Source organism: Spermophilus citellus, assembly GCF_964194105.1.
Source record: "Spermophilus citellus genome assembly, chromosome: 4".
In the NCBI taxonomy this organism is placed as follows: Eukaryota; Metazoa; Chordata; class Mammalia; order Rodentia; family Sciuridae; genus Spermophilus; species Spermophilus citellus.
The window spans coordinates 152,375,812-152,519,990 of record NC_138185.1 but is presented as its reverse complement, the minus strand read 5'-3'; the positions used below and the strand labels follow the sequence as shown (position 1 = coordinate 152,519,990).

The following is a 144,179-nucleotide window of genomic DNA, read 5'->3' as shown; positions in this document are numbered from 1 at the left end:
GAGAATTTTTAATATTTATTTTTTAGTTCTCGGCAGACACAACATCTTTGTTGGTATGTGGTGCTGAGGATCGAACCCGGGTCGCAGGCGTGCCAGGCGAGCGCGCTACCGCTTGAGCCACATCCCCAGCCCTCACCTCCCTTTCTTATGGAGAGTCCTCTTTTGCACATGTAAGCCCTTCCAAGGTGCTTGAAAACAACCTAATGAACAACTTCCCTCTTTAAAAAGATTTAGTTGATTCTTTCATTTTGCCATTGCTCTTGGTGGCTGACTTAACATTTTAAATGCACACCTTTTCTCCATTATGCCCTCTCACCTGCATATGGTATTTTTACCTCCTTCTTGGGGAGTACAATCAATATTCTGTTATTCTGTCATTTGGATGTTACTTTGTGCAAACAGTAGTTAAAAAAAAATAACATCAGGAGCTCTGCTGTCTACACAAATCAACAACAACGAGAAACAAGAAGTGGATTACTACCGAAATCCTTTTTGTTCTAAATTGTAATCAACTATATTGGATGCGTGGTTTGTCCATTTTAAAAATTTAATAATGGGTTTTGGTCCTCTTGGTTCTATAAAAAGGGCATTTATAAATATTAATATGGAATGCCAGAGAAAGAACAATACATAACAATAATGAGAATCACAAAATCCCATCACATTTGACACTGTCATGTCACCAGCTTAAGGATTAGCAGGTTAACCTTAGAGTTAAAAATATTGCTTTATGATTAAAATAAAAAACTCAAAATAAAAAAAGCTCCCTGTTGCATTATATATTCCTTTTGGCTTCCTTATTTTTCTTCAGGTTATGGGATCACTGCTTTGATTAACATTTTTTTTGGGGGGTCGGGGGAGCAGGCTTAGAGGAAGGTGGTGGGTTGACTTATCTGCATTCTTTCTGGCCCAAGTCATGCTGAGCTTGGCTTTTGTCTAATTCTAACCCCTGACACTGCCTGAGTCAAAGGCCTAGCAACTAATACCCCCATTTTAGCTGGGGTTTTTATCCACACGAAGCTCCATTTTAAATGATAAAGTTACCCAAGGTGTCAGTTTTCACCAGTATTTCTAAATACATGTAGTAAAAATGCAGCAATGTCATAGAAAATCCAAGCTATTGAGATCTAATCACTGCTTAAGCTGTGGCTTTATTCAAATCTGGATCACCAATATGGCTTAAGATGTAAATGAAGTGCAGAGAGAAATAAAGCAAGAAAATCTCCGATGGCCTTTCTCTCTGCTATTTGATGCCCAGGCCCTTATCAGTCAATTAATGCAGCTCAACTTCAGTAGCGGCATCACTGTAACAGCACCAATAGCTACTGTCCTCCCACAGCCGCCCCCAAACAAAACACACTTTCAGTAGCCTTAATATGAAACGGAAAAAAGGTCAAAATAGACAGGCTTTGCCACATAAATCCCGAAGATCCATTCTAATTTCCACCCAAGGATCTTTTAAGTCGTCCTGGATGCTCTTTATGATACGTTGATCCACACTTACTTTCATTAAAACTTTGTGACTTGGTATTTTTCAACCTGATAGCTTCGCAAAACTAGTTCTCAAAGTGTTTGCTAAGCCGCTATGCATAAAACTACTTTGCTGTCATAGTGGCTTCTAAAATCACCCAAATGCAGGCGGCCGCAGTTCTGGAAATGAACCTGATCTACATGCAATTCCACCCCAGCTTGGGAATTACTCTGCTTTTGCTCTAACTGGCTGCTTAGGAGGAAGAGGTGCTGTCCTCTGCAGCCTCAACCCTAAACCCTCCTGAAACCAAATGCTGAATTATCTTCGACCCTCTATTTGTTCTTGAAGCAATCTACATGGAACAAGACTTTATCTGCTGAGGTTTCCAACTGGGATTAACAGATGCTAAAACATTTAGGGAGATGGGAGGAACCACAGAAGAGAAAAGAATGAAAACTAAGGTCTCTTCCAACAATGGCACAAGCAAAGATTCAGAGTAAGCTTCAAAAGCAATCGATTTCTCAGAAGGGACACTTGAGGAACTTAGTTTTATTGATATGAATTTTGAAACCGTGAAAGAATGAGAGAGAAGGGGTGGGTGGCGGGGAAGAAATAGGGTTGGGGGAAGGAAAGGAAAAGAAAAGAAAGCATCTGGGCTCTCGGCTGTCCTGAAAATCACTTTTGAGCTGGTGAGTTCTCTCCGGATGGTTGGTGCCCCTTTGGCTTCCCTCCATCCTGAGATCTGACAGAAGCCTTTATTTCTTTATCAATTGCTGTGGTCAGTATACATTCCTGCAGTCAACAGAACTATTGGCAAAGAGTTTTAAAAGAATTGTGATTATTTTTCCAAGGGGTAATGGGGATTAAACTCAAAATAAATAAATCACCAAGGCAGAATAGCAGATTCTTACACCCAGCTGAGACTGTGTTGTCATGTGCTCAGTTAACATGGTGTTCCCCCAAAGTTCTGCCCAACACAACAGGTGGACAGCCTTGCTGGGCATCCACTTGCTGGCGGGCACAGTAGGAAACCTGTCTTACTTTACTTCAGCTGATCTTGCCTTGTGCTGTAAGCTTTGTCTTTACATATGGAGAATATGGTCTCTGATTTGACACCAGGTCTGTACTTACATGTGTAAACTCTCATCCCTTGCAACTAAATCAACCTGGATGGGAAGTTTGATTGTTTATAGCTAGCCCTGTGACCTTGGGTGACTCCTGAGAGTCTCATTTTTCATCTATAAAATGAGGGAGGATGATAACACACTGTGCTAAAGTAGATTTAATCATTTATGTGAGGCATAAATGAGATAGTTAATATCATGGTGATTATTATTGTTAGATTCCTTAAGGGTGGAGAAGAGGACTGAGTGTGACTCTGACTGGTCAGTTGTACAAAATGAATCACCACCTGAAACTTCAAACCACCGTCATTGGCAGTGCTGTGGGAAGCTGCCCACCCCCACTGTGACCAAACTGCTCCTGGATCCCCCTCCATTGCTTGGGAATCAGGATATTTAATTTTATAACTCTATACCCACTCCCAACACATTCATCAGATTGTAAGATCTAAAAAGATAGGACCATCGTGGGTAGGCACAAGTTCTCCAGGAATGTTGGGGGAAAAAATGCAAAGGCTTCTAGAAGATGGCTCAGAATAGCACAGTGGGCTCGGCAGGGGCTGCACCTGGGCCTGCCTTAGCCTCTTGGCTCTTCCGCGGGCAGTTTCCAAGATGGCTGCCATTGCTCTGCTTGTGGGCCCCAGCAGTTAGGGAGTATTCTTCATTGAGAATCTGTAACCTTTGGGGACTTGGTTCAGAAAAGTGAAGGGAAATGGATGGGTATCAAGGCCAGAGGCTTGGAGGAGGAATCAGTCAAGGGTGTGTTGCCTATAATCTGGAAGAATCTGGTTTTGAGGTGTGGCTTCCTGTTCCCAGGGCAGTGTGCTGATCACCTTTGCTGATGCCTGGCAGATGGATTCATCCTTAATTTGATGATGCAACAAAAAAGTTCCTGGGCTTCTGGGAGAGGTCGCTTGCAAAGAGGAGGGTATAGAACCAGGCCTGATAAAAGGGGTCAGAAATCCCTGCCCTTGTTCTGTCACAGAGTCACTATTTGAGCTCACCTCTCTCAACCCTTGCATCCACATCTTTCAAATTGAGGTAGTTGACACCATTAACAAGGATTATCTCTGAAAGCCAAGATTATAGGGAGAACTTCATTCCCCACTTTAAACACATCTATTTGTGTGTGTGTATGTGTGTGTGTATGTGTGTGTGTGGTGCTGGGGACTGAACCCAGGGGTACTCTACCACTGAGATATACCCCCAGCCCTTTTCATTTTTGGAGGGGTGGATCTCACTAAATTGCCTAGGCTAGCCAGGAACTTGCAATCCTCCTGTCTCAGTCTCCTGAGTTGCTATGCCACCAGGCCCAACTACACCTCTATTTGTTTAAAAAATCTTTTTTAAAAAAGCATACTTATGTAACTTTTCTAATAAAAGCTTTCCATGGCAAAGAAAATCAAAGTGCTAGGACTAGGTTTCCTGTAAGATGCAGAAAAAATGGTGAGTGAGGATGGCATAGGAATTGCACAATGCGGGGCAACTGAGGCAGAATTCTCTGAGCTCTTGTCATGACCAAGACAAGACAGGGGCCAAATTATTAGCCCCAAGATAATCAGATGAGTGGGGCACAGTTGTGCACACCTGTAATCTCAGCCACTCAGGAGGCTGAGGCAGGAGGATTGCAAATTTTTTGTTTTTGTTTTTGGTACCAGGAATTGAACTCTGGGGTACTTGACCACTGAGCCACATCCCCAGCCTTATTTTGTATTTTATTTAGAGACAGGGTCTCACTGAGTTACTCAGCACCTTACTTTTGTTGAGGCTGGCTTTGAACTTGTGATCCTCCTGTCTCAGCTTCCTGAGCTGCTGAGATTGAGCCACCATGTCGAGTTGAGGATTGCAAATTTGAAGCCAGCCTCAGAAATTTAGTGACTCTCTCTCAAAGCAAAATAAAAAGGGCTGGGAATGTAGCTCAGTGGTAGAGTACCCCTGGGTTCAATCTCCAGTTTGGGTGGGGGAAAAAACATTAAAAAAAAAGATAATCCAATGGGGCCTGGTGCAGTGGTGTACACCTATAACCCCAGCAGTTGGGAGGCTGAGGCAGGAGGATCGTGAGTTCAAAGCCAACCTCGGCAACTTAGTGAAGTCATAAGTAATTCAGTGAAACCTTGTCTATAAATAAAATGTAAAAAAGGGCTGGGGATGTGGCTCTCTGGGGTTCAATCCCTGGTACAAAAAAAGAAAAAAGAAAATGGATTTGGGTTTATTATACCCAGACCCTACCAAGACCTAGTTCTCACAATTTGGATAATGATACCATAACTAGGACACTGCCCTGAGTTGGCTGGTCCTTTGGAACATTTCCCAGCACCATGAATGGAATCCCTGGGGGAAGAGGAGCTGTGGGGCTTGCAGCTGCCCTGCAGCCTCTCTTGGCCTGGAGAAAGGCCCTTATTGCTCAGACTAGGTGTGTGGCATTGTCCTTCAAGTGAGGGTTTGCTGGACAGAGTGGCTCTGCCTCCAGCAGCTTTAGTCTGTAGTCAGAGGCCGTAGGTCTCGACTGGACTTTTTGTATCTCCCCGGACGCCCTTCCCTTTCCAATTTATGCTCACGTTCTCTCACTAAAAGGTCAACAAACTGTAGGACCAGTGGTTCCCAAGTGTGGTTGCATATCAGAAGCATCTGAGCAGAGTTAACACAGATTCTAGAGCCTGATCCCAGGAGGTTCTGGCCTGGGTGCATTTATTATGAAGCATCCAGATATTTCTGATGCCACCAGGCTGGTACAATGACATTGGCTGTGACCCACTGCCAGGTGATTTCTTTAGGACATTATGGGTGCTGCGGTCCAGAACTGAAAACACAGTCTAACATGGACAAACCATTGAGACAGGTGAACCTGTGCACACACCCACTGTGCCAATGTATTGCACGCAGGTGGGAACCCAGCAGGGGCCCCAGGGTGTTTTGACAACTGAGGGTGCCTTTTCCCTTACCCCACCTTGAAACATGGCTCCCTCACTGTCCCCCACCTCCATCCGATGGCCAGTTAATGGTTAATGCACAGGTAGAAAAACCTCAGAAAACAAGAAAAGCTCTGCATGAAGCAATCTTGGCTTCAGGAGAATTCAGTCCAATTTGCACCAATATCAAGGCTTGCTTTTGATTATGTTGATGATAAAGACTGTAAACAAAACAGCCTTTCTCTACTAATTAATTCCCTTCGAAGAACTCCAAAGATCTTTAATTACACAGTTTGAAAAGCAGCGGTTACCCGATCAGGCTGGTCGGCCCGTGCTCTCCTCTCGCTGCCCACCTGAACCAAATATGTTCTTGTTGTCCCTGCTTCACACACCTAGGATGGGCTTGCAGTAAATCCTGTCAACTAAATGCCTGACAAAAGTGCTCTGATGTCAGGTATAAAGAATGCCACCTACAGCTTAATGTCTGAAAAAAAATTCCAAGGGCTGCAAACAATGAAGGTTTTTGTCTTCTTAATGCCCAGTATGCAATCGAGTGGAAATGCTACTTCCATCCGTAATCTACAAATGAAATTAAAGTTGTTGAAAGACACAGGGTAAATCAGAAGGCTTTGTTTCTTTGCAGAACAGGAAAAATTTAAACCACTAAATGTTTTAGCAGATTTACTAAATTTCCAATTAAATCATGAAATCTATTATTGCAGAGCTCTGAGAAAGCAATGTCTGTCCTTTCTTTCTCTTTCCACCCCTGTTTTCCTCTCTCTGCCTCCCCCTAACTGTCTGTGAACACACATGTACCATAGGATAGCAGCAAACCAAACCTGTAAGTCCCCAGCACATATAGAGTCTCTTCTGTTTAACTCAGGGAAATTTGAGTGCAGACGGGTGTACCAGCTTGAAGCTGAGTGAAGCCAGCTCAGCAGTGGTTTGGGGGAGGCCTTAGGCCAGGCTTTGGGTGGGGGGACAGCAATATGCCCACCGCCCCCCCCCCACCATCCCCCATGCACAGAAGTTTCCAGAGCCCCAGCAGGTCCAGGTCGCTGGCTGGAGCAGTGAGGCATCAGGAGCTGGTGTGGGGAGGGAGTCAGATCTGCTATACAAGAGCACCCTCTGCCAGTTGGCACAGAGGGCTGGCTGGAGAGGCCTGTGGCCCAGAGTCTGGGGAAAGGGCACAGGATCCTACACACAAAGCCCGTGGGGCCAGGGGCCAGGCAAGAGAGAGAGTCTACCTCCAAAACTAGATGGAACACTCACCTCTGAACAATAGCCAGTACAGGCAGGGGCAATACTGATTTTCCAAGGGCTCTCCACGTTAATCCTCCCCCCAAATCCAGCCACTAGGAGCCTGAATGGTCCTCCAGACACCCATTCAGTAGAAAATGACGGGTGATTTTTGCCCTTGTCTCCTGAGATCTCCGGTGAGCGCTGCTGCACTGGCTGACATGTGTTTGTAAAGATAAAGCACCAGGCTACTTCGGGGCCCTCCCAGGCTATTACAAAGAGCAAGTGGTGCCAGCTCGGGCTCTGTGTGGCTTTTTAGAATTGAGCTGTTAATTTTTTTTTATATGCACCTCTTTCTGAAAAGGATTTGAAGCAACTTACAATAAAGCCAAACACAATAAGGTCATTCAACTAAAATTAGAAAAGCAAAGCCATGGAAAGGAAGAAGAAGCAAGCATTGATTCTGAAGTGTAATAGAGTTACTGGGAGCTCGTATCAGATCAGGACCTGAGCTTCCCGGCAGCCAGGGCAAAAAAAGGTTATCAAATTAGATGGTCCTTACAGCCCACTAGAAAGAAGCAGGACAATTCTTTAAAAGAGGTAGGTCCCCCATTAAGTTTCTTTTAGGAGACTTTGTCTAGGGAACCTTAAAAACATCATATGCTTTACTAATCTTTGTATATAGCAAATGCACATGCTATTCTGATACATTTATTTTTTGCTATAATTTTTGGTATTTGTCAAGGGCATACATCAGTCAAAACTCACTAGGGCTAATTTTTTTTTTTTTTTTTTTTGGTGGTGGTGCTGGGGATTGAACCCATGGTCTTATGCATGCAAGGCAAGCACTCTGATAACTGAGCTATGTCCCCAGCCCCATTAGTAAATCTTAATAAGAGAAAACAAAGAGGACGGTAGAAAATAGCTAGACTGTTATTCAAATTTTAGCTCTTGGGTTTTTCATTTATTGATTGATTCACTAGCTATTTATTAAGTGCCTACTAAGTGTCAGATTCTAGGCAAGGTGATAGAGCAGTGAAGAAGGCAAAGTCCTACCTTAGGGGTATGATCTAACGAGATACTAAGAAAGAATTTAGCAATCCCAGAGGGGAGGGAGGAGAGCAGGCAAGCTCCCTATAGTTCAGCTATTAGGTAAGAGGAAGTATAACAGATAGGGGACTTTCAGATTTAAATTTTAGAAATCCCCCTCAAGCTTAGAGTGGAAACTCACTGCCTGTAATTCCAGCTACATGGGAGACTGAGGCAGGAGGATTGCAAATTTGAGGCAAGCCTGGGCAACTTGGAACTGTCTCAAAATAAAAGGATTTGGAGATGTAGTTCAGTGTAGAACATTGTCTAGCACATGCATGGTCCTGGGTTCAAGCCCCAATGACAAAAAGAAAAAAATAAAGAAAAGAAATAAAAGAAATCCACCTAGAACAACCAAGATCCTTGGATTTTTTGATTCAGCAACTCAGCAACACCGTCCCCACGCTAAACCATCTTTACAGTTGGCTTCATTCATGGGATGATAGGAATATGGCTATAGCAATTGTAGGAGTCACAAAGATACAGGACAACTTCAGAACAAGGCAGGAGACCATTTCTTCACGTGCCTTTTTCCATTTTGATGGAGAAAAAAAATTCTAGGTCATGTCTCCATCCTATCCCTTTGGTCTCATTGACGAGAATTGGCTCACATACCTGTTCCTGATCTAGTCCTAGCTGGAGGCTGGGGTTTCCCGTAGACCAGTTGGGCCACGGCTGGAGTTAGCTTCCCCTATAAATATTTGGCCAGGAGGGAAAGGAAGATACCTGTACAAAATCAGGGTTATGATGGGTTGGAAGAAGGAGCAAGGATAAACGGATGGGTCAGCTAGTTGATATGGACATTAGTCATTAAATGCCCACTCCATGGGATGTAAGATTAGAGTAGTTGAAATCTCTTCAAGGCCTTTGGGAAGTCTGTCAATGCTTGGCTTCTTAGGAAAAAAAAATCTTTATTATTGCTTTATTTCTAAAATTGGACTTAACTCTTTTCCATATCTTTCACCACTTCCTTAGTTTAGACCTTTTCTTCTGCTTGTACACATTTTTAAAAAAATTGTCTAATGGGTTATCCTACTTCCAGCTTTACCCAAATCTTGCACATTTTTCATGTTGGTAATAGAATACTCTTCTTTAAAACAAATATATTATACTATTCTCCAGCTTAGCAACCTCTCTAACATATGATCACTTATAAAGCTAAACATCTTTACATTAGTATAAAAAATAAAATATCTAGGTATACATCTAATAAAATGTGCAAAATAAATCGATATGAGAAAACTAAAAAAATTCTGATGAAAGAAGTCAAAGAAGAGCTAATAAATGGAGATGTGTTCTATACTCATGGGTAGGAAGATTCACTATCAAGATGTCAGGGGTTTCTGCGTGTTTTTGTTTTTTGTTTTTTTGTTTATTTTTTGGACTGGAACCAGGGGCACTTTATCACTGAGCTACATCCCCAGCCTTTTTAATTTTTTATTATTATTATTTTTTTATTTTAAGAGGGTATCTTGCTAGGTTACTTAGGGCTTTGCTAAATTGCTGAGGCTGGTCTCAAACTTGTGACTCTCCTGCTTCAGCCTCCCGAGTCTCTGGGATTAACACGTGTGCACCACTGTGCCCAGTAAGATGTCAGTTCTTGCCAGGTATGTAATTCCAGAGACCTGACTTGGGAGGCTGAGGCAGGAGGATTGCAAGTTTGTGACCAGCCTGGGCAACTTAGGGAGACCCTGTCCCCAAAATAAAAAGAATAGAAAGGGCAGAGCTATCACTTAGTGCTTGTCTGGCTTGTGTGATAGCTTGGGTTCAATCCCCAGCACCATGAAAAAAAAAATTCAGTTCTTTTTAACCTAATCCATAGACTTAATGCAGTCTCCCCAAAATCCCAGCAAGGTATTTTGGGAATATCAACAAACTGATTAGAAAGTTTATACAGAAAAAAAAAAAAAAAAGAGAGAGAGAGAGAGAGATTCCGGAATAGTCAACACAATACTGAAGAACAAAGTCAGAGGACTGATGTTACCCCATTTTAAGACTCACCATAAGTTGTATTAATCAAAACCACATGGTAATGGCAGAAGAATAGATTAATGGAACAGAATGTACTCACAGTAAGAGACTCATGAAATACAGTCAACTGATCTTTGACAAGAAAGTGCAGGCCATTCAATGGAGAAAGGACAGTCTTTTCAACAAATGGGGTTGGAATAACTGGACATCCACATACAAAGAAATGAATCAAGACATAAACCTTATAAAAGTAAACTCAGAGATATAAATATAAAATGCAAAACTATACAACTTCTAGAGGATAACATAGGAGAAAATTGAGATGACTTTGTGTTGAGTAGTGATGTTTTTTAGATACAATAACAAAGGCTTAGTCTGTGAAAGAAAAAATTATTAAGCTGAACTTTATTAAAATAAAAAAAGTACGCTCTTCAAACAAAACAAAACAAAAACTTCTGCTCTGCAAAGACATTATTAAGAGAATAAAAAGACAAGTCTAGATTGGTGAAAAAATATTTATAAAGCACTTATCTGATAAAGGGTGTTTGTGTACAAAATACTTGAAGAACCCTCAAAATACAATAATAAGAAAACAGAAAACTTAATTTAAAAACAGGCAAAAAATCTGGCAAGACCATATCTCTAATATTAGCAACTTCAGAGACAGAGGCAGAAGGATCACAAGTTCAAGGTCAGCCTTGCCAACTGAGTGAGACCCTACCTCAAAATAAAAATTAAAAAAGGACTGGGGTGTGGGCTTAGGGGTAGAACACCTGTGTTAATTCCCCAATACAATAAATAAAAATTTATAAAATATCTGAATAGAAACCTCACCAAAGACATAAAGATGTCAAAGAAGTATATGAAAAGATGCTCAACATCATGTCCTGTAGGAATGAAAAATTAAAACAATGATGTACTCTTATACTAGCATTAGAATGGCTAAAATCCAAAACACCAACAGTATTTAATGCTGGTGAGTATATGGAGAAACAGAACTCTTATTCATTGCTGGTGGGAATGCAAAATGGCACAGCCACTTTGGAAGACAGTTTTGCAATTTCTTTCTTTCTTCCTTTTTTTTTTTTTTTTGGTACCAGGGATTCAACCTAGGGGTACTTAACTAATGAGCCACATCCCCAGCTCTTTTTTTTTTATTGTTGGTCGTTCAAAACATTACATAGTTCTTAATATATCATATTTCACAGTTTGATTCAAGTGGGTTATGAACTCCCATTTTTACCCCGTATTCAGATTGCTGTATCACATCAGTTACACTTCCATTGATTTACATATTGCCATTCTAGTGTCTGATGTATTCTGCTGTCTATCCTATTCTCTACTATCCCCCCTCCCCTCCCCTCCCCTCCCCTCCCCTCCCCTTTTCTCTCTCTACCCCCTCTACTGTAAATCATTTCTTCCACTTGTATTATTCTTCCCTTACCCCTCACTTCCTCTTATATGTAATTTTGTAAAACCCTGAGGATCACCTTCCATTTCCATGCGATTTCCCTTCTCACTCCCTTTCCCTCCCACCTCTCATCCCTGTTTAATGTTAATCTTCTTCTCAAGCTCTTCGTCCCTACCCTGTCCTTGGTTACTCCCCTTATATCAAAGCTGTCATTTGGCATTTGTTTTTTAAGGATTGGCTAGCTTCACTTAGCATAATCTGCTCTAATGCCAACCATTTCCCTCCAAATTCTATGATTTTGTCATTTTTTAATGCAGAGTAATACTCCATTGTGTATAAATGCCACATTTTTTTATCCATTCATCTATTGAAGGGCATCTAGGTTGGTTCCACAATCTTGCTATCATGAATTGTGCTGCTATGAACATCGATGTAGCAGTGTCACTGTAGCATGCTCTTATTAGGTCTTTAGGGAATAGACTGAGAAGGGGAATAGCTGGGTCAAATGGTGGTTCCATTCCCAGCTTTTCAAGAAATCTCCATACTGCTTTCCAAATTGGCTGCACCAATTTGCAGTCCCACCAACAATGAACAAGTGTACCCTTTTCCCCGCATCCTCTCCAGCACTTGTTGTTGTTGGACTTCATAATGGCTGCCAATCTTACTGGAGTGAGATGGTATCTTAGGGTGGTTTTGATTTGCATTTCTCTGACTGCTAGCGATGGTGAGCATTTTTTCATGTACTTATTGATTGATTGTATGTCCTCCTCTGAGAAGTGTCTGTTCAGGTCCTTGGCCCATTTGTTGATTGGGTTATTTGTTATCTTATTGTCTAATTTTTTGAGTTCTTTGTATACTCTGGATATTAGGGCTCTATCTGAAGTGTGTGGAGTAAAGATTTGTTCCCAGGATGTAGGCTCCCTATTTACCTCTCTTATTGTTTCTTTTGCTGAGAAAAAAATTTTTAGTTTGAGTAAGTCCCATTTGTTGATTCTAGTTGTTAACTCTTGCGCTACGGGTGTCCTATTGAGGAATTTGGAGCCTGACCCCACAGTATGTAGATCATAGCCAACTTTTTCTTCTATCAGACGCCGTGTCTCTGATTTAATATCAAGCTCCTTGATCCATTTTGAGTTAACTTTGGTGCATGGCGAGAGAAAGGGATTCAGTTTCATTTTGATGCAAATGGATTTCCAGTTTTCCCAGCACCATTTGTTGAAGATGCTATCCTTCCTCCATTGCATGCTTTTAGCCCCTTTATCAAATATAAGATAGCTGTAACTTTGTGGATTAGTCTCTGTGTCCTCTATTCTATACCATTGGTCCACCCGCCTGTTTTGGTACCAATACCATGCTGTTTTTGTCACTATTGCTCTGTAATATAGTTTGAAATCTGGTATCGCTATACCGCCTGATTCACACTTCCTGCTTAGAATTGCTTTTGCTATTCTGGGTCTTTTATTTTTCCATATGAATTTCATGATTGCTTTATCTATTTCTACAAGAAATGCTGTTGGGATTTTGATTGGTACTGCATTAAACCTATAGAGAACTTTTGGTAATATCGCCATTTTGATGATGTTAGTTCTGCCTATCCATGAAGAGGGTATATTTTTCCATCTTCTAAGGTCTTCTTCTATATCTCTCTTTAGGGTTCTGTAGTTTTCATTGTATAAGTCTTTCACCTCTTTTGTTAGGTTGATTCCCAAGTATTTTATTTTTGGGGGGATATTGTGAATGGAGTAGTTGTCCTCATTTCCGTTTCAGAGGATTTGTCGCTTATATACAGGAATGCATTTGATTTATGCGTGTTGATTTTATATCCTGCCACTTTGCTGAATTCATTTATTAGCTCTAATAGTTTCTTTGTAGACCCTTTTGGGTCTGCTAGGTATAGAATCATGTCACCTGCAAATAGTGATAATTTAAATTCTTCTTTTCCTATTTTTATGCCTTTAATTTCTTTCGTCTAATTGCTCTGGCCAGTGTTTCGAGGACTATGTTGAACAGAAGTGGTGAGAGAGGGCATCCCTGTCTTGTACCAGATCTTAGAGGGAATGCCTTCAATTTTTCTCCATTCAGAATGATGCTGGCCTGTGGCTTATCATAGATTGCTTTTACAATGTTGAGGTATGATCCTGTTATCCCTAATTTTTCTAGAGTTTTGAACATAAAGGGATGCTGTACTTTGTCGAATGCTTTTTCTGCATCTATCGAGATGATCATATGGTTCTTATTTTTAAGTCTATTGATGTGGTGAATAACATTTATTGATTTCCATATATTGAACCAGCCTTGCATCCCAGGGATAAATCCTACTTGATCATGGTGTATAATTTTTTTGATATGTTTTTGAATCCGATTCGCCAGAATTTTATTGAGGATTTTTGCATCTAGGTTCATTAGAGATATTGGTCTGTAGTTTTCTTTCTTTGAAGTGTCTTTGTCTGGTTTAGGCATCAGGGTGATGTTGGCCTCGTAGAATGTATTTGGAAGTTCTCCCTCTTTTTCTATTTCCTGAAATAGCTTGAAAAGTATTGGTGTTAGTTCCTCTTTAAAGGTTTTGTAAAACTCTGCTGTATACCCTGGGATTTTCTTAGTTGGTAGTCTTTTGATGGTTTCTTCTATTTCCTCTATTGTTATTGGTCTGTTTAGGTTGTCTATATCCTCCTGACTCAATCTGGGCAGATCATATGACTTAAGAAATTTATCGATGCCTTCACTATCTTCTATTTTATTGGAGTATAAGGATTCAAAATAATTTCTGATTATCTTCTGTATTTCTGAAGTGTCTGTTGTGATATTGCCTTTTTCATCCCATATGCTAGTAATTTGAGTTCTCTCTCTTCTTGTCTTCGTTAACATGGCTAAGGGTCTGTTGATTTTATTTATTTTTTCAAAGAACCAACTTTTAGTTTTGTCAATTTTTTCAATTGTTTCTTTTGTTTCAATTTCATTAATTTCAGCTCTGATTTTAATTATTTCTTGCCTTCTACTTCTTTTGCTGTTGTTTTGCTCTTCTTTTTCTAGGATTTTGAGATAAAGTATGAGATCATTTATTTGTTGGTTTTTTCTTTTTTTAAGGAATGAACTCCAAGCAATGAATTTTCCTCTTAGAACTGCTTTCAATGTGTCCCATAGATTCCGATATGTTGTGTCTGTGTTTTCATTTAACTCTAAGAAGTTTTTAATTTCCTCCTTGATGTCTTCTAAAACCCATTGATCATTCAGTAACCTATTGTTCATTCTCCAAGTGATGCATGATTTTTCCTTCCTTCTTTTATCATTGATTTTCAGTTTCATTCCATTATGATCAGATAAGATGCATGGTATTATCTCTACTCCTGTATATTGTCTAAGAGTTGCCCTGTGACATAATATATGATCTATTTTTGAGAAGGATCCATGTGCTGCTGAGAAAAAAGTGTAACTGCTTGATGTTGGGTGGTATATTCTATATATGTCAATTAAGTCTAGGTTGTTAATTGTGTTATTGAGTTCTCTAGTTTCCTTATTTAACTTTTGTTTGGAAGATCTGTCCAGTGGTGAGAGAGGTGTGTTGAAGTCTCCCATGATTATTGTATGGTGGTCTATTAGACTCTTGAACTTGAGAAGAGTTTGCTTGACGAACATAGCTGCACCATTGTTTGGGGCATATATATTTATGATTGTTATGTCTTGTTGGTGTATGGTTCCCTTGAGCAGTATGTAGTGTCCCTCTTTATCCCTTTTGATTAACTTTGGCTTGAAATCTATTTTATTAGATATGAGTATGGACACTCCTGCTTGTTTCCGCAGTCCATATGAGTGGTATGATTTTTCCCAACCTTTCACCTTCAGTCTATGTATATCTTTTCCTATCAAATGCGTCTCCTGTAGGCAGCATATTGTTGGGTCTTGTTTTGTGATCCATTCTACTAGCCTGTGTCTCTTAATTGGTGAGTTTAAGCCATTAACATTTAGGGTTATTATTGAGATATGGTTTGTTCTTCCAGCCATATTTGTTTATTAATGTTGCTAAACCTGATTTGTTTTCCTCTTTGATTACTTTCCCCCCTTTACTGTCCTACCTCCCACTGTTGGTTTTCATTGTTATTTTCCATTTCCTCTTCCTGTAATGTTTTGCCAAGGATTTTTTGAAGAGATGGTTTTCTAGCTGCAAATTCTTTTAACTTTTGTTTATCGTGGAAGGTTTTTTTTTTTTTTTTTTTTCAGTTAAAAAAGCAAAGCCTAGAAAAGTCCATTTTTTATTTGTTGGTATTACAAATCTGTTCTGAAATACACCCTCATAAATCAGTTTAATTAAGTTCCATTTTTATGAAGTAATGTCCAAAGAGATTTCCTTTTTTCTTTTTTTTAAATTGGCTGTGACGTGGATTGAACCCAGGGCCTAGCACATAGTAGGCAAGCACTCTACCCTTGAGCTACACCCCCAGCCCTGGAATTTATTTTGTATTTAGAACAAAGTAATAATATAAAGTCAGTTTTTAAGACAAGCAACTTTTTAAACACTGTTTACTTAGTAGTTGACCCAACCTTCATATTGACTTGCAATGACATTTTTATTATATCAGATAACTATTAGTATTATTTCTGGGCTATATTTTTTTCATTGACCTTTCTCAATCTTATGTATTAACACAATCTTATGTATTGAGGATACTGAGGCCTAGAGGCTTATAGGTAAAATATTTTTAAGTATCAAGAGTCAAGTTTAGGGGCTGGGGATGTGGCTCAAGCGGTAGCGCGCTCGCCTGGCATGCGTGCGGCCCGGGTTCGATCCTCAGCACCACATACCAACAAAGATGTTGTGTCCGCCGAGAACTAAAAAAAAATAAATATTAAAAATTCTCTCTCTCTCTTTCTCTCTCTCTCTCTCTCCTCTCTCACTCTCTCTTTAAAAAAAAAAAGAGTCAAGTTTACATTTATTACTTTAATTTTCAAATATATATATATTTTTTTTTACCTTTTTTTTTTTTATTGATTATTTATCGCATTACATAGTTCATGATATATCATCTTTCATACATTAGACTCAAATTGTGCTTTGAACTCCCATTTTCACCCCAAATACAGATTGCAGAATCACATCTGTTACATATTCGCATTTTTACATAATGCCATATTAGTGACTGTTGTATTCTGCTACCTTTCCTATCCCCTACTATCCCCCCTCCCCTCCCCTCCCCTCCCATCTTCCCTCTCTACCTCCCCTGCTGTTGTTCAATTCTCTCCCTTTTTTTTTTTCCCTCCCCCTTGCCCCTCATAACCTCTTATAATTTTATGTATCCTTGAAGGTCTCCTACCATTTCCATATGCTTTCCCTTCTCTCTCCGTTTCTCTCCCCCGATTCGTCTTTGTTTACTGTAGTCTTTTCCTCATGCTCTTTCTTCATGTTCTGTTCTTAGTTTTTCTCTTTATATCAAAGCAGACATTTGGCATTTGTTTTTTAGGGCTTGGCTAGCTTCGCTTAGCATAATCTGCTCTAATGCCATCCATTTCCCTGCAAATTCTATGATTTTGTCATTTCTTAGTGCTGCATAATACTCCATTGTGTATAGATGCCACATTTTTTTTATCCATTCATCAATTGAAGGGCATCTAGGTTGGTTCCACAGTCTAGCTATTGTGAATTGTGCCGCTATAATCATTGATGTGGCCGTATCCCTATAGTGCGCTCTTTTAAGGTCCTCAGGGAATAGTCCGAGAAGTGCGATAGCTGGGTCAAATGGTGGTTCCATTCCCAGCTTTCCCAGGAATCTCCATACTGCTTTCCAAATTGGCCTCACCATTTTGCAGTCCCACCAGCAGTGTACAAGTGTACCCTTTTCCCCACATCCCCGCCAACACTTGTTGTTGTTTGACTTCATAGTGGCTGCCAATCTTACTGGAGTGAGATGGTATCTTAGGGTGGTTTTGATTTGCATTTCTCTGATTGCTAGAGATGGTGAGCATTTTTTCATGTACTTGTTGATTGATTGTATGTCCTCCTCTGAGAAGTGTCTGTTGAGGTCCTTGGCCCATTTGTTAATTGGGTTATTTGTTATCTTATTGTTTAATTTTTTGAGTTCTTTGTACATTCTGGATATTAGGGCTCTATCGGAGGTGTGGGGGGTAAAGATTTGTTCCCAGGATGTAGGCTCTCTATTTACCTCTTTTATTGTTTCTCTTGCTGAGAAAAAACTTTTTAGTTTAATTAAGTCCCATTTGTTTATTCTTGTTGTTAACTCTTGGGCTATGGGTGTCCTATTGAGGAATTTGGAGCCTGACCCCACAATTTGTAGATCGTAGCCAACTTTTTCTTCTATCAGACGCAGTGTCTCTGATTTGATACCTAGCTCCCTGATCCATTTTGAGTTAATTTTTGTGGATGGCGAGAGAAAGGGATTCAATTTCATTTTGTTGCATATGGATTTCCAATTTTCCCAGCACCATTTGTTGAAAATGCTATCCTTCCTCCATTGCATGCTTTTAGCCCCTTTATCAAATATAAGATAGTTGTATCGTGGAAGGTTTTAATTTCATCTTCCATCCTGAAGCTTAATTTCGCCGGATACACGATTCTTGGTTGGAACCCATTTTCTTTCAGTGTTTGAAATATGTTATTCCAGGATCTTCTAGCTTTCAGAGTCTGTGTTGAGAGATCAGCTGTTATCCTGATTGGTTTACCCCTAAATGTAATCTGCTTCCTTTCTCTTGTAGCTTTTAAAATTCTCTCCTTATTCTGTATGTTGGGCATCTTCATTATAATGTGTCTAGGTGTGGATCTCTTATGATTTTGCACATTCGGCGTCCTGTAGGCTTCTAGGATTTGGGATTCTGTCTCATTCTTCAAGTCTGGGAAGTTTTCTCGTATTATTTCATTGAATAGATTGTTTATTCCTTTGGTTTGGAGCTCTGTGCCTTCCTGTATCCCAATGACTCTTAAGTTTGGTCTTTTAATGTTATCCCATATTTCTTGGATGTTCTGCTCATGGTTTCTTAGCAGTCTTGCTGAGCTGTCTATGTTCTTTTCAAGTTGAAATACTTTGTCTTCATTGTCTGATGTTCTATCTTCTAAGTGATCTACTCTGTTGGTAGTATTCTCAATTGAGTTTTTAAGTTGGTTTATTGCTTCCTGCATTTCTAGGATTTCTATTTGTTTGTTTTTTATTACCTCTATCTCCCTGTGTAATTGATCTTTTACTTCCTGGGTTTGTTTATGTAGTTCCTTGTCAAAGTGATCTTTCATTGTCTGATTTTGCTGTCTCATGTCTTCCTTGAGACTCCAGATCATCTGAAGCATGTATATCCTGAACTCTTTATCTGACATTCCATCTGTTGCAGCTATTACCTCTTCTAAAGTTGAGTTGACCTACATTGCTTGTGGTCCTTTCTTTCCCTTGTCTTTTCATACTGCTAGCGTTTCTTTCTGCTTGGTGAAACTGTTGTGTTTTTGAAAATTTCCCCCTATTTATTTATATTGCTCTTGTATAGTTGGGAGATCTCCCTTGCAGGGTGGGTAGTGGCTGTGCTCCTCCTCTAATTAGGGTGATCTATCTACCACGCTGGTCGGTCGCAGGTCTGCCCACCCTATGGGCGCGGGTGGCGGCTCTGCTCTGCCCGCACTCCAATTGTGGTGACGTAACTACCATGCCCTCGGGTCACTGGTCCTGATCCGGATGTGGGCGGCGGCTCTGCTCGGCCTCTACTCCAATTGGTGTGACATGTCTACCACGCTGGCAGGCCTCTAGGCCTGTTCTGCCGGTGGGTCGCAGGTCTGCCTACCTTGCGGGCTCGGGCGGCAGTTCTGCTCAGCCCCCACTCCCAGTGGGGGTACCTGACTGCCTCTCCAACGGGTCGCTGGGCCTTTTCTGGACACGGGCGGCGGCTCTGCTCCACCCCCACTCCAACCAGTGTGACGTGACTGCCTCGGTGCTACGTGTCCACCACGCTGGCAGGCTACCGGGCCTGTCCTGCCAGTGGGTCGCAGGTCTGCCTACCTTGCAGGCTCAGACAGCGGCTCTGCACAACCCCTAATCCAAATGGGGTGACTTGGCTACCGCGCCATCTGGTCGCTGGTCCTGTTCTAGGCGTGGGCGGCTACTCTCTTTGGCCCCAGCTGCAGTTGGGGTGACGTGATACCACGCGGCGTGTCACTTGGCCTGCTCTGGGCGCAGGCGGCAGCTCCACTCTGCCCCCCTGGCCCCCACAGCATCCAGCAGGACCCGGACCGAGAAGCAGTCACCGCAGGTTCCCCAACCCTGGGCCAAAGCAGCTTCGGGAGCCAGAACCCAGCCTCTCCGATCCCGGCTCACGCTTTGCTAGGAGCAGGCTCCAAGGAGCGACCCCCGCGGGTTCCCCTGCCCCAGGCCAAAGCAGCTCTGGGAGCCAGAGCCCGGCCGCTCCAAGCTCTCCGAGCTTGGTGCATGCTCCGCTGGGAGCAGGCTCAAAGACGCAGTCCCCGCGGGCTCCCCAGCCCCAGGCCAAAACTGTTCCGGGAGTCAGAACCCAGCCGCCCTGAGCTCAGCGCACGCTCCACTTGGAGCTGGCCTCAACACGCAGTCTCCGCAGGTTCCCCAGCCCTGGGCCAAAGCAGCTCCTGGAACCAGAATCCGGCCGCTCAGAGCCCGGCGCACGCCTTGTCAGGAGCGAGCCCCTAGGAGTATTCTCCACTGGTTCTCCAGCCCCGAGCCTGAGCGATCTGTCTGCGAGACGCAGGCAAATACCAGCCTGAAATCACCTGTTCCGTAGCTGAATGAGCTGAGATCAGTAGAAAACAGGGATGATTACATCAGCTCTCCAAGATGGCGGCTGCTGTCCTCCTCCGTGGTCCGACCGGTGTCGAGAACGGAACTGGACTGCTTCTCTCCTCTGTCTCAAAGCCGGAGCTCAGCACTAAGCACGGCCATTGCACCACTGGCAGGAGCCCCCAGAATCCGCATCACTGCACCCCAGCTCCGGCACCTCACCGCTTCCCAGCGCGCGCCGCAGACTCCAGCTGTGGGGCGATCCACCGATCAGGCAATGCGACCCTCCTGTGCGGAGAAATCGCCCGCGTCTGAGCCCCTGCAGCCGAACCTCGCGCGATGGAAATCCGTCCACTAGATTCTGGAGCACCTCAATTTCACTGGAAATTCCCAACAAGATAGCCTTCAGCTGTTTCACCTCGTCTTTCTCCCACACAGTGACGCGGCGCACTGGGGTGATGCACTCCCTTCGCCGCCATCTTCCCCTTTTTTATTTTTTATTTTGAGATGGGGTCTTGCTAAGTTGCTTAGAGCCTCACTAAGTTGCTGAGGCTGGCTTTGAACTTGCAATCCTCCTGACTCAGCCTTTGGAGCTGCTGGGATTACAAGTGTGTGCCACTACACCTGGTCAGTTTGGCAATTTCTTTCAAAGCTAAATATAGTTTTACAATATGATCCTGTTCCAGCCCTTGGTATTTTACCCAAACGAATTGAAAATTTGCCCACACAAACCTAAATTATGCATAATTGCCAAAACCAATATATCCTTCAACAGAGGAAAGTATAAATAAACAGAAGTACATTCATACAATGAAATATTATTCTTCAATAAAAAGCAGGGAGCTTTCAATCCACAAAAAGAGGAAATGTAAATGCATATTGCTAGGTAAAAGAAGTCAATCTGGGGGCTGCAGTTGTGGCTCAGCAGTAGAGTACTCGTCTAGCATGTGTGAGGCCCTGAGTTCGATCCTCAGCACCACATAAAAATAAAATAAAGGTATTGTGTCCAACTACAACTAAAAAAATAAAATATTAAAAAAAGAAGTCAGTCTGGAAAGAGCCTACACTGCGTGATTTCAACTATATGACATTCTGGAATAGGCAAAAATACAATGATAGTGAAAAGATCAGGAATTCCAGGGGAGGTGGCAAGAGATGAAAAGACAGAGCACAGGGGATATTTAAGGCAACAAAGCTTTTCTGTGTGCTCTGTAATTGCAGCTACACAACATTATGAATTTGTCAAAACCCACAGAACCATAGTACACAAAGGGTGGACCCTAAGGTGAACTATGGACTTAATAAGAGAGGGTCTATGTAGCAACACGGTACTTTCTGCCCAGTTTTTCTGTAAGTCTAAAATTGCTCCTCGGATGGATAGATAGATAGACAGATAGATAGATAAATGATCACAAAAGATCCTCATCATCAGGGCAGTACTATTCTTCTTTGCAAATTCTCACTATACAGTTCTTTTGTTTTTAAATTTCTTATTGTCCCTGAACATGCTATACCAATTTTTTGGATACATACCATTGCACTTTGCTTAGAATATTGTTTTCTTCATTCACTGATGGACAAACTCCTATTTGTTGATGTGATGCTGCTTGCATGGCTAATATGTGACACTTATCCATGTCCTTACCTAGGAGAAGCTCACATTCTCTTGGAGAGATTGTCCAAGAATCATTATGAACATTTTATTAAAGGATTTGGGTTCATCCGGTCTTGCTGTTTGTAGTCCACAGTGTCAGAATTACCCTCAGGATGGCTTATGGAAGCTTCCCTAGTCCTTCAGATGGTGAGGTTGCCACTCCACAATGGTGTAGAGATGAAATGGTTGTTGTATCAGCTACAAGAAATACTACCACTATATGTTCCTATGGGCTCAGGGGAGTTCAGGAATTTGGGTAAGGTTGCTCAACTAAAGAGCTAGTACTCATTCTTGGGGCTCTGGAGGAACAAAATTCCTACCATCTGCTGGGTGGCTTCATCCCAGATAGTCCAGAAAGTAGCCCTGGTAGGAAGCTTATTCCAGAAAGGAGTCTCATCTACTTTAAAAGTCAAGCTAAAATTAGCTGGGTCTGCCCATGAGGAGAAGGTTTTCAAAGAACCTCTCACCCTCTGAAAAAATGGAGGCTCTGGTCCCAGCCTCCTCAAAACATGATGTGGCAGAGGGGTGGCTGTTAGTTTATACCCTACAGCATCCTCCCTGCCTAGCACACAGCCTGATGCACTGTGTTATGGTTAGATATGAGGTATCCCCCAAAAGCTCCTGTGTGAGACAATGCAAGGTTTAGAGGTGAAATGACGGGGATAGGACAGCTTTCACCTAGGCAGTGCATTAATTCCTTGGTAGGGATTAACCTCGAGTGGGGACTGTAGGCACGTAGGGTGTGGCTAGAGGAGGCATGCCCTGAGGGTTTATATTTTGTCCATGAGGGGAGACTTTTCTCTTTTTCTCTGCTCCCTGGTGCCAGGCTCCCAGCTACTTCTCTTAGTCACTTCATCCGCCATGTTGTTCAGCCTCACCTCAAGCTCTGAGGAATAGAGCTGGCTGTCCATGGACTGAGACCTCTGATACTATGAACCCCCAAAGAAACCTTTTCTCCTTAAAACTGTTCTTGTCAGGCTTTTTGGTTGCAGAAGCAGAAAAGCTGACTAAAACACAACGCAAAGGCACTTCAAATACCTGCTAAAGTTTTCTCTCTCTCTCTCTCTCTCTCTCTCTCTCTCTCTCTCTCTCTCTCTCTCTCTTTAGATCAGGCACTCCTTTTTAAGAGACTTCCACCAGTACTGTCTCTTTTATGTGCACATTAGCCCAAAGACCATGGAGAACAGAATTCATATCTCTCATGCTATGATGAAGAAAGGGAGCCAGGGATAGCCTCCATGTCTGTTCGTGTCCAGTCCAGAACACTTTCTTTGTGTCTCAGAGCTGCCCCTAGGAAGCACAGGCTTGGTGATCAGGGGTCAAGGGAAGAAGCCGACCTTATTGAGCACTGCTATTGTATGATCCAATCTAATGCTCATGATAGTTTTGTAGGGCGGATATCAGTATTTCCAAATAAAACAAGCTCACCAAAGTTATCACTTGTTTGTGTCACAAAGTTAACAGGTACTAGAGCTTGGTTTCAAGTCCAATTTCACGGGACTCCAGAGCTCATTAATTTTCTTTTTATGATGCCATAGTACCTCCAGTTTTCTGGATTAGGAAACTTTGGAAGGGCTTTATAAAATTAATCTGTAATATTTTGAATCCAGCTTTTATTTTTTATTTTTTTGACTGTGGATTGTATTGAACCTGGGTGCTTTACCACTAAGATACATTCCCAGCCTTTTTTTTGGGGGGGGGGTACCAGGGATTGAGTCCAGGGGCCCTTAACCACGGAGCCACATCCCCAGCACTTTTTAATATTTTATTAGAGACAGGGTCTTGCTAAATTGCTTCACTAAATTGCTAACGTTGGGTTTTAACTCATAATCCTCCAGCCTCAGTCTCCCAAGCTGCTGAGATTACAGGTGTGTGCTATCACGCCTGGACCCGGCCATTTTTAAATTTTTAAAATTTTTTTTAAAAATTTTGAAACAAGGTTTCACTAAGTTGATGAGGAATATCTCAAACTTGTGATCTTCCTGCCTTAGCCCCCTGAGTCACTAGGATCACAGGTGTGTGCCACCATGCTTGGTGTGGAAATTCTGTTTTCAAAATGAAGAAAGTTGTGTCTGACTTGGAGAAGTTGAGGAAAACCATAGTTTTGGATAAAACATGAAAACCACCATTTGTCGAGGAGTCGTGAACTCAAGTAAAACCATGACCAAGGTAAAAGAAAGCAAATCAGTTCACAAAGAAAAGAGTGCTCAAACCCAAATTGCACTGCCATGTTGGAGAGGCTGGCCACAGCATGGGGACTTCCTTATGGTCTACTCATCGTTGTCATCATATGACTTTGCTTCAGGTTCATGCCAACCTGCCAGGTCTGCTGGGAAAAGAATGCCTTCCTGTCTTGACCCGAGCTTTCTAAAAGGCAGTGTCAAGGCAGGAGACTGAAAGTAGCATGCAATCCCAGAGAGGCAGAAGGTTGAGGGGAAGTGGAGGGAGGCAGAGAAGCAGGGAGATAAATTATGGGAGTATGTTATTGGTCCAGTCACAGCTTGAAACAGGTGCCACCAATTGCTCAATCTTGTGGGATGTCTTCAGAGAGGCTGTGTGAACTACTGTTTCTTGGAAGAGTTTATCCAGGAAGAGAAAGGGAATAGAATGAACCCAGGAATCCCCTCCCCTCCTCATCTCCCTCTGGCCCGAGTCTGCCCCCTCGATGGTGGTTAGCTTTCTTGCACTGTGAATTGTACTGTCCAGTCTCTTTGCAGTCACTGGAGCAGCCGGAACCTGAGGGAACAACATGGCCAGTGGACTTCTCCATGTTGCAATGGTAGCAGTAGCAGTGACCTGGCTCCATGACCTGGGAAGGGTCGAGCTGTCACTTGGGCTACTCTGGCTAGAAAGTGAGGTGAGCACACAGGCTCTGACCATTTTTGCTCTGAATCAAAGTTTGAGACAGAGGGGAAATTACCTATCTAAGAATAAGGGAAGGAAGGTGAATGTGCTATAGACTGACTGCTTGTTTGCCTCAATAACTATTATGTTAAGATTCTAATCCTCAAGTTGATAGAATTTGGAGATGGAGTCTTCAGGAGGCATTTCAGTCAGCTTTTTTTTTTTTTTCTTTTGTCACTGTCATTAAAAGACCTGACCAGAACAATTTAGAGGAGGAAAAGTTTATTTGGGGCTCATGGTTTCAGAGGTCTCAGTCCACAGCCAGCCAGCTGCATTCCTCAGAGCTCAAGGTGAGGCTGAACACCATGGCAGAAGAGTGTGGTTGAGGGAAGTGGCTCACATGATGATCAGAAAGCACAGAGACTCCACTCACCAGATACAACATATACACCCCAAAACTACCTAATGACCCACCTCCTCCAGCCACATCCTACCCATATTCAGTTACCACTCGGTTAATCCCCTGGTTGGGTTAAGGTTCTCATAACTCAATCATCTCTCCTCTAAACCTTCTTGCATTGTCTCATACATGAGTTTTTTGGAGGACATCTCACATCCAAACCATAACAGGATGTGATTAGGTCATGAGGGGAGCCCTCATAAATGGGATTAGTACCCTTATAAAAGGAACACTAGAGAACTCTTTCATATCTTCTGCTATGTGAGGACACAGCAAGATGATTGTTCCACTACAGAAATCAGTATGGAAGTTCCTCAAAAGACTAGGCACAGAATCCCCATATGATCCAGCTACACCACTCCTTGGTATTTATCCTGAAGAATTCAAGTCATCATACTACAGTGTCACATGCATACCCATGTTTATAGCAGCACAATGCACAATAGCCAAACTATAGAACTAGCCTCCACGCCCATCAATGGATGAATGGATATATGGTCTACTCTACGTGGTATGTATACACAACAGAGTTTTATTCAATCATACAGAAAAGATGAAATTATGTCAATTGCGTGAAAATGGATGGAACTTCAGAGAATTATGTTAAGCAAAATAAGCCAAACTGAGAAGATCAAGGGCCATATGTTTTCTTCCATATGTGGAAGTTAGAGAGGAAAAAAGAAAAGAAAAGTGGGGGAGGGGTGGCAGGGATCTTATGAAAGTCAAAGGGAGATCAGTAGAGGAGAGGGACCAGGGTGGGGGAGGAAGAGAGGGAGAAGGGAAGTGCTGGGGAATGATATTAGCCAAATTATATTGTTATATTGTGTACATATATGAATATGCAACAACAAATCCCGTAATTATGTCCAACTATAGTGCACCAATAAAAAATGTACAAATATACTGTCAGGTATAAATAAAAATTAAAATTAAAAAAAGAAAAAAAAGAAGACAATGATGTTGATTGTCTATGAACTAGGAAGTGGGTCCTTGCTAGACAACGAGTCTGAAGTCATCTTGACCTTGGACTTCAGCCTCCAGAGAAATAAATTTCCATTTTTCGTAAGTCCCCAGACTGTGGTCCTCTGTTCTAGCAGGAGTTGGAGGAACCCCACTCCTAGTCCTGGGATGTGGTCTAATAATAGCAGTGGGGTCTCGGCGAGCACTCAGTATGGGTGTGTTGCTTACATTCCATCATGATCCCTCTCAAGCCCTGTAGAATAACTACTACTGTCCACATTTTACAGATGAAGAAGCTGAGGCTCAGAGAAATTAAATTATGTAACTGATCTAAGATCCCCAAGTGGAAAAATGAGGAAGAAGAATGGGATTACAAATCCCCTGCCTCAGAGCTCATGTTCCTAACCATGTGGCATATCCCAGCTCCTCACCCAGGGCTGGAGCTCCTGGAAGGGGTTGCCTTGAGATAAAAAAAGAGCAGGTGCTGGGCTGGGGATGTGGCTCAAGCGGTAGCGCACTCTCCTGGCATGTGTGCGGCACAGGTTAGATTCTCAGCACCACATACAAACAAAGATGTTGTGTCCGCCAATAACTAAAAAATAAATATTAAAATTCATTCTTTCTTTCTCTTTCTCTCTCTCTCTTTAAAAAAAAAAAAAAAAGAACAGGTGCTGTGAAAATCCATAAGGTTGGAGGGGACAAGGCCAAGCCTCATCTTGAAAACCAGGAAAATGTGCCACCATCTCAAGAGACCAATTGGCTTACGTCATTAAAAGGCAAAGGTGTGCCGGACCACAGACTTAGTGGGGGATGTTTGAAGGCTAGGTATGGTTCACTGATCTCCCCTAGAAACACCTTAATTTATAATAAAAATTGCACATTTTATTCTGAATGGGAAGCCTTCTGCCAATCTCCAAAGACAGGAAAAGAGAACTATCACCAAAAAAACCATACTAGTGCTTGATGGAGTATTCATAATGGAGACTTACAGAACTCTGGGGTGCTGGGAGTCCTGCTGGGTTGGCAGATGAGAGGAAGAGAGGCATGGAGCAACATTCTGAGCCATAGGCACCCTGCACTGACTTTGTCTGAGCTATGAAGGGGGCAACAGCGTAGCAATAATTTAGCAAAGAAATGGCATCAGGATGCTGAAGTCTCCTTCTCTTTTCTAATGTTTATCAAATATCACCCAGAAAACACAAGTCATGTTGAGATGTGACCCTGTGATGGGGACTGCCATTATTGCCAGCCTCTGAAGGCACCAAACGTTTCAAAGGGATCACCTAAACCTCTCTGCCAAGCTAAGTCAGATTCCTGTGGATGGTGACTACAAACACTTTGGAAAGACGAAGGAAGATGAAGTCCTCCCCACCTACTGCATCCCCAAGTGGAGACCAGGTTGAAGATGGAACTTTGGTTAGCAGGAGTGAAGGGAGCCTTGCAGATGTTAATGCTGCCCTGCGCCAACATAGGGAGGTCACTTTCAATGTCCTGGGGAGTGGTTAGGAGAGAAAACCCCAGGGCTGCCTGGGAGTGGGACCTCTGTGCCATCTCAAAGTGGACTCTTTCAGGATTGGGCTGAGACACCCAAATAGGAGAAGTGGGTGCAGGATGTTTAGCATTTGGCTGCTGTTTGAAGGCCAAATACCACCTTGAATAACACCAAGTACAAACATAAAGGAGAGGCCTCGCCCCTCCCTGCATGTTCTCTGGCTGGCCTCCTCTCATACAGTTCAAATTCCAAGTGTGGCACACAAGGCCCTTCCGTAGATGGTCACAGCCCGCCAGCCCACACTCGTTACCACAGCCTTCACTTCTGTGTATCGGCCACCAGCCTACAGCTGCTCCCTAGGGACACCACCTTCCTTCCTGTCTCCGTGCCTGGCATCTTTGCTCCTGGAGTTCTCTCTGCACTGATTAGCTTGCAGGTGCCACCTTCCCAGGAAGTCTTCCATTCCGTCTAAATCTGCCACTGCCACTGTGCCCTCCTTCGGACTCTGATGGTATCACATGCTTGGCCCCAGGGTAGTCTACGAAAGTCTGCATTGTGACTTTGTTGATCCACCGGGTTCCAGCATGAAACTGGAAACTCCCCAAGGGCCGGATGCTGCCAGATTCCCACTAAGCATCCGCAGCTCCTGATCTAGGGCCTCATCACTGAAGTCACTCAAGTTCAAGTTACCATATAGCTAAGTTTTAAAGGTGGTATAAACTCCATTGATATTTCATTATAGGAGCTAGAGGGGTTTGGGATGAATTCACGAAAGCCTGAAGAAACTTTAGGGAAGTCATGGAGTAGTTACGGCAGGGACAATAGAAGGTCCAGGAAAGAGTTTTGGGGGAGGGTGAGTAGAACACACTGACCAGAATGGACAGCACATCTTGGAGAGAGATGGGGAGGTACTGGAGAGGTTGGGTTTGAAGGCCTTGGATACCTGGCCAAGGACTCTGGGCTTCATCTCACAGGCAGTCCTTGGCAAGAGGAGAAACGTCATGATAATGGCTTTCCTCTTCCCTTCCTCCTCCTGGCCTTCAATTCCCCCACCTTGACTCTGGGCAGATGTCCTGGATAACCCTCTACGTTGCCCTTGTTACAATGTACTTGCTTCTTCACTTGTCTGAGGCCCTCATAAAACTATAACCCCCTAAAGAACCAGAGCTAGGTCATTGCGTTACCTAACACGTAGGAGATGCTTAAAAAGAGGTGAGTAAAAAGATTAGAACAGTGCACATCTGTGCTGCAGGTCACAGACAACTCGAAGCTCTGCACAGCTCTGCTCCCTGTCAAGGCACAATGGGACAGAGCTCTGCAGGAGCTCCTGGTTCACGTTCTAGTTCTCAGGTGGACTTCAGAATCTCCTTCACAGTTGTGTGAGGCTTTGTGAGGAGTCCCTCTTCATCATCTCTGCTGTCTTTCTGCTCCTGAGCACCTTCTGTCCTTTCTGCCATCTGTGGTTTCTGGAATCCTGTTTTTTTCTCTCTTTTTCTTTTTGGGGTACTGGGGATTGAACTCAGGGGCACTTAACCACTGAACCACATCTTCAGTCCTTTATTTTTTATTTTGAGACAGGGTCTTGCTAAGTTACCTAGGGCCTTGCTAAGTTGCTGAGGCTGGCCTTGAACTTGCAATCCTTCTGTCTCAGCCTCCCAAAGACGGCTTGCCCAAGAAGCAATGCTGTTCTCCATGAGTAGCCTTCCAGCTTTGGAAAGCCTCAGAGGAGTGTGCCTTATGGTCTTTGGGGTCATTTGATTTTTTGAGTTCCCAGAGATTTTTTTTAAGGCTTTTCTTTCCCTGTGCATACACAGCTTTGCCCCAGTGCCAACAATTCCTACTCTGTCTCAGCAGCGTCCTAAGGATGTGCTCGCCCTCACATCCAGGTGTCCCAGGATGGCCTCTCAAATGATGGAAGAGGCAGAAGATGCTCTGGTTTCCCTTTTGTGTTTTTTCCCTGGATGAAGGCCTTCTGATTTTTTCAGAAGCATGTTGGTTCCATCTGTTCCTGGATGCAGATCCAATTTTTCCAACTGGCCATGAACACTCTACATCCACCGCCCTCCCTTCTTTCCTCCCTCTTTCCCTCCCTTCCTTCTTTCTTTCCTTCTTTTCTTGTTTTTAGTCCCCTTGTAAGTAGGAATTGAATCTAGGGACACTTCAGCAATGAGCTGCATCCCCAGATCCTATTATTATTATTATTACTACTACTAGACAGTGTCTCACCAAATTGCTGAAGCTGGAATCAAATTTTGTGATTCTCCTTTCTCAGCCTCCCAAGCCACTGAGATTACACGTGTGCCACCATGTCCAGCTTTTATTTATGTATTTATTTAGGTACTGGGGATCGAACCCAGGGCTACTTTACCACTGAGCTACAACCTCAGTCTTGTTTGTTTGATTGTTTGAGACAGGATCTTGCTAAGTTGATGAGGCTGGCCTCAAACTTGCAATCCCCCTGCCTTAGCTTCTCGAGTCACTGGGATTACTGGCGTGCACCACCCCACATGACTTTGCTCACATCTCTGACCCAGTCCATGGACGATATATGAGAGTTTCCCTTCTCAGTTCTACTCTTCAGAGCAGGGCAGTCCCCAAGCTTTTGGGCCATTAGTGGGTGAAATGGGCTGTCTTGCTCTTCTCCATGTCCTAATTGATATATGGATGAACATGCTCTGGACATCACATAAATAGATAAAATTGTATTGAAAATAGATGAAATATTGAATTCTCATCTCCCTTTATTTTGTGCTGATCTTAGTACCTATAAACCCTTGTTGGAACAATCCTGCATTACTAATTTATCTATTTTTGATGCACATTTGTTTGGGGTCCAAAAGATACAATTTTTTGCTCTTGCATACAGTTTGTAAATATGCCTTTTCAAGACAAGTGTGTTTTCATATCCATAATTGTTTGCAGAGCATTTCATCCAATCATCTTCTAGAATGCTCTATGTATTGCAGAGGTTGGAAACTTAAAATTGTTTGTCCCAGACACCCTTGCAGTGAGGTTTCGGATGTCAGCATGGCTCAGCCTTCAGCTGCACCCCTGAGGCATGTGGAAGGCAGCAGGGGACACAACTCGTGTGCCTGTTCTCTTTGCTGGCAAGCATGGCTGGAGCCATTTGGTTTCCCTGTCCCTGCTCACCAGCTGCATAATGTTGAAAGGCAAGCGTGGATCAGCCATCTTGGTGGTATGGATTCTAGAGGGCAGTGGGTTGTAGCAGTGGCAGTAATTTCCTGACGGAGGTAACTTCCCAGGGGTGGCAGTGGTATCATGGTTCTGGTGTTGAGGCAGGAGAAGTAGCTTCCCATTTTATGAGGGAATTCCCTGACTGTAGAAGGCCACAGCTCCACTGGGACTGGGCTCTGCAGAGCTGAGTTGAGAGTCATCCTTGGAAGGCCAAACCTAGCTCCCTTCTCTTCAGCCCTCCTGGCAATTCTGTCAGCCAGTTAGTTAATGTCTCACAATACATCACTTTCTGTTTCAACTAGCTGGAATGCAATGAAATTATGATCTACAAACTATAAATGTAATGAATAATAATAATGAATAATAAAAACTGGAAAAATTTTAAAACAAGAATCAACTCTCTAAGAAGAGTGGCATGATTTAGATTTTTTTCTTGGCAGCTACAAATTTTTGGAGCCCAAGCATGGCTTTTGCCATTCAGAGGGCACATATAGCTTTCTGTGATAGTAACAGCAACAGGATTTTGAGGGGTGATTGGGAAGCAGAGCTCTGGAGGCCCTAACTTTCACATGAAACTTGCACTCATCCTAAGACCTGTGCTGATAATCCTGCAGGCTGAATTCTGCTACAACTTTTATGATGACAAGTGACCTCTCCCCATTCTCTCTCGTTCCCTTTTTCCTTCACCATCACCACCTATTTCTCCTAACTCCAACACAAACACACACATGAGTACACGGAAGTCCATTCATAAAGACATGGTATAAAATAAACAACAAACTCAAGTCTCAAAGGGAAAATGATAACAGATCAACAGTAGCACATAGCCCTGGGAGAAAGGATAATTATTTCTACATGGAGAGCATAAGAAGGAGAAAGTAATACAAATGGCAAGGAGCAAGGTGGACAATCAGAGCAGGTCTGGGAATGGATAATTCCTTATCTACTGGCTCAGGTTCTGCTTCTCTATAATTTGCTTTGTTTAAAAAGAAAAAAAAAATCTACGTATCTTTATAGACACCTATCTGCGTGGTTCTGTTTGTTAGATAACTGTCTGTACAATTCTATTTATTTTAAGATTGGGCAGAACTTGTTTATGGCAAAAAAGGGCAGCAAGAAAAGTGAGTCTCCTATCACCCAGGATGGGCGCTCCTAGTTCCCCTCCTGGGAGTGGGCTCTGTGGCAAGCTCCTTCATCTGCTCATGCCCCACGGGGCTCCTCTGACCAGAGGATCCTGCAGAGGCATCCAAAGTTTGGGGAAAAGCTCCAGAAGAAGAGGAGGAAACTATGGGGGTGTCAACAACCGGGAGCCTGGGCCCACCAGGCTGGAGCCTACGCAGGGTTTCATCAGACAGCTTGGACGAGAGAGCCTGTGGTCGCCCACCCCAGCCATTTGATACTCAGGAAAACAGGATCCCTGGCAGGAGGAGGCCTATATCTTTTTCTCTAGTATTATTGTTAGGTTTATTAGTATTATTCTTAGGTTTATTATGTTGCACCCCCCACCACCACCACCGCCGCTTCCAGGTTTCCCTGCAGCAATTACAGTGCTTATGGATGAATGTTTGTTTATATATGTCATGTTGCTGTCTCTTCAGGGACAAATATGTGCATCTGATACTGGAAACTGTGTTTGTCTTTTAAACTAAGCAGAACGGCCAAATACCCTCTCCTAGGTTGAGGAAAGTTGCCCTACTAGGAGTGTAGTCAAGAAAAATCTGTGCCAATTGTAAAGGGGTGGTAGGGGGGCAGGGGGGAGAGAGAAAGAGAGCACATACACGTACCAAATAATCCTTTGGCAATTTTGAGTGTGACACAAGATTCACTCCCTTCTTAGAAATTCTGTGCCTCATTCCTGATCATTTTAGGGTCTGCTATGTCTTTTGCTATGAGAATTAGCATCAGCAGCTTTCAAAATGACTTACCAGTTAGCCCCTCCAGAAATCTTAAGACATTATTCTTTTCTTCTCCAAATTTTCCATCTCTAAGCCTTCTAATTCTCCTTCAAATTTCCATCTGTAAAGTTAATACAATCCAATAAGAAAATAATGTGCTCTTGAGACACTGACATGCTCAGAGCCATTTTATCCTGCCCTAAAGCCTGGAAAGTTTGAATTTTCCTTAGGATAAAAAAAGTAAGAAATAATAGAATAATTCACTGTACTGTAACAATTAAATCCAGCAATTTAACATTGCACATTGGTAAATATAATACTTGCAACAACCGAAAGTCTCCCATGTATTGACAGACAAAAACAAAGTTATAAATCTAAACCTTCTATTCCTAACCACATTCCTAAACGTAAATAAGCATCCAAGCATGCTGCTACATATCTTTACAGAAGCAATTACAAACAAGTCTTATCAGTGGCTGCTAAGTCACCAACGCACACAATGCTTATCTGCTATGCCCTCTACTGGATAGAGTATACAAGGCAAGTCGCATTATTTCAAATTAATTTTTGGCATCATCACCCTGCATCTGCTTCAGGAATGCAAGGCGTGAAATTTATAGTAGCAGGTTTAATATTTCATCCAGCCAAAATCATTTTGCTACAAGGACTTACCTTCGGTGGAATATTTGGGGTTGGCTTTTTTTTTTAAGTACATTGATGGTGTCTCCCTGTCTTGCAATCCACCACCCAAACTCTCAAGCTGTCACCCAACTCGGTACATGGCAAGAATAATTTCATGCTGAGTAAAATGTGTTTAATTTCACATCTTGTAAGAATAATTACTTAGCATAATACCACTCAAAATGTATTTTTATCGGCAAATGCTAATAAGGCTACAGAAACCTGAATCATCTTTTGAAAGAATTAGGGTATTAAGGATGCTTTGCCTCCATTTCCTCTTCTCCCGTGGTGGCTGCCTGAACAAGAAACCAGGACCAGAGGAATAATTCAAGACTGGAACCTGCTCTCTGCAAGCTGGGTGCAAGTCCAGTGGCTTTGAGGGGAATTTAATGGGTACTGGCCTCTCCTGAGCCTTTCCAGGTGCTGGGAACAGAACTTCAGGCTCTGGGGAGATACTCGCTCCTCACCCAGGTCCTCCTAGATGGCTGCTGAGAGGGGGGCTCAGGCCCAGGGCTAATGTTGGTTGGCCAACTCATCTAAAAGCCAGACTAGTGACAGGCCAGTGGCCTTTGGCTCTTAGAATCTTGTCTCTTTGATCACTGGTGCACCCTAGTACTATAGACCACTGTCCTATCTATTGTTCATCTTGAGGCCTAAAGCAGTCAATAAAGAGTGACAGGGAGAAAGAAGGGAACAAGAAGTGCTTTGCTTTGATTTTTTAGAAAACCCTTTTATTATGGAGTCAAGTTAGAATTACACAATAAATTGCAAAAACAATTCAGAAAGTTTCTGCCTAGTCTTCACCCAACCTTGCCTAATTTAATATCTTACATAAAGAGCACAAAGATCAAAACCAAGAGGCTAATATTAGCATGATACTATTAACACGACACTACAGACTTTGAAGCGGGTTCCACCCACGTTTCTCTTAATCTGTTCTCAGATCTAATCCAGGATTCCACGTTGCTTTTTGTCGTCTGTCTCTTTAAGTTTTCCTAAATCTGTGACTTTTTCTCAGTTTTTTCCTTGTCTTTTATGACCTTGATATATTTGAAAAATAAAATACTTGTAAATATTTTGGTCAAATATTTCACAAGTTTCTTTATTTGGGTCTGTGAGATGTTTTCTTGGAATTAAACTTGAGATTGTACATTTTGGGAAAGAATCCTATTGAGCAGTGATTCCTCCCTGTGGTTTGTACTGCTTTCTAGCAAGAAACTAGGCAGGGTGAGTACTGAGGGTCCTCATGCAACCAGCACCCCTCTAAGAACTGAGTGGCGGCTCTAAGGGGAGGTAGGTGCCAGCCTGTGTAGGTGACACATAGCTCTTCCTGTCGCCTCCTTTCTGTTATTATGGTGGCAGAAGCAGAAGTGGGCTATTTCTTTGCCATAGACAGGGTTAGTGACTTTTGAATCTAGCACTACTGCAGAAAGATAAGGGTGGCCAAGGAAGGCAAAGGAACGGATGTTGGTGTGGGAGGGGAAGTGGTGCATTTTACACCAAAATGGTCCTGCACAGCCCTTTGTAAATTCAGCAGGGCTCCAGATAACCTAAGAACGAGATGCAGACATCTCAGTGAGTGGGCAACTTGGGGATATGTTCTGAGGGGTGGGGTAACTATTTCTCAAGCATCATTCATGATTACAAGAAAGGTTTGATTTTCTTTTTGTGTCAAGTCTAGTAAGGCATTTAATTTTTATTTTCTCCAACCTTAGTAAGGAAGCTCTGTGGGGACAGGGCCCTTATGTGTCTGCTTCTTCTCTGAATACCTAATACCCAGGTCTAGCACATTATAGAGGCTCAAAAAATGTTTATTGATTAAAATGAATAAAAAAGGAAGCAGCCTCATGAATACTCTGCTCATCCCCTCTCAGAAATATGATTGCAGTCCCCTGGATGATATTTGTTCGGTTTTTGGTTTTGGCACTGGGGAGTGAACCTAGGGGTGCTTTACTACTGAGCTACATCCCCAGTCCTTTTTATTTTGAAACAGAGTCAAAGTTGCTTAGGATCTTGCTAACTTGCTGAGGCTGGCTTCCAATTTATGATCTTCCTGCCTCAGCCTACTGAGTTGCTGGGATTACAGGTGGGTGCCACCACATCCAGCCTCCAGGATGGTTTTAAAAGCCCAGCAATGGCCCTGTGCCCAGGACTCCAATCTTCCTGAGGCTGTTTTAGAAAGAGACTGTTCTTTGGGAGGTCTCTAGGTCTCTAGCCCCAAAAGAATCTTCAATATTTGGGGGAAGGTTGAAGGAGAGCCAATGCATAAATGTCAAAATCTAAGATTGGAAAGAAGAGACAGAGAATAATAATGTTGAAGTCTTTGCCTAGATGGGCCCTGGTTCAGGGAAACCAGTAAAAGGAGGACCATCATAGTAAGGGGGTCATGTGGAATGCATTGTGAATACACGGCCATTACCTGTGTATGAGTGCAGTAAGTGGAGACATGTCTGCATTACTGATGAAATTGATTTCATTTCTTCATTGACTCAGTGCTTTTTGATTACTCTCTCATATTTGCCAGTTACCCACATAATTTAAATAACACATTGTTTATCAATATCATTGTAAAAAATTAAATTTTTTTTAAAATTTCTAGATGCACATTTAGCGAGGACATTTTTAAACATGAGTTGCAAAGGACGAGAAAACTTTGAGGATTTATTTTACTAAGAAATGCAAAGTAAATAAGAACCTTTTAAATTGACATATTAATGAAAAGAGCCAATACTGAACAATTGGTGTATACTAGAACTGTTCGAAGCACTTTATAAATATCAGTGTTTCACCCTTATAGCCCCACCATGAAGCAAGCCTATTTATCATATCCCCATTCTACAGAGAAGGGGCAAGAGTGACTGAATGTGGCTATGGGAGCCTGAAGGGGTGAGAGCAGTTGCTTGTGGAGGTACTTATTCAATCCAGGTACACTCTAATACAAAGATATGTGGAATCTCTATTTTGCCAAAATTTTAAGCAGATCACGTTTCACGTGACAGTATAACACCATTATTATGAGATCTCAGAAGATTGCTTTGATACAGAGCTCTTTATTTATTGCCTAGATTCATACCTTTACACAGTACAAATTAACTCATAGCATTCAACAGGTTTAGAGTCTTTATTTTTATTTATTTATTCATTTTTTCAGTACTGGGCTTTCTACCACTGAGCTACATCCTCAGCCCTTTTTATTCTTTATTTTGAAATGGTATTGCTAAGTTGCTAAGGCTGACCTCAAACTTGTGATCCTCCTGCCTAAACTTCCTGAGTTGCTGGGATTACAGGTGAGTACCACCACACCTGGCTGGTTGAAGCTCTTTAAATCAACTATTTATGTGTTCAACAGGGAACATGTAAAGAAGTCCTCTTACATGCTAACTATTAAATGCTAACACAGTGAAGTAGCCATCTGTATATTTTTACCAAATGTGCAAAAGGCCTAGTTTGGGTGGGGAGAGGTGTTTGTTTCAATGAGACACCAAATTTTCTTGCCTCACAAAGATAGTAAATGAAACAAAATAAAATAGGTCATTTCAAACAACTAAAGCAATTCAATGGATGACAAATGTCACTAAGATTGTTATCATAGTGATTATTATTACTAGTATTATATCTTTTTAGAAATCATACATAGGACTCAAGAGGCGAACTGGGAAGGAATTATTATTACCTACACACAGAATTGGTTCATAATTAGGAAACCAAACACTTAGGTCTTCAAAGAGATCTCTGCCACTGGATCCTTTGTGTTTTAAATAAAGTAGCTAAACCGAATGGAACAGTGGTGAGCACCAACTTGAGGCGTTCTAATCTTCTGGAGGGCAGAAATTTCCAACTCAAAAACATTCCAATGGAGTGGCACATGTTCTTCTGCAAAACAGAAATAGGACTGTGTTTTGAACTGGATTAGGAAGGGAAAGAAATAACATAAACTGGCATAACCTTTCTCAGAAGGAGCTTCCAACAGCTGATTCAGCTGGAATGTGCTTAGGTTAATAAGTTCCTGGATTTCAAAGTGACTGTTTTCTTATCACACTGACGTCCTTTAATTTGAGTATATACTCCTAAATCCAGAATGGGAGTGGAAATTCTCAGTCAAAAGCCAGGGGAACAATTGGCCCTATCTAAAAAGGAAAGGGGAAAAAATTCTATTCTGGAAGATTGGAAGAGGGGGAGAAAGAAGTTCAGCATATAACATTTTAAACAACCTCCTGTGACACGAGTTCTTGTTGTTACACACCATTTACCTCTAGAAAAGTTTATCATAATTTAAAAGTGGCTGGATTATTTGAGGACTTCAGTGTTCCACAGAGTTGATGATGGGATGCTGCTGGTTTCATCAAACTGTGATGGACATGGGAAAGCACACCAGGCTAACCCTAGAAGCTCAAATACTAGTTCCAGTTCCACCACTACCTTGGTGTATAACATAAGCCACTTATTTACTATAGCTTTCATTTTCATTTATTAAATTAGATTAGTTGTGATAGCTAATACTAGATGATCTCTTACTAACTCCTTTGAAATTGTTTTCCTAAGCCAATGGCTTTCAAATTTATTTTTATTTATTTATTTTTTTCTTTTTTAAAAAATATGTTTTAGTTGTAGTTGGACACAATATCTTTATTTTTATTTATTTATTTTTATGTGGTGCTGAGGATCGAACCCAGGGCCTTGCACATGCTAGGCAAGCGCTCTACCGCTGAGCCACAATCCAATCCCTCAAATTTATTTTTTACTGTGTCCCAAAATGAGTACATTGTGATTCAGTACATACACTTTAAATGTATATGTAAAGTTACATACATACACACACATATATAGCATATTTGCTGTAAATACATGTGCATACACCTACATGAAATGAAACAGTATCATGAAATGATGCTTAACCCTTGTTTTAGCTCAGATGCTTTATAATATTTTAAATTCTGTTTCATTAAGAAAAAGCTGGTCAGGTCAGGTACCACCACTTGACCAGGTACTGGAGTGGTTAGTAGCCTGTAATCCCAGCTACTTGAAAGGATATGAAGCAGAAGGATCGCAAATTGAAGGCCAGCCTCAGCAACTTAGTGAGGCCCTTAGCAATTTAGTGTCTCAAAATTAAAAACCAAAGGGCTAGGGTGTGGCTCAATGGTATAGTGCCCTTGGGTTCAATCCCATGTACAAGAAGAAGTGGCAGGGAGGGAAAGTTGGTCAATTCTTGTTAAATGAACTTTGTGACCCACAGTTTGACATTCACTCCAGTGGGCACAATTCTGCATAATTAGGAACTGCCTCCTGGTGAACACAGGTAAATGCATATGTTAATGGTGACGATTTTGATCATTGGAAGAATAATAGCTGTATAAATACCAGTCCATTAATTGAATAAACACCCTATAAATGTGGCAAAACAATATGACATATTTAATAAATATGATGCTAAATACAAGTACTCTCCAGTGAACTGACCTATTTTATGCTCTGCACAATTGAACTTCAGCTTTTCATTATTCTGTAAGCAAACTTTTTTTTTTTTAATTCCTTTTACCTGCTTGTCTGGCTTTTAACTCTTTACTCAAAGTACTCTTAGTTTTTTGATGAATTGATCACTTCTGCTTTTAAACAATTCCTTTGAAATTTTCTGTAGTTTTTGCTAGAATAATTGAAAAGAGTCCTTAATTTATTTACATTTATGTTTAAAAGTACTACTAATAACACAATTATATTTGCCTTTCACTTTTAAAACCTATTTGAGGGAAGACACTATAAGAAGATTCTAGTCCTTGTATTTTTTAGCCTCTTCTCAAAATCCTCCATGTGTACACTATTGCAGTTCGGGGTTCAAGTCTTAGTATACCAGGGTTTCCCAGGGAATTCCTTACACCTACATGATGTTCATGGTCCTGGGATAATGGGTGATTCAACCAAGAATGAGGCCTGGTGTCTCATTCCCCCAGCACTGTGTGCATTTTGGTTTTAAGCATATATACTTTTTGCATATAAGAAATAACCACAGGGGCTGGGGATGTGGCTCAAGCGGTAGCACGATCTCTCTCTCTCTCTCTCTCTCTCTCTCTCTCTCTCTCTCTCTCTCTCTCCCCCCCTCTCTCACTCTCTTTAAAAAAAAAAAAAAAGAAATAACCACAAGTATTAAGGATATTTCCAATGGTTCAACTATGTAAGGGACTATTTCAGAGAAATCTCAAATATCTTTATATCTTTTTTAAAAGGTTACATTACAAAACAACCCCCTTTCAGTTAACACTTCTAAATAGAAGATGATTATGGTGGTTTTCTTTTAACAGCAGGACATAATTCACAATCTCTATTTATTAGTTTATAACATGTAACTTATAATGAACTTAATATATAAGATTTATTTCTTTTCCATCTATTGTACTTTTTCTTCTACTAATACAACTTACACCAGCAATTAATTAATTAATTAATTAATACTGGGGTTTGAATCCAGGGGCACTCTGCTACTGAGCTACATTCCCAGCCCTTGTTCTTTAATTTTGATAGGGTCTCACTAAGTTGCCAGGATAGCCTTGAACTTGGGATGCTCCTGCCTCAGCCTTCAACTAGCTGGGTTTACAGGCATGTGCCACCCCACCTGACTTACAGTAGACATAACAAATTCCAAATAATTAAGGTTATGAAAACTCCTAACTTTGGCTTGTTTTTCTCTATTTTTTATTGCACCTTAATTTAACAACATTATTGTCACATTTTGCAACTAGGTATAAAATGTCTTGAGATTATTTGGTTGCTCTGTGAAGTTGGATCACTGGGATAGGAGTATTGGCCCAATTATTTGCATTTGTGTACTTGACTTTTATCTTAAAACTTCTCAACCTCATCAACTCAACTTTTAAAAAATCATCATAATATCTATATGACAAAAAAAATAACTTTTGCCCATAAAACTTTGAATCTTCAAAAAAGAGCCAAAGAACTATACTTACAGGCCAATAATTGCTGGTTTCACATTTAGAGTTTTGGAACCTCCATCTGCTTTGCAACCATTGCTACCCACCCCCAATATAACACCAACTAATTTTTCCAGTGCATAACAATTTCTACCAAATATATGTTACATTGTTGAAGAGCTACCAGATTTCTTATTTTCTGAAGAGGGGGAAAAAAACTTTCAAGATATATTTCTGTTAGTTTACTTTCCATATCCAGGTGAGCATACTGTGCTATTCCTGGGGCTTTTAAAAATATCATCCATGCTGATCCAAATCAAACAGACCTTTAGAAGGTACTGACAACAACGTCTTCATTGAACATGATCACTGCTAAGCTTTAGCTCCTTGTTTGCTCTGTAATACTGTGCCAAGATCTTGGCCTTTAGATGTTCCCAAAATCCCTGGAAACATCATTTGTTTGTGAGTATAAGCTTTAAAATGGTTTTGCATCCACAACAAAATTTGAGGACAAAGTAGTAGTGTGAATCTCTTACTGGGCTGAACTGTCTTCTAAATTTCCCTAACCATAGGTGTTGGAGCCAGTTAGAACAGAATTTTAAGTAGCAACTTATGTTGGTGTATTTATAAAATATACCAAAAGTAAAAGAGAGTAAAAGGACTTGATGTAAAATGATTCATTTTTAATAATCTTTATTAAAATTTCTGATTATTAAAAGCATTAAATTATTAACTTCTGAAGGATATTGATGAGAATTATGATGAAAGACTCACAATGTTTAACATTTAAAACATGAATTAAAACATCTATTCTTTATATCCTAGCCTGATGACTTCAAGTTATTAGCAGGGTATCCTAACAATAACTTTTAACACTCAAAATAGGCTTTAATATGATAAAGGCTAAACATCATGGTTACATCATTGGAAAACACTAAGAATATGGGCAGAAATAACACTTCAAAATTTCTATTGTAAGTTTTTAAAATAGTACACTAGCAATCAATTTCCTTCTATTTTAGCTGCATTTTGACTAATAGAAGAAAGGTATTTTAAAAAAGTGGATTCTTTTGAAAAAACAAAGAAAAAAGGAAAGTGAACAAGAACCATGCATACTCCCACCAGAGGGAACAGGAAAGGATGGGGAGTCGAACACACTTGGTAGGTTGTTAGGCAGCACGGAAGCCACAATGTCCTTCTCTCCACTTGCCCTCTGGTGTGTGACAGCCTTGGTGCCAGGCAGAAGAGCACTGCAGCATGTGGAGAGGCAGACAGTTTTGCTGGCTCCCACTTGCTCTTCAGGCCAAAGTCCAGGCAGAAGTTGGCCTTGTGGGGTTCCTGTCATCCTGCCAACCCACAGCACTCCTGGGACACTTCTAGAGAATGCCGGCCAAATCCTGCATGAGAAGCCATCTCCTTCACATCCTCTTCAATATGGGGCGGGGGTTATACTAAAAGAAACCCATTCTACCAGATTTTATGGTGTTGTGCACTACTCAAGGAAAGTTAAGAAAAAAAAAAAAGCCACTTGTTCAGACTCACACAATAGACAGGAAAGAATTCTTCAGTGTAGTTGATCTGGAAATAAAGTCCAACATCTCTAGACCTCAGCTCAGTTTACATTTTTTACATTTACCAATGGTTTTTAGAGTTTTAAATAATCATGATTCTATCTACTTTGGGCCATATATTATTGCTTTCTCAAAGCAAAAGTGGTCCAAAGCTCCTGCTCCACAAATACAGAATAATCTGTGTATGATTCAACAATTAATGAAACATATTAGTACAGAGTTACATATATATGTATTATCAAAAATATGTCTTCACTGCTACTCTCAAGGTTATTTATAGAATATAACTTATAATAAGGTTTCTCCAACATGATCTATTGGTAGCTGCTCAGATGAACATTCATACTTATGTGAAGATGCTCAGAAGCAAATAGTCACTGCACTAGGCATGCAGTCCCTTTTCTGAACCAAAAAAGACAATGCATTTTTTTATACTTTTCCCCCTTAAAATTGAAAATCATAATCTTATATAATTTCTTTCAGGTGGATAAACTTACACAATTTATCAGTGCTTCCCTAAATTTTTACACCACACTGAACTCCAACAGGTTTTTGTTTTAAGGTAAACCAGGTTTTTGGCTCTTCCCTGTGGAGAAGTTACTTTCAAGTCAGTGAAAGTTCTTGGCCCATGATTAAAAGTCTTTGCCAATTAGTACTCAACAACTTCAATTCATTTTTTTCTGGTTCAAGATGAGTAGGAGCCTAATAAGGCTGTGATAAAAGGGCAAAAGGCACTGAGAGCCAAAAGAGGATTAATGAGCTCCTCCATTTATTTGTCTTCCTAACAGCTGAACTGTTACAACTATTGACACTCTTCAAAAGGTTCCGCTCTGAACCCTGTCCAGGCACTGCAGGCTCCAATGGACATCTTCAAATCCAGAGAATGGCGGGGCAAGAGCTTCCCCTGTGTGATGCCAAAACCAACAAAGCCCCATGGATCAGGTAATGAAACTTCAGCTTTTCCCCCTTTGAGATTTATTTACTGGCAGCTGACAAGGGGCAAATTCAGCTCGAATTGTGCAGTCAAGGCCCTGTCAAGCTTTTAGAGGCACCCTTGTCTTGAAGCACCTTCATGACTGGCATTTCGCTCAAAAGCCCTCGGCACTGGTCCTTAACAGCTTATGACATCACAAAGGACACTCCAGACAGATGCCTACATGGCATCCTGCAGCATTTTAAAAGAGAATTAGTGGTTTTAATTATGGTCGTAGTATGAAAGGGAACCATGCAAGCTCCACAGGAGACCTTTGATCAGACCCTTTTGCTAGTACAATGCCACGGAACTGTGACTATTCCTGGTAAGGGGCCTTTTCTTGCTGAATGACTCACCAGTGATCTTTGAATGCAGACAAGCTTCTAGCCCTCCCTCTTCATTAGTGAGCATTTCTATACAGGGGCCTATATAGTGCTTGGAGTCTAGGAGCTCTACAATTGGGGGGAAAAGAATCCCTACAGATTCTGGCCTCTACTTAGGAAGTGCTGAAGGACTCTGAGTGACTTTATTCATTAAAACAGGTTGCTATTAATTAACTGTCATAATAAAATAAAGAACTATTATTTGCATTTCTTACTCTGTGCTCTTTAATAATATGTATAAAAGATGCTTGTAACAGAAATGAATTTATTGAACTTTCCCATCCCCCTAAACCAATCCCTAACCTTTTTATTCCCCCCTGCATTGGGCAGCAGGAACCCCTAATTATTGGGCCTATATCTGTAAGTACAAATAGAAGTAAAACATAAATATAAAATTAATTATGTAAATGTAAAATCCTTTTTACTTGCCATTTGGTTTCTGTAACTGAAATAAGCAAACACTAAATTAGCTCAAATTCGTGATTTCAGAAAACTATTGTCTTATAACAATAAAACTCAAAGGTTTCTCAAAATATCACCTACTTGCTGTGTAGCTTGAAGTATGATTACACAACAACAATAGTTACTTAAAGAAAAAGGAATTGTAATTTAGAGCATAGAGAGATCCATTCCTTTAAAAAACTATTTCATTTTCAGAAAACAGAAAATGTCTTTGGTCTGGTATGAATAGACAAACATGGCCCTATGAAAGTAGTTCATTATCTTCTAGAATTTCACTGAATCAAGTACAGTTGTTTGGTATAAGGTTGTTGAAGATTTTTGAAAAAAATTTTCAAAAGCTTCTCATGGATATGCTAATTTGGTAACATGGGATAAATATAATTTTGCATAAATAGCACACATCTCAATCACTAAACATTCATTAAGCAATATTGTTGTACCATATTACTTGGATCTGAAAAATCACTAAGTTTTCCATTTCTTATGCAGTTTTCTTGAAGGAAAACTTTTGGACTTCAGAATTTTGGAAGTTGAAAGTTGAGCAGGTTTTTCCCATTTTGCTGTATCACACATTTTTCATATTTCTCAGACCTTGCAGTTCTTTTCTTAAGTGCTTGAGAGCAACTAAAATATCAGCTAGCTGGGGATCATTCTGTGCTTTCTGAGTATATAGACGGAAATGTCTGATGGTTTCAGACAACAGGACTTCAGCGTCTGTATCTCTCTCCTGAAGACGAAGCATCCGCTCACAAGCGAGGGCGTAGTTCTTGTGCCAATTCACTGGGTGTTCCTTTTGTAAATAGACAATCTCCTTATAAAGCTGGAAAATGGAAAAATGTTGGTATTCCATTGTTATTCCTTGACTTTTTTTCCCCCCCAAACCATAAAACATAAAGGAATTAAGAAAAAAAAAAAATCCAAGCAGCCTACAGTAAAATCAAATTGTTGCTAGGCCATGCAGAAAATGCAACGATGTTACTGTAATTATAACAGTAGCGGGAGGCAAATATGCTTCATCTAAAACTGCTTCTGGGGTTTTTGGATGTTGCAGAAGGAACCGAGACACACTGTGTCAGGACAAAATGCTCTTCCTCCAGAAAGATTTCTGGGAAAGGGATTTAGGTCTAAATTGTGGCAAGCTATTTACTCAACAGGCAGAGAAGTTGAAACTCTAAATTTAGCTGTTAGAGGGGGAAAAAAATGACAACTTTCTTTAGAAGACTGTGTGGAAAAAGAACTTGAAGGAATTTAAATTCTGTCCCATATTATTTAAAAGAATTTCTCTCTGCATTGAACACAACAGTAATAATAGCAATAACAAAACAATCCAAACAATTCTATCATCAGGTAGGTTAAGCATAACAGAATTTAAGAGATATCCTTAAAGCAAGATAGCAAAAATTTTCAGTTATCCTATAGCTAATATTTTTGATAGTTAAAATTTGCCCACAAAAATTTCAAATTTTGATTTTCCAACATCAGAGACAGTATCAACTGAATATAGTTAGAATTTTCAATATTGAGTTTTCCAGAGGAAACACATTAAAATTTAATAAATAAATAAGAAGGTAATACAACTCTGCTAAATGTAGTGTTATGCTTGCTTCTTTGGGAATTTCACAGCCTTCCTGGGGACTGTCAAGTTACAGCTGGATTCCCAGGAGATTCTCTGAGCACAGAATAGCAATAACGCTTTCTATGGGACAAGTGCTCTTTGAATTAGAATTGCATTCAAAACATCATTTTGCCGAAACAGACCAATTGTATTATTTATTTCTCAAACTCCTACTCCAGAGAAGACAAATCCATACCTATTTCAAAACAGCATCCTTGTTAAAAATCCATGTTTGATATGTCATTTTGATACTTAATAAACCTTCCATCTTCAAGTTGCCTTTTACAGCAACTTCCCCCTCAGTTCCCTTATTTTTATAAAATAGGAAGTGGGGGTGGGGGTGTAGTTCAGTGATAGAGCACTTGCCTAGCATGGGTTCAATCCCCCACAACACAATGAAGTAGGAAAGAGTCCCCACATGCTTTAATATATATCAACGCTATAAAGTCTGCCTCCTACTTTTTTTTTAAATTGAAATCTCTTTTTTTTAAAGAGAGAGAGAGAGAGAGAGAGAGAGAGAGAGAGAGAGAGAGAGAGAGAATTTTAATATTTATTTTTTTTAGTTTTCGGCAGACACAACATCTTTGTTTGTATGTGGTGCTGAGGATCAAACCCGGGCCGCACGCATGCCAGGCGAGCGCGCTACCGCTTGAGCCACATCCCCAGCCCTCCTACATTTTTATTCCTTTGGTAAAACATTCAATTCTTCTCTGCCCTTTCTCATAATCTCCTTTTCTCTTTCAGTTGCTTCTTCTGAGCTTCCCTCTGAGGAATGTATATAAAGTGTATAGCATGCTGCTCACATCAAGTAGGTGCTCAGGAACTATTTTCAAAAACCTATTGAGATTTTGGAGTCCAAAAGAGAGACAGTACTTCAAGAAGCCTTAATTTCCTGAATTGCTCAAGAGAATCAGAGGCTCAAGTGACCTACCTCCTATATAGTCTTTAGGTATTGAAGAACCTACATTATGACTGATGCATCTTTAATTTGATTTGGATGATCTAGTAAGTCACAAATGTCAAGTCTTAAAAGCCAATCATGTTTCATGATGTGGAATTGGAATTATATTTCCTTTTCTGAGTGTGCTACTATGACATTGTTTTAATAGACTTGTCCTATTAATTGGAAACATTTTCAACTTAACCAATTTGTTCCTGAGGAGCTGGCTATTCCATGCTTCTCTACCATCCCTGAACTTAATATTCTGTTTAAACTACTGAGCTAGACGATGTAAATGACAACAAAAATATCCTTTACACCTAACAATATTTTAGAAAAACCAGTAATAGGGGTGGGTTTGTGTTGATCCACCAAATAATTGCCCTCAATTGTCTTGTAAGAATCATCACACATCTGTAGTCACAGGAGATACCCATAGTCTGTGTTCACTGAAAAAAAAGCTTATTGTCCAAATGAGCTTTAGGTGGTCTAGCAACTGACCACGGAAGAGATCACTGATAAGAAAATAAAAATAAAATATTAATAATTCTCAGTTTTCTCCCTAGTAAATACTGCTTTTTTTTTTTTTTTTTTTTTTGGTATCAGGAATTAACCACTGAGTCACATCCCCAGCCCATTTTAGTTTTTATTTTGAGACAGGTTCCTGCTAAGTTGCTTAGGGCCTCACTAAGTTGCTGAGGCTGGCCTCTAACGTGTGATACTTCTGCCTCAACCTTCAGAGTCACTGGGATTATAGGCCTGTGCTACAACACCTAGCTCTCCCAAATAAATACTGTTTATTTTTCATAGTGTTACAGGGTATGAGAGATGAGCAGAATATGATACATTCAAAGGTACAAGAGCTGATCTTATTTTTGTATGTGTGTGGTATTGGGGATTGAACCTAGGGGTACTTAACCACTAAGCTATATCCCCAGTCCTATTTTCTCTCTCTCTCTCTCTTTTTTGAGGTAGCATCTCATTAAGTTGCTGAAGCTGGACTCAAAGTTGCAATTTCCTGCCTCAGCTTCACAAATTGTGGGATTTAAGTGTGTGTCATCACACCTGGTTAAGAGCTAATCTTTTGAAGTTTAAAGCCTATATTTTTCAAAAACTTTCTTTAGATTTTGACAGACCTTTATTTTATTCATTTATTTATATGCAGTGCTGAGAATCGAACCCAGTGCCTCACACATGCTAGGCAAGTGCTTTACCACTGAGCCACAACTGCAGCCCCCAAAAGCCCATAATTTGTTAAAGGAAAAAATCAAAGCCTGGGAAGGTTAACTGACTCACAGTTAACAATTAATGGCAGGGAGGATGGAGAACCTAGACCTCCCATCTACCAGACGGAATTCCAGTGTGCCACCCCCTATAACCAACTCCCTTCCTGTCCTCCAGGGGGATTCCCTGGAGGATCCTGCCTTTGCTCCCTGGGTGTCTTCCTTTATGGACTGCTCTCCCCTCCTCTCTCACTTCCTTGCCCCACCATCTTTCTTGGCAGCTCTTTCTGATATTTCAAGGACATCTAGTGGCATCTCTTCTGGAAGGCTCTCTTCTTTCTTCCCAGCTCGGGCTCTCTGTTCCCACAGAACCTCGGCAGGCCTCTCACAGCACTTACAAGAGTGAACTGTGACTGAGGACTTGATCATCTGTCTCCCTCTTCAGCCTGCTACTTTTTTGATAATTGGAACAAGGTCAATTATCTCCAACATAGTATGTGGTATGGAGTTGGTGCTCAATAAATGCTTTGTGAGTGAAGGAATACATGAATAAACAATGAACCAATAATGAGAATTTAGTAGTGAAATTAGTCATACTTATTGGATGCCATGTTATTTTTGACTCAGCACAAGCAAATGCCCTGGCTAAGAAGATCCATGGCAGTCTAGAGAGAGAGTGGAAAAATCTCATTGCTCAAACACATAGGTCCTGAGCTCTGTCTTTCATAGGTCCTTGCCAGGATATTTGTTTCTTATATAAGACTCCAAGACTAAATCTGAAGGTGTTGAAAGAGCCCACTGCTATAAATAACAGAAAAGCAGAAACTTGTTAAAAGAGTGCCATAGCAAGCCTCCTTTCTGTGTTCCATTTCCCAGCAGAGAAGGACAATTTGTGCAGAAGCCTCAGTGTACCTTGGGAAGGTCCATTCAGCTTCCTGTGGCCAGTTAGAAGACAGGGCCTCTCTCTGTGACCTTTTACCTTTACTCTTAAAATCTCAACCAGCCATGGCTATATCATTTTTTAAATAGCATATATTGATTATACAGGACAATGGGTTTGATTGTGTCATATTCACATGCATATTACATACTTTGGTCATTTCTATTCCCCACTACCCCTCTTATCTTTCCTTCCCTCCTTTCAAGTTCCTCCTCTTCTCTAATCATCTCCCTTCTACTTTCAAGTCCTCTTTAAAACATGTGAAACTTGTCTTTCTGAGCATGGCTTATTTTGCTTAACATGATGATCTTCAGTTCTATACATTTTCCTAAAAATGATATGATTTTATTCTTCATGGCTGAATGAAATTCCATTGTGTATATATACCACATTTTCTTTATCCATTAATCTGTTGACAGGCACCTAGGCTGTTTCCTTAATTTGGCTGTGGCAAATTGTTCTGCAATAAACATGGGTATGCAGTATCTCTATAGTATGCTGACTTTAATTCCTTTGAGTATATACCAAGAAGCGGTATATCTCAATCATACAATAGTTCCATTTTTAGTTTTTTGAGGAATCTCCATACTGATTTCCATAGTGGTTATATTAATTTACTTTCCCACCAACATTGTATAAGGGCTTCTTTTTCCCCCTATATCCTTACTAGCATTTACTATTTACCATGTAAGGTAACATAGTCACAGGTTCTGGATATTTTTTGGGGGGGTGGATTACCAGGGGTGCTTCACCACTGAGCCACATCCCCAGTCCTTTTTACTTTATTATTTTAATTTTGAGACAAGGTTTCACGAAGTTGCTTAGGCTGGCCTTGAAGTTGTGATCCTCCTGTGTTAGCTTTCCGAGTTGCTGGGATTATAGTTGTGTGCCACCCTGCCTGCCTGTTTTTTATATTCTTGATGATTGCCATTCTGAGACATAGGAGATACCCATCTCAGGTAAAATGGACTCTCAATGTAGTTTTGATTTGCATTTCCCTGATGGCTAAAGATATTGAACTCCCCCCCGCCCCAGCCCAAATAATTACTGACTATTGGCCCTATCATTCCAGGTGTAGACAGTGTCAAGACTTTTATAAAGAGGATAACCTGTCAGAAGTTTTTTTTTTTTTTTTTAATGAAGCCATTATAATAGTTTCCTATTGCTGCAATAACAACTTATGAACACAGTAACTTAAAACACATATTTGTTATCTTGCACTTCTGGTGGTGAGAAGCTGTAAAATCAGCAGGGTTGAATTTCTTCTGGAGGACCTAGTGAGGGATCTGTTTCCCTACATTTTCCAACTTCCAGAGGCATTCTACACTTTTTTTTATTATTATTATTTTTTAAATATACGACAACAGTGGAATGCATTACAATTCTTATTATACATATAGAGCACAATTTTTCATACCTCTGAATATGAAGTATGTTTACATGAATTTATGCCATTTATACATGTACTTTTTTGCATTAAAATTCTTAATACATATATGTACTACAATTTTTCATATCTCTGTTTGTATATAAGGTATATTGATACCCAATTCAAGTCTTCATACATGTACTTTGTATAATGATGACCATCATATTCCACCATCCTTGCTAATCTCCTTCCCCCTCCGTTTCCCTCCCATCCCTCTGTTAATCTGCAGCCCCTTCCTCCATCTTCAGGGCCAGTGGTGTAGCGTCTTCAAATCTCTCCCTCTGTGATCTCTGCTTCTGCGTTGCATCTCCTCTGACTCTGACCTTCCTGTCTCCTTTTTATAAGACCCCTGTGATCATATCAGGCCTACCTGAATAATTCAAGATAATCTTCCATCTCAAGACCCTTAACTTAAGTCTCATCTACAAAGTCTCTTTTACCATGTAAGGTAACATAGTCACAGGTTCTGGATATTAGGCTACAGACATCTTGGTGGGAGTATTTTGTCTACTCTCCATCATGAACATTGTTTATGATACAATTGAGTTATTTTCCCATATATGATGTTTTATAATGCCCAAATTAAAGTTCGAAACAAAAGAATACAAACTCTGTCATTGCTGGGCATGGTGGCACATGCCTGTAATCCCAGCCGTTTAAGAGGCTGAGACAGGAGGATTGATAGTTTAAGGCCAGCCTCAGCAACTTAATGAGACCGTAAGCAACTTAGTGAGACCCTGTCTCAAAATAAAAAATAAAAAGGGCTGGGGATGTGCTCAGAGGTAAAGCACTCATGGGTTCAATCCCCAGTACCAAAACAAACAAAAAACTCTGTTGTACATCCTCTCTCTATCCCAGTGACTGCCACCTTCCCACCAAATATCTCTACAAAATTTTCACATACCTTATATGCATGAGAGTAGAGCTGAGCTTTCACCTTTGAAGGCATATCAGTAGTTTCTGCCAGGCTGAAGATGAAGAATGGTGTTTTCATCCTGGGGTGGGAATGGGAACCTTTATTAAAATCATACCATCAATTTCATATTCAGGGCTAAATCTTCCAAGCTTTCCACTGGTATGGAATATACAAAACACTTTACTGTGCTATTTTTCATTCTTTCATGTTCACGGAAGTTTACTCTGAATCTATAGCAACAGCCCCTTCCCCAAAGTGCTGCACTTATTACCAAATCTTTCAGAAAAAAGTCTACGTTAATCATTGCTATTACATCTGGTCTCCTTCAGATGAACATTATTCTTAAGCAAGAACAGCTGGAAAGAGGGGAGACTTGGCTGGATTATCAGCACATTCCTGAAAGTGCTTATCATGGCAGCTTACTGTGTGTGTGACCTGGTCTTCAAAGGTGGCTAGATTCTTTGACCACATAAACTCATCCAAGTTGTATTTAGCACACTAATTAAATCAATGCCTACCTGAGTAATGACAGCTTTCTTCTTTTATGTGATATCTCCCTAGTTTTCCCACAGTTAGTCACAGAAATGTGCATACAATGTATCTTTTACCAGGGATTTAAAGCAAGCGTTTGTCCTTATAACTAAGCTGATAAGTTGATATGTGCTGTTTTCTGACTTTTTCAAAACTATTATTTATAAACTATGGTATATTTATTTTTATAATCATTATCTTACAGTTGTATTTCTTGACTCCTCCTCTTCCTCCCCCCGCTCTTCTTCAGATTTACCCCAGGGGTGCTTTTACCACTGAGATAGGGTCTCACTAAGTTGCCCAAACCTCAAATTTGTGATCATCCTTCTTTAGTCTCCCAGGGAGCTTGTGTCACAGGTGTGCACCACTGTGCCCAGCTTCTTAGCATCGTTTTAACCACATGTAAACCATAACTCAATTCCAAGTGCACAGTCTCTGGTATACACTTTTGCAGAAGAAGCAGCCAATAGGAGCAAGCCACCCCTGTGTATTAGTTAAGACCTTTACATTAATATTTCGGTCAAAGTTTGCTCATGTTAGTTGTTTTGATTATTTAAAAATAATGACAGGGACCAGGAAAAGCAGTAACATCACTATGAAGTGTTCCATACAGAAGAATGTAATCTCTCTCTGAACAACAGGAAAGTACAGCATTTATCATATTAATCTCTTTTAGCATGTTGGTTCATTCCATCAGACTATGATTTCCATGAGGGTAGAAACTGTGTCATATTCATATGTATAGCTTTGATGCCTGGAACAGTGCCTGGCTTCTAGTAAGTATTAAGTAAGTGCTTAATTAACTGGCACATTACAAATAGAGGCAAGGTTGCGATGGTCAACTTCCACTCAATCTCATTCACTTTGGTTTAGTTGAAAGGAGAGCATGGGAGTTAAGACTGTTCTAGAGTCAAAGTCCAGGCTCCATCATTAATAGCCTAGTGGCTTTGGGCATGTACACTTTCTTCCAGTTTGTTGTTTTATAAAGTGGTGATATTAATAACAACTTCATACATTATGAGGATGAGAATAGATTAATTGTATTAGCTCAAAAAAACATTTGTACAATGCCTTAAACCAAATAGTTGCTCATAAATATTGTTTTTAGTACCACTCACCCCTGTTCCCAAAGTAAAAATTGCCATAGGCTACTTCTCTGCTACATTAAAAACAGACTGCAAACACAAAAATGTAATTAATCACCTTGCTTGCCACATCTCTTCATTGGCCACAGATTCCCAAGAAGATGGATCAAACCTGCAGTTATAAGAAACAATAATATCTTTCTGTCAACTACATTTATTGCTATAGACATGAAATGACTGTTTTAAAATCTTATAAGACCACTAAAACAGTCTGAATCTTTCTTTCTTTCTTTTTCTTTTTTTGGAGGGGGTACTGGGAAACCCAAGGGCTCTTTACCACTGAGCTACATCCCCAACCCTTTTTATTTTAATTTTGAGACAAGGTCTTGCTAAATTGCTTTGGGCCTTGCTATCTTGCCTTAGCCTCCCAAGTTGCTGAAATTACAGGTGTGTGCTACCACACCTGGCAAATAGGCTGGATCTTTAAGAACTAATAATGACCAAACTAATAAATTTATTCTCCTAAAAAGAAGTTCAGTTAAGGAATTACAGGTTTTGATAAATGTGTCCTTAATCAATGTGAGCTCTAGTGCCTCAAGGGAGCAAACAAAGACATTTGGGGGACCAGCTATTATTAAGAGCTGTTAAACGGCAACAGTTAGAGGTGAGGTGTGGGCCATGTTCTAGACAGAGTGAAGACTCCAGGAGCTGTGAAACAAGGGAATAATCATGAAGAGGGGAACTCCTGGCTTGGATACATCATTACTAGGACTATTTTGCCATACAAAGAACTCTAGCCAAAATATTTATTGATTTTTCTCCATTAAAATTTCTTTTATTGTGTATTTTGATAGAATGGAGACAATGAATAATGCTATGCACACATATTATTGTCCACAATCTGAAGAATACGTTATTTCTAACTTTTTCTTATAAAGGCCACAGAGTGCTTTGTTTTAATACTAGTTATCAAGCTCTGGATGTTAATGTAACAATGTGGTCTGTTTGCTTATGTTGATTCAAAAAACTTTTATAACATTTGTTCATATGAACTTGTCTTTTGATTTTCAATTTTAAGCCGGTTAGATAATTTTTAAGTAATTCATAATTTTTAAAATAGGTAGAGGAGTAGGAAGGATTGTAAATTAGTACAATCACTATGGGAATCAGCACGAAAGTTCCTCAAAAGACTAGGAATAGAACCACCATACGATGCAGTTATCCTACTCCTCAGTATTGATCCTAAAGAATTAAAGTCAGCATACTATAATGATACATGGACACCCATGTTTATAGCAGCACAATTCACAAAAGCCAAACTATGGAACTGGCCTAAGTACCATTAATAGATAAAGAAAATTTATATTTATATTCAGCCAAAAAGAAAAATAAAATTATGATATTTGCAGAAAAATGAATAGAAATTGAGAACATTATGCTAAATGAATTAAGTCAAACTCCAAAGGTCAAGGGTCATGTTTTCTTTCATATGTGGAAGCTAGAGAGGATAAAGGAAAAGAAAGGTGGAGGGATCTCATGAAAATCAAAGATTATCAGCAGATGACATACTGAGGAAGGATATTCACCTTATAATATAAATATAAACAAACCCCACCATTATGTATAATTATAAAAAATAAGAAAATAATTTTAAAAATAAGAAAAAATGCAAATAGGTAGTGGAAACAATTCTTTAGACAGTGACCCATTTTCCATATGGGAGACAGTCAACTCTATGTAGAAATGCTTAAAGGAAGACTAATAGTAATACCCCAAACAACATAAACAGGTTGATGCCAAATAGCTGGAAAAAAATTTAAAAAGTACTCAAATTTGGTCTTCTGTACAAAAAAATTATCTGCATTTTTTGTTGTTGTGCTGTGGATTGAACCCAGGACCCTGCACATGGTAGAAAAGTACTGTACCACTGAGATACTTGTGCAGCCCATATCTGCCATTCTTGAAAAAAAAAAATGACAAGTTCATGCATGTGGAAACTATCATGGGCAGCAGAGTGCCTCTGAAAGTTCAAGTGCTGTTAATGAGCCCCTTTTATTTTAGGATAATGAGATACCGGGTACGGGGTGGATAATACAGCGTTGAAAGGCCTGGAAGCTGCAGATGCCATACGTCTAACTCTTGTGGTACCCACTCAATCTCCTTTTCCCTCTATGTCCCATCATTCTGTTAATAGGAAGTCAAGAGAGAGATGTTTTCTGATACATTGTGGGAAGCAAATAATTTTGAAAATAAAAAACAACAACAACAAAAAATTAAAAGACAACTGAAAGTGTGTATTTTTTTAGACACACAAAACTGTCATATTCTGCTTAAAATACAACTGCTTTTCATACCTTCCATATTCTTCAGTCCAGTTGTAGATATTTCTTGTGAGTTTAATCCATTCCTCAGGGTTGAATACAATCTCTGAAGGAACTAATTTGTCACAAGACCCCCAAGGCCAAAGTGAATAGTTCTTTTTCCAGGTTGAGTCACCTTCATGAATTCCTATGCAAACAAATGTTTCTTTTCTATTGAAAAGAGAAAAATAGGTGAGGTAGTTTTAACTTAAGATTCTAAATGGTAAATATAATCTATCAAATGTCACTTTAGATGCCTTAAACCTTGGTTACCAATAAGCTATCTGTAAAGATGTGGTTTATTTAAATATTTCACTAATACATTGAAATCTATCTTAGTGTAAAAATAATGGGATTTTTTTTTTTTTGAGTGGGAGCAAACAGACCTAGATGAAAAAAATCTTCCTGTCTATAACATTATATCACATGGGGACAAGTATGATTTTTAAAAAACTGCTGTGGTATTGTCTCATGTGTAAACATGTTTTCTTTAATATCTCCTTTTATTTTACAGGCAGAAATACAAATCTTCCTTTGTATCCCTACTTAGTCCTAGTCGTTCTTTCCTTAAATTCCCATTATACTTTTGAAAAAAAAATTATCTTTTTTGTTATTATTATATTCAACTTATTATTTGCATTTGTAAATCTCCCTGAATAGCTCCCTGAAGTAACTCTGAATCCCACACAGCATGACACATACCTAATATATAATAAATATTTGCTGGATAAAATTAATTAGAATAACTATTAGGAACCTCAGTTCCTGAAAAAATCAGTAATAAAAATGGTTAAAATAAGCTTTGTTCAGGAAAAATGATAACTAATTATCTTCCAATTTGTTGTTTATGTCTTAATAGATATTATTAAGTAAGAAAGAAAAAGGAACATATTAGGGGAAACTGGTGAAAAGTTAAAAAGTAAAAACAAAAAAAAATTGAAACAAGAGACCTCCAGCTTAGATTTTAGATTTATTTTTTTTGTATTGGCAATTAAACCCAGGGGCATTTCACCACTGACCCATATCTCCAGCCCTTTTTATTTTTTATTTTGAGACAGGGTCTTGCTAAGTTGCTGGGGATGGCTAGATTTTAGATTTTTGGGGGGTATCATTTACTGCCTCTAGGATTTGGGGAAAATTAACTACCTGTGCGTAGTCTCCTCACCTGTGAAATAGGTCTGATAACTGTCTTTGATGGTTTTCAAAAATTAAATGAAATATCTGATTTAAAGTACATTCTTAAAACATAATAGAGTTCAGTTTTGAGGAAGGTGGAGTGAGTTCACTTGTCTCGCCATCTGCACTCAACTATGGCTCCTGGACATAATACATGGAGCAGGTATCTGAGGACTCCAAAAGAGAAAGGATAAAAAGAAGTCTGGGGAAAAGACCAGAATTCAAAGTTCTATCAAATCAGCAGTGAACTTATCATTTGTCTCCCTGCAGTACTTCTAGGAATGTACTCAAAGAAAGCTCCAATCCAGCAGTATATATGAAGACACAAAGAAATCCAAGAAAAAAAAGCCTTTTATTTCTGGCCTAAAGAACAAGAAAGTGGACTCTTACAGTTTGGAGAGAGTGGAGAAAACCCCCTGGATCTTCCCCCTCCTTTCCTTCTCAGACACCAAGAAACACTTAGGCAGCAGTAGAGTCAGCACCACAGTTATGGTAGTGGCAGTTGGGCAGAAGCCTAAAACTCTGAGGGAGAAGAACCCTTCCTTCTCTCTTAGCAGAGGAGCTGTGGTTCCAAGAGTAAAGGGCCAATCCCCATTGCCTTTTGTATGTCCTTCTGCAGCTTGACCCCAGATGCAGGCAGTTACAGGAAGTACATGGCAAAAGATAGAAATTAAAACCCCAGCTTTCTGGATAGAGAACCAGGAAGGGAAGGCCTTAGGGAGCTGGAAAGTACTGGGATGACCAGTCCTTTGGGGCAGAAATCAAGACAGCCAATTCCATAAACTTGTGTATGGACTCCTGGCTTGGAGATAAGAATACGTGGATCTGACCCTAAACAGAGTTTGCAAAATTAACCATAGGACAGTCGATCACCCAGATCTCAGATTAGACATTTGGTAGCACTCACATGGGATTGATCCAAATGTTACTGCAACTGTTTTAAAAATAGAACTGGAATTGGAACCACAGCTCACAGAAAGTAGGCCAGAACTTGCAGCCAGAAATTAATTTGGCCAAAGATCTGTTAAAAAAAAAAAAAAAAAGACACTGTTTTGGGATTAAATAAGGACCAATATTCAAAATGTCTAGGATGTAATCCAAAAGTACTCAGAATGTTAAGAACCAGAAAAATCTCAACTCACAAGGGAAAAGACAATCAACAGTTTCCAATTTCAAGGTGACTCAGATGCTAGCATAGACACACAAAGACTTTTTAAAAGCTATGATAATCATGCACCAAGAAGTAAGGGCAAATACTCTTGAAATTAGTGAGAAGATAGGGCATCTCAACAAAGAAAAGGAAGATATAAAGGGGAACCCAATAGAATTTACACACCTGAAAACTACAATCACTGAAATTAAAAATTAACTGGGTGGGCTTAATATGAATTCAGGGAAAGAGTACGTCAAAAAGAGACAGACTGAAGAAAATGTAGAGTCCCAGGCATCTAAGTTTAGGTCATTAGTTTCAGAAGAGAAACTATGTGGAACAGAAAAAAATATTTAAAGAAATGATGTCTGAGAAATTCACAATTTTACATATTCAAGAAACTCTGCAAAACCCCAAACAGGTTTGGCTCAAAGAAATCCGCACCTAGATTCCTCATAATCGAACCATTGAAAACTAAAGACAAATAAAAAGTCTTGAAAACAGCCAGAGGGAGAGAACATATTTCTGCTGTGGATTTCTCATCAGAAGATACATAGGTCAAAAGGATGTAAAATAACATTTTTCAAGTGCGGGGAAAAAATATTTATCTACACAAAATCCTGTATCCACAAACAAGCTTAAGAAAATGAAGGTGAAACAAAACATTTTTGGATGATAGAAAATTAAGAGGACCCACTGCTAACAGTTCTTCTCTAAAAGAAATGTTACAGGGGGCTGGGGCTATAGCTCAGTGGTAGAGCATTCACCTTGCATGTGGAAGGCACTGGGTTCAATCCTCAGCACCACATAAAAATGAAATAAAGGCATTGAGTCCATCTACAACTAAAAAAATATTTTTTAAAAAAAGGGGTTGAAGTTGTGGCTCAGTGGTAGAGCGCTTGCCTAGCATGTGTGAGACACTGGGTTCAATTCTCAGCACCACATATAAATTAATAAATAAAAAAAGGTCCATCAACAAATGAAAAAAAATATTACAGGAATATATTCAGAAAAGAGGGAAATGATACAATAGGGAAACATCTAAATACTGGATTAAAGGAAGAAAAACAGACTTGGTAAATACCTAGATAAATATTGTGTTTTTTCTTTTAAGATATTTAATATGTGTCTAAAAATTTGAAAACTAAAATTAGCACATACATGATATAATGTATGTAACAACACAATCAAAAGTGGGGAGATTAAAGGAATTTAATCCTTTCTGAAATCATTGAATTGCAATAACACCTTTCTTGTTATCTACCAAAAAAAATTCCTTCTGGGTTTTTTGATTGGTTTTAATCATTAATCAATTATCTTTTTTAAAAAAATATTTTATTAGTTGTTGATGGACCTTTATTTATTTATATGTGGTGCTGAGAATTGAACCCAATGAGTCACACATGCTAGCCAATGCTCTACCACTCAGCCACAACCCAAGCCCCATTAATCATTTATCTTTAATCAAGATTTCTACATTCCATTTGAAGTACTAAAATAAACATCTTTAATAGATTAAAAAATTATGTATCTATACTATAATTTCAAGAGCAAGCAGGACTTAAAATGCAAAACAACCAAACAGACAAACAAAAAAAACCCAAATCTTCACCAAGACACATAGTAAAAATGATACAGTAAAATTCTCAATAAAAAATTTGAAATGGGCACAGTGGCACATTCCTATAATTCCAGTGGCTCAGGAGGCTGAGGCAGGAAGATTGTAAGTACAAAGCCAGTGCCAACAATTTAGTAAGACCTTATCTCAAAATAAAAAAGCATATAAAAAGGGGGGAAGTGGGGATGTGACTCAGTGGTTAAGCACCCCTGGGTTCAATCCCCAGTACCAAAAAAAAAAAATAAATAAATAAATAAAATAAAATAAAGGAATTATAGAAAAAAATCAATACAAAAGAAGGAAGAAAAGTGGAAACAGTGAAATGAAAAATAAGGAACACACTTAAGCAAATAACAAAAAAGTAGACATACATCTAAACATTAAATGCAAATGGTTTAAATAAACTAGGTAAAAAACAGATTTATAATAAAACAAGATCCAAACATATGCTATCTACAAGAGCCATTTTAAATATGATATAGTTTGGTTAAAAGCAAAAGGATGAGAAACACTAATCAAATTAAAACCAACCAAAAATTCCAGAAGGATTTTTTTTTTTTTTTTTTTTTTTGGTAAATAACAAGAAAGGTGTTATTGCAGGAGCTGAAAAATAAGCCAATCCCAAAAACCCAAAGGCCCAAAGTTCTCTCTGATAAGTAGATGCTGATCTATAAGTGTGTGTGTGAGGGGGGGCATGGGAAGAATGGAGGAACTTTGGGGAAAGGGGAGGGAGAGAAAGGGAGGGGACATGGGCGCAGGAAAGATGGTAGAATAAGACAGACATCATTACCATAGGTATGTGTATGACTACATATTTGGTGCGATGCTACATCGTGTACAACCGGAGAAATGAAAAGTTGTGTGCCATCTGTGTACAATGAATCAAAATGCATTTTGCTGTCAAATATACCTAATTGGAATAAATACATAAAAACAATGAAAAAAATAAAATATAAATCAAAAAACAAACAAAAAAAAGAAAGATGTTATTGCAATTCAATGATTTCAGAAAGGACAATCTTTTCAACAAAGAGTGTGAGGAAAATTTGGCATCTCATATGCAAAAACAAAACTATAAAACTTAGAAGAAAACATGAGAAAATCTTCATGACTTGGCATTAGCAAAGAATTCTTAGCAACAACTCCAAAAGTATAATTCATAAAAGAAAAATAATTGGGGATTTCATTGAAATAAAAAAAAAACTTTATCTCCACAAGAGATATTTTTAAGATAATAAGACACAAATGGAGAAAATGTAAATGTTTAACAATTACATATCGACAAAGGATTCATATCTAGAACATATAAAAAAATTTTAAAACTCAAAAGGAAACAAATCGCTTAATTCTACTCCTAGGTATGAAAACATATTCATACAGAAACTTAAGCATAAATGTTTATAGCAGCTCTATCTGTAAATGCCACAAACTGGAAACAACACAAATGTTTTCAACAGGAGAGAGGCTAAACAAATTGTGGTACATCCATATAATAGAATATTACTCAGCAACAAAATGTAATGAACTAGTATATAAAACTTGGGTGGATTTCAAAGGCACAAGTTGAGTAAAATACGCCATTATCAAAAGATTACATTCTTTATGATTCCATTTATATAACATTCTAGAAAAGGTAAAACTACAATAATGAAGAATAATGAAGAACAGATCAGTGGAGGATAAGGTTAGGGCTCTGATGATAGTATGGATACACAAGAGTAGCACAAAGAGAGCTTGAGGGGCAACAGACTTGTATTCTGACTGTTGTGATCTCATAAATGTATACATGTATTAAAATTCATAGAACTGCATGCCCCCCCAAAAAAAAAGAGGGAAAAAAATTACTGTATAATTAAACATAAAATAATAGTTGCTAACTAAATTTTAGCTTCTTTCTTTTTTGGTGGGGGTGTTACCAGGGATTGAATTCAGGGGCACTCAACCACTGAGCCACATCCCCAGCCCTATTTTGTATTTTATTTAGAGACAGGATCTCACTGAGTTGCTTAGCCCCTCCCTGTTGCTGAGGCTGGCTCTGAACTCGCAGTCCTCCTGTCTCAGCCTCCCTAGCTTCTGGGATTACAGACATGTGTCACTGTGCCTGGGGATTAGCTTCTTTCTTTTTAAAAGTACTCATTTTTAAAGAGCTTTCATGTGATGGTCCAACATTTTGGGGGAGGAAATCCCTATTAAGTGTTTTTAAGTCATTCATGTCCTTACACTTAGTAATTTTACTTCTGAATGAAATACTAATATTCTAATTAATGTTAATATTAGTAATAGTATAATTACTATTATTTTTTACTAATTTTGATTATTCTACCCTAATAAATTCTACCTGTCCACAAAAAATTACATGTACAAGGGCTTTTGTTGTAACTTATTACTTTAGATACAATGTTAATATCTACTAAGATTTGCATTAACCTATTATTATTAAATCATAGTATATGTATCTACTAAAAATATTTATAAAGAGTTTATTTTATTTTTTTAGCAATAAAATATCTTTATTACATTTGATGCTATTAAATACACATTTTTTTTAATGTTCTTTGTAAAAAAAAAAAGTGAAGTATTCAGGAATCACTTCTACATACTGCATAGAACTATTGTCTTGAGGAGAAGCACTTGTATGGTTGTGTTGTGAGCTGAAATAGTAACTTTTTCCATGAAAAAAAGTTTTTGCTTGAAAAAAATTACTAGCAGAGAAAATATAGCTTTTAAAGTTTTGGAATTTGATAGATTTTTTTTTTAAGCAAATGAACAATATGGAAGAGTTTATAAAAACATAAGAAAATGTTCTTATGACATTGAAGGAAAAAACAGGACTATATTTTACACTATGCTTTCAACTTTGTAAAAAATATGCATTTTTTTACATTAATTGTTTCTGAATGATAGGACCACTCTTAATTTTTAAAAATTAATTTATTATTTAGCTGGGGATTTGGCTCAGTTGGTAGAGTGCTTGCCTCGCATGCACAAAGTCCTAGGTTCAATTCCCAGCACCACCCAAAAAAAAAAAAAAAAAACCTTTATTAGAGACACACTCTTTGCAGTAGTAAAAAATTAAAACTTGAATTATTATTCTATAATGAACACATACTACTTTTTAAATCACATATTATTTTTAAAGCAGACAATAAATGTGATTTTCGTTAGTAAAAAATATTGACAAAACATTATGGGTCAGAATGCTTATTACCATGTTAATAGTAGCAAAAGTCTAGAAACAACAAAAGTTTATAAAAGAAAATAGTATGTTAAATTATCATGAATCCTATGGAAAATGATGGTAACAAAGACATTTTATTGATCACATGGGAAATGCACATGATATGTTGTCAGGAAAAAATAACTGGACAGAAAATGAGATATTCCTGCTATATAAAATATAGTATATGTCTATGTGTATATATGTACATAAATAAATAATTTGTTAATGGAATCAAAAAACAGCTTATCAAAATGTTAACAGTAGTCAAGCACAATGGCACATGTCTAGAATCCCAACTACTCCATAAGCTGAGGCAGGAAGTCTTGACAGCTTAGTAAGACTCTTGATCAAAATGAAAAAATAAAAAGGGCTGGAGATGTAGTTCAGTGGCAGAGTGCCCCTGTGTTCAATCCCCAGTGCTGATAGAAAAAAAAAAAATACCCCTTGAAAGACATACCAACTGCTATTTAATTAAACAAAAGCTGAATGAATGCTCCTAGATGGAATTAATGGATTCCTCATCTATGAAGCCAGAACACTCAGCTTTTCAAGTCAGTTAAGTCAGCTATTTAGTAGATACATATCAAGCATTTATTCTGACACTTTACAAAGCATTGCTAGGGTAGACTTTATCATATTCTATGTATATAAACAACTAGTTACAGTCATAACTATGTATATATACAACTAGATTGTGGTCTACATGGACTTGGAACTGAGTCTCATTCATCTTTATATATTGCTAGGGCCTAACTCAAGCTGCCACATAGTAAATTTTGTGAGGTTGGATTAAACAAAATTCACAAAAATGCCAATTTGGAGATGTTAATAGTTCTTTATATTTTATTCTAGAATGAAATAATTAAATGTTGCTCTCACAGCACATTTATACCTATTACCTTTATATTACTCCACGAGCCACCATAAACACAGGCTTTGAACACTGAAAATACCATACTATTATATTCTTAGCAAGGGATAATTTAACTCTGGAATTTATAAAGATTTTCTAAAGTCCTCTATAAGAAAAAAAAAGTCATGAAATAAATTTTTCTTCTTCAAGCTCTGGACAATCTGAAGTATTTAACAGACAGCAGAAATATTCAACAATATACTACTGAAGAAGTACTTTATTCTTGACCTTAAGTATGAATAATTTTATGTTCTCAGGTATAAAATTCACAATTCTCATATTTTATCTCAGCTAGTGTAAACTGTAGGTGCTTTTCTTATTTATAAAACTGTCTTATCCTTTATTAAAAAAGTCCTTAAGCTATTTTCATATAGTGATTATTCTGAAGAAAATTTGCTTTACACTTAAAAGGGGGCCATAGTGTTGATCAGGAGGAAAACTATAATTGCTTGCGATCCACCTGCAATGATTTCAAGTAGGCAGGCACATCTCCAATTTCTCTGAATTGTACTAAGATCTTATTTGCTGTTCTTGCTAATCTGTCTTTATTTTTCCTTTGCCCAGAACAATAACATTTATTTTTGCCTGGCCTCATTTATGCACAGATATTCAATTTAATTACAAAGATAATCTCATCGGTGACAGGGAAATAGGTATAGAAAATTGGTCTTTTGGATGAGGCACAGCTGCACAGAAATAATTTTAGAAAAGCTTAAGATTTTAGTAAAGCTATTATATGAAAAGAATGCTTACTGTTTATTTATTTCAAGAAAATGATAAAGATTAAATGTGACCATTCCACTGGGTAATATTCCTTGCACAGGATTCCACCGGTTCCCAGGAAAATGAACACCTGGTAAATGCTTTGCCATTTTCGGTAAATACCACTCATAAGTCATCATCTGCCAGAAAAATAACATATGATGCCATACTTTTAGTACATCTCTTTAAAAGAACCAAGTTTAGCCAATGAAAAGTTTCTAAAATGTGAATATACTATCATTCAATAATTGAAAAATACATTTAGGAATAATCAAGGGTATAGCTACAATTTTAAAAATGACTTAAACCTTTGATTTTTAGGCCTTAAGACATGACTATAATAGGTAACATCAATGCTCAGTTTTATTTTCAATTCCATGCATTTTGTTTTGTGGGCCTGGGAGTTGAACCCAGTGGTGTTCTCTCACGGAGCTACATTCTCAATTCTTTTTATTTTGATTTTGAGACAGAGTCTCACTAAGTTGCTCAGGCTAGTCTTAAACTTGTGATCCTCCTCCTACCTCAGCCTCCTGAGGAGCTGGGATTACAGGTGTGAGCCACTGCGCCCTTCTAACCTCCATGTGTTTGATGACCCAGGTGGCTTTTCCCCATTTTTATTCTACCTAAAGAATGTGTACTCAGCTCTCAGAACCAGTATAATTATTACTTCCTCTGTGATGCCCTCCCCAGTCTCCACAGCCAGAATGACATGCAGAGGTAGCACTTTGTACCTACCTCTAGTACAGCTCTAGGCCTATTCCTCACTAGACTGTGAGCTCCTAGGGGAAGGGACTGTATCTTTTCACTTTTGTACACCTAGCACATTGCCTGGCACAGAACAGTTCTCAAATTACGCTTGCTGAAGTTGAAATTTCTTTGATGGTCAGACTAGACAACCTATACAAAATACAGAAATGTATCATTACTCCATTCTTTCATTCATCCATTCAAAAAAATAAGTATTGCTCACCTATAATAAATAAGATATAAATCCTGCCCTTGAAAACCTCAATCATATGATAATCTAGGTCTCAAAGGGTTTTTAACCCTTTTGGCTGAATTTATTAGTATACAGAAATTAGTGTCAATACTTTAATGTTCTTTTGATTAAAATGAATTATTAATATTAGAAAAATCACTTTTATTAATTGTATAATTAATGTATAGTTAATTATATACTTTCATATGTTAGAGACCCTCTTTTTAAAGAAAAGATTCCTATTTGCACTTTCAAAGTTTTGTTTTTATATTAACATCTGAGCAACTGTGCTTATGCTTACTTAGATCATGTAAGTCATTTAACATGAAAATGACAAATTAATTTTTTTTTTTTTGGTACTGGGGATTGAACTCGGGGGCACTCGACCACTGAGCCACATCCCTAGTCCTATTTTTATTTTATTTAGAGAAAAGGTCTCACTGAGTGGCTTAACTCCTCACCATTGCTGAGGCTGGCTTTGAACTCGAGATCCTCCTGTCTTAGCTGTCTCAGCCACCAGAGCTGCTGGGATTACAGGTGTGCGACACCAGGCCTGGTGACAAATTACTTTTAATCTAAGTGAACACTATAAAACTCAACAAATAATGGATTGGAATTTTTTGCTCAAGGCTTTCAGTTTTAGATAATGCTAACATTAACCAAATACCCTGTTTGCATTATGACCTTCATGCTTCTTATTTAATTTCCACAATAACCTTCTTTTACAGAAACAATTGCATCAGACCCTGTTGATTGCACATTTAACAGCTATTGTCTTCTTGCTTGCTAAAGTAACTTTGATTTTGGTCAGGTATATCAGTCATTCACTTTACTAGTGAATATTTCAGGAGTGGGCATACGAGCCAGCTCTGGTGGAGGTCTGCTGGGAATTTCTAAGGCCTTGGAAAATTTCCAATAGAGAGGAGGGGGACAGGCCCAAACAGAAGTACCTTGCTTTGTTTTAGGTTGTGATGTTTGGAACCATGCATCCATGCCCCAGAATTCTGACATCATTGAGCTTCTTCTATCATCAATCCTAAAATCACCTATCTAAGACTACTTGTTATGTGAAATACAAACTCCATAGTTTAAGTTACTCTAAGGCATTCTTTTTTCATGCATTCAAAAGATCCTAGCTTATATAATAATAACTTCTATTTCATGCATAAAGGAAGAGAAGCTTTGAGAAGAAAATTGTTAGCCCCTGTCACATCTAGGAAATGATAGAATGAAAACCTGAATTTATGTCTTATACTCTTTGAAATCCATACTTCTTAACTATAGCTGCTGATCTCTCAAACAGTATTCATACATGCACACACATGCACATGCACACACAAGTGCTAGGAATTGAACTCAGGACCTCATACATGCTAAGCAGCACTTTACTGGGCTACAAATAATATTTGAAATCACAGCATAATAATATCATGTTATCAAAAAATAATCTACCACATTATTAATGAATAACCTAGCTTTTGTCAGAAGCTAGACTTGAGTTAGACTTAAGATTAAATTCATCAATATGTGTGTATAACATAAATGCAAAGTGCTTATAAAATATTTATAATCTGCAAATTTCCCTACAGAGTATTTGCAAATGTGTTGTTTTTCTCCAAAAATTCTAATTATTCTCTACTTCAACACAATTTATTAAAAGTATTGTGCCTAATAATTGCTCTATTGAACAATCATAATTATTCATTTGAGATTAAAAATTTCACTTTTCTTGATGACTACTCTAAAAGCACCAGATTTATTTCCTTTTAGATAATTATGGTCTAAATAATAAATATTGTAGGGTTTTTAAAAGTATTTTTTATATTCCTAATTATAGATGGATACAATACTTTTATTTTACTTATTTATTTTTATGTGGTGTTGAGGATTGAATCCAGAGCCTCATACGTGTTAGGCAAGTGCTCTGTCACTGAGCTACAACTCCAGCCCCAAATGTTGTGTTTTAAATATGGTTCTTCATTTCCAGAAAATTGTTTTAATTGCCATCAAAATTTTTACAAGTCCCCTCCTAACATGTTTTTGTCCTAGGATCAGCAAAGATTATGCAAAATTTCCATAGCAGAGTTGTAGTTAATAGTTTTTATTTTGAGAAATTATTTGAGTTCACAACTCTGATGATCAAGTAGCTATTTTAACCACAGTATGATTTATTTTATATTCAATTTAATTTATTTTAATCCCTAGACCAGTAGACAGTATTACTTTAAATGGCTGAGTTGGCTAAATGATAAAAAACAACTTAACAATACATTTACAGTACAATAAACATTTTCATGGTTTATTACGTGAACTGGAGACCTAGCATATTATTTGAATCTAACATGAAATACGTAATTCTTAAAACATTCAGGTTAAATGAGAAAGAAGCAACTCAAACAATTTATGCTAACAATTAAAATAAACAAAAGAATGTGATATATAATCTACCTAAGAATGATTATAATCACTGTATCTATTTGGTATTTTAAAAATGATAATAAATGTTTTAAAATGATTGATAAATTCCAAATACATTTTACATATACTTACTTCCTGATCCACTAATGAAATATCTGGCCTCAATCCTTCGCAGTAATGCATATAACGGAGAGAATTGCCTGGCAAATCTCCTCTAAGTAAGATAATTGCATCATGTGGCATAGAATCTAGAAGGTTCTTTGCAAATTTATCGATCACAGTGTTGGTCCTTTGGTCACAAATGCTAAATAAAAAGATCAAAAATGTTAAAATAGCAATACTTTGCTATAATTTTAATAACATTGGGTTTATTTTCCACACCATTCTTTTCCTATCACAAATCTACATTTATTGTTTCAAACTATTTAATTTATATCCTATGAGAATTTGCATAATTAAAAAACACTATCATTTGATTTAAAAAAGGACCCAATTGTGCAACTGAAAAAACACTCGTCTACTACTTTACTTCTAGAATTTATAATCATTTCCATAAAAAGGGAATCAGTTAGTGCTCAAGAATAAGTCTTTTTCTTCCTAAAAGTAATCCGATTTCATATAACAAAAGTAAGGTTTCTGATTCCACTTGGAATTTAAGGTAATTTATGTTAATTTCATTTATGCCAAAGGAACTTTCAGAAATGCAAAAGGAAATCTGCCAATTTATGACATATATTTATAAGACATTTGTATGATTTTCTTGCATGCAGAGGTTGTTCCTTCCCACCATTTCCCTGTACCCCAGGCTTCCTGTGTTCCTTTCTCCACTGGAAGGTGAAAAATTACCACTGGAGAATAAGACCAAAGAGAAGGAGGGGAAGGAATAGTCTGTTGAGTTGTCTACTTTTCTCCTGACACTATTTGTTCTTACCAAGAACAGCAGTACAGTTCTTTTCAAGAATGAAGTAGACTTTCTAACTTCAAAGAAAAAGTACATGAATTTTGAGAACTTTCCATGAAAAGAGAGAAAGACTACAAGGGGCAGGGGAAGCATCAAAAGATGAGGCAAGCAATATCTTTCCTCTTATTATCAGGTCTATTACATTTTATGGAGCTTAGAAGCAATGCCTCAAGCTGAATCACAAGGTTAGTATCAAAAAGCAAACAAACCTTTCAAGGAACGGAATATTATCCCTGCCTCTGCAATCAGTGCAACAATTACTATTTCCTACTATGATTCCCTACTTTGCCAGGTGATGGCTCATACTTTTTCAACCAGCAAAGTTGCTATCTATTTCATTCCCATGGGTAAATAAAAAAATCAAAACAAGATAAACCACCTAACCTGTGCAAACACCTCTGGTGCTGACCCTGGAATGCTCTTGGTGACCCAAGCCAGGAGAAAATTGGAATTAAAAAACACTGGAGGCTGGTGAGCCCTCCTTGAGCTAGTGATGGAGCTATGTCTGGGTCATGCAGCCCCTTCCCAAGATGTCCTGAAGATGAAATGTTCCTAGCACAGGCTCTACCTGGGATTATAAAGAACATTGGTTTTGAAAGTTAAGTTAAAAGAGGAAATTTAACCTTTTTTTGTAGGGGGAGGTACTGGGTATTGAATAATTCAATGGGTGTTTTACCACTGATTTATAATCCCCACCCCTTTTTATTTTTAAATTTGAGACAGGGTCTCACTAAGATGTGTAGGGCCTTCCTAAATTGTTGAGGCTAACCTTAAACTTGCAATCCTCCTGTCTTAGACTCCCCAGTCACTGGAATCACAGGCATGCACCACCGTACCCAGAAGAAAACTGAATCCTTTAAATACAGTCAAATCTCACTATAACAAAATGCCAAGGGACTCTTTCTTCTACTTTTGTAATGTATCTAATACTGCTGGAAATAAATTAATTATCATCTAAGACTTTGACATCTTTTATGTTATACCGAGATCATTATAATCATTATTAAAAAGATATTGAAAATATATATGTACAATACTAATAATACATGAGTTAAAAACTTTCAGAAATTGATTTAAAAATAATTAATATTTTCTAATATAAAGTTGACTGGTAAAGGGCCAGTTATAATTCAAAAGACAAAAATCTTTGAAACATAAAGTAAATTATTTTAGGGTATACAAAAAGCCCCAAATCTCTTTATTCTCCACTTAAGTGGTATTTTAGATCATGTAATTTTATACATACTCCAGATTCTACAATCTCTGGTTCTGATTCAAAAAGCTTATTAATCCCCAAACATAAAATCTACTGCATTCAGACCAAGCTGCCTCACTTTGAATCTTAGAAACCAATAGAAGTTAAAAATAAATGCAAAATAGAATGTCCTAGAATGTAAAATATTCAAAATTCTCTGGCTCAAGTGCTACTTTTCATAAAAATAGCCATGGGTTACCTATAATTAGAATATATTTGGAAAACTACAAAAAGAGTTGCTGAAAGCCATTCCAGACACTGAAGCCCGTTGCTATTCAGCACTTGGTTAGTCTTAGACACAAGTGAAGCCAAACCGATGCCAGCGAGGACGGCCACCACTGCATTGCTTTGCATCCAAAATCGTTCCACCTGTGAAAGATAGGCAAACAGTAGGTCCACTTGACTAGTTCATACAATCAGTCAGGTACCTAAATATTTAAAAAATTTATATTGCTTACAACTAGTTGTATTGCCTCCTGTCATTTAGATCTTGTTAACTGACTTCCCCAATCCAACCTGAGGTCACTTAAATTTTCAATTTAGAACAGTTCTTCCTTCCCAGTTTGACATGTGTATCTCCCTTTTGGGATTCACACTTAATCTTAATACTGAACTCCAGTGATTATCTAGAGTGGGAGAGGTAGAGAAATGCTTCTGCTTTTCTCCTAATAATCCCTTCCTTATGCATAAGCTATATGAGTATAATAATCCTGGCCTCTCTCCTTACCCTCCCTTACTTTTTCCTATAGGAGGGTAGGAACTGAATTGATGGGGAGCTGAAACTGTTATTGGGACAACACAGTCCTGTGTTTTCCTCTCCCTCTTGGAAGTGAGCTGCCAAGAAGCACTTGTCCAGGACAGTCTATCTCTGTGCACAGTGGGTAGGAGTGAGGTGGGGTGAGGCCTGCCCCATAGTCACAGCACTACCTGGCCCTTCTGGCAGGATAAGGAAGTCCTCTTGTCCACACTTAGAAGTCACATTCTCCAATCTCAGCATTATCAGTAATAAATGTGATTCTCCTAACCGTTTACACTAATTTATTTTGTTCCCAAGTCTGATGATCAAGTAGGTTATTTTTTATTAGGCATCTTAAGCACATACACAAATGACTAGTTGGTTTCAGCTATCAAGAAAAGCTGTCCAAATTTATAGAGTTTCTATTATAAGAAGAAATACCCTAATCTCAGAGATGGCTGACAGGAAAACAGAAACATAGGTGCTCTTTTTACAGGCCTAGAACTTCCACGTAAGAAGTAAAGGGATATGTTGGCAACAGCCCCTCGTTGTAACCCATATTTATTTTGCTATTCTAAAAAGTATTCTAGATGAAATGCATATATTTGTAAGTGTATACACATATACACACATACACACGCACACACACAACTAACCTAAGTCTACCTTAGATTTATTTTCCTATTTAACTACTCTATTAACAAAATATGGCATTTTTTCCCTAAAAAGAGACCGTAATCTTAATGGGTCAATAATTTAACTTTTGATTTGTAAAAATGTATATATAATTTTTATTATTCCTGAAATAATTCATTCTTTTATAAAGTTCATAAGAGACATGTTTGCATGATCTTCACAAACTTTCTGATTAAAGGATGTATCTAAATAAAACTTACCACACCCATGAACAGTGGTTTTGAAATATCTAAATTTGCCCTCCAAGCGAAGAACAATGAATAAATGCAAAACATTCCAGTAAAAAGCCACACTAATGGTGAATTCTGTCTCTCCCTACAAAACGAATAAAAATATGTCCAAAATTATCTATATGTATGAATATCAATAATAACATTAAATAGCTTTAAACTATAGAAAAATATTTGTAACTATAAACCTTATATTTTTTTTATTTTTTAAATTTTTTTGGCAGTACTAGGGATTGTGTCCAGGGGCACTCTATCACAAAACTAAACTGCAAACCCTTTTATTTTGAGCCAGTTCTCCCTAAACTGTTCAGGCTGGCCTTGAACTTATGAATCTCCTGCCTCATATCAACTGCTGGGATTATAGGCATGCACTACCACACCCAAATAAAACTTTCATTTTTAAGAAGAAAGAAAGTCATCAGTGTTGAAATCTGAGTTGGAATAGACAACCAACATAACTTGAAATAATAATTTTCTATAATTGCAATTTAAGTTTATTTTGCATGTTGTAGACAATAGAATCATGCAGCAAAGGATATTCACAGAAAAATATCAACTATTGATCATATTAAATTTAAGACGTAATCAAGCATATGCAAAATATAGCATATTTTCATGCCTGAAATAATATATCAATGTTGGTGAGAATTTAGTATGAGAATGTTAGTATAATCCTTGAGAAAAATTAACTACATAATATCTCTATCAAGAGCTTTAAAAATACTTATAATCACTGACTTTGTGTCAAAATAACTGAGTATTTGACATTCAGGCATAAATCTTTAAGCAAAAACCACAAATGTGCATAAACAACCCATAAAAATGCTTTAGTATTAGTGTCATAATAGAGGGAAAAAATGGAAGTAATAAAATAACACTCAAATGGGAAATTTAATTCTCCTTTGGTCATAGGATGGAATGTATTATGTAGACATTTAAATGACCTTAAATATTTTTTGGTATGGAAAAATATTAACAATATAATGTTACATTAAGTAAATAAAACCATAAATATAGATGTACATATATATACTGACTTATATACAAATACACATGTTCAACAGACAAGAAAATAAATTAATAAAAAATTAATAAAGATTAGCAGTGCTATATTTTTAGGGCTTTCTTTTATTATCAGGGGAATTTAAATAGTTGTTTGTGCTGAATGTATTGATGTATGCCTGAAGTTGCTCAGGAGGCAGACAGCCTGGCCAACACAGCGAAACCCTATATATAAATTTAAAAAATTTTTAAAAGGGCTGCAGATATAGTTCAGTGGCAGAGGGCAGGGGTTTAATGCCTAATACTATAAAAATAAATAAATAAATAAATAGTTGTTTGCTTCTTTTGCATAAACAGTAATCATTAGTACACGCAGAGTAAGATCAAACCAGAAGTTTAAAATATCACATGACTTGCCTATTTTAGCTGCAATAAACTGATAAGTTTTTTGAAATAATTGATTTATAATTGAAGATAAAATAAGGTAGCAGGAAAGCAAAACATATTTGCCTTAACAGAAGGCAAGAACAGTCATTTATTTGAAACATAAAATAATACTGGTAATGTTCTGCAATGACATACTAAAACATTGGTTCACTTTATGAACAAAAGAAAAATAAGGAATTACATTACTCACTTTCTTGCTAGACATACATTTGCCCAAACTGCAAGGGCTTGAATGTTGTACGATAGTTCGGTCCTCATATTTATTACTTGTGAACTATAAAAAACAAAATAACTTATTGTTGTCAGAAAAAAAAATGACTAATTCCAAATAAAATATCATTTGCAGAATAAATGTTTGATCATGCACTGAACAAAACTGAAGTCAGATTTTAAAATTATTTTGTCTCCTTTTAAATTTGGGAGAAAAAGTACCATAGAGAGAAATAAACAGTTCTAAGATGTTTTCCGATTGTAATATTTGGTTAGCAACATATATAAATCAGAGTAGGATCAGAATACAAAATTGTTCTACATTTTTTATTTTGTTATACTGAATAGGATATTCCTGATTGATTGATAAGTTGTTTGAAAGGAGTTTTTGAACTTTCTTTGTTGATAATGTAGACATGGTCACCAGTAATTTAGTAATTGAAAGCAAAATTAGCTCAAATACTTCTCTGGAGATACAATCACAAAGAAAGAAAAGGCCAAGGGTTATTTTCTTCCTTAAAAGAATTCCTGATTTTCTAAATTTCTGGGTTGGAAAATGTCCAAGCAAGCTCAAAGAAATGTATTTTTTTCCTCCTACAATTAAACTAAATTTTTCCATTAACTAATAAGTATTCCTCAAATGTTATCTGAGTTCTAAAATAGCTATTGCTTGTAGCAGTCTTTGATTTCTAAAAAAGAAATGACTCTATACACCAGTTCAAGAAACTTTTTTACCCCTACTGGCAAATTTACTGGAGAAAATGTGATGCCATAATTATGAAAAGCACACAATGTGTATTTTACTAATAGAGACTCATCTACTCAGAGAAGTTATCCTAACTCATTTGCAAATATACTTGAAAAATTGATTCCAGCATGGGACCCATTTCTTCAAAAGAAATGGAGTCAGTCTCAAAATTAATTCTTAGAGATCTGTTGCTTAAATGTAAGCTCTAAAAGATGGCCACTGCCTAAGGTTAGATTCAATAATTTTCTTATACAGGATTGCAATTTAGAGATATGCATGGGGAAAGAATTTAATTTGCTTGTCTGGAAAAGGGTAGATGATTAGGTTCCATCATTTTGAAGGATTTTTCTCGTAACTTAATTATAAGTTTCCTTTCTTAACACTCCTGTCCACCTGAAACAATTAAAGACTAGAATTTCCCTCACTTAGACATTGCTAGGATTATGCCTCCATTCTACATGATGATTTGATTTGAACAAACAGGGCAGGTGTGAGTGATCATCACTTTTGTCTAGTTTTTTTTTTTTTTTTTTTCCTTTCCTAGCCATAAAACCTAGCAGGTATGACTAGAATATAAAGGATGACTTTAAGTTTCCCAGTAGATAATTTTATGTGCAACTAATAAAAGTTGGATGTATAATCTAGGATTACTCTTGAGAGTTCTTTGGAGGTTCATGTAGAATTTGCTAAACTAAAATGTAACAGTAAGCCTAAGTGCTAGAACAACCTCTGGAAGGTAGGTAGAAAGGAATAGGCAATGAGTCTTTCTATATAGAGTTTATTAGAATACGGCAAAGTTCAGAGTCCCTGAAAAAACTCTTTATCTTTAAAAGAAAACAGAGCTTCTTGCTACCTTCTCCCCACCAAAAAAGCAAGAGGAGCTGCAAAAGTCTGAGTCAGACATAAGAGGAAATATTTAAAATCAGTTGTGAAAACTATCAAAAGGTTATATTTAAAAAATGATGGCAGGGAAAGATTTTCAAGATAAGGTAAAAGTGAAAAACAAAAGACTAATAAAACATTATGTACATTATCTCATTTTAAACAAACACATGAAAACGATCAGAAGGATATAGACAAAAATGTTAACAGATTAATGATAGCAGTTATATTGGGATGACAGGTAATTTTAATTTTCTTATTTTTGCTTACTTGTATTTTCTAATTACAAGAAAATTTATTAAAATTTTAATTTTATTTATTAAATTACAACAATAATTTTCTATGTATCTTGGAGTTGGAAAAAAAGTTGGTTAAAAAGAAAAAAAGGATGATTGGAAGGAAGCAAGTTAGTAAATAAACAAGAAAGAAATTTTAAGAAGCCAATGAACTGCATATATTTCTATATGATGAACTGCATCATGTAGAAAGTTGATCTAGTCTCCACATGGTTTGTTTCAGTTTTTTCCAAATGGCCATGTAAGTTCCAAACTAGAAATTAGTTAGATCACTTTTGTGTTCTAGAAACCTACTTTATTCTGAAATTTATAAATCAGTACAATTGGTATAGATATTTTTTAAGTTGGTATGAATATTTTTCAAGTTTTCTTAATCTGTGTAAATTTTAAGCAAATATTAACCCATTTTTCAAAGAACATTACTGGATAATGTAGATGAAAATATACTTGCTTAAGCTGGTTCTAATAAGGTTGGATATTAAAAATATGTAAGTCAAAATAGAGCTTAGGATGAGGACAGGCAAAATAAAAGTCAAAAGATAATTTTTAAAAATGAAGCTCTGAAGAATTAAATTAGCATAGGTCCAACCAAAAATATAAGAAAGTAATTGTTCAAATCATGCTACACACTATGTTATAAAATGTCTCCAAGAAAGGCAATATAAAAATCAGAACAAAGAGCAAAATTATTTATAATGCAACACTATGTTGGGAAATTCTGTACCCAATTGAAAGATGAAACATTTTAGTTTCAGGGGCTCTCATTTCTCTCCCAATATTCTTATTCATTGTTGTATTTACTGCTCACTTTAAACATTATCTCATTGAAGGAAAGGCTAGACCCCTGGACAACTCCATATTTACAAATAACTATTAGACAACTCCATATTTACAAATAACTATTAGACAACTCCATATTTACAAATAACTATTAACTGTACAGGTGAAAACTTTCTCAGACACACTTCTTTACAAAGACAGGGACTTGGAAATCCCTAAAAATCATCTTGAAAAACGAATAGCAAATTCATTTACAAATGGTTTTAAATATTTATACTTACACCAGTATTTCAGACATACTGGATCCTATTTCAGATTTGGCCTAAACACAAAAAAGGAAAGGTTATTTGTACATATATGAAATTGAAGCCTTGGCAGGTTATTATGTTATAATGATTTTGATTCATTATAATATAATATCATGTTTTAAATACACAATGCAACAGTCTTTACTTTGGAGCCTGTTCAATTTTGAATGTAGTGAAAACCAAACTTGGATATCTTTATGAAAAATTAATAATTGGCTAAAAATCACTTAAATTATTTCAGCAGGAATGATTAATACATTAATGAGTTAGTGGACTTATTTAAACTTTTATTATAGCCTCTCTTTACGCTCTTTTGGGGATTTTTTTTTTTTTTTTTTTAGTGCTGGCGATTGAACCCAGAGACTCACACATGCCAGAAAAGCACTCTACCACTGAGTCACATCCCTAGTCCTCTTTTGGAGAATTTTGATTGAAGTTTATTATAACCTGTTCAAAATTTCACAATTACTTGTGAATGATAGAAATTTCAAATATGGAAGAGCCATAAATCTGTATTTAATGCATTAACCAATATAAGTAAATCAGAATATAAAGTATCACACTTTGAAGTGAAAATAATAAATAAAAATTACCTTTTACTAATCTATTTTATTATGAAATCTCCATGTAAGATAAATATAATATCTAACATCTATCTACAAAAGTATACATAATGTATATTTTAGGGACAAATAATTTTTTTAAAAAATCTACAGACTCACCATTCATTTGATGAACAAAACCTCATCAATACCATAATTTATCTTACAAAGTCCTCACAGGCCTCTCCTTCCTTACCCTTTTGAATTTCTTTGGGAAGAACTATTTCCATTTGGTGAACTAATATTTTACAAAGCATTTATAAATAGGCCTTCAATTTTAAAAAGTAAATACTAAGGGTTGGGGCTGTGGCTCGATGGTAGAGCACTTGCCTTGCATGTGTGAGGCACTGGGTTTGATTCTCAGCATCACATAAAAATAAATAAATATATTGTGTCTATCTACAACTAAAAAAATGTTTCTTAAAAAAATAAATACTAACATGAACACTGTTAATCAAATATGTTACTTCAAAAAGGAAATGCTTTGATAAAGGTGAATTAAAATTGTTGAGTTTCCTTTCCTTCACGTTTTCCCAAATATTTTTATTCACAGATTTGTATTCATAATGGTACCCAAGACTGCAGGCAGTCTTCAACAGTGGGCAATAGGTTCCCTTTAATGCATATCATCCTGAAAAGTATATTAGGGATATACAACAGCTTGCTGTTGGATGAAGTGATTCTGATTTTTTTTCTAACATTCCAAGGGACAAATTTGTTATATTACTAACTAAAATGGAAATTCTATCTACTGCCATTGATAAACATTGACTGCTCTTTCAATCAACAATGAAGTTGATTGAACAATGGAATATAACCTCTTGTTTCCTCACAAGGGCTTGAAATGTAAGTTTACCAGGCTGAATGTTCCATACTCTTCCCTGAGAAAATGTGTCAGAAATCCTCGCAGTGTTGTCTGGTCTCCCCAGGTCCAGCGGGCATGATTGAGGTAGGATGAGATGGGAAGGTAGATATAGGGCAGCAAACCAGCAGAGAAACACAGACTCAAATTCAACAAATAGCCCAGTGATAGCTCCTGCATTAAAGCACATTGTGTTGTTGAACAGTGTTTATTTTAGTCGATTCATCCTGGAACTTCAAGAACACATAAAGGAAAACATCAAATATGTTTGCTCAGAGCTGATCTCTCAATTTATATTAAGTCACCACAGAATACTATGTTAAACCTTCTGATTACTGTGGATTACTAGAAAATTGCATCAGCCTTTACATGGCAGGTGAAATCTGAGTGAAGCAAATAACATTAGCAAAACTCATAAGTATCATGTTTATTGTATCTTCTACACTTAAAACCATGTCATGACATGTACACTGCACAGCTGAGATCACCCACTTAGAAGTGATCAAGTGTTATTTGGCTGATTTTGAATAGGCCCAAAATACTGAATTGGTATTATACCAATTTACATCATGGTCATCATTAGAAGTTGACTTCAAGTATATACTTTATTATGATTGTACATGGATAATAAATTCTTCCTACAAGGGCCTTGAACATTTCATGGAAATTTTTCACACAAATAAAATTAGCTCTTATATAATCTTCAGGCTCACCCAAATGCTTTTTTTCCTCCTCAATTTATATTTAGGATAGAATACTAAAAGAAATTTGTTGTTATATGCAAACTGTTATCTCATATACCTATTTGGGAAAATATATTTCTTATCTATACACTTCAATAATGAAAGGCAGTATCAACAAAGTTTTATATAGATTAAGTCTAAAAGAATAAATTTAAGTATGCCAGAAAGATTAAAAATATTGGTTAACTGGGGAAAGGGGTCTCTTACAAACATCATAACTAGAAATTGCTAACTTTTCCTTTTCAAAAATGAGAAATTCATTTCTGAGAATGAATGTAAGAAAGAAAGTTCACATTCACCAGAAGCAGAACAGGGAGTTGGCTTGTATTAGCATTTTCAATAAACATTCTTAATTGAAAATGAAGTGTTTTCATTATAGTACTGATTTCATTTGAGATTTCTATAGCAGTAATGAGATGCGTTTAAAAACTTACAAATATCTAATCAAACAACTATGCCTTTGCTTTGCTATTCTTAAAAATGGTTTAAGGAAAGTAAATGTTTATGTTTTGGCACTTTTTGTACATTATAAAGTTGAATTTAGAATGGTAAGATGTAATTGTTGCAGAATTTTCCTTTTGCATAAGGAATAAATAGGAAACAATTACATGAAAGCTTTTATAGTCTGGAGAGCAATTTTTAGTCTTAGCTGCACATTGAAATAATCTGGGTAGTGTCTAGACCCCACCCCAGATCAATTATAACAAAATAATTTGGATAAGGTTTCAGAATAAATACACATATATACATGTATATATGTATATAAAAAATGCATATGCATCTGTACTACATTGTTATATATATGTGTATGTATGTGCACACACACATATGCACACACACACATTTTTCTACTTGTAATCTCAGCTACTTGGGAGGCTGAGGCAGGTAGATAGCATGTTCAAGGCCATCCTAGGCAATTTAGCAAGACCCTGTCTAAAAATAAAATAAGAAGGGCTGGAGATATAGCTCAGTGGTAGAGTATCCCTGGGCTCAATCCTTAGTACCATAAATGAATGAACAAGAAGAGGTATGTTAAAGAGTCATGGTTCTCCAAATTTCATCATTCATCAGTAGCTCACCTCATTCTAGGGTAAACAGGCCCTTAGTCCAATCTCCTAAATTGTCAACTCTGAATCCTGCATGTTTTATATGAAGTACATGGCTCTCCTTTCAATCAACTCTTGGTCCTTTCCAGAGAATGCACCTATCCTGGGTCTGCTCAGGTCAAGCTATATCTCTGGCTAAGATGACTGATATCAAATGGGCTATGCTTAGAGAGGGCTATATTATCTGTTGACCCCCAACTGTGCATCCATTGAGAAAAATATTTGGGCTTCCTCAGTTTTGTATTCCATAGGAAATTTTGGCTGAGTTATACTTTTTAATGTTATATACCCATTTTTTTAAAAATTAAGGGTATGTACCCAAAGGACTTAAAATCAGCATACTATAGTAACACGGCCACATCAATATTTATAGCAGCTAAATTCACAATAGTTAAACTGTGGCAGCAACCTAGATGCTTTTTAATAGATGAATGGATAAAGGAACTGTGATATATATACACAATGGAATATTACTCAGCGCTAAAAGAGAATAAAATCATGGCATTTGCAAGTAAAGGGATAGCACTGGAGAATATCATGCTAAGCAAAGTAAGCCAATCCCAAAAAACCAAAGGCGGAATGGTCTCTGGTAAGTGGATGCTGATCCATAATGGGTGGGGTGGGGAGGCATGGAAAATATGGAGGAATTTTGATGGGGCAAAGGGGAGGGAGGAGTGGGGAGGGGGTATGGGGGTACGAAAGATGGTGTAATGAGATGGACATCATTACCCTAGGTACAAGTATGACAGCACATATGGTGTACACTACATCATGTATAACCAGAGAAACAAAAAGTTGTGCTGTAATTGTGTACAATTAATCAAAATGCATTCTGCTGTTATATATACCTAATTAAAATAAATTAATTTTATAAATAAATTTAATTATAAAAATACATTTAATTTTTAAAAATCAATGATATGTATTATAAAAGGTCACATGAAGAACTTTCTGAATATTCTATGAAATTTGGATACTGCTAACTATTGTGACTGAAATGTGAGACTGAAATGATTGACTTCATAGAATTCGAGTCCAAGAAAAGTTGCTCTTTCCTGTCAACTGTTATGTTTCCCTTTTATTTGCTTTTTAATCACATAATCAGAATTTTATAATCTCCACATTATCTTTTTGCTTTGTTGCCAAGATGCTAAGAAACTAAATGTGTTCAAGAATAGTTAATATAATTATCTAAAGCTCTAGTATAATTATTCACCTATTACTATAATAATTTTATTACTTGTATGTTTTCTATTATAATTCTGATTATAATTGGTATAATGAGCAAATAATAAAATGACAAACCTAGCTGAATTTGTTCATAAACAAACAAAAACTAAATAAAGTAAAATGACCTAGCTGGCACTGGCTTTGCATATAGACTAAAAGAAAGTCTGACTGATAAAGGACATTTATTCTTTCAAGAGTTCATGTCTAACTCGACTCCCTGCCTTTTCCTTACCTAAATCTCCTATTGCCCAACAAAGTAATTTTCTTATATTGCTATGTACTGCCATTTTAATTAACAAAAAAGTTTTCTTTCATAGAAAGATGAAATAAAAATAAATCATTTTTTTTTAATTCTAGAGAAATATCCTGAGAAAATAGGACTGTTATTTATCAGAGATTTTAATGAGTTCATACTACAGGGATATTGTCTGTTTGTTGAGAGCTAAATCTCCACACTTAGAGCAAGGATACAGCATAGAGCAAGCACTCAACAAACAGTTAAATATGAATGAATGACTACTATACCACTCTGTGTCCTAGAATGTATAATAAAACTATTAAGGAAACTTAGTATTATTGCTTTAAAGTCCTTTTAACCTATTTTCAGAATCATGAAGAAAATTATGAAATAGGCCAGATTGCCACTGCAATCAATATTACATTATTTTTGTAAATCCTTTTTTTTCCAGTCAATATTGTTAGGGCTTAAGGTTATTTATGCTTTACACAAAACTCAAGAAAAATTAAAGCCCCAAGTTTTCTGATGAAACAAATGCTATACTGAATCTAAACAAAATGTTATTAATTTTAGTTTTATAAATTCCAAAACCTACCTTCTCTTTTAAAAGTCGAAAGAGAATCCAAGGTATTATGCATAAAACATAGAGGACTATTGTATGCTGATTACATAAGCTAAGGCCACAGCAGAAAGCACCGATTTTAGCTATCTGAAAACAAACAGGAAAAAAAAAAAAAGAAAGAAACAAGGAAACAAAAACACCTAAGTTAAAAATTCACCTAAAACTCTAAGTAAGCACAATGCTAAAAAGCCATTCTTACCACTAAACCAAACATCATAGGCCAGGTTAATATCAATCTGTTAGATGTAAGCAATTATAACAGTCACTAGTATTTATCATCATTTAAAAAATATTTTTTAGTTGTAAACAGACAATATCTTTATTTTATTTATTTATTTTTATGTGGTACTGAAGATTGAACCCAGTGCCTCACACGTACAAGACAAGCTCTCTACCACTGAGCTACAACCCCAGCCCCTATCATCATTACTTTTTGTTAATGTTGTTCATTCACATCAAACAACTGCAGTTTGATCTTCAAACTGACTCTTGGAGACTCCTGTACGACAACTAGTAAATCTTAACAGAGTACTATATGATTCTTACTTGAGTAAAATCTATAATTGAAGTCCAATGATTCTGTTTTACTTTTTCTCCTTCTAAATAAATAAAATGTAACATCTTTTATTTAGAAACCTATTTATATCTGGGTGGTATTTTGCTTTTTTTGAACATGTATTCATTTACTCATTTCATATTTGATAAGTATTCTCTTCTTCTTTTAAATTTTATTTATTTATTTTCTGTGATGCTGGTGATTGAACCCAGGGCTTTATGCACGCTAGGAAAGTACTCTACCAACTAAGCTATATCCCCAGCCCACAAGGATTTTCTTCCTGACCAAACTCTAGGCAGGCTCCTCTGAACTCTCTTCTCAACTCAGCCCTGGCTTTTAGATACTGTGTTCATCTCTGCATTGTCCAATTTTATCAAGAATACTCAGTCAGTTTAACTAGAAATCTCTACCCTGGATATATGATCACACTGATCCAATTTCTATCCTTCACCCTCCCCCAGGTGATGTCAGATCAGCCTGGCCTGCCTTCAGCAAGAATCCCATTAGGCCAATTTAGTCTGAATCCTCCTTTACCCCTGATGTTTCCTCTCGGTAATTTTTCCGTCCACTGACACCCAGCCTGCTCCTTGGATACAAATTCTCATTATTCATTGTTATTTGGACTTGAGCCTGATCTCTCTCCCCTATTACAAAACCCCACTGAAGTGTTCCCTACCTCTGAACCTGAATAAAATCTGTTTATGCTTCTTTAACAAATATACTGAATACTTTTTCTTTAACATAATTAGAAAAATAAAACAATAGCATCACAGATCTACTTATGGGAACCACAGGTAAATCATGAAGTCTTTTTGTTTCTATATCCTTTCACAACACAAAGCTGCTTATACAAAGACAATATAGTATTTTCTGCAATGATCAGACAGTAAGCTTTTGAAGGCAGGGTTCTTTCACACTTAGAATGAGTTTGATCCTAGTATCTGTCTTAAATTCACTGCAATCTCTTTTGAACTCGCTTTTACACTTGACACTCTTAATTAGAAAATTACAAATTTGATCATTTTCACAATAAGAGAGTAAATTAATATACCATAAGGGTATATGATGTAAGGTCAATCCAAAGCTTGGCACCTTATGGTAATCAACAAGCAAGTGTTGGTGCATGAACCAACAAACTTGCCTTTCCCAAAGTACTCACAGGGATTTCATAACCCCTTCATTCTCCAAACCACTTCTGAAATCTGAGGGGGAAAAGTCCCATGTTTCATGAGGGCTATCATACTTCCATTCACAATAAAAGGACTGAGAATATTTTCTCTCTCAACATGCCTAGATTACCTTGACAGTAACCATAATACATAAACATCATCTAAACCAAAGTTAAAAAGAAATGCAGCTATCTGTCCAAAAATTAAAACAAAAAAAAATGATTTCACTTTGATCCAAATAGGTTACCTTTGATCTCTCCTTTGCAGTTGCTGCCTCCTCAAAATGTACAGTAAGAGCCATAAGCAGCCCCACAAACAGATTGTTTAAGCTAAAAACCTCTGCTGTGATGGACCACTGCCATGTTAGACGAGAAAATGAAAACACCCCCGCAGCAAGGATTCCTCCAGCATATGAGCCAGAAAGCCTGCAAATACAGATAACATGAAATCTTCTTTCCCAACAAAAAGGACTGACTTTCTTTTCCTTTTTATAAACTGTCCCAGCAGAAATTATGACAGTCATCCAGCACTCTCCCCACACATTATATGGTTAATACATTACTTCATGTAATAATTTCTTTCAACAGATTTTAATTAGGAAGCCTGAACATTCACCTACTAACAAACAAATGAACAAACTTATGGATAGAATGAGATTTCTTCTAAGACACATTCTCTAGGACTCAAAGACAGTTCAGAAAACCTAAAGAAATAGCAACTAGGGCTGAACCTGTGTCATTTTCTTGCTTTATCCACAAAGAAGGATAGCATGATTAAGATTGAGACATGTTTAAGTGTAAGTTAATGAAATGGCAAAAACCATATACAGGAATACTCATTTTCACTCATTTTTTGTGGGATGTTTGAATTTAGGTACCTTCTATCTTTATCTTAGCATTAGTCATGGTATTTGATCATGTTAAATTGTGCACAGCTAAGTTCTTAGTTTTTAATGTTTTTATTATTTTTTAGACAAAGTTGAGAAGTTTGAAATTATGTATATATAATTTCAACTATATAATTATATATATGCACATTAAGAGCGGAATAGAAATGAGAATTTCAATAATGGCAAAAGAATCTAATGCAACACTTGAAAACAAATGTCACATCCTCAAATGCCAGAGGAGTCATGCATTTCAAATCCATCAGAAATCTGGATCCTGATCCAGAGATCTGATAAGACTGGTAATGTGTTAAACATCCTAAAGAAACAACTCCTTACCTTGCTACAAATCTTAAACTATAAAAACCCTTCCTCCCTTCTTTCCTTCCTTTCTTCCTTCCTTCTCTTGCCCCTCTTTGTGTTTTCTTCTATGCGGTTCTAGGGATTGAACCCAGGGTCTGTCTGTTACTGAGCTACATCCCCAGTCCTTTCTAATTCCTATTTTCCGTCAGGGTCTTGAAAAGTTGCTGAGGCTAACCTCAAGCTTGTGATCCTTCTGCCTCAGCCTCCCAAGCTGCTGGGTTACAGAAGGTGCCAATAAGCAAGGCCCTAAATAACTACTTCTTAACAGTGTTAAGAAATTCAGAAAGCATTATTAAGCCTAATAATTTTGATATTTTCTGTCTCAAGTCACTAATTTTCAACTATGTTTTAACTTATTACAGAAAAAGAAGTAAAATTTCCAATATCGACAGAAGATGGGAATAGAGCTCATACATACTGTGTGAGAGGCACTGGGTTCAATAATACCCAGCGTGCATGTGCATGCACATACACATACATACATACACACATACACACACACACACACACACACACAAATCATTATCATCAAGCTTGTTTTTCCTTTGAATTTCTATTATGAAGAAATCATCAGTTTCCTATTTCTTTCAGTTCTTTACTCTCCCAGTGATCCTGATTAAACACACTAAAGTCACTTTTTCATTCTAAATTAGTTTCCTAATTTCCTTTGTTTATATTCACAATGCCTTAGACCTAACTAATTTAATAGTTTCCTAACTTGTCCTCTGTATTACAACCTATTCTGCAATATGACATTATACTAAATTTCCCAAAACATATTCTGATTACCTAGCTTCAAAACTTAAGTACACTTCATTGTCTGTAGGATAAATTCTAAATGAGTCAGCCTAAAATCCAGGCTTCTAATAAAATAAACCCCATCCATCTGCTAATTACCAACATTATTATTTCTGCTAACTAGTCAAGTGCCTCAAAATTCCTTAATATGACATGCTTATTCCTAGCACCACACATTTGTTCACGTTGAACCCCAGATGGATGTCTTCCCTGTTCCTATTTATTCAAAGCTTACACTTTTCTCAAATTTCTCTTCAATTTCCAGGTTTCTATCCCATCTCTGAACATCAATAACATTTGATTGTCTGTATTGCTTATTTTGACCTTGTTTTTGAAATGTGAACTGAATTTGAACTTTATTTATATTGGAAGTACCCACACTCATGCACACAAAGGAAGAAAATGAATTAACCTTAAAGCATTTCTAACATTTTTAAAGGAACACCTCAGTTCCATCTGTCAATTTTATTTTGGAAAGTCCTTTCTCTACTTAAAATATAAATTAGCATCCTTGGAGAAATGATTGATTCCAGAGTATAGGTGATTTAAATACAAATTAGTCTGAAACATCCTGTCAAAATAAAATTTAAAAAAAAAATCAACAAATTCCTGTTTTTCAAATGAACTAGCTGAAGAGCCAGGTAACTTTTCCAAAGTACTATGGCAAGTAAGTGGAGAACTAGAGATTCTAACTGTTAATATAGCCATCTGGTGCCACTATATTGTGGGTTAAAAGATGGGTGTTTAGTTTTAATGTCAAATAATTTATCTTAATAATAAATTACACTTTTAACTGATTAAATATGAACCTCCTGGAGTCTAGAATAGACTAGAATGAAGTTTTGTTAATTATTAGAGTTGTGTTTATTTCCATGTTTTATCAAAACAACACACTATAATCTTGAATTGCATTCAAAACCCTCTGGAGTCAGGTTTTTGTTTGGGTACTGGGGATTGAACCCAGGGGCACTTAACCACTGAGCCACATCACCAGCCTTTTTTATGTTTAGGGTCTCACTAAATTGCTGAGGCTGACTTTGAACTCCCAATCCTCCTGAGCTGCTGGGATTACAGGCGTATGCTACCACACCTGGATGGAGTCAGGTTTTAAAATTACTTTTTTGAAAGGACAATTTGTCAAAGTTTAAAACCATCAAATGGTCAATTAAAGAGAACTGAGAAGAAAGTATAACTGAATTCTCAGGAAACTCAAACTCACAATCCATAATTTTAAACATGTTATTATACTCAGAAATTCATCCCAAAGCATTTGAACTGTTGATATTAATTATTATTAGTTAACTGCCTTTTAATATTTCAAAAGGTTTTACAAATTGAACCTAAAATTATCAATTTCAGTGATAAAACTTACCCAGTCACCTTAAGACTTACACATAAATACATTAGCATTTTATTGAAGAGTAATCCCACAATAGCAAAGTGTATAATCTGAATTTTCCCTTCTCCTCTCCCAAGATTAGGATAATTTTATAATAAATAATCAGTAGTTTCTTACACCTGATTTTCTTCCATATCAGAGAAAAAAACTGAAGCTGCTGAGAAGAGAAAGTAACTGATTATAAAAAAAGGAATGGAAATCAAACCTATAATCTCAATCTTTTTATTATCAAATGAATTTGCCTGGAATTTAAGGTAAGTCTATAGGAATTTGGGTTGTAGTTCAATATAAGTTGAAGAAAAACAAGTAGTGAATCTTTTGCCTCTCAATAGCAGTGCACTGGGGGCTGATTTCTCTACATTTAATGGGCACCTGTTACCCAGGCTTTTTAATTCTAGCTATCCTAGTGAGTGTGAAGTGGTATCTCACTGAGTGTGTGATTTGCATTTTCTTAGTGGCTAAGGATGCTGAGCATGTTTTCCTGTGTTTACTGGTCATTACTGGACAGTACACATCCTAGGAGAAATGTCAATTCAGATACTTTGCCCAATTCTTAAATTATTTGTCTTTTTAAAACTGAACTGTAAAGTTCTTCCCAACCTCCTTTTAATACATTTCTTTTCTGCTAATCATAGTCATCCAATTGCTTTCAACCAAAAATTTTAACTGAAATACACTGCTTTCCCTCTTTAATATAATTTATATTATTCTTTTCAAGAGAAACTGTGTGACTAAATTATGAAAATAAAGGCTGAAGTTCTCATAGCCTTGTGGAAAACAGAAGAGAGAGAGTGTGCCTCCAAGAACAGAAAGGTAGAATATGAAATATTTTGGATGCTCTGTCATCCCAAAAAATACATTAAATCATAAACAATACTTTTCACAAATAATCTATATAGCCTAAGCCTTATAAACTTCTTTTATTTCAATATCATTTTATAGGCCAAACTCTGAGTCTCTTTTTAAATGCATGTACTTTTCCCCCCAGAGTTATTATATTTATTCACTTATCAAATATTTACTAAATTTTACTGTTTAATGTGCTGGGAATACAGTGGCTAAAAACAAACACGATACTCAACCTAATGCAGTTTACAGTCTCATTTGCCTGTCTCTGAATTGTCTTCTAGTTGGGATGGCCTGACTAGCTTCCATTAGCAGTTATTTGAGCCTATTATACTGAAAGAATCAAGTGGGGTGACTCACCAAACCACCTGTTTCCTCCTGAAGGCTGGAGCAACCCGAGGGTCTGGAGCAACCACAGAGGCCTTTGCACATGGGTGTGTTTGAGGATTCTGGATCAACCCACACCCTGTTGAGGCTCTCCTGCTCTCTCAGCAATCTTTTAGGCCATTCTGTCCTTCCTTAAATGCATATACATTGAACACGATGCCTTTAAACTTTGACTTTACATTAAGATTTAGAATCCACTGACTGTAAACTTATAAATTTGTAATATAAATTAGTGGATTAAGAAAAGTATTGGTAATTAGAAACATTTATTGTGGAAAAACTCTACAAGCCCAGGAGAGATACACACAAGGCCTAGTAGTTAGCAATAAATGTTCAGCTGAGGTTGGAGACTACAGAGACTGGGTTCAGAGGAGCAGCATCAGTCCACATGACTGCACAGAACCAGGCCTGGGAAGTCTGGATAGAGCCAACCTTAAGGAAGAAGGACAGAAGAATAAGGAAAGAGAGCTCAAGTAATGAACCGTGAGCCCCAGATTGGATTAAAGAAGGAAGTAAAGCCAGTAGGGAGTTGAGGAAGGAGATAAGGATGAGCAAGGGGTTGTAGGTCTCAATTAAACTGGACAGTGGGGCATCAAGGAAATGAGTAAACAGAAAGCTAAAGTTATGCCAGGGAGTGAAAAGTAGCTTGGGGAAAAGGATATCAAATTGTTCAAGGATGGAACATAATAGTTAATTACCAAAACTGAACTCCATTGTTGAAAACAGCCCATGATTTAAAAAAAAAAAAAAAAAAAAAAGTCTAACAAAGCTCTTCTCAAAATTGTAAGATTTTTCAGTAAAATTAAGTAATTTGTCCTGAGAGCCAAGCGGTGGTCGGTACATAATGCAATAAGAAGTCTGCAGGTGGAGTGCAATGAAGAACAAGTGTGCAGCCTAGTGCTCTGACTTCACATGCATGCTGACAAGGAGATGGGATCCCCCACACCAGCACCCAGCAAGCTGAGTCTTTGATTTGTGCTGACAAGTCAGTAAGGCTAATAATGGTTTTCTGAAGCCTGGAGCCCTTCAATTCCTTCACTGATTCTGTAGGTAGGCAGTCTCATCATGTTGCTCATCCAATTTCCTGAGCATTTTTTGAGCACACTGTTCACCTTACTGAGATAGAGATAAATGACTAAAAAGCAAGCTGACATCAGGGATGATTTCATACAGTTTCAGGTCTGGCTAGGCTCAGTATCAGCCTCATCTCTGCAGCCTCTGTCCCCTTCCTCACCCTAGCACACTACTGTAACTCCTGTCTGGGGACCCCAACACTCATAGGCTTTCTGGGCCTTTCTGTCATGTTGCACACTGTTGATGATCACTCTCCCAGATTCACTCTACTAGGTTTATGTTTGGGACACCACGACACCCCCAGTTTTCCTTATATAGCTCTGGATTTTCCTTCTGTGTCTTCGCTGAATGTCTCTTTTCCCAATAATTCCTTGAAAGCTGGGCTCTTCCAAGATTTCTTTCTCAGGCAATTTGCTTTTCTTAACTTTACATACTCTGGTCAGCTTTATTTATTATCTTGAATTCAACTGACAACTACAAACTGAAAACACCAAATCTGTCCCTAGCACTACTTGCTCTCTTAGTTTCAGATTTATGTAACTCCAACCAATTGCTATATACCCATTCCAGTAGCACTCTCCCCAATTCTGGATGTCCCATAGAACATCGAAGTTAATGGGCACCAAATTAACCTTCTCCCTCTTTGCTCACAAGGATCCTACTCCTGTACATTCTATATTCATGATTTTCATTGTCTACCTTAGTTATTCAAGTTAAGAGACCTGGAGTCACCATCAAGGCTTCCACTCTCTGTTAAACATACTTCATAATGCTATCAACTTTATATCATAATTATTTTGAAACTAATCAACTTTTCTTCACTCACATGGCCACTGCCCTCTTTCAGTTATTATCATCCCCTGGAACTCAAACCAACCCAATAGTGTGGTAAGTCTTCTGCCTTCACAAACATTCCTGATATTAGCACACTCCTGCATCTAAACCTTTAATGACTCCCCTTGAATTATAATAGAAACACATTACCATAGTCAAGACCTTTCATGTTCTAATCTCGGCCCAAACATAGCTTCATTTAACATAACCCCTCTCAAACTCTATGTTTCAACAACACTATATGACATGTAAATCACTTATAAGCTGGTTCTCCACCTCAGGGTTTCTTTGTGAATAAGATTCTGTATATCCAGAGCACTGTTTTGTCTTCACATGGCTAACTTACAGTTATTATTTACAACTCAGTGTAAGCATCACCTTTTCTAAGTTTTCCCGAAAGGACTTTCACTAAGACTAGGGTAACTTAAGACTAGAGACTAGGGTAGTTGCTCCTTCTCCAGGTTTTCACTAAATTGAAAAAATAGATATATATTTTAACTATTAAGTGTGTATTGAATAGAGAGAGTTTATTTTATTGGTGGTGTTTCTGGGGAATCAGTCCCGGGGCCTTCCATACCCCAGACAAGCACTCTCCTACTAAGCCATATTCCCAGGCCAGGCATCTAAACTTTTAACTGTAATCAAATCAAGACACAATAGGAAATCAGATTTGAAAAACATGCAACCCCCTATACAATGTGTTTCAAAGTCAAAGGAATTATTTTTGGACTATTAAGACCCCTGGATAATCATGTCAACATAATAGTGCATCATTCACGTGTATGTGTACATGTATGTGTGCCCGCATTCTATAAAAGCTATTTAACATTTTGAAAATTAAAGGTTTTCCCATTTATATACCTTTTAAAATTTTAGACACATTTTATTTTAAGCTTTTAATGGGCTTCAAGTAGCAACAGTTTCTAATTACCTCACCTTAGTCCAACCATTTTCAAATAATGCTTATAAAATCATATGTATGCCATTATTTAGAAAGAATTCTCTTTTTTATAAGTGTAAAAAGTTAAGACAAAAGATGTTTTGATATTTGGATACATTTTGCATCTTTCAAGGTCCATGTCCTTTATTGTTGTTGGGCTTTATAATTATAAAAATAGTGTCTTGGCAACAAATGAAATTAAGGGAAAAATTCAAGGATTTATTTTGGATTTGTTACATTGATTTTTTTTAAAAAACACAGACTGATATGGATACATCTTCTAGAAACTAAGGCATACTCATTTCATCATTCTGTATTTCAAGTCAAGTCTTAATCTTTTGGCAAGAGTACTGAAAGGATAATTTACTTTAAAAAGCACTTTCATCTTCATATTTATATGATTTATACCTTGTTTACAAAAATGCATATTTCAAAGGGAATAATAGAATACAGAAGGTTCACAATTTCTCATGTTGTCTTTCACACACTGATAGATAGCAGAGTGCAGTAGTGCACACCTGTAATCCCAGCAACTCAGAAGGCAGAGGCAGGAAAATTGCAAGTTCAAAGCTAGTGTCAGAAACTTAGTGAGACCCTGTCTCTAATAAAAACTAAAAAAGGTCTGGAGATATAGCTCAGTAGTAAAGCACTCCTAGGTTTAATCCCCAGTACCAAAATAAACAAAACCAAAAAAGAATAAGTAAAAATAATTAGAAGGGATGTCAAATCTGACATTTTTATTTAAATATGAGTTTTAAATGAAATTATTGATTTGAGCCCACAAAACAAGATATCTTGTATTATCCATAAAGTTTCATATGCAGATGAACTATAAACATGAATTCCCTACAAAATATGACAAAACTTTCACCTATGTAAAGACTAAGTCTGATGAATTTTTCAAAAAATAATGACATAATCAAAAACACTATTGGTTTTCACTTGGCAATTATGAAATCCTATTTCGATTTTCATTTTATTCTCTTGAACAAATATACCAAATTATTTTTTTAAAAAAGCAATTAATGTGCTAATGTAGAATCTTAAAATTAGCTCATTAAAATTAAGTTTTTTTACTGAAATTGATAATTATTTTAAACAAACCAATAGTAAACTAGAGAAAAAGAAGAGAAATTCAAATGAAGTTGTGAATAAAGTAAGTCTCTTTTCACCAGAACTCACCAAATAGTGTATTTTCCATTGTAACTTAAGAACGTTTTAGGATGAGTTAGCCACACTATGAGAAAAAACATTTTCCGTTCTCAATCCAATTCTCATAGAGCAAAATCAGGGAGATATTGTTTCAAATAAAGTACATAGTTGTAGAATCTAAGCTGACTTGTAGAAAAATAAAATCTTTTTTATTTTTTATTTTATTTTTTGCAATACTGGGAGATTGAACTCAAGGATTTGCACATGCTAGGCAAGTGTGCTACCACTAAGCTACATCTCCAGCACTTTTTATTTTTTATTTTAAGACAGAATCTCACTAAGTTTCCAAGGCTGCCCTTGAACTTATGATCTTCCTTCCTCAACCTCTTAGGTAGTTGGGATTATAGGCTAGCACCACTACACTTAGCCCCTAAAATAAAATCTTATAAGGCCATAACTAAAGGACAGTCATCTATCAATATGAATAATCACAATCACGTTTTTATGCTAATAAATATATACTTAATTCTATGGTTTCACACTAATAGAGAAAAGGTGATTCAGAATAGCAAATCCAAGTAATTGAAGTATGATTTATTTTATATAAACATATTTAATACTTCACATATAAAATATTATGAAGTACATTTGCAATAAATAAATCTTCCGAATTGCTTTTTATTTGGTTAACACTGAAATCATGTAGTTTACATTCTAGTAGTGAACAGTGTTTATGCACAATGAAGAAAGACATATCAAGAATATGACAGATAGTATGGGAAAGGTGTCAAGTACTTTAAACTTCGTCCAGATAATGCAAATGACAGAGGTTCCCCACTGAAGTGTAAAGATGTGATGCTATTAAAAGCAGCCTAAAGTATCAGAATTCTTTGATTAAAACATAACTGCCTTCTTTTTGGTCCACAAAATCCATGAGACCCAAGAAACTTCCTAAGAAAAGTACTGATTGTGTAGTAGTTTCCTCACGGATGGGCTAGTATCCATCTGTTGACATAATGGATAAATCAGGTTACAATTTACACCATTGACACTGTTTTGCTATTGATGATAAGGTATATTTTTCTTTCTACTACACTGTATTTGATTTTCATGTGTAGTAACATGTTTGTCTAACCCTAAATCAAAAGGCAAATAACAGAAACCTGAAATTCATTCCAAATACACACATGATGTACCTCATAAATTTAATGAACGCATTGGCCTTCAGTGTTACTTGTATGAAAAGAACCCAACATGGAGGCTACAGCACCCTTCCTCTATAGTGAGAACTCCTTGAAGTAAGTGGAATAGGAGTAGGCAGACCACAATGCAGCATATGAACAATAATGTTTAAGAAATTACTGCTAGTGTCAATTCATACTGACAACCAAAATGGTGCAAAGGATTACAGGAAAGAAGTACAATAAAGCAGTATACAATCAACAGCAAATCTATTATCCTTACTCTTCCATGTTTTTATCTTTCTGAGTTGAGTTTTGCTCGTGAAAATGATACAATGTTCCCTTCTGGTTCATTTACATAATCAATGCCATATATTTATCTTTCCAGTCTACCTTGGGAATGGTGATACTGGGAAGCTAAGCTATGAAAATATAAGTACTGCTAAGGTTACGTTCTTTCAGCACTGGGTATGTAATATATGTCAAGTGCTCTGTGGGAATATTATATTCATGGTCGGTTAGAAAGCATTAGAATGTAAACATTTTCAAGTTTAGACCTAATGAACATAATCAGTCATTGAAAATGTGATATGTTAAAGGTGTATCTCTGAAGCTACCACCCACTGGGTCTAAAATGTTTTAAAACATTTCCATAGTTTAAAAAAAAATTGCAGATAAATTTACTGTAACTCCAGAAAAAAAAAATCCTACCAAGGTTAATTCTCTTTGATGAGAATCAATCAAAAGGTAAACTGTTTCACCTATATTTTCAGCTATGTAAATATTAACCAGCAGTACCATATAAAAGTACCAAGTATTACTCCTGATTTTAAACCACTATATAAAATTGGGGGAAAAAATGAAAAAGCCTTCAAAAAATGCAACTGAAATGGGAAAAATAAGATTATGAAGAGCTTCCATAAATAAGATATAATCAGACCATTTATATTAGAATTAAGATTCATACATTAATTAATAAATGACAAAGGTTTCAAATAATTCATTTTATTATACCCCATCAACTTATACCCCTAAAAGAAAAAAATGAACTAGTCTTTATAGGAATCACCATTATTTACATTTTACTAAGTTTTCATGGTATGCCAAATAACTTCAAAATGCAAGGCAATACCTTCTTGAGGTACATCACAGTTTAAAATAACCCTCAAATTACATATTCTAGAACATTTTATTTGAAATCTGTAAAAACACACAAGACCTCAAGATTAGCTTGACAATGTTGATAGTATACTTTGCATTCAGTAGTAAAACTGAAACTGGTAAAAGTATATTTCAGCATATTATTCTCAAAGGCACTGGCCAACATCTTTCATACCCAATCCTTTTTAACTGAAAACTTAGAAGATGTTGCATAATTTTCACAATGTTAAGATACTAAAAGTATCTTAAAACTTAAAAGTATCTTAAAAGCAAGTTTAAAACATCCAAATAACTAAACCCACAGAATGAAAGTATTAAACTACATCAGCAACACCAACCAACTTAATAGAGAATTAATATTAAGGAGTTTGAATATGCAAAGTTGGGAAGTATATCTTAATATTTCAATTTGTTAAGATTGTTTTCTATTTTTATGGCTTTGAAAAGTGGCAAGTCTATATGAGCTATGACCTATATTTTATTTGTAATTTTAAGAAATATATGCATTTATTAGGGCAGTCATAATAACTGATGACTAGTTCCAGTGGCAAAATCTCGGCAGGAAACAGATTTAGCAATTTAAATGTTTTATAAGTTTTTGTAATTGAGGAAACTTTTCATAATCTGACATTTGTTAAAACCACTTATTAGAAATTATGCAGCACAGTAGCTGTGGAAATATGAGCTAGCTTCACAATTATAAAGTCAGCCTATGTAGCCCTCTCCTATTGTACATAGTGGCATAAACCCCACGGCGGCCTATCAGCTAACTGGCAGGCAGGGGGCTGCTCTATTCAAAGTGAGAGATACAAGCTGCAGGGCAAAAACCTGGCAGCTCCCATCTGACCCCACAATCCCCTACTGGTGACAGCTCCAAGCTCCATGGCAAATTAGGCCTTCTCATATTACAATTGGAGAAGACAGATTCCATTAGCAGTATCTGAAATTGAGTGGAGAGCTGCACTGTTATCAGACTTGACTCATAAGCACTGCTATTAATCAGAGCTATGATAGCATTTATATATTTCAAGCTATCTGCTGCCGCTGTGATATTCTGCTACAAAGGGTTGATGGGACTTAGGAAAGTGAACAATAGAGCTTTCTGGGAAAAGCAGAGTAAATCAAGAAAGTCTATGACTTCCGCACATTCTGAAGGGATTGCGGTTTACATAAATTTTCTCCCAATTGGAGATTGAGCTCTTCCTCATCTTACACATGGGATTTAGTTGTCACTCAATGGTAACAGCTGTGAAAAGGTGAAGCGGCCCACCGCTCAGAATATTGCCTTCGCTTTTAAAGCAATTAACCCATGAACAGGAGGCTACCTGGTGATATCAAAGGGATTAGGCCAGGCAGTGCATTATTAACATTTCCTTGAACTAATTCTAACTCTGACTAGCTGTCAGAAAAGACTCTACAGTCTTAAAAGAGTTTTTGCCCTGCTTTTTTCCCTTCAAAATGAAGCGCTGCTATTTGAGTCTAATATGTCCCTCTACTTATAAAAAAATGCAAATGAATCAAGCTCTTAATATGCTTAACTAGTCTGAGTCAATGCAATTTTAATACGAGAGAAATATATGATCAATTAACCAGGGATCAAGACAGATATTCTCCTGAATGGAAATTAATGCTCCAGTACTTTCCATTCTTCTTCAACTATAAAAATTTGGTGACTATTTGTTACTTATGCGTAGTTACTTCAGAAATTAGAAAGAGCTTCACATTATTCTCTATGGCAATAATCTAAAGTACTCTTTGAGCTGGAAAATCCAAATGTCCCTTAAGCAGGAGATTCTCTAAGGTATGGCATTTTAATTTTCTATTCTTTATTGAATGGAATCTTAACGGAAGCTATAAGAATAGCAGATGGTGCTCAGAATCAAGTACTCGCTTTCCAAAATTATAATCAAATTAATTTTTAGCAACACAATGTTTAGGAATACATAATTTATAAAAATGACAAAATCCCGTGCATAAAATATGGGCACTAAATAATCTGCCAGAACATATTTAAGTACTACTGAAATTGATCGCAAGTTCTTTGTATTAAATAGAAATAGTTTCAATATACCTTTAATTATTGTTAATATTCATATATTCTAAGAAGCCTGGTTGACATTAAGAAATCTGATTTCTAAATACACTATGTTAACGATATTAGGGTTTTACGCAAGTTTTCTAAGACACTGCCTTCTAGAAAACTGCCTATTTAATGGTTAGTAACTTTTTGTTTTACTTTGTTTAAAATAAGTATTGAATTTTAATTATAAAAACTAAAAGAGTTTTACTTTCAATTCACATGAGTGTTCAAGAAACACTGATGGATGGATTTTTCTATAGTTCCCATTGGTCATTAATAGTTTGAAAAAGAAATGCTGACTCTCAAGGCTGTTGGGAATATATTCCCTGTCCTGTAACTAACAAAATAAATGATGTAAGGTATGTTTTCATTTGAAACCATGAGCAAGTTAAATCTTCCCTGCAATAAAGCATTTGTATACAATGCTATCAATGCACTTTCTTCTATTTTAATGATCAGCACATATTAAATGTAAGCATGTAGATGTTTGATGAGAGTAATTTTAGTACTCCTCCTTATTTTACTGTATTGGACCTAATTTGATGTTTGCTAGAAAATAACTTTGAAATTCAAGTATTAAGTTAAATGATGTTCATATTTGTGATTTATATTACCTATAACTTCTTATTTTATGTTAATAGGGTTTGGGAATTGCAAATAGAAAATAAGACACTTTAAACATCAGATAATCAAACTTAAAAGTCGTTTACTTCAAAGGTCTTAAAAGGGAAAATCTCAGTTCCTTAAGTCACTAACTTTATTACATAACCTTAAAAACATAGATATGTACACAAATTAAATAAGAATTATTTCATACAAATGAAATGTATTAGATTAAACTCCTAACATAATGCATGCCTTAAAATGCCCCTGAAAGGGACAATACATAAATCAGAAACTGCCACAATCTTACTATTTTTAATTCAATAAATGACAGTGACACATACAGCTTTCAGTGTGCTGTTTTACTCATACACTTTCTACACTAGAGCAAAGCAAGTATAAATGAGTTCTTGCCAACCATTAGGAAAGATTGACAAAAAATGCAGTGTTAATGACATCTTACGGCTTTTAAAAGCAAGAGAAAGATGCAAGAAAAGCAAAAATTACATAGTAATGGGAAACAACGAATAAATTGTTCTTTCAAACTAAGTCATGTTTACTGAAAAAAAGGGAGCCTTTTACATCAACACATTTAAACAGAAATTTGCTTTTGAAATACAATCTTTGTTTAAAAGGTACAGAAGGTCTTTGTGTCCACCCCAAGAGCTAAATATAGTGAATGCTATGTGAACAATTACCTGAAAAAAACCTAAACCTGTTAAAAGAATTAATTTACTGCACACCAGTCAGCACTAATCCCACATGTACAGTAATGTTCTCTTAAGTGATGGGAGGGGGAAGAAAGAATAAAACTGTTTCCTGGATCAAAACCCTTCAATATTCAACAACAAAATGGAATGATGATTTAGTCTGTAAATGAATAAAGTAGTGAAATGTCTCCTAAACAAATTCTGATAAAGGAGTCAACCTGTAAAGGAATATATTTACTGTATGCTAGGACTGGAAAAAAGCCATCACTGTAATGGCTGTACAAAAACTGTGTCCTGCTGTTGGGTTTATATTCACAGAAGAAAGGTTTTAGAGGTTAAGTTCAGGTCATACAACAAATGAAATTGTAACAAGCCAGCTGACATTGTATAATGTCTTCTTCCACTCAATCAATAGGCTACTGTTAGTCCTATTACCATAGAGATGGCTTCTCCTTTCTGAAGGGTGTCTATTGTTTGACAAAACAGATTTGCCACTTGAACTAGGTTGTTCCCAAAGGACATGTACCTTGTCAGTTATTTGTATTCAAAATAATGAAGTATTTTCATATTAAAATGTATGTGAGAGATAATATTGTTAGATCCCTTTTCGGAAAGATAGTAACTTTTCCAAAGTACTACCTTACTAAAACCACTCAAATGCCTGGTTTAGTAATATTAAAGTTGTGATTTCAAACACACATTAGCAAGTATAAAAATTTATCATTAATGCTGCATATTAAAAGAAAAGGGTCACAGGCTAGTGTGCTTATCTAAAAGTCATATAATGAAGCATAAGCATTAATAAAAGCCATTTTTAAATGTGGACAACTCAAAGGAAAATTATAGTCCAAAGCTATGCAGTATTTGCAAAGGTTTTTATGTATGATTTTTATAGTATTCTCATGTGGAATGCCATAAACAATATGTTGACAAACAGAAAATTTTTGGAGATAAATCACTTTACTTGCCTAAGAGCATTTATATAGCTGTATAACATTTAAATAGATGTATGTTACATAAAAGATCCTCTAAAACAAAGATGAACTCTTAAAATAAAAACTAGTTTTCTTTAAATGTCTGTCTTAAAATATCTTTATGAAAATTAATAACTCATACATTTGATATACAACAGATGAATCCCAATTTATACCTACATATTTTTTAAAAAAAGATGATCAGCTTTTCTTTCTATGGAAATACTGACAGATTCTGAATTGCAAAAGACTCAGAAGAAATAATTCTAATAAAATTTATTCTGGTAATTTAGAAAAATAAAGTATTCAAAACACTAATGAATCAGAGATATTATTTTTAAAATTTCAAACTTAAAGATTTGGCTATCACTGAAAAAATGTAACACTAAATAGAAACAAATTAAATAATAAGCATTTAATAAATCATCAATAATCAAAATATTTAAATCTGAAAGCTTTCTACAAATAGATTTAAAAGTAAACATTGAGAGTCATAACTGTTAACTTTTACCTTTCTATAAATAACCAAAAAAGAATTTAGAAAGAATTTAGCTAAAGGGCAGTGTTATGACCATTATATTATAAAATATTAGTCTCCAAAAATTATATTTGAAATTATGTCTACTCAAGTTATACTGTGTTTACATACAAAATGATTTGATTTTATTTTTAAAAACTAGAAAAGTTTTTGAAGAAGTGCTTTAATTTGGTTTTTCACATTTTAGGAAGTATAATTTATATTTTTGCTATTATCCTCTTGGGCATAGATTAGACTAAATTAGGAGTAAAGAAGACAGAAACATCAAAGACAAATAAGTTAACAAATATCCTAAACTAATTACAACTTTTTTAAAGCAAGAGTAGCTTACAAACTAAGAAAGCTTTCCATCAGTAACTAAGTGTGGTCTAGTTTGCCTACCTTCCCTGCAGCTATATTGGAACAAAGTGAACTTAACTAAAACCACATCCCAAACATAATTTTCTTAGTTAACAACCTCATTTCAAAAAGCATACATGTTCATATTTAGAATATAATATATCTAGATTAGATCTGGTGTGAAAGGCAGCTACCCATCAGCAATGCTGTGAGTAATTAAATGGTATTTACCATTTATCAAAAGATGAACTTCATATTGTTGAATTAAACTGGCCTATCTGCACCTTCACAAAATGACAAACCTCATTAGTTCTGCCTAACCAGAGAACTGTGATAATGAACCAGTGACACCTTCACCCCATTGTATGAAGCAGAACCAGCCATGTAATCATGTGAGGGGCCAAATGCATATGAAATTACTGTAAATGAAGAAAGTGAAGTCACGTGAGTTAGGGAAACCACTCAAGCAACAAAAGATTTTTTAAATGTATGTAGTTGGCCATAAGAAATCCACATCTCCAATTACTAAAACTTAATTTTAACTAATCAACTTTACCTGAAAACGGTGAAAAAAAGAAATGATGCAGCTACTGCTCCAAATAAGCCACAGAGAAGATTGACTCGGTAGGCAACTGAACCAAAAGGAAAGAGTGTAATTGCTAGTTTAGCCACCAGTGTGAACAAAGGATAGCCAGGAGGATGGGCAACCTATGGAAAAATAGCAACAGTTAGAAGACTTTCATCTACGAAGAGTCACACCGACTTTAATTGAAAAGTATAGCCCTTTCTCAGGCAAGTAGAAAGATTAAGTGCCAATGACTAAATGTTTAAATAGTGGTTTCCTATTGTAATCCTCTTGTGCCAATACAAATAAATATTTTCTCTAGTGGATTTGGCAGTGTCTCTCACATGGTGTGTCACCTGGAGAAAGGGTGACATATTTTATTGTCAGTTCTCAAGCAGTTTGTTCTCTAAGTTCACAGTACATTAGGGTCACTTAAAAGGCTCTTGAAAAAAAGCAGGTTCTGAAATATCGTATTGGTTAGAAAGTTGAAAGACCACACTGCTATGGGATTACCACCATGCTGACAGTCGTAAGGTCTTGCCTAAAGGGATCATGCACCATAATAAAGTTTATTAAATAATAAACTTATTAAAACTGTTAACCCGATTTATTTTATTCTCCACAGCTTATACAAAATTTGGGGTGATAATAAGCCAGCCACTGTATATATAGTAAAGGCTTTGCTTTATAATTTAGTTTAATTGGATTTAAAACTTAAAGTAAATTGTCACGTACTGTACTTATAAGTTACTAAAAACTAGGGTTTGAAAATAAATTAATCTACTTTACTCCATGCTTAATTAAACTTTCTTAATTCCTAAAACTGTTAATGAGAGCATTGATTAAACAATAAAACTAATACTTACTCCAAGCTCATGTGCGGCTGTGATCAGTTCCCCTGTGAAAAAATAATGTAAAACCAATAATTACTATTAGAGAATGACACTCCTCCAAAGTTTTCAAAATCCAAATGCTTGCATTGGGGTTTTGCATTAATTTGACTGGATAAAACTGTAAATCTGTAGAGATTTAACAGCATGAAATAGTCAAAGAATATTTTCTCTGTTAGGTCTTATTGAACAAACTATGTTTGATAGTTTTCAATAACTGGTCAGTGGAAATACAGGTGAATTTCCATTAAAAAATGTTTATTTTCCCTCTTGAAAGTCATATTTACTTGAAAATACACAAATACTTTTAGAGAGCATTAGTATAATGTGCTGTATCGTCTCTCAAGAATTTAGCATAATAGTCTACAAAGATACAATTTATGTCAAATGTGCAAAGGTCTGAAGTCTGATAATTTATAAAATGTGCCATATAACCTTAATACTGGCATTTGCATACATTTAGATATTTTAAAACAATTTCCACCTAGGTTCTTTTGATAGGTTCTGCTATAATACATTTTTTTCCAATCAGTAAATTATTATATGCTTTATAATAGTTAGCATTATTTCTAGAATTATGATGCAGTAATTCAGTGCTTATTTGTTATTAGTTTAAGTGTCCAGAGCATAAGGACTATTTCTGACTCATCTCTATACACTGTAGTATATATTAATGTAAGAAATCGGTCAATATTGATGATTTGCGATTAGTATTACGTGATAGGAAAAGTACTAATGTCTGTTTTTTGTACTTCAGTAGGTACCAATACTCTGCTTTTAATTTCTACTGCCCCAGGTACAATTAGACTTTACTATCTCTGGCCTGGACTTCAGCAAGACTTGACCAACCCACTTTATCTGCATACTGAAATTGCTTCGTATGGCTTACTATACTTATTAAGACAATAAGCTGGACTATATCTCCAGTATAAAATTTCTCAATGACTAGTCTCTACTTACTGAATTAAGTTCAGATTCCTCAGCAAGACATTCAACTCTAGGTTGCAAGGTCCCTTTGCCAGGCTTATCCATCAATCCAGGCTCATCTCAGTGAAATCTGAATACCCAGTGTTCCTCTGGAGTGGTCTTCGTTGGCACCTCTTAGCACTCATTTTCTCACCATGGAATATTTCCCCAGCATTCTCTCCTAAATCCTTCAAGGCCTAGTTCAATTGCCACCTCCTCAGTGACACCTTTCCTTACACAACTCTCTCCAGCCTCCCCCATTAGAAATAATCACTTCTTTCTCCTTACAGAGCTTGCTTGAGTCTGTTTAGCACTTTAGATTGCCTTATATTCTGGCTAGTTATTTTCATTTCTCTCTCCCACTAAGTTTAAAAACATTATCTTAGCCATTTCATGATCCTGCCAAGACATCCCCATCTCCTCCTCCTCTGGCCACACAATCTAACTCAAGCCCTGAACATAAAACTTGATCAAAAGACATACCACATTGTCATACTTGCTACTCAAGACACCTACCTCATTCTTGGGTAAATGACTGCAAAATAGAAGTCCTTTAAGGGTTCCAAAGACATCTACTGCCCACTTAAAGTCAATTACCTGAGGACTTTTTTGTTTTGTTTTGTTTTGCACTGGGGGTTGATCCCAGGGATGCTTTACCACTGACCTAATCCCTACTTTAGGACATTAAAAAAAATCTCTGGAGATACTCATGAGTAGAAATCAAGGTACTTTTTGAATCCCAAATATTTCTTTTTAAATAAATTATTTATGGTCTAAAAATATTCAGGATAATTTTTCCTTTTGTAACTACTCTCAAGTATAGTTTTCTCCTTAACAGGTTAGCTCTTACGTCTGCTGTTCCAAACTCTTTTGATCAGTTTTTTTTTTCTTGTTGTTCTTATATCTGTATGACAAAGTATGAGTTCAAAATTTTGCAATCATTATTCATTCTCTTCCATTTATTTTTTTTGTACTCGGGATTCAATCCACAGGGCATTTTATCACTGAGCTACATCCCCAGTCCTTTTATTTATTTATTTTTTAGACTTTTAGATTAGGACTAAGTTGCCAAGGGTACCTTCAAACTTGTGATCCTCCTACTCCTGCTTCAGGAGGATATGCCACAGAACCCAGCTGTCTTGACCCTTTAAGCTGGTGTTTCTTCAAAGTTAAGTCCTACTTACATTGGAACTACATGATCATTGTTTGATGGAAGATTTCTTGATCTTACTCAAAAACTTGGGTCCCTTTGGGACCAAACTTGATCAAAAGACATACCACATTGTCATACTTGCTACTCAAGGCATCTTTGGAACCCAAGTTTTCCAGGCAACTATGGGACCCATAGTTTTGTTATCTAGGAAGCAAACTGGTACAAGCTCAGAGTTGTCTACAGATGCTTAATGTTTATAAAACCCAGTTCCCTTCATATTTCTTTTTCCCTCATATTTCTTAAATGTTAATTATACTGTTATAATTTAACAAAGCCAGACAATGCCATGGGTTTATGCAGTATAACTTAAGACTTATTGGGAAGAAGAATACATGCATTATTTTGTTTGAGATGTGTTCTGTTTATTGATAAGAAAATTATTTCATAAATATTCAAGTAGAACAGTACACTCAACACACAAACAAAATGATCAAAGATGTGATTAAACAAAGTTTCCATACTGGTATATAGATGAAAAAAAGTTTACTTATTCCCCCAAATAAACATAAAACTATTAGAAGCAACCACTATTGAGTATCAAATTAAGCAAATGAGAACACCTAAAAAAGTTTGGGGAATATATACCTTTATTCTTTTGAGGAAAAATACTTCATTAATAAAAACAAGATCGCAGCCATAGGTTTTTTTTTTTTCTTTTTCAGTACTGAAGATTGAATCTAGAGCCTTGTGCAGAGTAGGCAAGCACTCTATCACTAAGCTACATCTCCAGCTCTTATTTATGATTTAAAAATTTTGAGAGAGGATCTCAATAAGTTGCCAGGATGGCCCTGAACTTGTGATCATCCTCCTCAGCTTCCAGAGTAGCTGGGATTACAGGTATGAGTAAACAACCATAGATTTTAAACAGACTTTAAATATTATTACATCTGTGATGGTGGATGTAACAAAGTATCTCATAAAATTCTTTGACAGAGTATAGGTTACCAGTGCCTGTTCTAAAGGCCATCTACTTGGGTTCTTTCCCTGACAGCACTGACTTACTGTGACTTTGGACATAGCTTAGTCTTAGTTTTCTCATCTACAAGAGGAAGGTAATAATAGTACCTACCTCAGAGTACCTGGAAGGGCTAAAACATCAGTCCATAAAAAGCATTTGGTACAGTGCCTGGCATAGTTAGCGCTCACTAAATGTTCTTATTCATCCTATCCCATACTAAGGCTCAGACAACCATAAGTAGCCGTTTTAAAAACAGGTAATAAAACTATCTAATCTTTGAATAGTGCACTCCAATGTTAAAACTCACATCCACAAAGCTACTCCCACTATTTAATATAAAACTCACATCCACAAAGCTACTCCCACTATTTAATATAAATCTTGGAAACCTCCATTCCCTCGTACACTAATGAACTACTGAATAGGACCTGAAAGAAATTGGAAAGGTAATGAATAGAAAAACAGAATGTTGGGGAACTTCAATGTGGTAGACAGCCTTGAAGACAGCTCCCAATAATCCCCAACTCCTGGAATTCCCACTTGTGTAATCCTCTCCCCCTTGAATGTGGGCTGGATTTACTGAGTCCCTCGAATAAAACAGGGCAATGGCATAACACTTCCAGGATTAGGTTACAAAATGACAGGTGTCAGACAGAGGTGCCCTATCTCTTTCTTTTGACATGTCAGCTATTTTATAGAGAGAACTGAATAGCTTGGAACTAGGTTGAGTTTAGCAGATTTTCCTCAAATGGAGCCTCCAGTGGACTGTGGCCCCAGACCACACCATGGCTGCAACCTTGTCCTACATAGTGCACCTGGCTAAACTGCACCCATCTTCTGAATCTACCCCAATCGGGAGATAATAAACGTCTGCTGCTTCTAGCCACTAAATTTGGGGTAATATGTCATCCATTTCTTGAGGATAGAGATTTACTGACTAAAGTTACAGCACTGTTCTGAGTCAATTACTGCCAGTTATAAGGCATTACTTGGATGATCCACTTAATTTGGTAGTAAAACAGAAACAAAACCAAGACTTTGTTTCTAGTCTCAAATACAGAACAAGAATGAATGTGATAGAAAAGGCCCAGGAGTCGTGCTTTTCCTTTTATTAGAAGCTGCTTAAAGCCACATCTGATCCCACTTTTTTAAAGGGTTCTCCAAATATTCTGCACAATTCTTTGTCAATACTCTGATTTCAACTACAATATCACCTCCTCAGAAGACTCTCCTGACGAGCTATTCTGAGACTCACTCTCAATCACGTTTCCCTCTTACTGTCTCCAGGATTTGTAACTTGTCTCTAAGCACGCTAGAATGCTCTCAGGGAATCTATTCGCCCTTACTGTTATTTCCTTTGTCTGAAACACGAGGGCTCGTTAAGTAACATAAGTGGACTAAAGGGGAATGGTGAGTAAAGCCAGGGTCGTAAAAAACGACCTGGGTAAGTGGGAAGGTCGGTGAACCCCGTCTTGAGAAACCCACAGGAGCCCTTTCTCTAAAGCCCAGGAACTAACGAAACCAGAGTCACTGGCATGGAAGAACTGGTTCCGAAGCATGAACCCCGCGCTGCAAACCAGCGGGTGCATGGGAGGCCCGAGCCCCCGGGACTGAACCAGGAGCGGTGGCCGCGGCTCTTCCCGCAGTGGGACCAGGGGAGAGGGCGGGAGGGGCGGCCTGAGAGTACTTTACCCGAGTCTCCCCCCGGCACCGAGGCGGGCAGCGTGAGGGTGAACACTGAGGCTACAGCGGCGAACACCGCGACGCCGCCGCCGAGGCCCCCGGAGCGCCGCAGCCCTGCTCCGGCTGCCCGCCCCCCACCCCTGCCGTCGCCATGGAGACCCATGGATTCGGATGGACAGAGGACGCGACTGGCCCACAGACTCCGCGCGGAGCCCACAGTCCCCGCGGAGAGGCGAGCGCAGCCCGCGCTGCAGCTTCCGGGTCGAGCCTTAGCGGCCGGGCGCACCTTTCCCGCCCGGTGGGGGCGGAAAACCGGCCAGGCATGCGAGAGCCAGGTCTGGGAACTTTCTAGTCACCATCACGAGTGGGCACGTGCATCCTTATCTTGTGCTCTAAAGTGACCAATTACGGTGGGGAGCATCTCTGAGGAAAGCGAGCCTGTACCGTTCCTGTGGCAATTGCCCCCCCCCCCCGCCATACTGACTTGGTCGGTTCTGACAGAGACAGAAGCGGAGTTGAAAATCGCAAGCGGGGAAGGGCTGCTTCTGCCACCTGTGGTGTGGGGTGGAACTGCACGAGAGGAGCTAGCCAGGAGCCGATGGAGACCCTCAGTACCACCACCTTGAAGGAACCGAGTCCAGCCAACACCGTATGGGGGAGCTAGGAAGTGGAGCCTTCCCCATTTTAGAGCTGAAATGACTATAAGCCCTGTCAAGAACTTGATTGCAGCCTGTGAAAGTCCCTGAAGCTGATGACCCAACTAAGCCAGACTGCTGTCTCAGAGACATAATAGATGTTGTAAGTTTTTTGGTTTTGTGTGTGTGTGTGTGTGTGTGTGTGTATTTAGTTGTAGTTGGATATTTTATTTATTTTTATGTGGTGCTGAGGATCGAACCCAGCGCCCAGCGAGCGCTCTACCACTGAGCCACAACCCCAACCCCTAATAGATGTTGTTTTAAACCAATAAATTTGGGGTAATTTGTTAATCGACAGTAGAGAACTAAGATAGGCTGTCTTCTATTTCTTTTCCAAAAGCGCATGCAAGTAAATAATTCTGAGTGAACCAAGCATGTATTTCTTTATTTCCTTTTTTGTCCATTTCATGTTTTGCTTTTGAGCTTTATAAATAAATAAAAATAAACTTTTATTTCAAAAGAGAATAATTCTTTGCCCATGTTTGGGAGGTAGAAATCAGAACTGGAAATAGAAATTTGGGAGTTATGCATATATGGATGATATGACTAAATTGGCAAAGGCATAGTGTATGTAACAAGAACAAGGTTGAAGTTTAATGTTAGCCGGTGTCTTTAGTTAGGGAATGGCAGAAGAGACAAGAGTGGAGGAGAGTAAGGTGACATAAGAAGCTAAGAAAGAAGAATGTCAATGACGTTTATGTAGTCGGGATTTGACAGAGGTAAAGGATGATGAAGAGGGGCACATCTAGATTTCATGGGGTTTGAATTTAAACAATTTGGAGAATTCTTTAAACAAACAAATACAAAATGGCAGACACAAATTTAAGTTCAAGGCCTATTCTTGTAGGAGCTGTGAAACCTAAGTTTCTTTAGATTCCTGGTTAATTTTTTGGTTTTTGAAAATGAAGAAATGTAGTTCTCTAGCTGACTCCAAATCTTATTAGGCCCATGTCGTTCCTATTCTATTTATTTTATTTATTTTAATGTAGTGCTGAGGATCAAACCCAGTGCCTCATATATGTGAGGCAAGCACTCTACCACTGAGCCAGGACCCCAACCCCGATCCTTCCTATTATAAAACATTTTTTTCTCTGGGCTCCAGTGACAGCACGCTGCTTTGGGTTTTCCTTTACCACTGGCCTGTCTTCCCTGGTGCTGCTTCCATCAGAAATCTAAATGATGGACTGTAGCAGGGCTATTTTAGACTTTCCTTTCTTTCTGCCTTCTTTCCCAAGGATTTTATTGAAGATTAAAGAGTAACATCAAAGTAATATTTCTCAAAAGTATACTTCTTCACTGGGCGTGGTGGCACTTGCCTATAATCCCAGTGACTCAGGAGGCTGAATCAGGAGGATGGAAAGTTTGAGGCCATTCTCAGCAACTTAGCAAGGCCATAAGCAACTAACAGAGTCCCTATCTCAAAAAAATAAAAAGGGCTAGGGATGTGACTCAGTGGTTAAGTGCCCTGGATCCAATCCCTTGTACTAAATAAATAAGTAAGGGGCTAGGCACATATCTCAGCAGTAAAGCACCCCTGGGTTCAATCCTAGTACAAAAAAAAAAAAAAAAAAGACACACACACACAAAATAAATAAATAAATAAATAAATAAATAAAACTACACCTCCTCAATTTCTTCTTTATGCTACAAAATACCCATGTGGACCCTGACTTCTCTATGTTTAAACACTTTTTAAACTTGGTGAATTTTGTCTTTTTTCCACTGTCTATAAAATGGTGCCTTAGATGGGGTAGAGAGAGAAGATGGGAGGGGAGGGGAGGGAGGATAGTAGAGCATAGGAGAGGTAGCAGAATACAACAGTTACTAATAGGGCATTATGTAAAAATGTGGATGTGTAACCGATGTGATTCTGCAATCTGTATTTGGGGTAAAAATGGGAGTTAATAACCCACTTGAATCTAATGTATGAAATATGATATGTCAAGAGCTTTGTAATGTTTTGAACAACCAATAAAAAAGAAAAAAATGGTGCCTGACACAAAGTAGGTGCTTGAATATTTATATAATAAATGAAAGAATGAACAATGAGAAACCACTTATGTATCTATTCCAGACTTCATTAGGCTACTAGTAACAGACCCTGCTACAGTGGCTCAAACATCTAAGCATTTATTCTCTCATGAAAAAGATGTTAGAAGCCTGGAGGAATTCAGTCTGATTCTGGTTTGGCAATTTTTTGATGCCCTAAGGACAAAACTCAGGTCTATATATCTTTGTACACCATTCCACTCAGTTTATACCCTCAAGGTTAAGTCCTGACTTACTGACCTAAGATAGCTGCTAATGCTCCAGACATTACATCTCTACTTGAGGAGAAAAGAGAAATGGAAAGAGCTGGGAATGTTCCATCTTTTTAAATTCAGAGTGTTCTAGAAGCTCCATTCTACAATTCTACTACATTTTCATTGGTCACAGTTGAATAATAGGGCACTCCTAGAGGCAAAGGATTCTGAAAAATTAACTTTTCAGCTGGAAAACTTGTCCAGGGCTTTATTACAAAGGAAAAAGAGGAGAATGGATATTGGGAAGTAACTAGCAGGTGTAGTTGGATTTGGTGACCTGGAGGTGTTTCAACCCTGAAAGTTCAAAAGGTTCAGTTTCAGTAGAGTAGTAGATATAGAAACCTGATACCAGTGGGTTAAAGGTAGGAAATGAAAGAAGTAGAAAAGAAATATATTTGCAAAAAGCCTGACAGTGAAGGGAAAGAGTAGTATGGAAATCCGCAGGGATTGAAGTTCCAAATAGGTTTGTTTCATTTTTCATTTTTATTTTTGTAATTCCAATAAGTATTTGGAAAGAGACAGTGATAGGGGCTGGGGATGTGGCTCAAGCGGTAGCGCGCTCGCCTGGCATGCGTGCGGCCCAGGTTCGATCCTCAGCACCACATACCAACAAAGATGTTGTGTCCGCCGAGAACTAAAAAAAAAATAAATATTAAAAATTCTCTCTCTCTCACTCTCTCTCCTCTCTCACTCTCTCTTTAAAAAAAAAAAAAAAAAAAGAGAGACAGTGATAACGTAAAGATGTTCAGGACATTAAGGGGGATAGGACCAAGGAGGACAAAAGAGAAAGAAAGGTAGAAGATAGAAAATATTAAAGGGAGAGAGAGTGGACTTGACCCTGGGCAGACGAATGAGATATGAAAGTATTATTTACTTTTTGTTTGTGCACTACTTCATTCCACAGTGATTTAGATTTCCACTATAATACAAGCTGTGGTAGAAAAATATGGAAACAGAACTAGTAGAAAATATGTGACATTTATGACAGATTGTCTTATGTGATTGTGGGACTGGCTAAGGAAGTCTGACATTCCCGGGGAAGGCCATCAGGAAGGGCAGGCTGGAACTTTTAGACATGTTCTTCTTCATTAGAGAACCTTCAACTCTGCTCTTTAGGCCTTTCAACTGATTGAATCAGGTCTCTCCAATTATCTGCCCCTTATAATGTTAACTGATTATGGATTTTGATCATATGTACAAAATACCTTTACAGCAACACCAAGATTATGATTTGATTGAAAAGTTAGGGAATGTTGTTAAGACAAGTTATCATATCCACTGAGCATCACAGAGGCCAGAAAACACATGCATTAGAAATAGAATATCAGGCTGAAGGAAAATAAATGCAGGTTGAATATCCCTTATCTGAAATGCTTGGGACCAGAAGTATTTCAGAATTGAGAGATTTTTGGATTTTGGAATAGTTGCATACACTTTACCAGTTGAACATCCCTAAACTGAAATTCTAAAATCCAAACTGCTGTAAAATCTAAAAGTTTTTTGTTGTTGTTTGTGGTTTGTCTTTTTTTTTTTTTTTTAACTCAGGGGCACTTAAACACTAAGCCAAATCCCCAGTCCTATTTTTGTATTTTATACACATATATATATTAGTTGTAGTTGGATACAATACCTTTATTTATTTATTTATATATGGTGCTAAGGATGGAACCCAGTGCCTTGCACATGCTAGGCAAGCTCTCTACTGCGGAGCCACAACCCCAGCCCCTATTTTTTTGTATTTTATTTAAAGACAGGGTGTCACTGAGTTGTTTAGAACCTCGCTTTTTGCCGGCTAAAATCCAATTTTTTTAACCTTTATTTTATTTATTTTTTTAATGTGGTGCTGAGGATCGAACCCAGGGCTTCGCACATGCTAGGCGAGTGCTCTACCACTGAGCCACAACCCCAGCTCTAAAAATTCAAATGTTTTGAGTTTCCTATCAACACCCAAAAAGTTTTGAATTTCAGAGCACTCTAGATTTTGCATTTTGGGATTAGGAATGTTTCACCTACATAGCTCTGTAGTCCTATGATATCCCACATTTGGCCCTAGCAGTCTTGAAAATCAAACAAAAGGGATCGTTGGTGTTGCCTCTCAAGTCCCCAGAGAAAGACTTTACTTTCCCTGGCATTTATGAGAGGCATCTATTGAAACCTAATGGGAGGACTCCTCCTTCCTACTTGGCAGAGGCTGCCCACCAAGTCTTCCTGCTACTTCCCCATTTAAGAGGGGTAAGAGTACCTCATTACTTTGGCCCTTGTGGCTTCCACTGAAACTACATTGTAGGTGAGGGCAAGGAAGGTGGCCTCCCTTTTGTTGGATGGTAAAAGTCTTGACTCTCCACTAGGCCCCCTCTGACCCCACCCAGCAGGGAAGGAAAAACACACCTCATTATTGCTGGGGGTAGGGGCAGAAGGCTAGAAGTAGTCTCCAATGATCCCATCAAAAGGGATCTCATTACTACACAACTCAAATGAAAGCTCTGGTTCTTTCTTCTGCCTTCTTTGACACCAACCAGGTGGGCATATGGGGGCCCCAGGAGCGGATAGAAATCTAGACTTCCTGCTCCGCATTTGTCAAAGTTTTCACTTTGGTTTTGGCTGTTGTAAAGAGGTTATTTTCTAAAAGTATCTGATTTGGCCCTTTCCTGGTTCTTTAGCCAGAGAAAGCAGCCTTTTGTTGGGGGATTTTTTTTGTTTTTGGTACTGGGGATTGAACTCAGGGGCACTCAACCAATGAGCCTCATCCCCAGCCCTATTTTGCATTTTATTTAGAGACAGGTCTCACTGAGTTGTTTAGCACCTCACTTTTGCTGAGGCTGGCTTTGAACTCACAATCCTTCTGTCTTAGCCTCCTTAGCCACTGGGATTACAGGCGAGCACCACTAAACCTGGCTTTTTTTTTTAAAAAAAATCTATGCCTGTTGGGTTGCCAGCTTCTCTAGCAACCAATCTGGGGTTTATGCAGCAAAAAGAAAGCCCAGAGATCTCATTACTGTGTTGTTTTCCAGATTCTAAAGCTTCTATTTATCTGCACTCTTTTCTTTACATGTCAAAGTCTTGTGTGTTGATATTATATATAATGTTCAGTTGTGCTTACCAGGAAGAATGGGAAAAATTAAGTCTACTTCATCTGACTGGAAGCAGAAGTCACTCTGCTTTGTTTTATTCTTTCTAAATATTCCAAGTAGCTTCACAAACATTAATGCACTGAAATTTACCTAAAAATGAGTACTTAGAACTCTAATACTGCCCCAAAGCCCACTTGATATAAAATCAAATGTGACTTTATCTTACTAATACACACACACACACACACACACACACACACGTGTGAGTATGTATACATATATACACATTTATATGTGTATTGTATATAATATTATATATTACATATTATTTATATATTTGGAATAAAAGAAAATTTTGCTAGGCATATAAATTGGTACAACTACTTCGATAAACAGGTATTTTTTTTTTAGTAGAGATGAAAATATCCAGTGCCTACACCCCAGCAAAGCCACTCCAGGTTTATAGTTAAGGAAGCCAAGAGATAGGTAAAAATATTCATAGCAGGATCACTTGTAATAGCCTTCAAATAGGAACAACCCCAAACATCTATCCACAGAGAAAAGAGAAGTCCATCCTCCTACATTCATATAATGCAGTGGTATAGAACAAATGAATGACCCATAGGTAACTACCATTGAATAATATGGATTATTCTCACAAAATAGTGAACAAAAGAAGAAAGTTATAGAAAATATATACACAATGATTTCAGCTGTTAAAGTTGAAAGATAGTGAAACTAAACTATGTTACTTAAAGATACATCCATAGCATTTAAAACTATAAAGATAACAATTATAGATAGCGAAATAATGATAATTACCTCTGGAGGCAAGTGAGGGTTGTGCATGGGGCGAGTACATGTTATATGTGAGCTTCAGAGTGCTGTCAATGCTTCTGTTCTTGGCTTAGGTGGTGGCTACATAGGTATATCCTTTAGAATTATTCATCAAAGTGTTTATAAATGCTCCATGCCCTCATTTATCTATGTGATATATCTCACAATTTTAAAAAATAGACTGGAGGGAAGGAAGATTCTGGAATAGCTAGTAGACAGGTCTACAATGAATACTAACTAGATTATTACCTGAATTGATTTGAGATGATTCATGAATTTTTCTGCATCTTAAAGTGCTATGTATTATAATTATATAGATTATATAGAACTGTTTTATACTCAAGGATAGTGGATTTCTGCATGACAGTGCCGCAGTCTGGCTGGGCACAAATCACGAGCCACTGAAGCAGGAACAAACTTTATTTCTGAACTCCACCAGCACACTCCACACATGCTCCCAGGAACTCCCCCCAACACCACGCGGCTCCTCCAGGAACCAGCAACCGGAATAATCCCTCCTCCGGCACTTCCCCAACCAATGGGAACTCTCTGGGAATCCCCGGGGTGGGGGGGGGGGGGAACGACTCAGCCAGAACTCAAAAGTCATCATCTTAATGGCTCGCTAGCGTCACCTCTCAACCACTACTTCTGGCAAAAATGCCATGCGTCATCCAGACTCAGCTGTGGCCCTCAACATGACAGTAAATTTTGTTTCCAAGTTTCTTGTGGTGACCTAATGTGACAGAATATTGAACACTGTTCTAAAAATAAGTTACTTTTTGAACATAAATTTTGTATCTTCAACAAGACCCTTGATACAAAAATAAAGAAAAAATGTAAGGAAAATATTATTATGTATTATATATTCATGTAATAATACATAAATATATAAGCTAAATATTATTCTGCCTCAGGCAGAAAAACATAATTGACCTAGGATGGCTGAAAAATTCAAACCATTGACATATGCCATTTTTTTTTCATTTTTTAAATTTTAATTTGCTATATATGACAGCAGAATGCATTACAATTCATATTACAGATGTAGAGCACAATTTTTTGTATCCCTGGTCATAGAAAAAGTAAAGTCACACCATTTGTGTCTTCATACATGTACTTAGGGTAATGATGTCCATCTCATTCCACTGTCTTTCCTGTTCCCATCCCCCTCCTTTCTTTTCCCTCCCCTTTTCCCTTTTGCCCTATCTAGAGTTCACCTATCTTCCCATGCCCCACCCTGCCGCCACCACCACATCATGAATCAGCATCCTTAAATCAGAGAAAATATTCAGCATTTGGTTTTTAGGGGATTGGCTAACTTCACTTAACATTATATTCTCCAACCCCATCCATTTACTTGCAAATGTCATGATTTTATTCTCTTTTATTGCTGAGTAATATTCCATTGTGTATATATACCACATTTTCTTTATCCATTCATCTACTGAAGGGCATCTAGGATGGTTCCATAGTTTCGCTATTGTGAATTGTGCTGCTATAAACAATGATGTAGCTGTGTCCCTGTAGTATGCTGTTTTAAAGTCTTTTGGGTATAGATAGAAGGGTGGGATAGCTGCATAAATGGAGGTTCCATTCCCAGTTTTCCAAGGATTCTCCTTACTGCTTTCCATATTGGCTGCACCAATTTGCAGTCCTAGCAGCAAGGTATGAGTGTGCCTTTTCCCCACATCCTCACCAAAAATTATTGTTGTTTGTATTCTTAATAGCTGCCATTCTGACTGGAGTGAGATGAGATCTTAGAGTAGTTTTGATTTGCATTTCTCTAATTGCTGGAGATGTTGAACATTTTTTCATATATTTGTTGATTGATTGTATATCTTCTTCTGAGAAGTGTCTGTTCAGTTCCTTGGCCCATTTATTGACTAGGTTATTTTGGTGTTAAGATGTTTGAGTTCCTTATATATCCTAGAGATTAGTGCTGTATCTGATGTACAAGTGGTAAAAATTTGTTCCCAAATTGTAGGCTCTGTATTCACTTCACTGATTGTTTCTTTGGCTGAGAAGAAGCTTTTTAGTTGAATCCATCCTATTTATTAATTCTTTTTTTTTTTTTTTTAGAAAGAGAGAGAGAGAGAGAATTTTTTTTAATATTTATTTTTTAGTTCTCAGCGGACACAACATCTTTGTTGGTATGTGGTGCTGAGGATCGAACCCGGGCCGCACACATGCCAGGCGAGCGCGCTACCACTTGAGCCACATCCCCAGCCCTATTTATTAATTCTTGATATTAATTCTTGTGCTATAAGAGTCTTATTAAAGAAGTTGAGGCCTAATACAACATGATGGAGATTTGGGCCTAATAAACACAGTGTCTCTGGTTTAATTCCTAGGACTTTGATTCAGTTTGAGTTGTTTGTGCATGGTGAGAGATAGGGGTTTAATTTCATTTTGTTGCATATGGATTTCTAGTTTTCCCAGCATCATTTGTTGTAGACGCTATCTTTTCTCCATTGTACATTTTTGGCTCCTTTGTCTAATATAAGATAACTGTAATTATGTGAGTTAGTCTCTGTGTCCTTTATTCTGTACCATTGGTCTACAAGTCAATTTTGGTGACAATACCATGCTGTTTTTGTTACTATTGCTCTGTAGTTTGAGGTCTGGTATAGTGATGTCACCTGCTTCACTCTTCTTGCTAGGGATTGCTTTAGCTATTCTGGATCTCTTTATTTTTCCAGATGAATTTCATGATGTCTTTTCTATTTCTATGAGGAATGTCATTGAGATTTTGGTTGAAATTGCATTAAATATGTATAGTGCTTTTGGTAGTATTGTCATTTTTACATTATTAATTCTGTCTATTCAAGAACAAGGTAGATCTTTTCATCTTTTGGGCCTTCTTTAATTTCTTTCTTTAGTGTTCTGTAGTTTTTGTTGTAGAGGTCTTTCATCTCTTTCTTTAAGTTGATTCCCAAATATTTTATTTATTTATTTATTGAGGCTATAATAAATGGGGTAGTTTTCCTTTCAAGGATTTGTCACTGATATACAGAAATGCCTTTGATTTATGGATGTTGATTTTTTATCCTGTTAATTTGATGAATTCATTTACTAGTTCTACAAGTTTTCTGGTGGAATTTTTTGGATCTTCTAGGTATAGAATTATATCATCAGCAAATATTGCTAATTTGGGTCTTCTTTACCTATTCATATTCCTTTAATTTCTTTCATCTAATTGCTATGGCCAGTTTTTCAAGAATGATGTTAAATAGAAGTGGTAAGAGGGCATCCCTGTCTTGTTCCAGTTTTTAGGCAGAATGCTTTCAATTTTTCTCCATTTAGAATGATGTTGGCCTGGGACTTGCTGTTACAATGTTGAGATATGTTCCTGTTATCCCTAATTTTTCTAGTTTTTTGAACATAAAGGGATGCTGTATATTTGTTGAATGCTTTTTCTGCATCTATTGGGATGATCATATGGTTCTTATCTTTAAGTCTATTATTTTTTAAAAGATTGTTGTGATTTTTTTATACCTTTATTTACTTTCATGTGGTGCTGAGGATCGAACCCAGCACCTCACACATGCTAGATGAGTGCTCTACCGCTGAGCCACAGCCCCAGCCCCTCTTTAAATCTATTGATGTGATGAATCACGTTTGTTGATTTCCATATGTTGAATCAACCTTGCATCCCTGGGATGAACCCCACTTGATCATGGTGTACTATCTTTTTTGATATGTTTTTGTACTTGATTTGCCAGAATTTTATTGAGAATTTTTGCATTTATGTCCATTACAGATATTGGTTTGAAGTTTTCTTTCTTTAATATGTCTGCCTGGTTTTGGAATCAGGGTGATATTGGCCACATAGGATGAGTTTGGGAGTGGTCCCTCTTTTTCTATTTCTTGAAAAAATTGAAGAGTATTGGTATTAGTTCTTCTTTAAAGGTCTTGTAGAACTTGGTTGTGTATCCATCCAGTCCTGGCTTTTCTCGGTTGGTAGTCTTCTGATGGTGTCTTCTGTTTTATCACTTGAAATTGATCTGTTTAAATTGCATGTATCATCCTGATTCAATTTGGACAAATCATATGACTCTAGAAATTTGTTGATGCCTTTGATATTTTCTATTTTATTGGAGTACAAATTTTCAAAATAATTTCTAATTATCTCTTGTATTTCTGTAATGTCTGTTGTGATATTTCCTTTTCATCACGAACATTAGTAATTTGAGTTTTTGCTCTTCTTCTATTTGTTAGCATTGCTGAGGATTTGTCAATTTTATTTATTTTTTCAAAGAACCAACTTTTTGTTTTGTCAATTTTTTCAATTGAATCTTTTATTTCAATTTCATTGATTTCAGCTCTGACTTTAATTATTTCCTGTCTTCTACTGTTTTGGGTGTTAATTTGTTCTTCTTTTTCGAGGGCTTTGAAAAAGCCCTAGAAATTATCATTATTTGTTGGTTTTTTCTTCTTTTAAGGAATAAACTCCATGCAATGAACTTTTCTCTTAGTACTGCCTTCATAGTGTCCCAGAGATTTTGATATGTTGTATCTGTATTCTCATTTAACTCTAAAAATTTTTTAATCTCCTCCTTGATGTTTTTTGCAACCCATTGTTCATTCAGTAGCATATTATTTAGTCTCCAGGTGTTGGAGTAGCTTTTACTTTTTATTTTATCATTGATTTCTAATTTCATTCCATTATAATCTGATAGAATGCAGGGTAGTATCTCTACTTTTTTATATTTGCTAAGAGATGCTTTGTAGAATAATATATGATCTATTTTAGAGAAGGATCCATGTGCTGCTGAGAAGAAAGTATATTTGCTCATTGAAGAATGAAATATTCTATATATGTCAATTAAGTCTAAGTTATTGATTGTATTATTGAGTTCTATAGTTTCTTTTTATATATATATATATATATATATAAATAAAATTATTGCTATGCCTGTTGATGAATAGTTCCCTTAAGCAGTATGAAATATCCTTCTTTTTTCCTTTTGATTAACTTTGGCCTGAAGTCTACTTTATTTGATATAAGGATGGAAACCCCTGCCTTTTTCCACAGTCCATGTGAGTGGTATGATTTTCCCCAAACTTTCACCTTCAGTTTGTGCATGTCTTTTCCTATGAGATGAGTCTCTTGGAGGCAGCATATTGTTGGGCTCTTTAAAAAAAATGCAATCTGCTAGTCTATGTCTTTTGGTGAGTTTAGGCAATTAACATTCAGGATTGTTATTGAGACATGATTTGTATTCCCAACCATTTTTGTTTACTTTTGGTATTTAAGTTGACTTGGTTTCTCCTTTGATTAGTACTTCCTTTAGTGAAATACCTCCATTTGCTGATTTTCATTGTTGTTTTTCAATTCCTCTTCATGGAATATTTTGCTGAGGATGTTCTATAGTGCTGGCTTTCTAGTTGTAAGTTCTTTTAACTTTTGCTTATCATGGAAGGTTTTTATTTCATCATAAAATATAAAGCTTAATTTTGCTGGATATAAGATTCTTAGTTGGTAAGAATGGGGACCCCGGATCATGCTGTTTGGGGATCAATAACCTAAGAAACAAGTTTTCAGTCAGCATTGTTCTATGTCATTGCTCTCTCCTTTTGTCTGACTTTAAACAATTATCTGAGTTATTTGGTCATGCTCAACACCAAATTTAGGGACATTGTTTCCAGCAGTATCAGTTTGCTTGTGATTATCTAATCTTGGAAGTTGGGAAGAAAAAAACCGAAATAGGTGTCAGACTGTGTTTAAAGGATTTTCTGAGACTGATACTTTCCTTCATCTTCAGAAAATACACTAATAGTTGTGGTTTGGAGTTGGGGCTATAGCTTAGCGGCAGAGCACTTGCCTAGCACTTGTGAGGCCCTGGGTTCAACACTTAGCACCACATAAAAATAAATGAAATAAAGGCATGCTATCCATCTACAACTAAAAATAAAATAGTTGTGGTTTAGAAGTAGGCACATATTGGCTCAAAAATACTTTGAGAGTCAAAAGACAATTTGGTGTTTTATGATCTGTTAGAAAAGTATGATCAGTAAATTTGTCTTCCTAAGATAAGATAAATAATCTTCTTTTGCTGAGTCTTAGGAGTAAATAGGATGAGGAGGGAGATCCTCTTACTTCTTATGTTATGAACCCAGTGGGAAATTTGCTTTTCTCTGAAGAATGGGACTACCACTTAGGTTGGGGAAAAGGGGTCTTTTGTAATTGGCCTGAGCGCCACAGACACCAAGATTTCCAGAACTGGCAGTGAACCCTGTTAGATGATGCCCTGGTTCTATCTGTCCTTGGAGTTCATCTCTCCCCTGATGGGAAAAGTGAGGTTGCTGACAGTTGAGTCCTCATCTTGGAAGGATATTAAGAACAAGTCCATGGTAAACCAAAGACCCCTGAGATGAAGAATGCCTGAAGACACAGGACCCTATCAGGCATTAAGAGTATGGTGAGCTGGGTGGGTAATGCCATTCCTAATGTTTTGTTTTCCACAAAACCCTCCAAAAGGGCTTTGTTTCCTTGTAGAAATATCCTGTGTCAAGTGGGTTATTTGGTTGAACCATGAGCTTGGGTACAGGACATTTGGAATAAGCTGACTGTAAATCAATGGAGTTAGTCCAGGGACCATTCTGCAATTGTTATTAATAAAATTCAAATACACTACCTGAGGACAAATGAGACTTTTCTCCCATGTATACATGAATTTTTATTATGTATGGATTTTGTATGTTGGGTTATTATGATGGGTTTAGTAGGTTTTAGAGTCTTTGCTTTGGAAGGCCATGTCTTCAACATGAGATTAGTGCACAGAGCACAAGATAGGGCATGAATGTTTATAGAAATAGAGGGAGGTTGCAAGAGCAACAGAGATGGAAGTGCAGAGTGCATGAGAGTGCATGGATTGCAGGAAGCAGTCATGAACCGTGAGATAGACCCACCAGCAGAATGGTGGTTTTGCTAGAACCCAGGAACTTTGTGGTATCTGGCCTATCTGAACTATCCTCCTATCAGGACTACAGGGCAATGGTTAAAGTCACAGCCTTTGGAGTTAGACTTCTTGAGTTCAAATCTCAATTCCATCACTTACTAGCTGGATAAGTTACTTAGCTTCTCTCACTTTATTTTTTCCATTTATTAAGCAGGGATAAAATAAAAATAAAATAATCTAGGGCGAGTGCTTAGCATCCAACCTGACAGAGTAAATACTCAGTAAATGTTGGTTATCATTGTTAATCGCTTCAAAAATATCAGCTGAATATCTACTGTGACTAGGCTCCATGCTCTGATAGAAGTGTGGCAGACATGTTTTCTATCCTCCCAGACTAAGAACCAGTAGTGGATACAATAAATAATATGGAGATGGAAACACTGTGTAATAGGGCTATGATAGAGAAAATTCAGGGTGTTATGGGATTATATAGGTGTCTTCAAAGAAGCTGAGACCTAAAATGGGGCAGGCAGGTATTTGAGAGAAAAGTGGCGCAGGACTGATCAAACACATCATCATACACCTGGGATAAGAAGCAGGTTTATTGTCAGGAGCCTGACAAGGCTGCTCTGCACAAAGAGAGGTACAGCAGCAGCAACTCCCCCTTGAACATTTCCTCTTATAGGCTAGAATCATGGTCATGCTAGGGGCAGGTTTAGTCTTGACTGACATAGTAAGCATCCCCTGATCTGTGGAAGGCAATTTTGTTTCTTGGGAACAGAGACAGACAGTTTTTCTATCTCCCAGAGGGGGAACAGGAAAACCAGCATATCCCTTTATCTTCTCAAGGAGAGAACAGGGACACCAGTATGTCCCCATCTCAGGGGCCAGTAAGTTGTCTCCTATCTCTCAATGAGAGAACAGGGAGAGACCGGCACATCTCCTGGCTGGTAAGTTTTATCTTGGGGTAGTTTCTATTTCTTGGGAATAAGAAGAGTATTCATGGAGCTTGGGATATAGCTCAGTTGGTAAAGTGCTTGCCTCAAATGGACAAGGTTCTGGGTTCAAACCCCAGCACCACACACACACACACACACACACACACACACACACCAAAAAAAAAAAATAGTATTCATAAAGTGGGGTGGGGAAAAGGAAGATGGCTGCAATTAGGCTAATAGAGTTTGCCAGGGGAAGGCTGCTGGGGAATGGAATGAACCCAAGCAAGCAGGTCTGCGGTCTTTGAGTGCAGAGCACGGGTTAGGTTGGCAAGGTTGAGACTTGTGGTTGGGGGAGGTAGGTGTGTGGGGTCATCCTGCAGAAATGGTAACTCAAGTGGAGAAGATACAAATTTAAATTCGTACCACATGAGCACATTGACTTTATTTCAATAAATAAAATTTAATCTGTTTTGAATATCTCACTTGGTTGTCAGAAAATCCATTCAGTTATTTTTTTAAACCTTTTTAATTTTTTAATTTGTTTTAATTAGTTATACATGACAGTAAAATTCATTTATGCACTTTGATATATCATACATAGAAGGGATATATTTTCCCATTTTCTGAGTGTACATGTTGTGGAATCATATTAGTCATGCAGTCACATATATACATAAAGTAATAATGTCTGTTTCCTTCTACTATCTTTCCTATCCCCACACTCCCTCCCCTGCCCTTCCTTCACTTTCCTCTACCTAATCATTCAGTTCTTATCCGGGTTCCTTTCTATATCACCTCCACCCTTCCACAGTCATAGGAAAAGGTTGGGAACTTACGCATTCGTGGACATTCTGGGCGTAGTCTGCACAGTGGCTTCTGCTGACATGTTCATTGTCTAAGTCTATCTACATGGTCCCTTGAAGGCAGATGTCATTAACACCAATGCCAAGTTTAGGCCCAAAGAGATGGTTCTGTGTATACAGCACTATCACTCCAGCATCCTCCATTAGTCCTTAGTCTGAAATGTTTCTAAAAAGTAACTCTTGGTCTCCACCTGCTTGGAAACCTTCAAGAACCTGGTATCATGTCTGGCAATCTCTTTCACCTCTCCAGGTTGGCTACTTCTGTCTGTCCTTCCTCTTCTTCTGTACCAGCCAACATTCACAAACTCAAATGGCACAAGCCAATTTTAAGTGACTGCTGATCTTGGCTAATATTGCTCCCTTTTATGAAGATCAGCTGTTCTGGAATAGCCTTGGCTAGGAGGACTGGGGTGCTTAATTCTCCTGCACATGTGTCTCATCTTCCATTGGGCTACACCAACCATGTTCTTTCATGGTGATGGCAGCAGCTGGAGCAGAGTTAATGACAGGGGCAGGGAAGGAAGATCTCACATGAGGGAGCTCTTAAGAGGTGGCTGAAATAGAAGAAAGAACCTAAGTCCTGGGGGAACTGGGTAGCTAGACAAGACAGAAGATGGAGCTGAGACAGATCAGTAGCTGAGACCAAGGGTTCTGAGCCTGCCTGCTGCTTGGTTTTGAGACTTGCCTCCAACAGTGAAACAAGTTAGAATGTGTGTAAAGCTTAGAACACTGCTTGATGTACAATACGCACTCAGAAAATCTTAACTATTACCCGTGACTTCATTTACATTCCCAGCAACACTATTAGTTGGAAACCATATTTATTCTCATTTTAAAGATGAAGAAAAGGAAACCATAGGGAGGCTGACATCATGCTTAATGTGAAGGCCTTGAGATGAAATTTGTGGGTTGAATTTCCTACTCTATCACTCACTGGCTATGTGACTTAGGAAGTCACCCAGCCAGGCCCTCACATGAACCATGATGGGATACCATCTTATCTGCACCCCTAAGTGTGATATTGAGCCTCTAGGTCATTTTTTAAGCTGTTGTCTTGGACTAGGGTTGACTCCAGAGTCTCAGAGATTTTTGTTTTACGTGGGGCAGTGGGTAGGGCTGGGTTTATCCTGAGAAGTGGCTTCTGCTGTGGGCATTGTTGAGCTATGGGGGCAGGACCGCAAGCAGTCAGAAAAATGAAGGACCCCCAGCCATTGGATCGTGAGGACACAGGAAGAACAGAGATGGGTGTCCAGGGCTGCACGGGTGGACCCAAAAGAAGCAGGGACAAGAAAGGAAGAGTCAGAGATGAATGTAAGAGATTCTTCCAAGATAGTCTTTAAATAGTGTGGGGGGAAAACCCACAAAAATAAAAATATATGTTCAAGAAAGGTCAAGTGTGACCAGTCCTCTACCACACATTTCTTAAATCTGGCTGATCATTAATAATATTTGGCGGAGCTTTTTTAAAATGTGGATTCCTGGGCCCACCCTTGGAGATGCTAATTAGCAGTTCCAGCAAGAGCCTGGATATCTGAATAATTCTGAAGCTTCCTGGGTGATCTTGTTGATTATCTTGGTCTGGAGCTCATTGATCTAAAGTTACAACTACTCACTTTATAGATAAGGAAGCAGACATAAGGGAGGTTAAGCATCTGGCCTGAGCCACACAGCTGGTTGGTGGTAGAACTGGAATTGAATTCTAGTCCCACATTCTGCTCACAATAGTTGAGTCACAATTCCTGTATCTAGACTGAATGGGTTAAATACTTTGGGGAAAATACTCTCAGATATAAGTGCATTTGTATTTTGATATGAGGTTATCCATGTTCATTACCATCAACTGTGAGCAACAAAAAATATGCATAATAGGTTCTATTTAGCAGACTTCACAATCCTGAAGTGTGTGTCTTTCTGTCCCTAGGTAGAATGTGAATGGCTCAAAAGTTGGAAACATGCATTTTTTTTTCATTTTTATATCTCCAACTTCTATATTGCATAATATATTAATAATAGTATTGCAGTTAAATGACTACAATGACTAAAACAGCCAATATATCATGACATGTTCAATGGTGAACATTCAATATTGTGGTAGAAAAATATTTATTTTGTACAAATCTCAGAATTTTTTTTTTTTTGCAAGTCTGTCAAACCTTTGTTGCATTGAAACTACAGCTTATTTGGTAAGTAACATAAGCCCATGTAGGAATAATACATTACTTTTTTAACAAATATTTTTTAAGTTGTAGATGAATACAATATCTTTATTTTTTATTTTTATGTGGTGCTGAGGATTAAATCCAGTGCCTCACATGTTCTAGGTAAGCACTCTACCTCTGAGCCACAACCCCAGCCCCTAGTACATTATTTTTTAAAGGTGTTTTTTGACAAATATGATTGAGTAAATCATCTTTACATGAACTGATCAGTTAATGCTCCTAGCTTGACTCTCTCTAAGTTAATAGCAGTGATATTTACTTTTGGGGTGGCAGCCTACAACCCTAAATCTGGTATCTCATATCACCTCTACTTAAGAAAAAAAATATATATACATACATACATACATACACACACATATGGTGGGGAGATATCTTGATTACACAACTAATAAGCTGAGGAATTTGGATCCTGTTTTCTTTTCATACATAGTTTCCTTTTTCAGGACTGCATGTGAGGCAAACATTCTACCAACTGAGCTATATCCCCAGCCCTTCATAGATAGTTTCAGGATCTGCCTAAGTAGGAAGTAGATTGTTGGGTTTGCATTTACTTCTTTCTGCCTAAAGAGGTGCATAACACAAGCATAGACGCTGAAGGAACTTCAAGAGAGTAGCAAGAGGTGAGCTTGCGTTCTGCTCATCACATGAATAATTCTTCTTGGATATTCTCAGACACCACTGAGGTCCACAAAACCTGGCATGTTGACCTCCTGGTCCTGATAGAATCCCAGGATCAGGAGTAGGTCAGATTGTTCTCATTTGTCCTGGGAGGCTTGGAATCCAGTAGGGGCTGGCTCCTGTAAGTTCCTAGACTGGAAATCTGGTCAGAACCCTAGGTAAGGTCTCCACCATGCCAGAAAAATGATGGCTCTAGATGTCCATGTGAAACTTAACTAGAATTTGGAAGCACCACTCATTTCATGGCTTGGCTTCAAGTTACTTACATAGAAAGTGTACTTATTTTATTTGGATTGTATTTTTATTTGGGGGCATCTTTGAAAAGGAAAGTAGAGATTATTGAAGGGGGTTCTAAATCTCCTAAGATACCTTGTTTCTCCATTGTCAAGAGAAACCTTCAGCTGAAGAACATTCACTACCACCACTCCAACTGAAGAGAAGGTGGCAATAATGTCTATTCTAAATCTAATTTGAGATTCCTAGGAATAGGGGAGCATCAAGTATCACATGAGGTACCTTTGGAGTACCTCCAGGCCCATACAGGGGCAGAAGAATCCTGCTACAATGAACCATCTCAGATAGTCTGTTGGCTGTGGGCTCTCCAGGGTCAATCAGCCTCAGGGTGGTCACAGAGCTGGACTTCACTGTCCTTGCATAACCAGCTACATATTTTTGTGAATGTACTCTTGGTTTACCTTCTGGTCAGAATTTGAGCTCCAGAGGTGGTGGTCACCAAATTCTGAGCAAAAAGACTTTGACATGGAGGGAGAAAGTAGTCCCAGCTACAAGGACTTTGTAGAATTTGTTGGAACAAGTATGACTGACACCCTGAGGGAGGAAGTTATTTAGGGTCCAAAGCTATTTAAAGCACCAGGAGCAAAAGAACTTCAGGTCCCTGGGGACATAGGAAAACTGAAGGACTACATGCCTGGAGAAAAGTCTCAGTGGCCTACTTTCTCCTAGGAAGGAATAAAAATGGAAGATGGTGCTCTATCCTCATAGAGGGATGCAGAAGGATGTGCTGTAAAGATCTGCTAGGATCCCAGGAAGGAGCATGCTGCTGTCGTCCCCACAGGACAGTGCTCTCCTGGGATGAGGAGGCTAATCAGGGCACCCAAGTTCCAATGAAGGGTCTTCTGCCATGGTCTTAAGATAAGGGCAAAAGGCACTCAAGCCAAACCATCTCCTTCCAGACAATCTACTGGCATTGATGCAAGTCAGCCACTCTGATCGTGGTTGGATTAAAAAAGAAAAACACAGTAGAGATAAACAAAAATGGGATAAGCACCCTTGCTTGCAAACTTCTTTCTTCAAAAGAGTGAATTCTGCCCAAGTAACCCTACTGTGTACATCCCTATACTGTCCCACAATGATGCTTATTTTATAAATAAAAGGTAAAGAAATATAACACAAGGAGGAGGGGAAATAGTAGTTCTCACCACCCCAATGGAGCTAAATGAAGCTAATTGAAAAACAAATAAAAATGATCTCATTCAGAATATTGTTATGTGTCGATATTGAAGCTAAATTCTTCGGTTCCATCTTAATTAATTAATTAGTGAACACAATTTAGTCTTACTCATGCCATCAAAGGGATACTTCTGTAATTACAAAGAAGAGATTTTTTTCCCCCTAGGCATTTCATCTACCCACCTTGTAGACCATCTAAAGAAAAAACATTTTGGATCTTATGGCACTAGAGCATACTCTAGTGGTGGTAAAGAAAAGCAAACCCTTTCAAACTGCTAAATTTATCTACTGCTGGGGAGTTCCTATAACCAATACTCCTGTTTGAGCAAAAGGTTAGGTAGACTTGCCTCATAAAAGAGCAAAGGAAATTAATAGAACATTGTAATAACTGAAAGCATTAGAATATGGCACCTCCTCCGAGCCTGATAATTCTCCTCTAAGAATAAGGCAATTTCTCTGTTATCCAAAGCTCAATGCCAAGGGCAAACAAACTAGAATTATTAAAAATCTTAAAACAATCTAAAATAGCATCCTACATAGTGAGATTTAGAAAGACTTTTTTTTTTTCTTCTTAAATCCAAGCCACATTCAGATTTTCTCCTTGGAGATTTTGTTTAAAGAAGGGAGAGGGAGCAGATACTAGATATAATACCTAAAGCAAACTCCCTTCAGCCATGACAGTGTTATTACAAACTCGAGTGAGTACCATTATTTCATATAAATAAAAACAATGGACCAGAACCAATTTTACACAAGGAAATATTGTTCAATTTGTTACGAGGCTTGCCGATGTCTCTCCCCTGATCTACCAAGTGATGGTTAATTATAAATAAGAGTATTTGTCTTGACTTTAAGATATCATTCTTATAAAAGCACACTCATACATATAACCAAGTGACAACATTGCCTTCTTTGTATATGTATGTGTAAACAGAGGGAAATATGTTTTCTTGGCTTAAAACGTAAATTATACTCTTATGATCAAACTAATACAAACTGGAAGAGAAAAAATCTGACAACACCACATACAAAAAAATAAAAAATAAAAAAACTTTCTTTTTAATCCCAGAAGCTTTGTGTTCTATTGTGTTTAGACTTAAAATATGGAACTATTTAGAAAGAATTAAAGAGATTATGTTTATGTGATTTCAAGTTATCTCAGCAAGAAACACATTTTTCATACCTCTTTGGAAGAACAGCAGGTCAAATGACACATTTGTGAGTGACTCTTTGAAATATTTCAGCCACACTGCAGGGTCCACCTGACCTGAGCACGTTAGATTGATGGAACAAAAGCCTATGTTTTAAATGTTCCCTTAAGAGCCTTTCTGGGGGTGGGGAGACTCAGAAGCTGTCACAGGTCTTGCTTTTTTATTTTTGTCCTATGACACTAATCAGTTTAATTATATTTCTAACCCATGACTTAGGATCATAATTAATTTTTCCAAATGCAAACATTATAAAGCATAATTCTGCAACTTCGCAAGAATAAGCACAGTTTGCTTCCAAGTCACCCACATCCTTTAAAGTCCAAAGAGTTCCCCAGTATGTGTAAATTCCTTCCTCTCTGAGTAGGTTTTGGTTTTGACTATACTCAATAGCACAGGTCTTTATTCTTAAAACTGAAACAAGGAGTCGAACAGGTTTGTTAAAAAAGGAGATCTGGGATCTGAGAAAGTGAGTCGCTTTATTACTTGATGAAAAGAAAAGCAGGCATTGATGTCAGGTAAATGGGGTTGTGGTTCCCTTATTCAATGGAACAATTACTGTTACAAGTGGCTGAAGATCATGGTTGAGAGGACTTCCCCAAATGTTTCCGAAAGTAATTATTCCAAACAGTGAGAGCATAATTTCTGTTTGGAGTGTAACTCAATATAAGGACTTTGGTCAAATGCTGAGCCCTTTAAAACTACAAACCTTTGTTTGTGGCCTTATTAAAGAAATTCTTCCATGTCCACATAAAGGAAAAGATCACTGTGGCCGAAATAAAATGCTATAACCTAAAACAAAAACAGTTCTGACCTCGCTGCTGCTACACCTGATTCTCCCAATACCGATTTCCTCCAACTGCTGGTTTCTTCACCTTCTTTGCCCGGGGCTTTCATAATCCAGAGAGAGAAAAAATGAATTTTGCTTCCCAAATGCTAGAATTGCTGGTGCAGAACGTAACTAAATATCAGCAGCTGTGCCAGGGCACCTGGGGCCATAGAAGGAAACCTTACAAAAGACTTAGTTATGAACAAGATCCCAGTTCTCTGCTCTTCTTGCTTTCCTGTACTTGAAGAAGGCCAGAGAAAATTGCAACTGTGCTCTTTAAAAGAAAAAAAAAAGGGAATGGGGGCAATTTCCAAGGAAAATAAATGATGAAACAGATGTTCCTAAAGCAACAAAATGGGAACAAAGTAATGCTGCTACTCTCATGGAGATCATTGAAGATGTAGATTCTGATTCAGTAGGTGGGGTCTGAGATTCTGCGTTTCTAAGAAGCTCCGGTGGGATGTGGCTAATGCTAGTATGAAGATCACCTTTGGAATAAGAGGCTAGAGCAATTCACTGTCTTGAATCAATTTGTCCCCTGCCCTACTTTACTATTCCAAAGTGGTTTCATTGAATACTTGCTACTCAAGAAGAGATTTTCTTTTCTTGGAGGCAAGCACTGTGTGAAGTGCTTGAGAAGTTCTGATGCCCCTCACCCAGCATTACCCTAGACCAATTAAATAAAAAATTGCTGAGGGAGCAGTGGGACCATTTTTAAGTCTCATGCTTTACTGAGTAAGCTAGCTGGGTGCTCCTAGTGGGGCCATTTTTAAGGCCCTGAGGTGGTTCCAATGCCTGCAGCTCAGGTTGAGAACCAAGGCCTCAATGTAGCTCAGGGGTCTAGTAGTAGATATTGTCTAATTAGCGTCACCCCAGGGGTGGTAGCAGGGAGAGTGAGAGCAGCCCACTCCCTCTCCTACACCCCCAAGGCTGTCTTCCCTCTTCTCACCCTGCAGGGGACAACAGTCTGCCAGCAATCAGTGCTAATCATTTCCTGCCTAGTTACAGAACTGCCCAGGGGACATCAGGACAGTGGCATCCCTTATTTGAGCAGGACTACTTGGTTATATTTGTGATTTGTGTTTCTCTCCCTCTTCTTAACCCAGTATGATTATTTTAATTATTTGCATGCCCAATTTTCAGGGTTTCACCAACCTGTGAAATTAAATGAAGTCACATGCATAAAATACCTGTGGGAAAAATTCACTGGAAAAACTCACTCGCAGATGTGCGGTTCCCAGAGAGCTTGTTCCACAAGATACCTGATGTTTCCTGGGGTGTACCTCACACATATTCTTGAACAAATCCAGTTAGTGACCACCTTGGTTCTGTCACTCTGTATCTGTGAAATTAAATACCTCATAGAATGGTGAACAATAAATAAAAGAATGCACACGGAGTTCATTAGCTTAGTACTTGGAACCAGTATGTTTGCAATCAATGTTTGGGCTTCACAATAAATAAGTGGTAGCTGCTAGGTTTGGCCACCTTTGCCAGCTATCACTTTTGCTGGCCACCCCTTCCTGATGCTATTTTCACCCATCAGATTGCTCCTCCCAAGGGGCTCCTAATGCTTGTCTACAAATCATGCTGCAGAAGCTACAAAGAGATTTGCAGTAAAGGTGGGCAGGGTCTCAAGCCTTTGAGAGACATGTTCTATTATGGAGACCCCAGACAGTAATATAGGAGTACCAAATGCTCACTAAATTTACTTTTTTTCCTTTTCTTCCACTGACCCAGGCATAAATCCCCACTTGGTATCATTCTTCTCTGTATTAATTAAATGTTCTCAGATCATCTTTGCTGGTCTCACTCTCCTATTCCCTCCTAGAAGATTCCTGGTGGGCCAGCTGTGTCAGAACATTAGACACTGGTAGACATAGCTGGATCATCAGGGAGTACTACCAAATTCAAGCCCAAGCTGGGACATTGATGAACTTGCCTACCACAAGAGGAATAAGGCCTTTGAGGAGTGTGGTCTACACAGGCAGGACACCTTCACCCATTACCAGTGAGGAACAATTACTCTCACTTGGTAGGTGATGAGTTCTCCTCTCATCTCGTCCTATTTGAGGAAATCCATGATTGGTAGGAAACAGCGAGAGCACATTTATCTTGGCATTTAAGTCAGGACAAATTCAGAGGTACAGAATATAATGGCTCTAGAAGGTCATAGAATAAACCAGTGCTGGGAGTCAGCCTGACCTGGATTGGTCTAAAAAGACTTCATATGTGAGATGGATCTTCAAAATGTTTGAAGAAAGGAAGTAGTGTACCAAGGGAGAAGAGGAGGGTGGTGGTCCGATGAGGTACTGGCATAATGGGGGCACAGTGTCTGGGGAGAATCTAAAACAAAGAAACCAGCTAAAATGTTCACTTTTTATTATCACCATGTGAAGAAATTCTAGACCTTAAAAACTCTTCCAGTAGTACTGTAACTATATCCTTAGTAATTCTTAGCAAACACTGTGAGCTAGGCATTATATTTACACTCAGAGAAGTCAGTAATCTTTTTATCTTAATTATTTGATCTTCCCAGTGCTTCTGTCAAACAATTTAAGGTTTGTATATTTAGTTTCCAACCTTGTACCATTTCTAAGAGTCTTGTCCTTTCTGGAAAGTTCAGTGTTTTATAAAGTCCAGGTCATTATTCCAACTTAGATGAATATGGGAAGTCAGAGACAGAACTATGGACATAAACAATATTTGGGGAATGACTCTATGATTATCAAATCTACAATTCTGCCTTCAGCCTTCCCTTTTATGGCTCCCCTGAATAAACCTATCATCCCAAACCAAATCAGGTAGCCTGTAGCTTTGTGGATGGCTGGCGGATAGACTCTAAGACAGCGGGACCTTCTCTTTGTTCTGTTCACTGAGGCACCCAAAGATTAGTACTTGGCCAGAGGAGATGGTCAATAAATATTTGTTGCATCAGGAAAAAAATAAGTAGTTCAAATGATTCAAAGAAAGTTAAAGGTTTTTTTTTTTTTTTAAGGCTTTTTTTCACCTGATGTGAATCTGTGTCTGAGGACCTGGAACATCCCTAGTTGAAGCAGTACTGGGATTGCAAAGGGCCTGTGTCCTTGTATTCTGGTCCATGTTGCAATTTTCTTTATTTTTAACTGCTATAAAATTTCCTTTGCAACAGTTTGAAATTGTCCCCTGTTTTTAATGGCTCCTGCTTGGGATCAATGGAGTGATCTCATCCCAGCAACGGTTAAAACAGTTCTTTCAAGAGCTGTTTTTGTAAGCTTGTAAGCTTGTGGGTTGTCTGTTAATCAAGGTTCATGGGAGGGGAGGGAGCAAAGGTGGGAGGATCAAGGAAGAGAAAAGAAAAGCATAAAAGGAGACAAAGCTTGAAGCAAGAAAGACAGGGGTCTATTTTGATCTTTCTATGGGATGGATAGAAGAGTGGATGGATGAATCTCCTCCCTCAGCCATGGATTTGCACCAGGAAAATGTCTAGAAATATTTAAGTCATATTAACTTTTTTGGATACATACATGTATTCAAAGCTGCAGCTGCTGAATATCCTTTTAAAAACTCTGATCAAGAGATTTGCTACTGCTTTAGTTTCCAAAGCCTCTGTTTTTAGCAGTCATGGTGAATTAAAATTGGATTCATCAGAGGCATTTTAACATTTCTTGAGTGATGAGATCAGGACTTGGGGTCCCCACTGTACACTGTAAATATACAGCCAAGAGAGAGAGAGCAAATCAGCCAACTTCTACCAAGTTTTAAGTCCAGTCTAATTCTGTGCTTATATGTAACTTTGATCTGTTCTGGGGCCACAACCTGCAATTCTAATTCAAGTCCACTATCTTGGAAATGTGTGCTCTGCTCAGAAGAGTTGCTTAGAAAGAAGGGATATAGACCAGCTGAGATCATCACTATCCCCAGAGAATCGTCACCTTTAAGAGGTGACATTTCCCTTTAAGAGGAAAGTCCTTAATATAGTTTTATATGTGTGTGTGTGTGTGTGTGTGTGTGTGTGTGTGTGTGTGTGTATGACAGCGGAATGCATTCCAATTCTTATTACATTTATAGAGCACAATTTTTCATATTTCTGGTTGTATACATAGTATATTCACACCAATTCGTGTCTTCATACCTGTACTTTGGATAATAATGATTATCACATTCCACCATCATTAATAACCCCACACCTCCTCCCTTCCCCTCCAACCCCTCTGCCCTATCTCAATATAGGTTTTAAAGGTAATTGGTATATAATTAGGACCATGCTTGAATATGGCATTGGGGAAGAGAAGGGGAGAGGCAATGCTATTGTACTTCTTAGGAGTATTTCAGATCATCCTTTCCTTCCTCAAAACACTTGTGAAGCAGATGAATCTTCAGCATATGCCATCTTCAAGTTCAGGGAGTTAGGTTAGTAGTTTTAAATCAGCCACGTTGGAATGTTTGTGGAAACTGACACATGCTACCAGTCAGGCTCCCTCATCCCAAGAACTGGTATCTACACCATTGTCTTTATTCATCTTTCATGAACCAGCTTACTACCCTCTTCATCATAAAACTTTGACGAATTCAATGCAGCAATGATTCCTGCCACAAGCTGAGAGTACCTACACAATCTCCTCCTTTTATTTGACACTTTGGCATTATACTGTGTTAATGACATTATTGAAAGTGGCATTACATACAACTACAGTTGTCCTCACTATACCCTGGGAATTGATATTCTTAACATGCCATCATTTAACCTTTAAGGATTCTTCATGTAAACCCCCTGAGGGCAGGTGCCAGGTACTGCATATTTCTGTACTCTGGGGGTTGTTAGAATAAAAACAAATGGCAGGTACTCAAAATGATGTGAAAACAAAACAAGTTACTGAGTAATAGGTACTGGAAATATATAAGCAACTGAATGAAAAATGAGATAGGTTACATTTTAAGATAAATAAATTTTTATTATAAAAATAATTAAGATAAAATAAAGTTGTAGTCCTCTGCATTCACAAGTTCTATGTACTCAGATTCAATTAAACATGGACTAAAAATATTCAGGAAAAAAGGTTTCTTCTTCATTGAACATGTACAGGCTTTTTCTTTCTTTTTTTCCCCCTTCTTGTCATTATTCCCTATGGAACAATACAGAATAACAACTATTTTCATAGTATTTACACTACTAAGTATTATAAGTAAGCTGAATGATTTATCTAAAGCATATGAGAGGGTGTGCATAAGTTACATGCTATATCATTCTGTATGAGGGATTTTAACATTTGAGGATTTGGGAGACGGGGACCTGAAACCAATTCCCTGGGGATAGTGAGGACAACTGTAGCTGTATGTAGTGCCACTTTCAATTTGTTGAAAATTGAATTGGTGCATGGTCTTTGGAGGCTGTGACATGCCTTTTTCACTAGTTATAGCATTGCTCAGTTGTGAAATCTGAACACTGATGTGTGGTTTGCTCATGACAGATGCCCTTCAGCACAGCAGCAATGTGGGTTTCAAGCTTCCTTCAGGGTTGTGTGTGTGTGTATGTGTGTGTGTGTGTGTTGCTGGGGATGGAACCCAGGGCCTATGTGCATGCTGGGCAAATTACTCTGCCACTGGGCTACATCCCCAACCCACTCTCCTCATTTTAACACACTATCTCATTAAATGTCTCATTGAATGGCCAAATCTTTCCTCTGCTGGTCATTGAAAAAGTGACCTAAGTCATCATCTGCATTCCTTACCTAACATCACATATAATGATGGTTTCTACTACCCAGTTTGGGGATCAAGATATGTCTTAATACCAAGAGCCAAAGCTCCATACATAATGTACCAGTAATGGATACACATGTTTTTTTAAATATTTGTTTTAATACTAATGTCAGATTATTTAGGACCTAATCCATTCTGTTGATTGGACCTAGTATACATGGAAGGATAAAGATTTCTATCCCCACATTAACACGTTTTATGGATTGCAAGGCCACTTTTTCTCCATTAAAGCTCAAGGTCGTGAACTATTAGAATCCTCAATTTCTGAGGGTTTCATTTTTTTTTTTTTTTAAAAAAACAGTTTTAGAGTAAAATTAATCTGCAGAATAGGCTTACAGAAGTACTGGGCAAATAAGTCATCTGAATTTTATGAAATGTTGCTTTCAAACCAATATCTGCTCTTCAAAACATGTGTGTTAAATGGAACAGAAGTAAATGTTAAGAAGCACTCTCCTCAAAGCCATTTATGTAACAGTGCTGTCACAGATTAAAATTAAGTGATTTGAGGCAATCCTCAGCCTCCAGCCCCCACAAAAGACTGAAAGGAAAGAATGTGGGTCTCTTCATATCTTTTTCCTCAAAAATAATTAAAATTCCAATCTTATGGTCATTAGTAATTGTAATTCTATGTGATTTATTACTAATTTCATTGTTTGGTTCATTTTTCTATTACAGAAATCTTTTCTATGAATCTGTGTGGGTTTTTTTAACATCAGTAAAGGACAATTTTGCAAATTAAAAAAAATAAAAAGGTCAGAGGACAATATAATTAGCACCATGGTCCCAAAAGTAAGATGGTCCCCTACTTTATGTTCAGTTACTACCTAACACCAAAGAAAGTTTTTTTTTTCTTTCCCCCACCCCAACTCCCAAAGTTCTGTTGTATTCCACTAATTTCTTTTTCTTTCTTTTTTCATAATATTACTTTTTTTTTGGGGGGGGGATACTGAGGATTGAACCCAGGAGTGTTTTACCACTGAGCTACATCCTCAGTCCTTTTTAATTTTGATTTTGAGACAGGGCCTTGCTAAATTGCTGAGGCTGGCCCCAAACTTACAATCCTCCTGCCTCAGCCTCCCCATTCACTGGAATTAACAGATGTATGCCACTGCACCCATTTAGCACCATAAATTTAGCACCCAGGCTAATTTTTAAAAAAATTTCAACAGGATACTCCATTTACTCTTCCTTCGGTGGCAGAATGGGCTGAAGAGAGACCTGAAGAACCAAGCTAGAGCAGGGGTACCTGATACTATTTCACTTCCTCTTCTTCCTATTTGCTGCTCAGGCTTCTAGAAGCTGATTCAGGACTCCAAGCCTTGGACAACAGACAGTCTATCTTCCAAGAAAACCTGGGACCAGCTGTCTCCTTACTTCAGTATATTTGTTCAGAATTGTGCCAGGATGAACATATTGCAAGCTGTTTCCATCCTAAGTAAGAAAAAGCTACTTTGGGGGCATTCCCAGAACTGAAACAAAGATTGACTACAACTTTTATGTGGCTACAAAATCCTATTTGTCCAGGAAGCTACTGAACTCTGGGTTTTATTTTTCAAGGAAAACTTTACAATGTTAAAAGGTTTTTTTTCCCCCTCCATTTAAATAATGGAGATAAAGAAGCATTCCCTGCTTTATAACTTTGTGTTGTTATTTCTCTGACTTGTTATATAGCCCAATTTCTATCCTTTCTGCCCCTAAAGCATCTCTTATCAGTACTTTTCTCTCCATCCCCATTTCCAGTATTTGCTTTCCTCTGTTCCTGTTGGCCCATCTGTATCTAGCCTGCCACATTCATGACCATCTTTCACGTAGCCACTGGAGGGATTATTCCAAAATTGGAATTTTCATAATGTTATTTCACTCCTTTAAATTCTTCAACATTTAAGTCCTAGCTCCTTAAAATAGCAATCAAGAGCCTTGTCCCTTGAAAAAGTAAAAAGCATTGCTGGCAGCTACTCATGAAGTTCCCAACTGAACACGAACCATGTTCATAGCGGAGGATGAGACAACTCCCCCTCTGACTATGTCTGAAACAGAGACAAGGATCCTCTGCAACCACAGGAAGGATGAACGGCTTTACTATCAACTGAGCTAGCCTCACTTCAATCCTCCCATCTCTGGATACAACTAATAAATACCCAATTACTGAATTGCACCTGTTCTTGATGGCACTCAATCCCAGACAGACTTGCAATTTCTTAAACTTTCCTCAGAGCCACCCATTTCTCTCTCAAAACTCCCTGTTACCGAGCTGCTTCATATGCCTGCTTCTCATTCTCTCTGCAACAACAAGCTGAATGCATTTACTTCTTCAGCCCAGAAGTAGATTATCAATGGTTTGGGTCCATTTGCTCTAATATATTTCTCCCCTCAACATTGTACGCTGTCATCTTTTTGCATGTAAGCAGCATTGGTTTGCAGGACCTCCCCAACCCCCTTCCTTCACATAGAAAACTCTTATTTTCCAAAACCAGCTCAACTTCCAAGAATCTATGCATCATCTTAGGCCAATTCCCATGTGTTATGTTAATTCTGAGCTAGAGCCTAGGGTATACAGGTTCAACATTTATGGATGTGGAAATCAGGGAAGATCAGATTCAAGTTCTGGCTCTGATGATACCTGGCCTTGAGAAGCTTACCTATTACATCAGGCTGAACTGGCAAATGCCATTTCCCCTACCAATTCTATTTAGTCATTACTACCCACAGATGCTTGAGAAATAATCCTTAAACCAACTACACACTCATAGTAAGAGTCCTGGGACTTAGAAGAATATATCTTTTCCTTATTGGAGCTTAATAAGACAATGCCTAAGATTGCTAAAAAATCATGTTGACTTCCTTTGTTTCTTTGCTTTTCTGGTTTATAAACTGGGATTTATCCATTTGACTTGCTCTAGAGTATAATGTGAAATATTTATGAAGAGGGTTGGAGGATTAGGCCCAGGTCTCACTCCTTAGACTGTATCCTAGCCTTTGGAACAACCCACCAGGAAATGCCATTTGCAGTAATGCCATCTTCCTCTGAGTGCCGACAGGATGAGATGGATGGAATTTCTACATCTGTGGTTCTCAGCCTGTGATGAGCACTAGAATCACCTAAGAGGTTTTAAAAACATATTCATGCTTGTGTCCCATCCCCCTAGATTCTGCATTGGGGCTTGGGCATTGACAATTTTTGAATTTTGTAGGTGATTTTAATGCACAAAGGTGAGCACTGCTGATCTCAATTGAGGCAGGAGAGGTGCTCCAAAAACATGAAGCATTCCCCAGCACTAGGGAACAGGTACTAGAAGGAGCACGGAAAGCCACTTCTAATAAATGATGATTGACAAATGCTTCTCTAAAGACCTCGAGCGTATTTGCACAAGGGCCAGTCTCTCCCAAATCAAAGGAAGTGAGTGAATGGATAGATTCACAATGAAATTCAGGTTGTAGACATTTAAAACATTAACAAAATTTGAAACGTATACTGTTGCATAGATCAGGGAATATTAAAATGAAATGGGGCCAGAAGCTAATTATATGGAAATATTTCTATTTGCACATTTCTCCAGAAGGCAAAGTAGAGATTGCAACCAATATATCTATAAAAGTGACAAGAATATTAAGTCTCCTGTCATTCCTTTAGTACACTACCTTTCTCAGCATGTATTCTGTCCTAGTTCTTGCGAAGGTGAGAATAATATCAAACTCATTAATTGTCTACATTTTAGATATGATAAGACTTTAGTGGATGGTGTTAATTAAACTACAAAACAACTCCTCTTGCTGTGGTGTGCATTCCAAGTTAGAGCAATTAATTCACTCACTTAAACTGATCAAGATTTAATTACCATCACTCTGTGCAATTACTCCATAATTAAAGTAATTTGGTTCATTCCACTTGCTGACAGTGTCATTGAACAGCCATTCACAGAACCAAAAGAAGTGATAATTAACTTAAAGAATAGCTCAGGGCAGTTTTTTTCCCAGACAAGTTCACTGTTAGTTATTCCTAAAATACCTAGAATGAGTTAAAGTGTGAAGAGAAAAATCTTGGGACAATTTTAAAGCAAAAATAATAATAAAAATAAATGATACTCTAGGGTTTTTTTCCTCCCCAAAATAAGTCCTTTAAAGCTTACAAATTTCTTAGCAATTTAAATGATTGTGGTTGCCATCGTTATAACCTAACCATAAATTAGTGTCACGGGCAAAACAAACAGAACTTGAAAAAAAATAAGCACTTAAATATTGGTTAGGGCTAATTACTGTGGGGGATTAGAGACTACTTGGGGGTTTGTAGGGGTGGCACAAAATATACTGGTACAAAAAGAACACACAGAATCTTCAGAGAAGAAGTAAGAATTGTAAAACCCAAGCTTAAAATAAGCTTTGGGAAATACACACACACACACACACACACCCATGAAGATGAACTGCTGCCTTTATTTACTGTGGAATCATTGTTTTACAGAGTAGCTAACTGACTTCTCCAACCTGGAAAAGATGGAAGAAAAGCTATGGGTTCTGAAATTCTTTTTTTTTTTTTTTTTTTTTGGTGGAGGTCAGGATGGTCCCAGGGATTAAACCCAGGGATGCTTAACCACTGACCTACATTCTCAGTCCTTTTTATTTTTTGTTTTAAGACAGAGTTTCAGTAAGTCCCTAAGGACTTGCTAAATTGCTGAGGCTGGCTTTGAACCTGTGATCTTCCTCCTCAGCCTCCCTACTCACTGGGATGACAGGTGTGCACCACCATTCTCAGCAGGGTTCAGGAATTCTGATAGAGCATTAGTGAGAAATGCTACAAGAGATTATAGGCCATGGATGCAACAGAAGAATGGATTCACCCAAGACCTCAGGTCTAGAGAGTGGGAGAGCTGGGCTGCAGCTCTCCTCTCCCTAGAGGGCACTCAGAGGCAAATTATATGTTATATTATAATTAAACATACTGAATTAAATGGCATTTTGGGGAAAGGACCAGATGAAACTTAAAGGGGCCTTTGCACTAAAGGGACAAACGAATCAAACTAGGCACATTATGGTAGGTCTGCTGGGATTTAGGAATAATTGTGAGTAGTGCCTGAAAGTCCTTCTAAGAACATTCACAGAAGCCAAAGTCTTCTTTTATATTCAGAGGAAAGGTAATCCTTTAGTAGTATCTGTCTGTCTACTTGGCATACCTAAGGTGTCTCCTAGATCCTGGGCTAGGACTTGGGAAGAGGGCAAGGAACATCAAATCCTTTGCTCTTTTCTAAACACTATTTAGACAAAATTTTGAATTTTCTTTTCTTTTTTCTTTTTGGTTCTGGGATCATGCCAGGGTCTTGTGCGTGCTAGGCAAATGTTCTGCTAATGTGCCACATCCCCAGCCCTGAAATTTCCACCTTTAATAATATATCCCATGAAGCTATGAAAGATGTCAAGAGTGAGGTCTCCTTTTTGGTGCCATTGCCTGGGCAGAACCTGGGGGAAGAGCCCTGGGAGTAGAGGTTTTCCCGGGAGTCCCCATCCACATCTCTACCACTATTCTGGTAAGAAAAATAGATGGCCTAAATAGGTTCTATCAAATTATAAGAATAAGCAGGTGAGATCACAGGTGTTGCTGGTGCTGATATGGGTCTGGAATTCCCATCTCACGTCTGCCTAGACATGCATTCTCACCAGACACTTACTAATACAAATAATAGCATGTGGGTCTCTCCATCAATCAAAGCATTATGTATTTCTCATTTGTGATATTTCCTCAAATATTACCCGTCCTCTGTATTCAAGGGTTCCACAGACTAAATCAACCATGAATCACATATATTCAAAGAACAAAGAAATTGCATCTGTGCTGCACATGTGCAGTTTTTTTTTTCTTGACATTATTCCCCAAACCCTCTAGTATAACAACTATTTACAGAGTATTTATGTTGTATTAGGTATTATAACTAATCTAGAGATGATTAAAGTTTATGGGAGAATGTATGTAGGTTATATAGAAATACTATACCATTTTATAGAAGGAACCTGAGCATTTGAAGATTTGGTATCCATGGAGAAGGGAGGGCAGTCGCGCCAGAATCAATGCCCTGCTGATGCTGAGGATACTGAGATGATTGGATGAAAAGGATTCTGTATCAGTCAGGGTCTTCCAGGGAAACAGAACCATGTTCAGAACCCTCATCCATCTATTATCTACCTATGAGCATATCTATATATCACCTATTATCTGTCTTTCCATCCATATGGGGGGTATGTGTGTATGCACATGCACATGCATAGGTGTGGAATTAACTCATGCAACTATGTCCACTGGCAAGTCCCAAGGTCTGCAGGTGTGCTGGCAAGTTGGTGGTTCAAGACAGCGGGTGCTGCAGCTCTAGTCTGAAGGCCAGCAGGCTCAAAACCCAGGAATGGTTAATGTTTCAGTTTGATTCTAAAGACAGGAAAAAAGCTGACATCTTGGTTCAGAGACATTTAGGCAGGAAGAATTCTCTCTTCCATGGAGAAGGGGCAGGTATTTGTTCTATTCAGACCTTTAATTGATTGGATGAGTCCTGTCTACATTAGGGAGGGCATCTGCTTTACTCAGTTTGCTGGTTTAAACAATAATCTTATCCCCAAACTCCCTCACTGAAACGCTCGTAATAATGTTTGACCAAATGTCTGAGTACCCTGTGGCCACATAAAATTAACCATCACACCTTTCAAGTTCCCTTCCAATCTAAACCCCCATGACCCCCCCTATTTATCATGAGTACACAGTTAAAATCCCCAGCTGGCTCAAGGCTTTTTAAAAAAATAAAATTTTCTTGGATGGAGTCTACTTATAATTTCATTTTATAGACATATAATAAGTCACCACAAAGTTATATCTTCTTCTCATTTGGACCAAAGAAAATATTTAATTTTTAGAAATCCACTTGTTCATAGGTATATTAGCCCACCTTTGCATATCTTCTAAGAAGCATTCTAGAAAATAGGATTCCATGGAATTGATTTAATAAGCTTTTTTTTTTTTTTTTGCACACAAATGAGGCACATTTAGTAAAAGGTAGATGTGGATATAATAAACAGTACTGTCTCCTTAGCCATTCCCTAAGCAGAAGGAGCCTAAGGTTCACTATAAAGAGGTTCATATCAATGTAATGGGACAGAAAAGAAGAGTCCTGTGGCTCTGCTGGGGGCTCTCTTCACCAGATGTGTACATAGCTCAAAGGTGGAAGAGTCCTCATTTCATAGTAGGCACCAAACAATAACTGCTTGTTAGATGAAATGACATAAAATGAGTACTAATTTGGTAAACTGGGGAAGACAAACTTCTCAAAACACTGAGCATGATGTGAAATTAACTTTGTTGATGAGAAGTTATATTGAGGGAAAGTTAGAAAGGCTAGCTAGCAGTGGCCCATTCAAATTGAGATCTTCTGTGAATACAAAATATATGCTGGGAAAAAGACTTAATAATGATGATGATGAGAAGGTAAAATACCTAAAAAAATTTCTAAGTAGTAATTATGTGTTGAAATGAAATTATATTGAAGCTTGCTTTGGTTTGGATATGGTTCAGGTGAGTCCCCTGAAGGATCATGTCCCCAGCTTAGTCCCCAGTGTGGCAATGTAAGAGGTGATGGGACTTCTAAGAGGTGGGCCTGATGGGAAGTAATTAGAACATTAGGAGCATTTAATGATCTAATTACTTTTTGGTCCAATTTGGAGCCAATGAGATGTAAGGAGAATGATAAAGTTTTTGAACCCCAGTATTTGGTACTGTGCCCAGTAATTAACAACTTGCATTAATGAAACATGGTCAATCTGTATGTTCACAGTATTCAACACTCTAGGTCCCTTAAAGTAACAATTAAGAACATCATTCAGAAAAAAAAAATCCTTGAGTTCATTCATTTTGATCATCATTTCCTCCCAAATTTCAATTACAGGCATGAATTTTAGTCTTGCTGCATTATACTTCTAAAAATATGCATTTCCTTTAGACTTAGGGGAAAAATGGTTTCAGGTATAAAAAGAGATACATAGAAGCATATATCCCTTTTTCTCTTCCTCTCAAAAAATGGGTATAACTTAAAACTTACTTTTATATTGGAAGGGGGGAAAGAGTGTGGGGGGCTCAAGCCTTTTTTTTTTTTTTTTTTTTTGGTACTGGGATAGAACTCAGGGACACTCAACCACTGAGCCACATCCCCACCCTTATTTTGTATTTTATTTAGAGAAGGCCTCACTGAGTTGCTTAGTCCCTCACTTTTGCTAAGGCTGGCTTAGAACTCATGATCCTCCTGCCTCAGCCTTCCAAGCCGCTGGGATTACAGGCATGAGCTACCATGCCCAGATGGCTCAAGGCTTTTTGAAGAAATAAAATTTTCTTGGATGGAGTCTACTTATAATTTCATTTTTAAAGACATATAATAAGTCACCACAAAGTTATATCTTCCTCCGATATGGACCAAAGAAGAGATTTAATTTTTAGAAATCCACTTGTCCATAGGTATATTAGCCTACCTTTGCACGTCTTCTAAGAAGCATTTAGAAAATAGGATTCCATGGAATTGATTTAATAAGCTTTTTTTTTGCACACGAATGAGGCACATTTAGTAATAGGTGGATGTGGACATAATTCATACTCACCTTGCACATTTAATACCATTAATTTGTCTAAACTAATAATATTAATTCATTCAGAAATGAGATTAAACCAGAGCACCCCTTGTAGCCATAATCCATGACTGATGGCTCTGTGACGACAGCAGCACAGTGCCACCAGCAGAGCAAGCCACACACGTGTGGCACATTGCAATGGGAAACCATCCAGGGTCTCCTGTCTTCTGTTAAAGCATATTAGGGGGCGGCGGGGGGGGGGGATTTCTTGTCTCGCTGTACACCTTAAATGTTATATTTTAGCAGCCAAACCAATGATTTATATTTCATGCCAACAGGGCCAAGTCACACAATTATTTTTCTAAGCAGCATTTAATAGAAATCAGCAGGTAGGTAGAGCCCAACTAAGTTCAGAAAATGATGGTTGCTGCAGTTGACATTATTTATGACCGTATAAATCAGGTATGGGCATCATCAAATGCAGCCAATCAAGAATAGTGCAGAGTGGTGCATGGTGTCACTCTGAATTATGAAGGACACCCAGGGGTCTCTCCTTTTGTTTGCCTCTCTTGCTCAGTTTGCAATATATTAACACTCCATATGTACATTTCTCCAGTCTTTCTCTACTGACATGCATTCTATAAACATTTATTGAGCACTTACTATGATCGAGAGTCTCAATTAAAGCTGGGCATGTGGAGACTAACAGGAAGTGGTGATATTTCCCATGGTCATCTTTTCCTGTTGAGAGGTACCATGGTACGTGGGAAAGGACATACAGACACATCTGAGCCAGCAACTCCAGTTGGAATGAAGGTAACTAGTTGTGTGAACTTGAACGAATTATTTTGCTTCTCTGAGCCTCTTTTGGAACTCTTGTGTAGAATGTAGATAACTATCTACATGCTCACAACATTGCCATGAGAATGAAGTTAAAAAATATATATGTGTACCATAATTAGTGCAACGCCTGACAAATGGTATTATAATTAATACAGCTAATGCTATTTTATGTCATATGAAATACCCAGTAAAGTATCTGTATGGGGTAGACATTCAATACATATTGACTCTCTTTTTTTCTTGTCCTTGAAGGTGAGAATTTTCGAGCTGGCTTTAGGGAATGGTGAGGTAGGAGAGAGTACTACTGGGCACTGTCCCTTTACTCTGCCCCTCTTCCTCCTTGACAAGGCCTCTCCCCTATACTTCTGCATCTTCTGTTTAAAGCACCTATGTTCAGGGAAAAGAAATCCAAATTTTCTCCCAGATGAAAAACATGAGTGAACAGCTGATAAGGGAAAAGAAACTCTTGCAACAGATATGTAGTCACAGCCTGTCACTAAGGACAACATCCATGTTTATTAGGTACCCAGAGGCCTCCCTCCACCTCTGACTCTAAGCACCTGCAGGGGTGTCCCCAACAGCATTGCTTCATAAGCATACACCAAAAATGACTTTTGCTTTTCCCTGTTCTATGGCCGGGATTTACTAATGTATTTTTCCAATCAGAGACAATTTTCTCCTCAAGAAAAATTTCCATGATAGTTATTAGAAATAAAAATAAGCATGTTACATTCATAATAATAGTACCATTTTATATAATAGTGAAAGCACTTAACAAGGATTTTCTTGTTACATGCTTTAAAAATTCAAGGAGGTAGTTCACTTATCATCTGCATTTTACAGACAACAAAACTGAGGCCTAACCAGCTAACTCATGGTTATTTATCGCCAGGTTTTAAAATCTCTTCTGAATAAATGCAGAGATGGTGTTCTTTACCCTGTGCTGCTATAAGACCCTATCTCACAATGCTGAGCACTAATAAACTATATGAAGTTAAAAACAATTTTTATCTCACCATATGTTTGTAGATGAATTTTTCTGTATAATGATTTCTATCAAAAAAGCAAATCACACATACAAATCTTCTGGGAGCAGCAGATGACTCAGGGCTGCCTCTGGCTTGCATAGACTTTTCTCTGTTAGCATAGCTGGCTAAATAGATGTGTGCACAGCCAGTGCACAAGAATTTGGGCAGCCACCTTGTATTCCCCACCACTTCTGCCCACAGGCTTCTACCTAAGGCCTTCTATTTGACATACATGCAGAAAATATAAGTCCCATGAGGTTGGGGATATTAGCTCAGCGGTAGAGCACTTGCTTAGCATGTGTGTGACCCTGGGTTTAATTCCCCAGTACCACCAAAACAAAAACAAAAACAAAAACAAAAAAACAGCCCCATGAAGCAGATTTTTACTTTAATATTTTAATGGACTAAGTAACCAAGCACTTAATTAGTTGCTTAATTAATTAAATTCTCTAAGGAATTGTGCCTTTTGCGGGGAGATCTATGATTATTATGATTAGAACTTAGAGTCTATGTAGTGCCATGTAACTTGTCTTTTGGAATCCTGGTTTCCTTTTTGGTGGGGGTGAGGGTGGGAACCAGGGATTGAACCCAGGGGCACTTAAGCACTGAGCCACAACCCCAGCCATTTTTTGTATTTTATTTAGAGACAGGGTCTCACTCAGTTGCTCAGGGCCTCACTAAGTTGCTGAGGCTGGCTTTGAATTCGCAATCCTCCTGCCTCAGCCTCCTGAGTTGCTGGGATTACAGGAATGCACCACCACACCTGGCCTGGTTTCCTTTTAATTAGAGTACCTATTTTGATGTCTTCAATGAATGCAATTAAAACTACCTTGTTTGAGTTTCTCAGATATCAAGAGATTGTGGCCTGCCATTTCTCTTCTCCAATAGCCTTTGGAATGCTGGGTGGGTAGAACTAGCAAGGAATACTAGGGACCACTGGCCTCCAGGATTTACAAGCCTCAAAAAGGTCAGAAAATGTAGCAAGAAAGTACAGAGCCAACACAGGATTGGCTGCACAACTGAGATAAAAGATAAGCACC

General features: G+C 37.7%; 1 protein-coding gene across 6 annotated transcripts; it reads right to left on the bottom strand.

Moving 5' to 3' along the window:
* Positions 1–36,215: 36,215 nt before the first annotated feature.
* On the bottom strand, positions 36,216–105,187 carry TMEM260 (transmembrane protein 260). 6 transcript variants are annotated; one of them, XM_081288706.1, is made up of 17 exons: positions 104,934–105,054; positions 101,065–103,669; positions 100,081–100,112; positions 99,206–99,357; positions 82,632–82,809; positions 80,633–80,746; positions 76,715–76,894; positions 75,230–75,270; positions 72,223–72,306; positions 70,554–70,668; positions 69,121–69,290; positions 66,838–67,009; positions 63,300–63,448; positions 54,464–54,640; positions 52,228–52,281; positions 50,482–50,572; positions 40,746–44,250 (listed from the first exon to the last, which is right to left on the bottom strand). In XM_081288706.1, the coding sequence occupies exons 5-17, from the start codon at positions 82,683–82,685 to the stop codon at positions 43,996–43,998; spliced, it is 1,656 nt and encodes a 551-aa protein (XP_081144832.1). In that variant the 5' UTR covers positions 82,686–82,809; positions 99,206–99,357; positions 100,081–100,112; positions 101,065–103,669; positions 104,934–105,054; the 3' UTR covers positions 40,746–43,995. The 6 variants fall into 6 exon arrangements, 5 of the variants coding, with proteins under 5 accessions (XP_081144830.1, XP_081144832.1, XP_081144829.1 ...); XM_081288704.1 differs by lacking the exons at positions 40,746–44,250; positions 101,065–103,669 and adding an exon at positions 36,216–36,994 and having other exon boundaries at positions 104,934–105,187; XM_081288703.1 differs by lacking the exon at positions 101,065–103,669 and having other exon boundaries at positions 104,934–105,187.
* Positions 105,188–144,179: the final 38,992 nt, after the last annotated feature.

What these genes read in the sequence shown, in the direction of transcription:
- TMEM260 (XM_081288703.1), bottom strand. Translation starts at nt 105,087, where the DNA reads ATGGGTCTCCATGGCGACGGCAGGGGTGGGGGGCGGGCAGCCGGAGCA. An exon ending in TTCGACTTTTAAAAGAGAAG is followed by an intron (nt 76,895 to 80,632) that starts GTAGGTTTTGGA and finishes GCTTTAATGCAG; the next exon opens with GAGCTATCACTGGGCTATTT. An exon ending in TTTCTTGAAATAAATAAACA is followed by an intron (nt 54,641 to 63,299) that starts GTAAGCATTCTT and finishes TCTTTTCAATAG; the next exon opens with AAAAGAAACATTTGTTTGCA.